Source organism: Aythya marila, assembly GCF_965140915.1.
Source record: "Aythya marila genome assembly, chromosome: 6".
NCBI classification, from domain to species: domain Eukaryota; kingdom Metazoa; phylum Chordata; class Aves; order Anseriformes; family Anatidae; genus Aythya; species Aythya marila.
This window is the reverse complement of record NC_139047.1, coordinates 22,665,281-22,773,738: the sequence shown is the minus strand read 5'-3', so window position 1 is coordinate 22,773,738 and position 108,458 is coordinate 22,665,281. Positions and strand designations below refer to the sequence as shown.

The 108,458-nt window shown below is 38.0% G+C and overlaps 2 protein-coding genes across 6 annotated transcripts; both read right to left on the bottom strand.

Moving 5' to 3' along the window:
* Window positions 1–4,376: 4,376 nt before the first annotated feature.
* PLA2R1 (phospholipase A2 receptor 1) lies at window positions 4,377–46,171 on the bottom strand. Its single transcript, XM_082764112.1, has 30 exons — window positions 45,716–46,171; window positions 42,502–42,885; window positions 40,190–40,357; window positions 38,853–39,026; window positions 37,412–37,525; window positions 36,619–36,762; window positions 35,489–35,677; window positions 33,671–33,828; window positions 32,164–32,271; window positions 27,912–28,024; window positions 25,623–25,792; window positions 24,634–24,836; window positions 24,199–24,344; window positions 23,640–23,724; window positions 22,556–22,688; window positions 22,079–22,114; window positions 21,391–21,548; window positions 18,401–18,465; window positions 17,928–18,031; window positions 16,504–16,646; window positions 15,442–15,559; window positions 14,569–14,699; window positions 13,877–14,021; window positions 11,782–12,020; window positions 11,097–11,265; window positions 9,883–10,023; window positions 9,344–9,460; window positions 8,731–8,907; window positions 8,029–8,058; window positions 4,377–7,813 (listed from the first exon to the last, which is right to left on the bottom strand). The coding sequence occupies exons 1-30, from the start codon at window positions 45,840–45,842 to the stop codon at window positions 7,599–7,601; spliced, it is 4,404 nt and encodes a 1,467-aa protein (XP_082620238.1). The 5' UTR covers window positions 45,843–46,171; the 3' UTR covers window positions 4,377–7,598.
* A 5,472-nt stretch (window positions 46,172–51,643) lies between these two features.
* On the bottom strand, window positions 51,644–108,099 carry ITGB6 (integrin subunit beta 6). Of its 5 annotated transcripts, XM_082763895.1 has the most exons (18): window positions 107,888–108,099; window positions 105,919–105,961; window positions 86,495–86,559; window positions 85,965–86,041; window positions 85,145–85,224; window positions 82,631–82,835; window positions 81,463–81,709; window positions 80,431–80,596; window positions 79,721–79,882; window positions 78,912–79,007; window positions 74,142–74,231; window positions 68,917–69,051; window positions 68,283–68,700; window positions 67,102–67,324; window positions 64,227–64,324; window positions 59,236–59,355; window positions 57,627–57,793; window positions 51,644–55,717 (listed from the first exon to the last, which is right to left on the bottom strand). In XM_082763895.1, the coding sequence occupies exons 4-18, from the start codon at window positions 86,023–86,025 to the stop codon at window positions 55,616–55,618; spliced, it is 2,370 nt and encodes a 789-aa protein (XP_082620021.1). In that variant the 5' UTR covers window positions 86,026–86,041; window positions 86,495–86,559; window positions 105,919–105,961; window positions 107,888–108,099; the 3' UTR covers window positions 51,644–55,615. The 5 variants fall into 5 exon arrangements, with proteins under 5 accessions (XP_082620021.1, XP_082620022.1, XP_082620023.1 ...); XM_082763896.1 differs by lacking the exon at window positions 105,919–105,961; XM_082763897.1 differs by lacking the exons at window positions 105,919–105,961; window positions 107,888–108,099 and adding an exon at window positions 102,504–102,775.
* Between the last annotated feature and the right edge of the window lie 359 nt (window positions 108,100–108,458).

Here is a 108,458-nt window from a genome sequence, read left to right as displayed (position 1 = left end):
TACTAGTCAGAGCAGTCTCTGTTCCCTTCACACTTCTGCTTTCACCAGGGATCAGTTCATGTGAAAGTGCCTTCTTTCCCCCGCGTTGGGCTTGGCTTTGTGCTAGACCTGAGCAAGTGGAAGAGCAGCTGAGACCCACTCTACAGCCTTCCATCCAGGCAAGAATGAAGCAAAATTAGATGTAGATAGCAATACTTTAAATCATTGACCCGTACGCATTCTGGAGGGACATGGGGGGATAGATGGTATAGGAGAGGAGGGAGAGAGGAGCCCACATTGCCTTTCCTCCCATCATCTGCACCTGAAGTGTGCCTGTGACAGGTGGGGTGTGTGCTCCAGAGGGGCTCTGCCCCTGGGTCAGGGCACCCCAGGAGCAAATGGTGGTAAATCCAGTGCCTCTGCAGCCTTCCTGGGCACGGTGCGGGGCAAAGAGCTACTCCACTGTTTATTCTACAAGTATTTTAGGAGAAAGGTAGCTAATGTTTCTCTAAGTATTATATTAATCGTTCTTTCCATCTGGAAAGCCTCCAGGATTCTCTGATGCATTCCCACATTTAACTGAAAAGTACCTCATGGTTTTTACATCCACATGGTCCCATATGTACAGCTTCATCTTTGGTACTTGCTTTTAAAACAATTTTTAAAGTAATTCAGTTTGCCTCTCAACATCCCACAGGACTAACAGGACATGATATGCAGCAGCAGGGACATTACCTTCTCTCAGATCTATTCAGAAAGAATCGCTCTGATATCTCTGAGTTTTAAACACTAGAAAATACATTTAGGTCACCTCAGCATTTAGGTAGGTATGAGGTTTCAGATACATAATAGGGAAACGTGCTAGCATCAGGAGAAACTTCCCAAAAGAAAGGAGTACAGCCAAAGCAGAATTATGCGCAGCCTGTGCAAGGACCATAACAAAGTAAGCTGCACATGACTCAGAATATTGTTTTACTTTATGTTGAACGTTTGTGCACACCCAGCTCATTGGCAGCATCCAGCGTTAGGGATCCTGGTTACATACCTGAGTGAACCTGGAAGCATCAAGCTCTGGGATGCAATCTCCAACCAAGCATCAGTGAAGCCACGCAGCCCAAAGCTGCTGATTAGGTTGAGTCTGTCTTTCCTATAGCTTTTATCAGCTCTGCGCATGCCTGCTCTTGGCTTCCAGCACGGACTTTTCAGGGGCTTCTCACCTACAACGCACACAAAGTTTATGGCAGGAGGAAGTGGCAGAGCAGCTTTCATCAGGCTATTATCAGTTTCAAAGTCCTAAGATCATGCTTTAGAACAAATGGCCTGAATAAATAGCTTCACAAAAGGAAGGTACGTGTGCGTGTGTGTGTGTGTGCAGAGTAAGTGGAACCTTTTCATTTCTTAATATGAACATCCACACGTGAAAAACCTGAAAAGGTAGAGGGAGGGTTTTAATTTCCAGATGACTGTGTCTCTGTGGTCTGAGATGCCTGCATTTGCCAGAGCAATTGCCTTCTGTTGGCTAACCCAGTTGTGGATGGCCTGGTGTAGCCAGGGGCTGGCCTCCCTGGGGAAAGCAGGCAGGTAGGTGGCCCTGTGTGGGCCTGATTCAGGGAATATCTTCTGTATTTCCCTCTGCTAGCATGCAGAGAAGCCTAACTTTTAGCCCAAGATTAATCTTGCATCTACAGGTTTAGCTGCTGTTCTACTAAAAGTAAGGTTTGAAGCATTTATTTCTGAGAACCAGAGTGGAGTTTTATCCTGTAGGCTGAGAAAAGAGCAACAACCCAGCCTACAGAAGCAAGCATCAGAAATACAGGAAATAGCAGTAGAAGCGTTTTCACTAGTATCTAAGTCTACGCTTCTGGAAACGATTGCAGTTCAGAACCAGGTTATAAATTACCGCAGTGCTACTTGCAAGCACTCCAGCACGCTGAGTCTAGCCGGTTGCCTCAGACACCCGTATTTGCTTTGTCACTGAAGGATCAAGGAGAGGAGAGCTGCAGCACAAGGAAACTTTTATAAAAAAGATTATAAAAACAGGGATGGAAATGGGACTTTATTAAAAATTTTCCTCAATGCTCTTCTTAATAGTTCAGTTTCTAAAATCAGAATCCAAATCACTGTCATGTTGTATAAAGATAAGGGGTATGGAAAGGGATCAGCAACTCCTAAGGTGTGAGCAACTTGGAGAATTAGTTGAGAAATGGAAGAAAAAAATCTGCTTGCAACAGTGCAGTGGTTACTTATGCAATGGATTTAAAGTGTCTGTTTATACTTTCATTTTCCTTTTCCTACATAAGCTAGTAAGTAAAATCCTGCATCAAAACAGTCAAGCAGTAAAGCATTAAAACAAATCCGTTTATTGTAAAGAAACCCAGCTTTAGCATTTTCAGTGAATTACCTTTCCATCAAAAGGATCAAACCCAAAACATACCACAAAGACATATTTACTGATTTCTTTAATACTCAGGAGCCCAGGTGGCTTTTTTCCACCACTCCCCAAACAAAACCAGACCCACCCACCAGCGAAAAGTCTTGCATTGCCCCCATTCTGAGCATCTTGATGCATTCCTTTCAAGTTTCTGAGAATGAGCTTTGGTATTTGAAAAGCTCTCATAGAACAGCTTTGCAGCAGCCAGGTTTATGTGCCACTGCTATTTGCAGAGTCCTGAAAGCTGGGAGTTTTGCTACCCATTTAATTAATCTTCAGAAGGATCCAGAGCAGATCCCCGTGACTTTCAGACAGTTTTTTGTCAGCTCGGTGTGTGCCACTACCATCTACTGGCCAGGCTGGGACTGCGTTTCCAAGCTCCCTTTCCAATGTTGCTGCAACTGTTGGAGCTCAGCTAACTGCTCCTGCCAGCTCCGCACACAAGGGCTGCATCAGACTGTCACAGATCAGCACTGCTCTTCGGGGGTTGCAAATCAACACAGCGCTGATCACCAAAGGAAATATTATTCTAGCTCAAGAGGCCTTTTTATTGAGAGCTGAGGATTTTGAACCCAGTTGCTGAATGGGCACAATTTAGCTTTACACCAAAAAAGCCTGCTTATATATAAATGGCCTGGAGGGAGGGTATGCCACGGATTTCATTACGGGGGATTTATTATTACAGGAGCCTGAGGATGACTGTTATTAAACTAATGGAGGGGCAACATGACGGAAGAAAAATGTAGGAGGCTAAATTAAATGGGATTTTGTGCTGTGGCACCCTGGGAACCAGAGCTGGCCAAGTCTCACACGGTGTACAAAGTTGTTCTTCCTTACGCTCCCTCTGGATCGTAGTGCACAGATTTAAAGCAGCCCCACTGCCTCTCTTCACAGAAGTGTGAGCATCTGTGCAAAGGCTGGGGAAGGGAGGAGGCTCCCTGAGCACAGCAGGAGAGCACTGCTCATGAGAGGCACAGCTGGAGAGCTGAGCCTAGGAGTCACGCTGCCCACTTCCAGCCACAAGCCTTGCTTCGCCCGTTCATGCCAGACACGTCCAGCATACATACATTCCTATTGCAGCCTCCTGTCCAGCTGGGATGCAACAAATTCATCAGCATCTCACATCTTTTTCCTCACAGATGCACGGCAAGGACTGCCTAAGGGACCAGGAGGTAAATTCTCTCCTGAAGCAGTCTGCAAAAATAAGCATGTTTGTTGGTTGGTTGGTCGGTCTTGTTTTGCTTTTCTCAAAAGTTACTATCTGGCAGACAAGGTTTGTTATACACTGGCCTGAGTACACCCATCTTTGATGGGGATACTCTTCCACTCTTTCCACTCCAATTCACGGGAGCGGTGAAACGTCTAACACTTCCCTCTCAATAAACACACTCAAAGAAATGGGGACAGCAGGGGAAAATGCAACCTTCACTTGCCTGCTCAGGCTCTGGTGAACCTGGTTCTTGGACATGGGAAAGACCTCAGTGCCACAGCAGAAGCTACCGCTCTTCAGTCCGTGTACTTCCACCTTGCTTGTGGCAGAAATGAACAGGATCCCACACTACACAGCCTCTGCAATCTAGCAGGGCAATTCCTCCTGCCTGTCACCCTCCTGGAGGAGCCTGGCTCCCCAGCTGCAGGGAACAGGCACTTGGCTGAGAGAATATCCACGCATCACTGATGTGCTCCCCCCCATTGTACCTACTGACAGCGTGTGGCTTTTTCCCCTCCCAGAACCTCCTGCACGCAGGTCCCAGGACGCCCTTGTTCATGCCCTGGGGAACACCGGAGCCATCACACATGTGCGTGGGTCTGCTGGGTCCAGCCAGGTAGGCAGAAAGCAGCCTGCTGCAAGCAGTCCCTCTCTGCCAGGATAACCTGGTGCAAAGCCTGGGAACTGCTGCTAGAAGATACTAAAGCTTGGCAGCTAATTAAAGCTGGGGGAAAGGAAAACTGCAGCATAGAGAGTTGTTATTCACACTTTAATTTTCCAGTTGAAATAATACAGTGAACGTCACTGCCGGTAGTATCACAGTCAGCAATCAAAACGTAGGCACCACGTACTCTGATCAGGAACAGGGTAGGAGATCTTGAATTAAGGGAAAACAAGTGAGCTATGGTAAAATCCATAGAGTCACAGAACAACCCAGATGGGAAGGGACCTCAAAAGATCAGCAGGTTCAAACTTTTATGGCAGAAGGGAACCTAGATGAGATTATCTGGCACCCTGTCCAATCACATCTGGAAATCCTCTAGTGATGGGGGCTCTACCATACCCCTGGGGAGGCTGCTCCAGCAAATAATTGTTCTCAGCATAAAAAAAGAAGTTCTTAGATTTACAACAAGGAATAGAAAGCAATCAGCAGTTACATTCTTGAGTGAATAATACTTGCAATTAGAAAAGTTAAATGATGAAAGATTTTCAAAATAAATATTTACAGGACTGTTCCCTTAGAACTATTTCAAAGCATGAAGAAAACACTGCTTGAACTGTTTTTCCCTTAATGCAAGATCACGCACATCATAGTCTATGTTAATCAACAATCACTATTTTGAGGTTAGGGTTATTTATTATACAACTGCCCTTCAAATATATTAAAAATGATTACAACAGACTTCAAGGAAAATTGATAAAATGCCTACGTCAAGTTTTTTGAAAAAAATATACACCTTCATTAACATCAAAATCTGACAGAGTATGCTTAACTAGGTAACAGCATAAGAGCCTGATAAATGCACGTCCTCTGAGGTGACCCAGCTTACTCTTGCAAGCAAAAAGCATCCTGCAAGCCACTCTAACTGCTGTAAAAAGGCAGTGTGTACACGTGTCAGTGAATGTGATGAACAAAAGATGTTGGTTTTAGCTCCTCCAACTGTATTTAAATAGGTGAAATTCTCACGGGGAAGGGAGTGATGGTCACAATCTTTTATTTTTTTTAAATGTGAGATACCGCAAAATTAGCCCCATGGAAGCTATCACAGTTCATACACACAAATAGCGAATGGTCTGGCAACTGCACTCCAAAGCTGCAGTGCACAACCTGTAATAATGGGCTTCACATACAAGCAGTCCCATACATAAATCTGCAGATCCACAGCCAAGCTTCAAAAACATTCCTGAAGACTAATGGATGGGGTCAAACCACTAGACAAAATATACAGAGAAAAGCTATTCAGCTTTTCTGATAAAAAAATCTGATGGAAAAATCCCGACAGGAAAAAAAAATTCAGAATAAGAACATCTAATAGTTACAGCCACAGAAGTTTTTTTCAAAAAGTCAGATGAAAATTGTATTGGGATCAAATGCATCTGTAGCCTCCTTGACCACGTTTCTTGAATTCTGTAAACCAGCACAGAAATGTTCTATGTATCAAGTAATTAAGAAAAATATAACCCTAGACATAATTATATGACATGAAAAGGCAATTTTTGCAATGTTTATAGAACTGGCCATGTGAAATCCAACTGAAAGGAAGTCATACATTCCTCTGTATGTGCATAAATACTAAATAAAAACACTGCAGTTGGCTTTGGCTGCTTGCTAAACTCTCAAAAATGTGCCTCCATCTTAGGGCTCTTGCAAAATTCCTAGAATGAGTCACCACATAACAAACAAACAAACCGACCCAACAACATGCGCAGCCCTTCACAGCAGCCTTTAGAGATGATTGAAGGCACAATAATTACATGCTGAAGTAACTCTTTGTGATTAACATTTTGTTTTTCCACTCTGCAATAAAAATAATAATAAAAAATCCTCCAAAAGCCATTCAGATATTTTCACAGAAGTGGATGGAGGATTGGGTAGGGTTGTGGGAGTCCCCCAGGGAGTCAGCATGTCCACTTTGGACCACTGTAACCTGAAACTGGGTCTTGCAAAACCACCAGCCTGAGAGGAACAACTGGCCAGTGCAAGCTCACTCCTTCATTAGCACCTTAGTATGATGACTGAAAGTGAAAAGCAGCCTTTTGAGGGTGTGTTTTGGGATTACAGGACTCTCTGACTAGAGAGAGGGGCATCCTTTGGGAACTGCAGATGTGATTCTCCCTCATCTTCTCCTTATGTTTGGAGAGCTGAGTCTCAGAAGAATGCACATAAATACTACTTGTAGTATTTCTGTAGGTGAACACCAAAGCCATTTATTACTGTAACATTAACAAGACTCATAACAGTATTTTTCTTCAAATGGATATTGTCCCAAAGTGTCTTTAAAAGAGGTTGATGGGATTTGATTTCTGAAATAACCTGGGTGAGAGATCACATTGTTTTCTAACAGAGCACCAGAAGCATCCCTATTGAATATATTAACTTCAGGATGACAAAGTCCATACATCATCGTATCTCTAGCCTAGTATATTTTATAATGTAAACTAGACAAACTACCACAGCTCTGACACTCCCAAATCAAAAGTCACTTCACTTTTCTGCAGGCTTGGAAATCCACCTGGCAAGGATCCACTGCCTGAAAATTAACTCTTCGTTTTACAGATGCAATGGGTATTAGAAAGAACTAACCTATAATCCTTGGAATAGGTTTCAGAGTTCCTAAATACAAGGACAAATTTTAATGCTGGCTCATGAGCAGCTTCTGCAACATGTAAAAACAAAGCACAAAAGCCCAAACGTTCCTGAAGGAAGAAGCTGCATGGAAATGCCCACTGCTCAGGGGCTCGGACACAATTGTTCCACATGAGGGGTTTGAGGTTTATACTATGGGAGTGTTTTCAGTTCTCAGCTTTTCCCAAAGAAGCCAATTTCTCCACAGTTCTGTGCATCCTCACCAAATTCTGCCACCAAGCCAAAGCAGTCCAAGCACAGCAGCCCCTGCATGTTTCTAGCAAAGTTACAAGGGTTTCTCCAGAATTACATGCCCTGGGTTGCCTGCAAAGGGGCTGCAGACCCTCTGCCACTGAGGAAGGTTGGGCTCGGTGCTGGTGAGATCAGATGTGCCTGGTGCTCAGCTCCTCACAGCTCACCATGAAAACCTTTCAGACACTTTGCTGCAACAAATTGAAAAAGAAGGGAAGAGCAGTGGCTGCCACTTCACTCCTCTCGCCGCTCTTCCAGCAGCATTTAGGTGTCCTTGCTGATGGCAGAGAGAATGAGCTGCAACTGGTTCACGGAAAGAAAAATGCTGTAGGATGTGAAGTGTAACACTGAAGATGTGACTGCTTGTAACTCCCAGTGGATTAATTGTCATCTCTCTCAAAATCAGAAATGAGGATGCTTTCTTCCAAAGCAGGAACGTCTGCGTTAATCTGTGGGAAATAGGCATTTCTAATCCACAGTATCCTGCTGAAGAGTCTGTTGTTCTGTTTGTACAGGCACCACAAAAAAATGGAAATGGCAGCCAGCATCACCAATGTTACAAGAACAGCCAGAGCTGCAAGCCCAGGGTATGATGCTGAAATGGAAGAACAGAGATTGTTATTATGTAAATATAGTTTCATTTATGAGTTATTTTAAATACAAAAATACAAATATTTTATGTAAAACACTCTTCATATGCATTTTAAATCACAGGCTTAACAGTTAAAAAAAAAGTAATCTCACAAAATATCAACCCAAAACATATTATTACTCCTTATAAAAATTAAGAAAGGACCAGAAGGAACTTACATTTTTCAGAGGGTGCTGTTGCATCAATATCTGAAATAGAATCCAGAACAGTTAGAAAACTATCGACAGAACTAACAAAAATTAGTATATACACTCAGTGTAACATTGACACTCAGAAGACAATCTGCCCCAAAACATACAAGAGCAGGCTGTTCTTTGTTTAACTTTACTCATGTCAATAGGATTACAACAGGCCAAGTTAAACATGACCAAATCTGTTACCTAAAATATCTTAAGTTCAGAGGAATGTATTAATTGGCATTGTGGCAAGGATGAACAACGGCATTTATGCACTTTAGAATGTGCAAATGCATGAACAGAAGAGTGCAGTGGTGCATTATTTGAGCTATTGGTCCCTGCAGTGATTTTGGCATTTTGGGTGAGCTCTCACAACACTTCAGGTCTCTTGCAGATGTTTTCCCATTGCTCACATCCGTGCAGGTGCACATACTGCAGGGTCTGTGGAGCTCAGCCTGGCTCTCTGTGCACCCATACAAAAGAAAGTCTACTGCAGAATGCAGCAACAAAAAGGCTGCACAGGTTCCTCACAGGGAGGTTACCCTGGCTGGTTTGTTCTTCCACAGATATTTTTTCTAGTACAAAACAACGGAATTATTTAAATGAAAACTGAGAGAAAGTAACAAGGAACACATAAACAATGGTTATAAGGACACGATTGCCTGCTTCTATGAAAGCACGTACCTGCATCCATTTTACATACAAATCCTTTTTTTTCTCTGCACGGAGATATTTGCCATATACCATCTGTGGTCCTCAGGCTGATACAGAAATTTCCTTTGAGATGATCAAATTCAGGCTCTCTGATGCCCCAGTTAGAATAATTTAAGGGAGAGCCATCAGACCAGGAGACTGTCTCATCTAAGGGCAGAAGTTATAAATCATTATAAAATGTTATCATGCTTTGTTAAGCATCTGTGTTTCAGTTGGATTTACCTTCACACACACAAAAAAAATAATACTGTATTAAAGGAATGCCAGGATTTTGTCTGCTTGGCTATTATAATCCTTTTTTGTTGCTTAAGAATTTAAAAACATACTACATAGCTGATACAGAAGATAGCCTGCAGTGCTTCTTTAAGAAGCAAATTAAGGCCCTCTCACACATGCATATATATTGACTTTTCAGAAACCTATTAAACGATTACAGAAAAAAATTGGTACACAACAAACAGGTAATAAACAGCGAAAAAAAGTTTCAAAAGATAATACTGCTTTGGATGGGGCTTATACCAGCATTTAAAAAAAATAAAAAATCCATATTCTTACATTCAGTTCTCTTCCACCCAAAACTTACTATCTGTAACATGCAGGATGTTCAACCAAACCATTTGCACAGAATAACCCAAACTGTGCAATTCTTCCAGAATGAAGGTATTTTCATCTTCATCTTGAATAGTCAGAAGATTAGATCCTGTAGATTAAACACAAAACAGATTTTCAAACAATTCCTGAAACTGAAAATTAACTTTGCGCCTTTTAAAAAGTTAATATGAGGAACCTTAATTGAAAAGGTTGAAATGTCTGGTTATACATTATAACTTCTTAAATTTTGCAACTAATGTTAAAAAGGCTCAGGTTGATATAAAACTCTTTGCACATCATTTTAAAACAATTTTGAAGTGAAGAAATAAGTTTTGTGTCTTATTCCAGAAATCAGTATTTTCATGCAGAAAGGAACATTTTTTGATGTATATAGCCTCCAATTTTGTAGTTGGCTTATGAGCTCCACTGTTGTTATCTTGCACTAGAGAAAATACATGCTGTGATTTTCAGAAGAATGGGGGTTTTTACGATATCATGATGACATTTTACAGCTACAAAATAATCACTTACCTTGATTTCTGCAGACTTCATATGCAGTATCAAAACTTGTGCCCTGGAGAACTGTGGTAAAACTGTAGCAACTGTTTTTGAATTTGATCCAGGGAACAGTTTTTTCTGAACATAAGCCTTTATAGTCAGTGAGTTTCTTCTCTGTGATGGAAATAACAGCACAACTTTATTGGCACTACAACATACACATTAATATAACATACCACACACTGTTTTGGAATAATGCTAATAAGCATGTTATTCTGTTATGTCTCTATTTTTCAAAGTGAAAATCTAGCAACTGTATACATTTGTATTAGAACTGTAGAGCTGGTTTTATTCCAGCTGAAAATCCTTGAGGGCTTGCACAGTAATAGCAGGATATTTATCTAACACAGAGTGATGTGCACGGGGAGTTGAGGAGCATCCGGCAGGCACGCTGGGCTGCTCAGCATCTCCAAGGGATTTCCAGGGGCTGCAGAGCTTCTCTCCACAAAGCCACAAAGATAAATGAATGCCAAATACCGTGGCACGGAGGCAGATAAGAGCTTCCCATTGGAGCTTCCCATTGGAGTGCAGCAACCAGCCTCTCCAGTGTACAACATACTGTGCCAAAGAGCCTCCCTGAGTCAGCTTGAGTGCAGTTCCAGACCTGAATTCTATGTTCAAATAAAGACCAGGTAATTGGTAGAGCTCTAAGGACACTAAATGTATTTTAGGATACAGGAAATTATTCTCACCTTTATTTAAAAAAAGAAGTTGCAAAATCTTTTATGTGCAATCAGTGAAGATGTGACTTATTTTTTCACTTTGCACTAAATGCTTCTCTTTTCCCATTCGACAGTTTATTACAATTAACTGAATTTATTTCCCTTCAAGCTAGTTATTAACAGTCATCATTTTTTCTTAGATAATATAGTATTCACTGAAGAGAGAAAGTAATTTTCTTGTTCCTTTCCTATTATGGCAGTTCTCTTCTCATTTTCAGATGGACTGGACCTGATGGCCAATATTTTATGGGAAACAAAAGGCTTTGCAAATAGGAGATAACAGCAAGAAAATACCAAAAAAAAAAAAAAAATATATATATATATATATATATATATATATCGGTTTTGAATAAAGTATCAGCATTGCTTAACCTCAAATTGATTTATTTCCTTTCATATACTTCCACTGCCCCTACACACATTTATATTAAATCTTCGCAGCTGCAAAACTTAACTTCAACTTACTAGGTGGCACGTGGCAGACTGCTCCTTGCAGAAGTCGTTCACAGTTTGCACTCTTCCAGTGCCCCGAGGTATCCATATACACACAGCTGCCAAAGGCCTGGGACTCGTCATCTTCCCAGAAGGTGAACAAGGACCTAGTCCCATCCGACCATTCAAAGTTAAGCCCATTCTGCCAAACCAAATTTTACATTATTCCTCTGATATACTTTACTGCCATACAAATGCCTTTTCTTCTGGTGGCATCCTGACCAGAGCTCCTTCTACCCCTCCTAGGCTGGGTTATAAACAAATGGCAGTTCCAAAGACCCTCCTGACTTATTTCTAGGAGACCACAAGCTACATCTACCTTGCTTTTCTGTTTGGTGGGTGGGTATTTGGGTCATCAAGTGCAAGTGATTATTGAGCCATAAAGCAGCTCAAAATGAACCATAATTTGAACGTTAACACTACAATATATAAAATTTTTCATTTTTTTAAATGTTTTCTATGGCTTTCATTTTTCAGTACTCACTGCATCAAACCATCTTTCATTAAATCTATGTATCATGTTGCGAAACATAGCTAGGGCTCACGCTAGAGTTTCACTTCCAGCTGAAAACTTCACATAACTTCTAGTGAATGATACAGATATTAGTTTGCTAATGAAAAAAAAATAAATCACATAGACAGTGAATCCATTACGCACATCTGCAGTGAACAGCCCGATCCAGTGGTTGTATCCCAGCCGATTCACAATGACTGTGAGGAACGCTTGGTGATACTGATCTGCAATGCTGACCAACTCAGCTCCATTTGCCATGCAGGTTTTTAAAGCTGCAGACCATGTAAAATTCCCACGTATTAGGTTATATGTTCTGTTTGCATACTCTAAAGTATCTGGCACCGGGTACATTTCAGATGCGTTGATGACATGCCTGGATGTGTCTGTTATAAACAGTAAAAAGATTATTTTTTTAAATGGATAGCTTGAACACAGTGGAACAAATAATAAAACTATGCTTACAAACAAATCTAAAGATTGCAAACTCCTTGATTTCAGGAAGGCACGGCAAACAAAATAGTTGACTACTAGAACAGTATCTGAAAGGTGATCATACCACAAAACTCATGACAAGAGTGAATGACTATAATGTGTCCAAAAGAAAAACCTGGATGGAGTTGGTTCCACTGAGTAGACCTTTGAAAGTCTGCAGGAAATCGCATGGGATTTGGCCATATCCCAGATGTGGGCTGCAGCATGCTCTTAACCCTGACTCCTTGCATGTAATTTAGAGCAGTTCTTTCTTGAAGGGTTATTTGCAATCTTTTCCAAGCTCAGTTCACAGCACAATATGTGGACTCACAAATGATTGAACAGGCACAACTGAAGGGATGATGAACAGTTGCTTCGCTAAGATGTGGAATGTTTATAAATTCAGTTTCCTTTACAGCTAGCAGGAGTGTTAACAAGCATCTTAAAGAAGTTAACTGATTATTTGTAATCCACAAATCATTTACAGTTTGAGAATTCTAAGCAGAACAAGTTCTGCTCTTGAGCTTACTGAAGCGCTCCATTTTGTTCCAGCTTTCAGTGTGTGTCACTGCTTAAAAAATTAAATTAGGAAATACAGTAAAATGCTGACAGAGTCCTAATACGAGCATCACTGTGAGATTAGATCCCAGTTAAGATCTCCCTCCTGGCAGCTTCCCTCCTGGACAGCCTTTTAAAGCCATTTCTGCCTGTTTGGAGCAGCAGCAAGGGGGTTAAGATAAAAATGTAAACACAAACCAATCAGAGGAGGAAAATGCATTTTTTCTTCCCTTTACTGTATGCAAGATTACTCCTGCACTCCCCACAACTGAGCTTTGTAATAAATGATGTCAAACATGGTTATGGTTCTCAAGAGCCACATGTGAGTTCTGCCCAAAGTGTGCTGGTTTACTCTATTTACTCCATTGAGCCTCTTGCGGAGAGCCACAGGAGCTACTTCCTCTTTAGGGCTTAACTATGAGGTGACAGATAAAGCTGAGCCATCCTAAACAACCACCACATCCAGTATAGCCCCCAGGGGTGCTCCACAAAGGCTCAGATGACAGCCCAGCCCTGGCTTTAGAGTGCACACTTTGCCACCAGTCCATTTTGGTAACATGCTGCGACAGCAGCACCAGCAATGCCCAGGACGTGCTCAGGGTCAGCAGCAGCTCCCACCCGAGAGGCAGCTCTGCTGCTCAGCTCGAGCAAAACCACAGCGAAACAACGTGCGTTCCCTGTGAAATCCTGCTGCTTCTGGCAAGTGGACATTACAGTGACAGAAATGGAAAAGCACAAGAAAAAAAGGCAAGCTACGACTGATCAGCCAATTGGCTTGCACTGTTCACAGAAATACATCTTCTAGAGTCTAGTCTGGTCCGAGATTACAAGTCCAACAACAACAAATACTTTCATCCAAATTATCCTGTTTTGCCTTTTGTAATTTCATGCTGGTACTCTGCTTACAATGACAGACAACATGAAATTCCATCTCTAGTCTTAAATCCACAATATGTAGCTCAATGCTAGGAACAAAATTTAACAGCAAAAATTTTTTTGAGAAATTACTTCAACATCACAGCTATTGATTTATTAAATAGTATAGAGCTAGTCTGATGAAATATCAAAGTAAAACTACCTTAAAAATCTTTTTTATTCCTGGTTTTATAGACACCTCTAACAAGCTGCTTCTAGATGGAAATAAAGTGAATAAAATGGAATTCAACACAAGAACAAATGAGAATAGACGCAAACCAAAACAAATTCTTACCCTGCTTTTTTTGGCAAACAAACCCATAATTTTTCTCACAGTTTTCTAAGTACCATTTTCCCGTAAAATAAAAATTCGGGCTATTTGATACCAATGTACAAAGTGGAACTTGCTCTTCAACGTTGGCACTATTATAACGCTGCCTCTGCAATCAACACAGAATCTTACATTAATTATAAAAGACACTATGTAAAACAAGACATAATTAATAATTAACTGAAACTCACTGTTATATGTATGTAGTTAGGTAGAACAATGAACATTCACATAAATGCTATTTGGCCTCGTAGGAAAACATGTTGCAAACTTGCACTGAACAAACTAAAACATTAACCAAAATACTAACTAACTTAGTGTAGAAAATGTACTAAAATATGAAATTCATAATATTATTCATAAACTTTGCTCAGACCTAGTATAAGGTACCAACCATATAATTTAAATCCCAGTGCTTGACTGAAATTGTAAAATAATGGGACTACAGCCATAAATTACATAAATAACTGTCTAGATAGTGCTCTTTTTGCAACCTCTAGCTACACTCATAAAATTGTGCCCACAGTTGTCTAAAGTTGCAGAAGTTAAGAGAAGACTAAGTTGCTATAACAAGTTTGGCCTTGTCTTTGTGGCATTTGTGATGATTGCAGCCAAAACAACAACTCAATGTCCTTAAAACCCTCAGAAATACTCACATGCACTGCTTGAATTGGAGACCAATTGGAATACATTGGAGGATTTTCATTCACCCACTTTTCATAATCATCACTCTGGAAACCTATCCAAACACTAGTTTTCTGTCCAAATAGATTCATTGTTATGAAAGCTGAAAAATGAAAACAGAAGTAAAATATCAAATACATTAAACTGGTAACCATTTGGTTGAAGTCTCTTCCAACACGTTAAAGCACTGAAAAATAAAACTACCAATCAAAGGCATTACCTACTTACTAGAAAGCAGGAACATGAGTGGCATTTCATTGTCATCTAGCTATAAATTCAGTAGCACTAATTAACTTCAGCTGGGTCAAGAGCTAGCCTATTAAGTCTTCTAGAAATTGTGACAGTAGTTCGAACAACTTAAGCTGGAGTACAACTTTATTCAGGGTACTGGATCGTTGAAAAAACTTTTTTCATTTTTGGTGAAAAGAAATATTTCTCAAATAAAGTTAGCCAATTAGATTCTTGCCACCTCCAAACAGAAGGTTTTACAAATGCATGGAATTCAACCACAGATTTTTGTGAATATGGATTTTAAATATTCCTGAATGTGCTAGCATTCACTTCACTAACATTTCCAGCCTAGCACTTTGTGCTATAATATAGATCAGATTTTAAGTAATATTAATGGATAAAAATGAGATTGCTTTGACAACAGTGTGATGTTGTATTCTTTATATTTTGGGAAAACAGGAAAGAAAACACATACTGATCTGTTTAAAGCACTGGAAACCTGAGTCCAATTTGTGTGATCTTTTTTCCTAAATCTGTATCCAAGATTAAACCTTATTAAAGCATCACAGTGAAGATGAAATTTCATTTATTTAAAAATATGTTCAGTATTCTACCTTGTTCCAGTTCATCTTCGAGGGAAGCGAGGGAACCATCATATCTACTGCAGAATGCTTGTGCAGAGTACCAGCTCCTCAGGTGGTCTGGATCCTTCGGAATTTGTATCAAAAAGCACTGTTTCAAAAAATAAAAGGCTTGCTTTGTTTTTCCTCCAGTTTAAACTGCTCACCAGTTATTAAAAGTGCTGGATCCACAGCCACAGATACCATGCGGTCAGTAGCATACTACTGCATTTCACATAAAGACACAGGTCTCCTTCCCTGCTTTTCCAGTGTCTAACCTGTCCTGCTGAGAACCCCTGGATACCATCAGGTGGGCTAGTTAGGATTTGAATCATTGCCACTGAAACACTTCACACACTTTACTGAAACTACCTATTTCATTAGTTTCTGTCCTGTATTGGATCATTTCCACATTCTTGGTATTGGTGTTCAGCTGCACTTAGGCTTGGATTCAAACTGTTTGTTTAAAAATAAATGTAATCTAGGTTAAATTTATCATTATAGTCACTGCATTTTAGCACTGGCATAAGCCTGGACACCTCAATGCACGTCACCGTTAAGGAATGTATGTGTTTAAGAAAAGCCTAATGAAGTGACTGCCTTTGAAACTTCAATTTCAAATAGGCTTCAGTTTATAAGCATCTTTGACAAACACTATTTGAAACCACATCTTTAGGAGGATGACATCCATCGTATACACCAAGGGGTCAGAGTTCTGTTTTTAGGCCATAACAGAATTGTTACAATGGGAAAAGGCATGGAACAGGCTTTTTGATGGCATATGTATAAATGTGCTTAGAAAGCTTTTGCATAAATAAGTATACATTTCCTTGAACTAAAGTAGAATTTAACACCGTATTAAGGCACTTTCTGTGTACAAAGCTACTTAACAGTCATAAACCTTCATATCACCATGTCAGTATTCATAAACCTAAGGGCCCTGCTTTCAAAAACTAAGAAAGTTTTCAAATACTGAATAATCTTTAAGAAGTCCAATTTCTGTCATAAATATGGAATGCGTTTTGAATAGTCAAACAGCAGGAAAAAATGTTTTACTTTGAATCCAAAGTGCAACCAGCCCTTGGGACATATTCCTTGTTGGTTCTGGTCTTTTGGAATCTCTTTCTCAATTTTCCATGCAATTTTACGTTTACAAATACAAGGAAGAGAAACAGTACAGTTTTCATCACCCCAGAGTCCTGTGTAAAAAGAAAAAAAAAAAAAATCAGAGTTCAATATTCACCTGAGAACTGGAAAGAACATTTTTTTTAGCTTAGATATTGTTAAGAAGGGTATCCCCTTTATTGGTTGAACAAGTCAAGATCCTACATCAAACACATTTGGACATATCATGTTATAGTACATGTGATGGTCCATGGGGCTCACATTTTTATTCACAGTTTGATTTTATTAAGTTAAACCAATTCCTCTACGCTGAGTCATGTAACATATGCCTATATCATCATTTAAAAAAAAAAAATCAAAAATCAATTATATATAAAAAAAAAAAGAGGAAGCATATAGAAATTACGTCTTCCAGATAAAATAGTTTGACTTCCTTTCATTGAAAATTGTTGGCAAGATGCAGGTAGTGACATCCAGTGCTGACCTGCTTAGAAGGAAAATAGATTTTTCAGAGGAACACAATGCACTCAACAATTTGTTGACCTGCTCCCATCTGTTGGCCAGCTGATGGGAATGGGCGGGATCCTCTTCCCCCCTTTTTTTTTCTTTTCAGTTTTGGCTTTTGGATTACAAGAGTGCAACTGGATCACTTTTTTCAGCTCTTCTCATAAATATAAAGCTGGATATTTTTTTCTTCCAAAGAACCTGACATGTTTACCTTATCATATGACTCACATATCAGAAAACAGAAACTGAGAAATGATAAAAATCACTGGAACTGGCAACATTTTAATTTATTTTATTACAGCAGCAAAAGAAAGATCTATGTGACAATGTAGAGGCTAGCACCATTAGATAACAAAACATGGTACCCAAAATTCTTCAGCAGATTGGCTATGCGATCAAAAATGAGATAGAAACCTGAGTATTTAAAAATGTTTGCTGATATAAAAACAGTTTTTGAAAGTAGGAAAAATTGCAGCTCGGTCCATCTGGCTCTTTTGGTTATGAGAAAAGTGACTGTGAAAACCAGCAACGCATCAACACTTTTTGCTGTGCCACATAATAGATTCTTAAGTAAAAGTAAAGATTCAGTATCACTGGGGTATTTATATTTTGACATTAAAATACTAGAACTATTAATATACTTTTAAGCCCCATCACCTTGTCTCAGAGAAAATTCATGATACTTTGCTGCTCTTTTCTTAACCATAGAAACAGCTATGCAATCTATAACCACGTAACAAGATTGTAATACAAACTGCACTTCTTGAAAGCAATTAAGAACATAACCCCCTTTGGAAAACAACAGAATCAATTCACAACTTCTGCAAAACAGGAAATATAAAATGAACCTGTTTGTGATGAAATGAAGCCACATCTTTTCCCTGGTTTATGCAGATCTCGTTCTCTCCCTTCATTCCAGTTCTGATATGTTACTAGTGATTCATCTCTCCAGCTGCACAGAAATGTTAAGAGTGTAGTTACACTTTTCCCTGTCCTGACCTAAAAATACAGCCCCCATTAAAAGTGTTGTAAGTAGATACAGGGTAAAAAGTGCCCATTTATTAACTAAGCGTTAAAACAAATGAAGAATGGGTTGGTAGTCAAGCTTTGGCTTTCATCTTTTGTACCCCTTTCAGAAGAAATACTGTAACATGGAAATAAATGAAGGGTAATGTATTCTGAAAGGTATTTACATGAAAGCCGAAGTTGTCTCTTGAATATCCCACTCAGTCATCAAACAGTTTTAGTCCATCAAACTGAACGGCAGCTTGTAAACAAGACATGCCAAGTACAAATCAGAGCAGCTGAAGCACACGCTTACCGAAATTCATTGCTGGCATTTTCTGCGTGCAATCCAATCCACCAGTGAACATCACTATTCGATAGCTACAAAAAAAAAAAATGTTTTGCCATATGTTTAACTGTTGTTGCCCTCTTATCAAAGCATTAACAAACTCCTAAAACCAGACCCTGTTTGTATTCAGGCAAATAGCATCTCCTTTTGGGTTCAGATGGAAAAACAGGTGCTGAACCCTGCCTGTGTGAATTTACGGGACTACTTCTGCCTCCCTTCAGCAAGGTTATTCGTCTAAGTAAAGCATGATTTAGCCCTGTTTCCACTGGACTGCTGATGTAACTAGGTTGTCAATTTAAGGAATTTACAGCCTATCTGCCCTGGCAATTACTGTAGTCTTGGTTCAAAACTATAACTTAAGTAATTATCTATTTTTAGTAAAGTACAAATATTTCCTCTGAGCATTAGATAGACCTGATGTTTCCAGTATGCTTTCTAAGAGCATTTACATTACTTCTTATAGCTCATACAATGGATTCATAGACACACTTTTTAGACTGATTGTTATGCTCATGAAAGGTTCTAGACTTCCGGTCCTAAATGGCAAAGTATTATGGATAATTCACAGAAATAATGTAATTCAAACAGCCACTTATTACTGCTGTGCTAACTTGATTCTGATTTAAACTCTGAAGAAGCCTTCACTTTCAAGATCAGTCAAAGAGTCACGGTTTGGGTTCAATGGGAAAGTCAATAAGGAAAAAAAAAAAAAAATGTTATGAATGTTACAGGGCGCTGTAAATGTTATCTGGCCATTTGGAAGCATTACTTTTTCTCCAGAAAGAATTTAAGTGCCCTGTGTATTTTGGCAGCCATACAGCCCTTAGAGTTAGTTAGGATTTCATAAGCTAACAGCATATATAGCAATATCAAATTAAAAAAAATAAAAATCAACGTTTTGGACAAAGAACAGATTCTAAGTAATGCTGTCTGGTTTGATATTGACTGGGCCTTGAGTTCAGCTTTCTAATCATAGCACTTAGCATACATCACAATTTTTACAGTAGTGAAAAATGTGATTTTAAATCCTGTGTGAAGAAATTGTTACAAAGTTTTCTAATAGCACATACAAATTCTATCCAGACTCCTCGTTATTATTTTAGTGATTGCCATCCTTACTCCTGCTTCCACAGAAAATCAGTTACAAGCATTTAAGGACACACCTGGCTGTATTGCAAAAGTTTAGCCAAAGGCAGCAGGTTTTAAAATAGCTCAATCTGTCATATTCTGAAATGAAGCTTGAAGTTAACCCAATTTCAAATGCAAATGGAGTAAACTTGGCATTCTCACCATCAAATGCTACGATATCCACTACTTCAGTTATGAAGCTGCTTTTGAAAGATCTCTTGTAAGTAAATATGACTTTAAAGAAGCATCCTGGTTAGCCATTTTAAGTGATGTTAAGTTGGAAAAATACATCTTTTTTTACAGCTTTGTCATTTTTGAAGTCACAAGCATACAGTTTTAGATAGGACAGTAATTTCATGACAGCACAGTAGTATCTAGTAGGCATGGATGAAGACAGCTATATCAAGTTATGCTGCTCTTCCACAGTAAGCTATTTCTGCCATGAACTGATGGTTTAGATCCAGTTCACCATGTCTTGATACAAAATCACTTTAGCAAAAGACGAAAATGACACATAACTCACTAGAAACTTAAAATACCATCCTACTAGAGAACAACCGTCCTTGTGTTTTTATTTTATGTTAAAAGCAGAGAAGGCTGTACATAACGCAAGCAAAACTACATAGGCATAAGTCGAGAGCTTTTCTGGCTCAGCACTAGTTGTTGTTCTAATGATTAAACTTTGCTATCCCTTTACATTACAACTGAAGGATTTTGCCTTCAGTAAAGCAGACAGTTTTTCAGTTATTATATGAGGAGTTTTTTTTGTATTTTCCTTCTTTCATTTTACTGAGAACACCTAAAAGAAAACACACTGTTTCTTGGAAATTCATCTGCTTCTGCAGTTATTTCTCAACTTGTGTTACCTCACTGTAGCTCTACAGAAATTCTGCTTTCTTACAGAGAGGAATTTAGAGCCAGATGTCTTTTTCCATATAAATATGTCCAGTATTAAAGGGGTCTTATTCAGGAGAGACCATACAAAGCTGCAGAAATAGGGGAATTTTGCCCAAGGTGACATATATAGAGGAAAAACTGATGTATTTTCCAAGGTCATAAGAACCCATCACTAGGGTTTGGAGCTCTAGATGAGATTAAGGTGCAGGGAAATCAGTACTCTGAAATCAGGAAACATTTTGGCCAGCACTGCCCAGGATTAATCTTTCCAATCATGGTGTTAAAGATTCAAACCATGAAGACTGTTTCAAACATCTGGATGTACTGCCCATCTCATGCTAATATACCCACTGAGGTGTCCCACAGCACTGCTGCTCCCAGACCAGCTGCCAGTCACTGAATGGGAACCAACTGCAATTATGAAGCTGTGTGGGATCAGGAGCAATCATCTGGGTGCAGAACTGGCACATGAACAACTGAGGAGCCATGAGGGGCAAGCATGAACTCAGCTCAGCTGTGCTAGTATCTGCATCCCCTTGGTCACAGAGGGGTGGAAGCAGAAAAAGATAAGTGGGACACGCATGTGAAACGTCTTTCTCTTACACGAATTCATGTCTACCTAATTACTTTCATAACTTTGGGACAGACAACTGTTTTTTGATCCTTTTACAACTCTTGAGGGAGACAGACCTGCTCATTAGCACAATGATTATGCAGATTCTGAAATGTCACTGACTTCTTTAGCTAAGCAGGGCCCCAAGGAGGGACGTGAAAAATAAAGACAGCCAGAAAATTATTTCTAAAGTAAAATGTCTTTTGGATTTTACCTGAAGTAATAGGCAATCAGACTTTCCAAAATACGCAACAGAAAATAACTAGTAAAAAAAAAAACAGGGAGAGCATTTATTTGTTAAAATTATAGTCTCTGTTACCTTCTTAATTTTATTTTCAATAAATGCTTGTTCACCAGAAGAATTTATTGTTGCCATTCCACTACGAAGCCAGCCACAGATAAACTCATAGGTGTCCCAGTCTGTAGGATTTACGTGGAAAAGATACTCTGCTCCTTGGTAATATGACCATGGTAGTTCTAGAAAACGAGCAGAAGAGTGAGAACTGTGCAGGCATAAAACCTCACTGGAATTCACGTTCTTTGCAACTCACGTGGCCTGCTTCCAGCCACCTGTCATGGGACAATATTCCACAACTAGCAGCAAAACCGTATTTGACAGATTGAATTATGACAACGAATGGATAATTAGCAATTTTCGGCTTTATATTATATCCTGTGTTAACATAGCAATGTTAACAGGGTTGCCTGGACTTTGCAAAAAGGCAATTTTAATGTTATTGAGAGGATATCAAATTCACGTGTGTAATACTGGCAATATTTATTTATTTTTTTTTATCTAACCTAAGTAGGATCTTACTTTTCAGTGTTCTTAACCAAAAGAGCAGCACATGTTCTTCTGTAGCAACAAGAAGTTCCTACAAGGTTACATAATTTAAGTTTTTAACTTAAAACAGTTTAGTTATTTATTTTTACCAACAGCTTAAATTACATTTTTTAATGATAATATTTCAAGATGTGACAAAAAATTAGAAAAAAGGTTTTCATACCAGCTATGTACCAATCTGGATTCTTTGGTTTAACACCTGCGAAAATACATAAATAAATTAAAACACATTAGATTAAGAATGAGAAGAGATACTGCACTGAAATTACTTTCCCCGCATGGTGAGAATTTAATCGAAATGATGAAGAATGTTGCTATTCATGTCCAGGGACAAAAATAGAAAAAAAATTGCCACACCTAGCAATCTTAACATTTTTAGCAACTTTTATACATCAGGACTTTGGTTAACTCCTGCTAGCTAAATACTAATCGTTGCTACCCATTTTTAACCTGCCTGAACAGATAAGTCTTTGTAACTGGCCAACAAACCCTAATGGTTGCATGCAGCTTTGCCATGATTTCATGCAGAAGACCAATAGGGAGATTTGGACAAAGAACAGTCTTTTAGATATTTTTTCTTGTTTCCCCTGAATTACAAGTCAAGGATGTAATATGCAATGTGTGTTAATTAAAATTTCACCTTTTGGTATTTTGCATATCCATTCACGTTTTTCATTGCAGTGAGCAGGAAAGACTGTTTTATTTACTTTGAACACACCACAGTTTCTTGAATCATCTTCAACATATTTGCTCTCCAAAAATGAAGACACAACCTGCAAACAGCACAGACATTATTTTTAAGGGAAAATTCAAGATAAAGCATTTCAAAATTATTATAATGGAAAAAAAGGAAGGATATGGAGATGTGCTTCATGAAGAAGTAACTTCCAGACTAGGGAACTAGAGGATTACCTAAGTTATGGTGGTATATTAAAAATGGGATCCATACTAATTTTCTTGCGATGTCCTGTTCAATTTCCTATCTTAAATCAGACTCTACCTTTGTAAAAGAAATTGCATAGCTATGAAACCTAAAAGTTTTTTGACATGGCACTGGAACAGTATCCCCAGGGAAGTGGTCATGGCCCCAAGCTTGCCCAGAAGCATTTGGACAACATTCTCAGACATACAGTTTGATTTTGGGTGGTGCTGTGTAGAACCAGGAGTTGGACTCAATGATCCTTGTGGGTCCCTTCCAACTTGGGATATTCTAGGATTCTATGATTAGCAGTGGTCGTCCAAGCCCAACAGCCTTTGCTTTGGTTCAGCACCTTACATGACTGAACTTTGCACTCATATTCTGCAATTACTTAAGTAGTGACGGCAGAGCTGGCACCGTTCCTTACGGCTGAAAACTAATTACAGTTCAAAAACTGACCCTTCTGTGTACTCCAAAATCCACATGCTTGTTCAGAAATCTTTTACAATGCAGTGTGACATATCCTGGGCTAACCACAACATGCTTTGCAGGAAAGCACACATCCACAAAACTTTATAATTCTACTAAATTCCTTTTGCAGTTGTACAACCCTTTTGCACAGGCTGTTTTAATAGTAGTATAATGTTAACCCTGCTGTAACAATTATTTTAAATGTAGTATGTGGTTGTGAAAAAAGCAGAACTTTCCTGGCCAACATTTGTCAGTTCACATGGCTTATTTTGGGGAACTGATGCACAGATATTACTTGAGAGGTTTCTGAAATATATAGTATACGTGTATTTACAGGTGTTCTGTCAGACCACTGCCACGTCCCTCCAGAAAGTGGGTTTCTTTTATTAAATCCAATCCAGAATTGTCTTTCTTCTGTCCTGTGGTGGGAGCAGAAAAATACTTCTTACACGCTTTTTCCTTAGCTATTTCACAGATTATTTTTTAATTAGTGCAAATACTCATTCATTTATTTATCTCACGTATCATACTGTATTACATGTATTTATAGTTTAGTATCTGGTTTTGTTTCTAAAATGTCAGGTTGTATTTTAAAGAAGAAAATGTTTAAAGTAGGATCAAATTGCAGAACCTTCATTTCTACAGGGAATGTTACTCACAAGACACTTTGACATTAATAGTCATTTGACACCTACTACAGAGATCATCTTCAAAAACAATCACATTACAGTGTTGGTATTACACTTCTTTTCACCCATTTCTAAATTCATGAGTCAAGAGTAGAGACTTCCTTAGATACTATTAAAGAGCATGGAAGGCCTTAAATCATACATTATTTTTACAGATTAATACATTTAAAATAAACCTTGTTGATGTTAATAAAGTGTACTTACCTATCAAAAATTGTATATAACAAATTGTTTAGAAACATCTCTTCATAGATATGGGAAAAACTAGCAAGATGTGCTCCAAAATCTTGGCATAAAGTTTCTGCTTCATCCCATGTTCTTTTCATCAGAACTTTTTCACTGTGAAATATCTGCAATAAAATAAACACTGTCATAAATGCAGTTGATTTTGGAGAGCAAGTTGTTTCAGAAGCCCATAAAAATCAAATATTATTTGCAGTTTTTCCTATAATAAAGTCCTACACATTTCTAACATAGTTCCAATTGAAGTCTTAAAGACTTTTATTCACTTTAAAATACAGTGAAGGATGGTAACAGTTAGGTAGAAGAAATATTTTATCTAAATATTTTTGGAACAGTTTATTCCTACACTGATGCAGAATCAATTTGCCATTTCATAAATTCAAGTTTGCCACTTACCTTGTAGCAGTTGAATAGGTTGGCTTCAGACTCCCATCCAAAGTAGCAGGAACTCAAATGTCTTTGAAAAGTAAGTTCAGGTTCTTCATAGGAATTGATTTTTTGCTTGCACAATGACATTGCTTTGAAGTTCCTACAGCTTTTTACCTCCCAATAACCAACAGGGTTCTCTCCGCGCATTGCCACACATCCTCCAGAATGACCTAAAGCACAGAAGTAAGCATCGAGTGCTGGAATAAAGCACTGGAATTTTGTGAATTTTTGGTGAAATGTCTGTTTTATTGGCATCCGGTTCTATATAAAACCTTGATGGGATTACAAAGCTAGCAAGTTCTCTGGTCAGTGACCAGGTTGTAAGCCTGTCTTGGCTGACTTGAGCTTGCAAAATGAACAAAGGATTCCTTTCACAAAATGCAGAAGATAAAATGCGACTTAAAATAGTACTTTAACAAACTGCAGTAGTAAAGCAATAAATGTAGAGTCAAAAACTTGGAAGAAATTAGTGAAATGGCATGTATTTATTTTCATGTCTCCTTCTCTGGTATCTTTAAGAGGTTTATGCTTCAAAAGATGAAGAACTTAAAATTCTAGTCATCTAAAGAGTCAAAAGCTTGGCAACAACATTGGTGGTCATATTTGAATGTTCAAATGTTCTGTACATTAACCTGCTATTTAATTTTATCATTTCTATTTTCTTGTAAAGTTTTCCTCTGTATTACTATAAAGCAAAAAAAAAAAAAAAAAAAAAAAAAAAAAAATCAAACAAGCAAACTAAGTATCAGCAAACTGAAGAGGAAGAAGAAAAAAAAACCTCCACACAGTGTCCTTATTGTCAGAAATGTATGTAAGACAATCGATACTCTCTTCTTCATATAAAATGCCAAAATGGCAAACCATGTGTAATGAGAGTTTTTTGCTCCCCACAAGTCTTTTTTGTTTTGTTTTGTTTTTTTTTTTTGGTTTTGTTTTTAAATCAGTGCATTACTCACGTGGCTGATGCTTGTTCCAGTTTGCGTAGCTCACAGAGTGATTCTTCCCATCTGTTGTTAGCCAAAAGTATTCTCCTGTGTTATTAAGGTCTTGCAGACCTATCCAAAAATAAGTTCTCTCAGATTTTACCATGCTATGGATCATGCTGGTGATAAAAGCTTGTTCAAACCTTAACAAAATGATCAGGACAAAAAGCTTGTTAGAATATACATCAATTGGTGTTGTGGCAAGTAGGCATCACGAAAAAATGTAATCACCCAAGAATAGAAAAATATCTAAAACGTATTTAATTTTCTTTACAGAATTCTGTGGTAAATTTCACACAAAACTCTGTAGTATAAAGCAAGCATATTTTTTCCTCCTTCTTCTTCCTTTTTATTTTTTGCTCTCCAGCATTTGTGCACATTCAAGGAACCATACATTGAAATCTCTCAATGCTTATGCTACAAAATGTTAAAACAGAATATATTCATGATGAACAGATAAAAGTAAGGAAGTCTTTAAAGTAGAAAAGATAGTAGGGTCACAAAAAGATACAGAATAAAGAAAAGCAAAAGCTTTAGCACAGAAGTATCTTATTAGAACTGGACACACAAAATGGCACTAAAAATCAGAGCTGAAGGATTCAAAGCACCAGCTGTTCCGAGCTGTTTTGACTGCAGAAGCAATTAGTTTTTCCTTCTGAAATTTACTCATTTAGAAACTTAGATGAGACATTTAGATCTTTTTCAAGTAATAATGGTTGCATACAGCAGCCCCTTGTCACTTCAATGTAATTTATTCAGATATAATTGGTATAGCATTATACAAAAATGTTTTAGTTTATAAGCACATTTAATCAGCTTATGAAAATATACATGTTAAAGTTCTCAGCTTGATAAAGACTTATAAAACTTCTCTATTTTTTCCTCCAGATTGTGAAAAGAACTGCTAAATACCGTAAGAATGATGTTAATGTAAAAATCTGAATGTATCTGTAACACTGAGTGACTGAGAACTTCTTTATTTATTTTTCATTTCCTTTGCATGTTCTCTTTTTACATCAACTCTTTCTATCCAATATAATTTTAATGAATATTTCAGGATCAACACACTGAGAAGTTTTTATATTTGTCACATCAGAGCAACAAAGCTAAGCAGTAATTAAATTTTAAGCTAACCTAGCTTCCTTTGTTGCTCCAACATCGGAACTGGAAACTAACGTAATAAACAGTGATGGCTACACCCAGCAAAAATAAAATAAAAACAAGTAAAGAGAAAAACATAGAACACATGCTTCCAGTGATGTGCAGCATGCCCTTAGCTCCCTTTCAAGTTTGAGTTGTAAACACTCAGCTGCCCAGAATTTGTCCTTTATTCTCTTAGTAAGAATTATTGCTGCATTGCAGTATACCATTGTATTTACTTTGCACAATCCTGAAATCACCTAGCAGGCCAAATTTCCATTAATTTAAAACCTTATGTTGGGTAGCCCACGTTTTCCTGAAGTTTCTAGCTATCGCACATCTGATTATGAGTGGTCACAGTGCTTCCCCAGGGTCCTAAAGGGATGGAAGATTTCCTCTTTAAGGCTTTTTTGTTTGTTTTTGTTGTTACTGTTGTGATTTTTTTAAAAAACACGTATGTGTAGATTAAAGCATGCATAATATATATCTATTTGAAATAGCAGTATGTCAAACTAATTGGAATCCAACATATAGGGTAAGTCATAAAACAGACCAGAGAAAATCCAAGCATCTGGACATCTGAGGAGAAGAAGGCTTTGCTGAGGCTGGAATATAGGTAGATAGAAAAAAAAAGGAAGACAGAGGTCAGATGCTCTTCAAACATATATGCTCTCCCCTGGGTTTGCTGAGGATTCATGTAAAACGTAAAACTAAATAAAAACATTTATAAAACAGTAATTGATTTGGATTAAAATCTTAAGGATTTTGATCACAAAAGTTAAATGCACTGTCATTTTTCAGTATAGCTTCCAAGTACACTAATAAAATTTCTTAAAGATGTTACATACCTTTGTATAAAGTGCTTTGTTTAGATTCCTGCATGCTCACGTGTGCACATTGCTATACATCTAAAGTAGACTAACAACTGCTTTTTACTAAAATTATTTTCAATTAAAAAATAAAGCAGAACAAACCTTTTATTCTCACCAATGTTAGTAATTATGCTCAACTCTCACACAAACAATATTTCATAATAGTAATATCTTTTGCCATGCAATGCTTTCTGAAGTTAGAATAGCTCTTGTTAGAAGCATCTTCACACTGTCTGATAGGATTAACTACCTGTTTGTTACTGAAACAAGTGCAGATGGGCAGAAATAACCACTGGAAGCATGTTCAAAACTTCGAGGGGTACTGTCGATTTTGTAACAATATCCACCATGTCTTTCCCATCCCTTTAAAGAAATGAACATTGTTTTATGGATTATTATATTGCTGTTAAAAACTTGATCCCCTTTTGTTGTTTCTGTCTGTTCGTCACTTGTGACCCTACAGCCCTCTTCCTTTCCACTGTGGCTCCAGAACACTTACCCTCAAGGTCACTGAAAAGGTGGGTGAATTTAATGAAATAAAGTTGAAATCCTTAAACTGTGCAAAAACTGGCTAAATACACACAGGTGGTAACATCTTTCATGGGCAGGACGAAGATATGGGCAACTTAAAGGCACTCCCTCCACACACTACTTCTGTTTGCATTTTATACTTTGAACATTGATTTACTGACTTAGTCTGGGGGTGTATGCCAAGCTTTTTGGCACGAAGCATGTAGTAGCACTCTGGTTTATAGCTGTGGTAGCTCATTCCTGATATTGAATATCTGAAGTGCAAGGTAAACATTGCCTTGTTAAATTCAGTTAAGTTGCTTTAAAAAAAAAAAAAAAAGCATTACCTATGCCCTTTGTCTTCAAGTGTAAATTGAAATATGTATGTAAACTCCGGGATTTGGGGGGTGGAAGAGGTTTAAAGTATTGAATAAAAAGCTCCTCTACATCATTCCTGGCAACTACAGAAAAAGCTTTTTTAAAAAATAGCTATGGTGACACAAGGCCTCCTCCTTCACACAGCATGCTCAAGTGCGTTTCTTCCTTGTTCAACTCTTGGCATGTTTAGTCACTCAACAAATTTCCCCTTCTCATTACCACTTCTCTGTCTTTTTTGGCAGGGTAGAGAGGTCAGAAATCAAATTAACTGTGGGAGAGGCTGTCATACAAACAGTCAGAGCAACAAATCACCCAGCCTGGCCCACAGCCACCCAAGCGCTCTGTGGGAGGGCAGGTGAGAAACAGCAAAGCTCTGGTTCCCTTCAGCTGGAGTCCTCCAGTGATCAAGTGAATTGCATGAAATTAAGTAAACACAATCATTCTAACCTCTTGGAAATTTTAATTGGGAACAAATGGCACCTCATAACCTTCCTCTGAAAGCTTTCTTGGTGCCTTAAGTCTGGAGGAAAGAAATTTGACACTAATCTTTATTAAAATTAATAATAACTGTGGAGTAACTAGACGATGGTAAGTTTGCATTGAGGGCAAACACGGGTTGAGAAATTCCAAACTTTAAAGGCTGAGTAATCAGTCAACCAAATGGCATTCAGTGCAGATAAATATGATGTGATGTATTATGGGGACCTCTCCTGTCCCCACCGAATCATTTCATTTGTGCTGTGAGGGACACCTACCTTGCTCCTACCAGACAGGAATGAGATTTGGGGGTTACCTTCCACGGAAACACCAGCTTTGTCAGTAAGTCAGATCAAACATTAAGAATTAGAAGGAGGGAGAGAACAGAGAAAGCAATTATGTCCTTTAAAATTCATTTTTTATTTCATTTTTTTGAGTTGCAGCCCCCAATCTCAAAAAAGGATGTTAGAAAAGAAGGGCAACAAGGATGACCAAACATATGTAATTGCTTCCACATAAATAATAACCAAGTAGGTTGGGTCTCTTCAGTCTGGAGAAGTGATGCCTTAAGGAAGGTACTACACACATCTACAAAACCAGGAGTGCCATGGAGGCAGGTGTGACTACCCCAACAGGAGACTTTGGGGATAACAAATGAAGCTTAGCAAGGAGGAGGTGGATTCAATGTGGAAGACAGTGTTTTTCCACACAAAGGGTAGCAGATTTATAGATACCAGTAAGTAATGTTGTAAACTCAAAGAATTAGAATGAGTTCAAGAGAAAATTGGACAAGCACTTGGAGGGGAAAACCAGTGTGAACTCTTAGATACACAAATCATAAAAGGCTCTGGAACTCCCCCGAATGGTCGGAGGTCAAGGGAAATTGGGGGATGTGTTACCCACATTTGCCCTTTTCTGCTCTTCCCCAGACATTGCTTCTGGCCACTGCTGGGAAGCAGAGCACGACCCGGATGGACCCTTATTCTGAGCAGTTGTCCTTCTCTTTATGAGGTTTTATAGCTTTAATAGCAATTCTCTTCTCAAAACTGCAGTTCTCTCATACTACAACATCCACACAGACAAATGCTTGATTTAGTACTATACTGTTATCTTTTAATGCACTAATTGAAGTGTAGAAGACTGAAGAAAGTTACCAGTACCAATATTGTCAGTTCTGTACACAGAAACTCCCAACTCAATTATCAAACAGCTGACAACTCCACTGCCTGTTTCAAAAGCTGATTTAAAGAAAATGTCTAAAGCTGTTAATTCAGTTTTGGGGAAAACTGCATAGAGAATGTGACCTTTGCAATACAATGTTTATTGTCACTAATAGCCTGCCAACTAGGAAAAAAGAATAGTTGACCTGCTAAGGGAAAAAAGTCCTTAACACTTCTTGTGTTTTCAAAAGACAGAAGTGTAGGTTTCTGCCGTAACTTGATATTGCAAAAACTTCACTCAGCAGAACCACAGAGAATTTTAAGGACTAGTTCATCCAATTCACAAGTCATAAAATCAACATGAGATAAAAGCTCAGTAATAACAGGTAAGACTATAAAGCTTTGTAAAAATAAATAATTATGCCCAAGGCCAAAGCTCCCTGAGTCTATCAACCATCACACATGAATGACAGTAACAGGTTAACGAAGCAAAAGATCAAATGTGAGAAACACCAATAGGTACTCTATACATTTAGGGTAGATTAGCAACAGAAAAAAAAAGAAAAAAGTGTAACTGTATGAAATAAAGAGCTAGCCCTAGAAAACTAGGCTGACAAGTAACAAAAATATATATATAGAATATTAAAAGAGTATTGTTAAGACAAAATGTCTGAAATAAAAGGCAACTTTCAGTAAGCTTAGAACTGATTTAACTTGATTAAATCATTATGACTCTTTCGTGTCAGAAAGAAAAGAATCTATAGAAATCAAGAGACTGTAAGAGCATTCACTATGTATTTCTAGAGGGTATGAAACATTAACAAGCAGAAATTTATTCTGAACAGGAAGCTTGCCAGAGCATACCAAACTACTTAAAACCAATGACTCTTAAATCTCAGTTCTGTGCGGTACCCAAAGTTCAAGTGCTGTCAGCTCCTAACTACAACTGGAAGTCCTGATGCTCAGCACATTTTTTCACATGGTCAGGACTTTAACAAACTTTTCTTAACACTTCTAACACATTGCATTCTTGAGTGCTAAAATACATTGGTCCAAATGAATCAATCATCTTTTGGAAATTTTAACCTGGAACAAAGCAGTAATGATATGGCCAGAACGCTATACATCTGGGGAAAAACAGCATCCGGCTCCGGACAGTTTAGCTTCCACCTTCTTACAATTTAACTGAACTATGAAAAGAGGCAAAAAAAAAATGAAAAAAAAAAAAAAAAAAAAAAAGGAAGAAAATGACCTAAAGGGTAAAGAAGTTAGAGGGCATATACTTTTGTTGATAGAAAAAGGAGAAGAGGTTCACAGAACTTCTCCAATGACAACATTTTAAGAACATAAATTCCACAAGTTTGTTGTTTACACTGTTGTATACACAGGTAAAGGAAGCAATGGCAAATAAAATCATACTTTAAAGAGTTACCTATTACTAGCAAAATGTCAAGCCTAAAAGCCTGAAAACATATTGTAATGTCCTATTAGGTAGCTAGCTGCGCTCCTTCCCGTTTTTGCTTGAAAGTAAAAGGAATGCTAATGTATGAGTAGAAGAGTTCATTCTCCGTGTCAATGAAACCGATTGTTTTTCACCCTGACATTCCTTTTAAATGTATGAAAACCATGTGTGGGATGAGGCATCATATAACAGCCATTATTTGCACAGATGGTGTACAAAAGGGTTTTCACTTTTGATCTAGAAAGAAATAGGAACTTGGGTCACAACTGCTGACAATGCAACGAACCATGAGAGGCATTTGGGGAAAGCTTTTAATCTTGCCTTACATTTTAGTTTACATATTTTTAAGGCAAACAATGCGATTTTTCCTAGCAAAACATGCATGTCTTCAGTATGAAAAATGAAAATTATCTATCTACTCACTGACACCCATATACTCTACACCTCTATTTATAATTCTGTTTTATCAGTAGGGTTCTGAAACAAACAAACAAAAAAAACATTAACTCCCTTACCTCTGGACAACTTGATTCCATCTCAGAAGAAACATTATTAAATTCCCCTGCTTTTTTGCAAACATAGAAAGATCCATCTTCACATTTTTTAACTTTCCAATGTCCCTCCTGAGGGGGAGGAAAAAAAAGTATGTTCTCTACATACCCATTCTCATACATATGTAATACACAGATGTTAGATTATACAACTTCTCTTCCTATTTTAACTTTTTAATAGAAACAAGCAACAGAATATTTTTTCTCACTCTATTCCTTTATTTGCCTTTAGATGGATCACTTACTTCTACCAACACTGATCTGAAAAGTCCTGTTGACAATCACACAAAGGAGTTTGTCTCTTTGAATCACTCCTTGGGATGTAATACATTTTAATTAACTAAAACTATAGGCATGCCAGAATGCTTTTCAGAATCATATACTGAACCTCCTTCCCATCCACTGTAGTTCTTTGTAAGATTAACATTTATCTTTGAACAGCCCTTACTCAAAATACTACAGCATTTGTATAATACAACTTTTAGACATCTATGAATACTGGACATGTACCAATTCTGAACCTTCTTTTCCACTACTGTGTTTTATGCTTTCATTTGTTTGCTTACACTTGTAAAATTAGTAAAATGTAGTTTTGTGTTTCTAAAACCAGGCTTTTACCATTTTCTGCTTCAAATGAGAGCTGACTTTACCAGGTTGTTGTACTTGTTTTGGCTTTCTTATCTATGAATTCAAGATTGCAACTTGGACCTACTGCTGGAGAAACAACAGAAAACACTTCTTGATACAGCTTTCATGCTTTCACAAAATTTACTTTACTGAAAAACTGAACTATAGTGCCACTTAAATCAGGTCTGAGCATATATAAGTATTGTAAATTGTAAAAGTAAAGTACATTTATGACCAAATTAAGAAAAATGCTGCCTGTCATGGTTCAACAGGGCCTAGTCTAAGCTTATTTGAATGTTACTCCCAGTCTTACAACACCTGACTGATTTGTGGGTCAATCTTACCACTCTCAACATCTATAGTTTTATGTAGATCTATGCTACTCCCTGTTTTTGAAAGATGCTTCATGAAAGTTATAAATGTTGACAGCAACATAGAATTAGCACAGTTGAACATTTTTCAAAATATCAACTTGAAGCTTTAAAAACTGGAACTAATGAGTCATGAATTATAATATACACCACTTTGATTTTAAATTACTTTGTCTTTATCAAAATACCTATGAATATTTGCTTGCTTCCATTTGGCAAGCTTTACGTATATAATATTTTTTTTAATTCAACCTCAAAAATAATAATTAACTTTTCTGTGTAGCAGCACAGCAAAATGTACTGGTTTCTAAAGGCTACGTTATTTTTATTTCAGCTTGAATATATTAGGAATAAAAAGACAAAGTCATACTGCAGGTCATGGTTTACAAGAGTATATACAGTGAAAAAATAAATTATTGTGAGGTGAAATAGGAGTGTCTGTCTTGTTCTTTCAAAAGGAAAAGAAAACTTACAGGTCCTTGTGCTGAAACACAGAGTTGTCCTGTTCTTTGAAAGGTATTAGGTTCTTGGCTGTGCCAGTTGGACAGCTTTACTGGGGTGCTATCTGACCACTTGAAAACAACTGGGGTATTATTACTGTATAACCCAATCCATGTTTCAGTTACGTTTTCTGTAAAAGAATAAAAGATTTCATATTTTAATGATGAAGAAATGATGCCTATTGTTCCTGTAATATCAACACCACTATTGAAATTATTCATGGGATTTCAATAAGAATTATCTTATTTCATGAAAAAAGAATTAGTTGTACGAACTTCAGGAAACCTTACTGATGAGATAATATCCTACTTCCCTTGAAGGCTAAATGGTTTCAAAAGTAGATCAACATATGCAATAATATGCTTTGAAACCCAGAAAAATACAAATCAAGAGCATATGCTCTTGAAGCTTGCATGGAGCAGAAAGCCTAACATGGAAGGGAAAGATTTCTTTTCATAATCTTTCATGGCTCATTCAGCTTTAGATTTTCTCTGAGCAATGGCTTTATGTCCCAGTGAGAGCTCAGTTGTAGCCACAGTGGTTGGTAATCCGTGAAAGATGAGTCTTGAGGTTTGACGTAATGCCTTACTTGACTAGCTACTATAGCTAGTGAAAGCAGATGAGCTTTCAGGCACATAAGCCCTTCTCCTGAAAAGAAGGATAAAGGAGGGCTGAAACACCAGCAGCAGATTTTGAAGCTGACTGCAAGCTGACAATAATTAATTCTATCTACTACGACATTTCTGGAAAAAATGGTGTTTGGTATCTATGGAGGGTGCTAACAGAGGTGAGGAAGACAACCTGTGGTTAATCTCCCAAAGAAAGACAAACAGGACAACAGAGAGGACGGGTGGTGTGAGGGAGGAGAATGCGTGATCATTCCAGTATAATGCACCACTTTGCAACCACAGCTGATGGGACAGAGTTGATAAAACATGTCACTATGCCCCCAGCTCAAGGAAGTTACAACTCATGGCCGAACTATGCAGTTCTGCTAGGCTAGGGATGTCAGCTTGAAGCACAAAATATTTACGCTTATTTGCTACTGTTACGACAACAAAACCCTTCACACTGTTGCACCTAAGAGCTTTTGTTCATTACGTTCCTTCTGTAATTATTCTACCTTTTAAGGCAACGTGGACTAACAGAGCTGCTTTAATGGTGTTCATCAAACAGGACTCCAACAACACACTTGCAGCAGCAGAAACTCTGCAGCATGAACAAGGCCAACTTGCAAAGCAAAAGACGCTCTGAATTGTTGTTGCTTCCAAGCACAATTCTTGCATGTGGACAATAATTGAGTATTTTGCAACAGTTTGCATGGAACCAGTCAACAACAGGAAAGGACAAAAGCCAGACTGTTGAGGGTTCCTGAGAAGTATGGTAATGCCCAAGAAAACTGACGCCGTTTTACTGGGGATCTGTGACTTTTGGTATAACCGCTGACTGCCACTTGCCCAGCATGCTCCAGTGCAAGTGCTGCACTCCCATAAAGCACAAGCAGCAGTCTTACAAAAGCCCAGGTGTGAGGTAATCCTGAAACAATAAGGGGAGCATACAGTTTCTCACTGTGTTCCAATATGTTGATTCTTTTCTTTATTATGTTTATTGAAGGCTGTGCCTTACATTTTAAGGACTATTAGAAGAAGCACACATCACACTTTTTTTTGTAAACATCATCTGGGTGTGACACATAATATTGGGCTTACAAGGCCAACAACTTTACATGGCTACACAGGAGAAACACTTCAAGAAACACAGCACACTTTAAACTAATTCTCAAAACTCACCACGTTCAAGCAAGTTACGGAGCAGCTCTGCATCTGCCATGGAGGATATACTAATGAGTCTGCTGTTGTCACTTTGGCACGAGATCAAAGCATCGTTCCAGCTCTTCTCCTCTTTATGAAGTCTATAGCAGTTGCGATTGTGTGGGTACCAGCCAGCATCACAACGAGTGGCATAATACTTCCATGTATCTTTTAATTAACCATGCAAGGTTAGGGTATATTAGACAGAAATACAAAGGATGTGCTGCATTAAACTATTTTCTTATCTTCAGGTGCTCAAAACAGAGTCATCTTAAGGACATAACACATGGTCTACGGATCACTACCCACAATGCAAACTGATTTTTTTCCCACCTTATTTTATGACTCAACCATTCAGGCCACTGGACTAGTACAAACACAGAACTGTTATTCAATTAAAAACTTTCTTTATCTGCCTTATTACCTTTGGGCCTGATCCAAAACCAGCTGAAGCTTTTTCATAGGCAATACCTACAAAGAGTTTGGTAAATCCCTTTTCAGTATCTGAAACAAGTAGGGAAACTTTTTTTTATAATTTATCAGGAAAAAGTTCAACCTATCTAACTTTTCTTATCAAAACAGAAATTAACATTCCAATAAACACAAAATTGCGTTTAAGTTTCCCACAGAAGGGGCATCTGAGACATTCTACATACTATACACCTTACAGTCATTATATAAACACTTTGCTTTTTTGGTATATGAAAAGCATAGCACGTCATAAAAATAACTGCATTTATGCTACTTTATCTTCTGTGGGCAATGGGCTAATTCCTTTCTAAGCTGAAAGCCTATTTTTAAACTCAGAAGTGTTGCCCTGTTGTAATATAAAGAGAAAGCATTCTGTAAACCTCTGATGATGTAAGGAACCAATTAAATGCTACGCATATTGAAGTGATTTGTCAGTTTTAAGACTCTTAACATGTTACCCAGAACTGCATTTGAACAGAAGAAAGTGTTACCACTTCAGTTAATGTAAATGGCATTCAACTTAAATTAGCAAGCCTATACTGCAGCTAAGACTGTTCTCATAAATTTATATTCAGGTAGCTTCCTCTTGTTCTCCATCCATACTCACAAAAAGGACACATTAAAATTGAGATACTTACCAAATGTTTCATGCTTTGTCTTACTTAAATATTTCTTGCATACAAAAGGCAATCCAGATTCACACAAGTAACTTTGCCAGCCGTACTTCATTTTCGAATTAATCACCACACAATGATTTTCGCTAAAACGGTCATCAGAGACATCTGCAAATGCATTTTTTTTGAGAAGCATGCAATTAAAAAAAATCAGTTCTTGTAAAATGGCGCTGTATTCTTATTGAACAAATGTATATAAACAGCCCTGCACACCCAAACTTCTAGGAGTGTTACACCAACCCTATGGACAACTGAACGTTAACCACCGCTTACATATATATGGCAATCTTTCCTTGCCTGCTGCTATCAGAGAGGCTAAATCCAGTTCTGGTGTCGATGTTACATGTGCTGGAGGACAGACTTCAAAATACAGCAAACCAAATCTCAAAGCTCATGTTAATGTGCTAGCGTTAATTACAGCATATTCATGTAAACAAATTAAAACTCCTTTCCTCCACGCAACCAGCTAGAACATAGTTTTTAAATATGCAGCTGGAATCTCAAAAATACCCTTAAAAGCAAATGACAGGACTATATCATTAACGCTTTGAATAAATGCATCTCCATGGATGCCACCCACATCCCTAGAATGGGCTTTAGTTCATGAATATGAATAGATATGTCTACAAAAAGAGAGGTACACTGGTCCACTTGATTCACTTTTCAAACGTAGCTGTACGAACAGCTCTCTTGTGCTGCAATTACAGAGAGCATGTAATTACACTGCTGCAACAAATCCAAGAGAAATATCTCATACTTGCTCTCCAGTTCACAAACATCAGTGGTGCTCCATCTGACCACTGCCAACCAGTATCTTCTCCCAGTCTATTCAGGCCTGTCCAAAGCATGATGTCTGTGGCGTTTAACTGCCCTGAAACAGAAAAAATAATCAAAATGACACTTCACACATTCCCCATGTTTTAAAATATCTACAGGTATAGATACACTGTCCTGACTTGTAACAATCAGAATAAAACAAAGTTTCACATCTGTCTCCCGAAGGCTCAGACTTATTTTTTTTTTTTCCTGTTCTTGGAAAAAGTCTATTAGTTTGTTAATCAACACAGCTGAGGAGGAATAAACTCAAAAGGTCTGCAACCCTTCAAGAACTGCCCATCCTGCAAACCCTCCCCACATAAGTTGTTGGTGGCCTTAGATATTACATCTTCAACACCAGCTACAGAAACGCCAGCCTGTCTCAGCCTGCTGTCAGACACAAAACAAACAACTTCCAGTCCCTCTACAGCCTGTATACATATCAAAAAGCTAATGAAATTATTTTAAAAACTTCCTGTTAGCTTATATCCTGCAATTGAAAACCAGCAATAATGGGAAGCAATGGGAAAGAAACCTGAAGCTGCCTTTCACAACACGGTTTTAGTGCCCGGTCCTTCACTCAGTCCTCTTCACCAACACGAAAACAGCCACGAAAGCAATGCCATCAGAGGACTATGCAGAACTGGTCTGAGACTTTCTACATGCAGGACACGAAAGAGCTTCTATCTTTTCTACCAAAGAGGGAATACCATCTGTTTATAAAAACAAAGCTGGTTGTTTTTTTTTTTTTCCCCTATAAGGGTAATTTATTTCAAGCCTGCAGGAATATTCTAGTATTTCAGATTTGGTGAAGTACAGTTTGCAAAGGAAACCTTGCAGGAATAAAATGACACTATGGTGCACTGCTGAGAAGGTAAACATCTCTATAATTCTCAAAGAAAACAAAAACAAACACCTAACAACCCACATGTCCGTAACCACAGCTGCAAATATGAATAAAAGTCACTGTGCGAGCAGGAATTAAGACCATTACAACCTCACGTAACACATACCACTGCTTTTGAACTCGGATTATTAAGGCTGTAACTTACCTTCATTCTCGCTTCGTCAGGTACTTAGGTGTGCTATGTGACAAAGCCTTGCCAGCAGCAATGGGAGAGACTCCAAAGCTTTTCACTAGCAAAATGGAAATCTAACCACAGACTTCTTACATGGTCCCCAGAGAAAGTCAAGCCAACCCATTTCCCAGAGGAGCGCAACCCATCCTCACACTGGGGACAGAAGACTGCTGCTTCAAAGTGCACTCTGCACCTTTCCAAAGGCTACAACAAAATTCAACAGCCTTCCAAGACAGCAATCCTATCTGAACACACTAAGCATGTGCCTACATCCACTGTTAGCAGTGTGCTTTGTGTACTCACGGCTTAATTCACTGATGTAGCTCTGCTCTTCCACACTGGTGATGCTGAGCAGATCTCCTCCTTGCATCTGGCATGCAGCCCGTGCCTCATGCCACGACAGCACGGATGCCACGTTGAATTGGTAGCAGAGGTTCGTGGCAGGGTTCTTCTTCCAAAAAGCATCGCAGCCACTCTCTGCTCAGAAACAGATTCATTACCAACAGCACAAGGCTACAAGCTAATCAGAAGTACAGCATCTTTAGAAAATAAATTAATGACATTAGCATCTCAGCGGAAGCATGATGATGAACTCCAGTGTTCCTTTGTTAAAGTATGTATGGAAATATGACGCAAGCTGAATAAAACACTGCTTCATTTTTCAGGTGGTTGATAAATTCTCAGGAGCTCATCTGCAGCTGGTGGTGATTTTCACAGCTTGCATGAAGCCAGAGCTACATTTTAATTCGCACCAGCTGATCATTTATTCCTAAAGCTGGATGTTGGAATAGTCACACTATGAGTGCCTCACCCAACTTATGGAGGAGCAGTCACCTGGATCTCCTTCTACCCAGTACTCAAGAGATTAAAACTATTATAATTACAATATAGAAGCAGGGCTGAAAATACTCCTCATTATAATAGTTCCCTGGAAATTCCCATGAAATTCCCATTATGAAATCACATTTCCAGCTGTTTATAACATGCTTTGGACCAGAGATCTGAGACACAGCCTGAACACGGAGGGCTTTTCCAAACCACTTCTGCTGATAGAAGATATTTTTTTTTACATATTTATGGAAGAAGCTACAAGTTGCTATTTATAATTTTAATATTCATGAATATCATGTGTCCAAAATCTTTCAAAAAATATTTTCAAAAATATTGCTTCTAAGTGTTTTAGGTCCAAAATATAAGTGTCCAAAGAGTGCCTGGGAGAAAAATGAATATAAAAGATAGAATGAAGTCAAAAGCATAATCTATCTTTGCAGGAGCAATCCCTCTTTCACATGCTCCAGAGAAACCCCCTATGGACTGCTGAGGAGAGCAGAGACAGCCGTGGGTTAGCTGCAGGGCAAGGTCAATGGGTGGCACCGAGCAGTGAGCACTTCACATCCTGCAGCTCACCTCGTGGAGTTGTGCTTTTGGGATGAGGACTTGGGTCTCCAAAGACCATACGTGGTAGATTATATTAAAGCCTGAAGTTTTTTCTCTCTCTCTCTTTTTTTTTTTTTTTTTTTTTTTTTTAAGAGACATTCCTCTCTAATAGAAGTAATCTTATATTCCAAAATAGAGTCCATGCTAGAATTATTCATAAGGATCATGGATACTGTAGGAGGGAGAGAGAAGCAACATCTTACCAGCATTTGGGCAAAACCCCCATTTTTCATCTTGTTCATAGTAGCTTGTTGTGGCACACCAGTCAAATTCCCTTCCATCTCTGGTACACTCATAATACCACTTGTTGTTATATTTAAATGGAAAAACGCATGGGAAACCAAAAGAATTTCCCAATAAGGTATATGTTTCTGTAATAAAATAAAAGTAGAGATTAAAAGAACACATTGACAGAAATTCCACCCCCCATATTTCATCATTTTTGTTTTTAACAGCAACAATAAAATAAAAATATCTATGGTTATTTGAATTCATAATTAATACCACAACATTGAGACAAGTATGAGAAACATCACTGAACAGAATTTGAAAATGTTAGCTTATGAAATGTATCACCATGAAACAAGGCACATTCCCATAACTTACCCCAACTAAAAAAAAAAAAAAAAAAGAACAATTATTCTATATCCTATTATCCTGCACTTAAATTTGAGAACAACTACATAAAACTATGGTTAGCATAATCAGGACATGCTCAGATGCACGCTCTGCTTATTTTTTGTTTGCTAGTCTATGATAGACAAGCAATTTAGCATAATTTCCTCTGCTCCACCCGCTCTTGTATAAATGGATTTCTGATGTTTTCTCCATTCTTATTGTCATTCTATGGGAAAGGAAATATGAAAGACAAAGGAAAATTAAATAAACTTTTAAAAATATTTTTTATACCATGGGGAATAGTAATCTAAAGAACTGATGTTATGTACCTTTGTTGTTACATCAATTATTAGCTTATAAAATATTTAAAATGTTGCCCTGTTATATTTTCAGTACTGAGAGAATCAAGTGCAACCCAAAGTTGTAAAAGATTTACCTCAGTATCTCCTTAACCTCAGAGCACATGCTTCTACGAAAGGTCAAAGAACCACAATCATACTTGGAATTAAACTGTTTGCCAAAGATCCCATGCTGATATGCTAAGATCAAAGTCCTTCAACTACAGAATAAGGACACGCTGCCAGTTTCCCAGAGATAATGGCTGGACGTGCACATGCAAAAAATGCAGTTTATGGATTGTAAATCCCCTTCAAAGCCTTCTAGCAGATAATACAAATAAAGCGGGTTAAAAGAAATCAGGTTTGCACCTCTGCCTGCTACCATGATGCTAGCTAGCTACAGAGGTTCAAAGGATTATCTCAGTCCTGACAAGTAACAGAAATTGACAGCTGTGTTCCTGTCACCATAGTTAGACACGCTTATTTTGAAGATAGGGATCCCTCCAGCCTGTTGCACTAACTGGCTAACTTGCATTTGCATGTACATAAGATGAAGTGGAAGGAATAAAACAAGTGGAAGGGGGAGAAGCTTTGCCAAGGCAGTCGCTAATTTTCATCCTGAAACTGCCAGATTGTTGCAGCTCTAGGACTAGACCAGATCTACCTCCATCTCTCTGAATGTACGCAGCAAACTTTTAAGACTTCATGGTTTAAAATGTTTTCTGTCTGGTCTTAAGTATAAACTCTGCTAGGTTTTAGAGATGTTGGATGCTAACATGCTTCCATAGGCATTGCGGCTCCCAAAGGAACTCCCCGGAGAGAGCAGAGGCCAAGCCCAGCTGCACCTACAGAAGAAACCACCAAGATCAAAGCTCCACAACCCAAATATGTGGAGACCAGAGCTCTGCAACCCCATAAAAACAGTTCAAATGGGGAGAATCAACAGCTCCAGCCTGAGACATGCTATGCAAACATTAGGCCATTCTTCTAAAGAAATGCTGAAGGAGAGGCTGAGGAAGGGGTCAAGGTGCAGCCTGACTGTGGCTGTTCGTGGAAAACGGGTTATCTTCATCCTTTATCCCGGAAAACTGTTAAGGTTTGCAGGTCTGGATCCTGACCTAAATTCCTATGCCTTGACTAGCTGTACAACAGGATTAATCAAAAGCTTGATTTCTGCTCCAAAGTTTGGCACGTTCAGAGTCCAGGTGCTGAATGTTGCAAACGTTTGGATAATGCACACCGAGATTGCAGGCTGACTGTCAGTAATCTGAATTCCAAATCCCTCTTTATCTCTCTTTGGGTTTACTTGACAATGAGAGCTGTGGGACTGCAAATACTTAGTTCAGCTTTTAATTTTATAGACCATTTGGAATGGGCCAGGATTCGCAAGGACACTAGGGCCTTTTTGGGGACCCATATAATAGATGAGGAGAAAAATTAATTGTGCAGTGTACTCAATTCAATTATCGCCTATTTAAAAAAAAATATCTGACCTTCCATCAAAAACAACTTCTGTACATTTTTCCTTTATACATTTCTATGACAAATTTGATTTTTACCTTGGAAAGGACGTTCACAAAGGTCTTCATCATAAGACATGTACTGTGTCCATTGATAATTAGAATTTTTTTTGGCAACAATACGTTTGCTGTTTTCAATAGCTAATTTGTACTCCGATACACCAACCAACGCTCTTCCATCACAATTCCACCACAATGAGTACTGCGTTGAATCACATTCAAGCATAGTCAATGGCTGTTCTGGTCTACTGATGTTCAGTCCTAGACAAGTACTGCTGCCTATATTGAAAAGCCGACGATTGGATACCCATTTCCATAGCATGTATTTGGAGAGTTGACTGCAGTCTTCCAGAACAAGGCCAGCTGGATCCACCTTGATGCATAAGTTAGAGTCTGAACTTTGGATAATAAATATCCCTTTATCTGTATGGGGAAAAAAAAAAAAAACAAACAAAAACAAAAACAACAACAAAAAAAAACACTCTCAGTTTGCAGAATGCTACAGATGATGAAATAGTATTGTAGGACATGTTTTAGCTATTTATGAAGAAAACTGACAATATTCATCAGAATATCTGACACTGCAAAAAAATAAGAATACTGGTCTAAATATACTGCCAGCCAAGTTTGTAACATGTAGACCATTTGACAGATCACTGTGAGATTAGGCAGAATTTCTCATGTTGGTCATCCAAAAAACATCAGTCACATTTGAAGAATTACAGCATTGTTCACCAAGAAATTCTACATAATGTGGTACAGGTTTAAGTGTTACAGCAAGTCATATTCAGAGCTGTAAAATAATTCTCTGTGAGGGACTGGAGATTCCAATTAAAGGCTAAAAAGTGTAAAGACTGAAATTGCCATATTCTCTGACATTTTCAAGCATCTCTGTCTGCAACTATAGAGGCAGAAAACATATCTTGCATTGTATGTATGATACAGGAAAGGTGGGATTTATCTCAATCACAAGAGCTGGTGATCAAGAGGTAACATATGCCTTAACTACTGGATGCATATTGTTGAGCTATAGATGACCGCCCTGGCTGGACCAAAGCAGACGTGTGAAGGTTAGCCTGATGTCCCAGCTTTCTTGGAATTGTGTAGAAATTCACTGAACAATGTGACATCACACTATAAGCATGTAAAAAAAAAATCAGCTGTTTAACGCCTTGGGAACAAATGTCTAACTGTGCATATAGACTGAAAAACTGAGAGGGACTAAGGAAAATAAAACCTATAACAGCTCAGCTATTTCATTTATTCTGAAATCCAGTGACGATTAACCCACAGAGTTTCTCTCACATTATAGGTGAGATACTTATGCCTCGGGAGGTTATTCCCTGAAAACCTGATTAGCATTTCCATTTTGCCATGAAGTTTTGCAATAATAATTTCTACCACATGTGCTTTCTATCTGTAATTCACTACCCCTAACATCCTGAAGAAGTAACAATAACAAAAAGATACTCCAAATCTAGAGTACAAAATGCAGAAGCCCACCCAGATGCTGTGTCTGGGTTCAGCACCTATGGTTTAGGTGTAGCTCTCTGACAGAAAGCCTTCAGCCAGCAGTGCTGCGTGACAGACAGGCAGAAGACCAGCTCACCAGCACGTGGCATACACGATGAGTGGCCCAGGCAAGATACAGGTTACAAAGAAGAGTTTGGTTCCAGGTCCTGCACAGATCCCACCAGTGGCCAGACACACAGCGAGGACAGAAGTTCCCCTGCAAGCTGCTTCTCTGGGATCAGGTGCCGTCTGCCATGTGGCTATGGTTGTCTGTAGCTCATGATGGTGCAGGAGCGTGGGCAAGCCTTTCTGACTGACAGCAGGTAGGAACAAGCCTGCTGCATGTAACTGCAGTTCCAAGCACCTGGCAGCAGCCTGGCTTTAAGTCCTTAACACTCTGGGGGCACAGCAAGGCTCCTAAAGGAGCTTCCTATGCTCCATTAGTCCATCACATTTCTACAGCCCTCCAGCCACGAGCTCACTGAAACACCACCACTCTGTGACAGACACCCAGGGGGGACTTCGCTTTTGAGTTTTCTATGAAGCTGTGCAGCTTGTGCTTCCTTCTTTTTATCCATCCTCATCCTCCATGGGCCACAGAGATGGCACAGCCTCTATCTACAAGCACAGACTACAAGGTCAGACAGGGTTCCTACTTCTCATGCTGGGGTACGGCTTTCCTACAGCAGCCTTATCTTGGCTGGCCAAGAAAATGCGTTGTTTATTTGCTAGATAAGTAGAAGCTGTGATGTCGTTAGCACCAGTAAACACTGATTAATGAGGTTAATTCACCACGATACTGGGATTCACACTTAAAGTTCTAATACAAGTTCCCAGTTTATCTCTGCTTGCACCCGTGATGCCTCCCGCATAACAGCATGGGCAACAAGAAACAACTCAGAGATGAAGGGGTCTCGGCCTTTATGAAATGCATCCGAACGCCCTTATCCGTAAGGCTCTTAAGAGCTGCGATGACTGCTGAGGAAAGATAAGGGTCTTACAGAGACCTCACAATTACACCAGCGGAGGGGGGACAAGGAGACAAGCGGAGCGACACCAAGCCCATGCCACATGGGCTTCCTGTGCCCACAACCCTGCGGGTGAACAACCACGAGGAGCTCCATGAGCTTGCACACCCCAGAGGGGCCAAGGGGAAAATCCTAAACCCTGCTCTGAAGGATGTGACAGGGCGGAGGGAGCCCTTTGGGAACGTCCCCCTTCTCCTGACGTCCAGGCCCCTCCGTACAAGGGCAAGGTGACACGAAGCAAAGTGCCAGGAGCAAAGCTATGCGCCGAGAGCTGTCCGGGTTCCTGTTTACTTAGGCTCGCCACTACAAATAATGTATAACAGAGCTAGGAGGGCAAGATTTTTTTTCTCTTCCTTCCTCTTTACCTCCCATTTCCTTCCCCCCCTCCCCAAAAACCAGCAGAGAGAACTGCTTAAATGGCAGTAAGGAAAACAGCTGGAATGCACCGGGGGCGAGGAAAACCCCTCGGCACGACCTCCGGGGCCAGGTGCGAGGACAGCCGGGCGTGTGCTCGGCCACTGCCCCGGAGCCGCCGCCCCGAGGAGGGCACGGCGAGGCCCGGGGGCTTCCTCCGCACCACGGGACAGGACCGGGGGGGAGGCGAAATATCCGCGTGTCCCCCCCTGCACGCACACCTCACGGGGGACGCCGGCTGAAGCAGCCCCTCCCCACCCCGCCGTGCCCCCCCCCGCCGCCCCGGGACCCTCACTCACTCCGCAGGGCGGGCACCTCGTCGGGGCTGAGGGCGGCGGTGGCGGCGCCCCGCGGCGGGCTGCGGCCGCCGAGCAGCAGCAGCAGCAGCAGGCAGCACGCCAGGAGCCGCAGCCGCATGCCCGGCATCGCCTCGGCAGGGCACGGCTCGGCACGGCCCGGCCCGGCGCCCACCCGCTCCTCTCCGCGCCGGGAGCCCGGCCCCGGGGAGGGCGGAGGAGCGACCCCACCCCGCGGAGGGCGGGGGGAGCGCGGCAGCCGCCCGCGGAGCTTCCCCGGCCGCGGGCCCCCCCTCGGGCCCGCTGCCCAGGCCGCGGCCGGGGGCTGAGGCGGCCAAAAGGAGCCACGCGCGCCGCGTTTGCAGTCCCTGAGCGCTTTCTGGTGTCTGCTCTCCAGGCCGCTTTTCCTAAGAGCCGAGTGGCACAAAGACGCGGGAGGCAGGAAAACATCGGCAGCGCGGCTCGTGTTCGGCGCCTTGCTGCTCCGCTGCTGCGTGTCCTCAGACAAACTTTTACAGAGACTTGATTTTTAGCTAGGTCAGCACGTCAAGGCACTTCACATTTTTGGCATGGGGAAAAGTAATTTCCTTCTTCCCTCTTGTACATCTCTGTCCTTAGGTCGAGGAAGGATTTGTAGGAAGTCCCCCATTTGGGGACAGTTTCAGTCTTACGGAAGCTATGAATAGCGCGGGGAAAGGCAAAAGCAGAAGCCCTGGGTTTAAGATAGAGTAGCTTCACTGGAATCCACATCACAGTTGGGTTTTAATCAGCGTGGGCATGTTTCTGCATTGTTCTTCATTCATAGCAGACAAATAAGTATCTACGTTTATATATAAATGTATAAGCGTAAGCATACAGTGCCAAAGCAGAGCTGAAACGACTGGCCTCTGTTCCCCCATGCCCACTTCAGTTACGGTACAGGGACAGGAACAGAAACTGCTGGGCCTGGGGGAGCTCCGGACGGGTAGTTCGGTAGAAAGTATTGAGAAATGAGGGAAGCCCAACACTTACAAAGAAGCAGATGAGTGGAGGGGTTTCTCCACTTTACAGATGATAAAAATGTCTGGCAGAGAAGAACTAACAGCAGAAAACATCGCTGAACAAGCTGTCCCAGAAGTGCCCTGACTTCAGAAGACAGAATTGCTCTAACTCTCAAGAAAATGTAACATCACCCCCACACCTCCCCAAAAAAAAAAAAAAAAAAAAAAAGTTACCAAGCTGTTTTTGAAAAACTGGGCACTCTGAACTTCAGGAGTGTTGGCTACCACTTTGAGTCCTGAGCTCCAGAAAAACTTGCCACTGACTCTCACAGTGTGTTTGCACTCCTACGTTTGAAGAAAACAGTGCCAGTGAGCAAAAACGGGGCTGCTCCAAGCTCCGGGGAGCACTGCCACAGGTGGATTTTTCTGCTCATTTTACTAAGACTGAAATAAGCATGTTCCAATTACAGATATCTAACACTGGACATATAAAAAATATTTATGTAAATATTTTACTAAATACAAATTAGCAACTTAATAGTTATGAGTAGCTTTACTTCCTCATTTTTTTTCTTTATTATTCACATTTTCCTCTTTGACTAAACAATTCTTTACTGTCGTGGATATGTTCTGTTCGTACTAAACCGTTAAATTCCTTCTAGTGCAGCTGCAGTTACCCTGGCCTCTGTATTTATAGCTAAGCCGTACTAGCTGCATTACAGTAATGAGACATCTTTGCTGGCATAGTGCTGGCAACATGGTTAGCAATATTTTCTGAAGCAAACTTGATGACAGTTTGTATTATTTTGCAAAGTAAATTGTAAATTTACTTATTCTATGCTTTCCTTCCAGGCATTCATTGTAGTGATTTGGCTTTTATTTCCTTTTCTATCTGGAACTCTCTTTTTTAAAAAAAAAATATATATATCCATTTCTGAATTGATGATCTATTTTCTGTTTGGACACCTATAGATGCACTTGTCAGAGCTCCTCTGCCTTCACTATTTAGGTATTCTGCATAGGTGTTCTGTATCTCCTGGTACCTTTTCTTAGCAATTAACTCAGCCTTTTGTATGAGGCCCATACACATCCACAAATACAAGCCCTTGTCAAATTCACACTAATTCAAGTTTCTCACAGACTTGTTTCTGCTAACTTAGGGTCAGTATGCTAAAGATATATGTGACTGCCACCAAGGCATACATAGGCAGCGTCCTATTGTTAGTATTGCTAGATCAATGTTGGAATAAGACTAAAAATTTTTGCAAAGATCTGATACAAAGGAGTAGTTGGTGTGTTCCTAAGAAGAGCTAGTAACAGTAGACTTAATTACTAAATAGACCTATGACATTTTGTAGTCAATACAAAAAATTACACATACTGTGATCAACAGTCTACACATTACACTTTTTAAACAAATCAATAAAAATCATCATATAGTTGCTTAGCAGGTATTTTAGAATAAATAAAAATCCCATAAACCCTTCACAACTTTTGTTTTGTGGTTTAAAACATACCTGAGAGACTGATAGTTCTCTCCATGTTTCCTGATCATATGCAAGTGGGCCTGTAGGCATAAACCATTCCAGATTTGCTTGACCAGTTTGTGTCTTCACACCATGCTAACCACTTCCTTATGCAGATCCCTCCCCCTTTCATTTTATCAGAAAAATGCTTCGTAAATCAGAGTAGTAGGGAATAAGCAGGTTTCTCTAGAACAAAAACAGGAGTAGACGCTGATTTTGACAGTGGGCCACAGAGAATACTATTCTTTATCAGCTCCAGGCAAGCGGATTCCTTCAGGCCCAAGACCTTCAGTCTGTGTTCCCCCCACACCCGCAGGGCCATGCTGCCCTGACAAAAAGCTGTGGTGGTTTGGCAGCACAGCAGCACCTGGCTGAAACTCAAACCTGCAGCTGCTGCCTTCCAGCTGCCACCACACCACAGGCCTCATGCCAGTTCTTGTTGCCCTGCCATGCATCCTGATGTGGGAGCATGGCAGAGTTTGGGCTTGGTTTGGTCTAAACTGGGGGTGATGGAAGCCACAGTTTTAGTTACTAAAACTAAAAAAGAGACCAAGAATGACTACTTGGGAAGGATAGACAGCCTCTAGCAATGTGCCATCAGTCTAATACCCCAAAACATACTGGGTGTGATATTCATAACAAGATTAGGTGCTGGCAGGAATGCCAGGACACAAGGTGTACCCAGTGCTAACACTAGCAGGGTGTGCCCCTGAAGCATGTACACTCCTTCCCAGAAGAGCTTATCTTTTCTCCAGCCATGCGTACACATTTAGACTGAGAGAAATCCTACAGGTAGTGCAAAAGAATGTCCACGCTCTTTGGAGAATATGCACACAGAGAAACCCAAAGTAATTTTACTTTGCCTCTTTCCTTTAACCAATTCGTTTTCAGGTGAAAAAAAAATGCATTAGGTATCTGACTTTGCACGCAATAAAAATGCATATACATTTATATTTTTCTTCTCTTATTTTTTATTGTGGTAAATCCAATATGTGGTCAGTCTCATATTTGAGGATTTAAAACTTGGATTCAAGAAAGTCTGGAAACCAGGACTCCCATTGGCTTTACATGGTGGTAGAATATGTCTTCGTTACTTATATATTTTGTATTATATCTACAGACATGCACACGTAAGAGAAACCAGGGAAACACTCATTAACATTTCTGGTGTTTTCTCTAAACTTTATGCTGGTAAGAAAGCAGAAAGGGAAATTATTTTTCCTTTGCATCCTTCCATACACAAACTGAAGCATTAAGAACAAGAAATGTAACTTCATTGGTAAAACCCAAAGCTCTTTAGCTGCTGCTCATTTCAGGTAGGAGGAAAAGAACATTTGCTGGTAGATTGTTTTCTTGTGAAAGACCTGGACACATTATGCAGAATAGCATCATATCTCTGCAGGGAATTCTGTTCACTGTAATGAGACTGAGTTTATCATCAAGTGCAAATGCACAGTCAAAAAAACGTAAACGCTTGAATTGAAATAGACTAGATGCTCTGGTTATGAGTCATGGAAAGGCTCTAACAACTTTATAACCAAGGGAATGACTTGCCACTGATGCTATTAAACCAGTCAGTTCAGGTATCTTGGCCTTTGATATGGAGAAAGACAGAGGAGTTCTGTTATTCATCTTTCTTTATCTCATTGGAATCTCACCATGCAAGAATTCAAAATTTAATCTAAATTAATTAAATTGGTATCTGTACAGAAAATGACAAACTAAATTAAACATGTTCAGACACTCCTGTCCTTACCTTGGAATAAAGATTAACTAAATTAAGACCAGTTCAATTCAAAATGGATGTTGTCTACAGTTTTTATGGGAATTATGCAACTCACATTAAATTCCTAGATTTATTTTGGAATGAATTTCCTGAGTGCCAATCATGGACAAACCCTGACGTAGAGTCTTTCCACACACACTTTGGGAATACTGACTAATCATCCACTATGAACACAGTAAACACCATGTCCAATGACACGTCTATCTCTGATAAAGCTCTAGTGATTAACACCTGTATCTTCCAAATTCAGGGACCATAAGAAGGGGAATACAAAATCTATAGTTTACAGGGAGATGTTGAACTGGTTTCTTGCAGCTGCTGTCCCAGACAGCTTGAAGCAGTAGCTGCAGGTACTCTAGGATGAACATGAGGTACAGACCACTATCTATGAACATTCATATTCTCTTGCTTGCCTATGGTTCATTTGCTTGTCACCTTGCAAATTGGCTCATGACACATTCCTACAGTGGACTTTCCCTGCAGACACTGAGGGGGTCTTGTCAAATATTTCTGTAACAGTTCGTTGATTTTAAAGATTGCTACTAACCTTAGTTTGAACAGTTCCTTTTCCTGGTTTGATATATTTTCTGCATCAATTTCTCTAACATTTTAACATTATTGGGGATTTGTGTGCTTTTTTTTCTATTTTTATTTTTATTATTTTTTTTTATACTTTTTTTTTTTTTTTTTTCCAAATCAATCATAACTTAAAATAGAAGCAACCTTTACATGGCTTGTTACATGGAAATTATGCTATAATCATAGGTCTGATTTTTAAGTCAGGTGAGAGTTTTAGAGAAAGCAAGTCTTAACCTCTCACCTAAGATGATCAACAGCAGCCACAATTTGCCTTTGAACTATAGTTGTTAACTTCGAAGCCAGAAGTTGATGGTACATGCTTTTCCAAACATAGGTAACATCCAACCGCTGAACACTAAATAGAAATTTCCTGTTTTTCTTACATAAAGACCTCATTTTTATTTACATTTGTACCTTGTCTAAAAATGGAAACAGTAATAAAAAAGCCACTGTTGAGCAAAGTTAACCAACCCGTGAAATAATAGCACTTTTTAAAATATATAATGCCTTGAGAACTTAATCTGTCTGAATACAGAAATGTCTTGAAACAATTTTAAGTTATCTAACTTGATTAGAAACAAGCTAAACTGTAGTGTAAATAACATGATGTAGAGAGAGGTTCCAATGAAAATCAGCTTTTGGTTCTGTCTGCTTTGTGCATAGTGATTGGTAGAACAAAGAGACTGAGCCAGCTTCAAGAAACAATGTTGTGATCTACTAAAATCTTTGAAAAGCCAAAGCTTTTTCATTAAGCCACATTGTGTGTAATTATTGTGCTTTTATTGCTATCTGTCAGTGTTAGCTGGTATGTACCTCAGTGGAAACACAGAAGAAAAGTTTCTAAGCATGAACCATTCGTACAAACCAAACAAAATAAGAATGCATAGAAATATTTGAGGTGGAATAAATTCTAAATTACATAAAATAAGGATACGTTACACATTTATATCAATTTCAGTTTTAACAATCCACTGTGAAATTCAAGAGAACATGACGTTATTATGTGCCTGGAGAATAGAATTGGCTTTAAATACAGCTCTTTCCAGGATGCCAATGAATGTTCACTTCCTCAGAGCAGGAAATTAGCAGATATCAAAATACATTAGTATTGATTAGAAATAAAAAAGTAGAGGTAACTTTCATATTAAACAGAAAACATGCACTTTGCCATGTAGTTCCAAAAAGATATTACTGTTTTTACACTTACAAAATTAATGGATCTATGGATCTTTAGCTTTAAGTAAGTTGTGTATTTTAGGTGCCATTGTATGAAAAGAATGCCATATGTAATCAATCATATCTCCAAAAATCAGTTCCTTACAGGATTCAGCCATTAATCATTTCCTTGAAAAGTAAAAGGATTGCAAATAAATGAACATCCAGACATCTTAAAGCTCACATACTATGTTAAGAAAGGTACAGAAAGAATTTATCAAATTAGCTCTAGGGTATGCCAAAGCATGAAAAAGTTGCTAAGATTAATCAAATTGCATTAAAAAAAATGATAGACACGCAATAAAATGGAAAATGAAGAAAGAATAAAAGTATATAAAAATGCATTATCTTTTATAATCTTTATTGAAGGTTAAATAATCCTTCTTTTACAGAAATAAGTTGAGCTATTTACCTGTTTCTTGCAAATAGACCAAGATAAAAAAATACCTCTTGTTTACTTCTAGATTGTGTGTGATAAGTACTGTGGGGCAATAAATCCCTTACACCCATTGCAAAAGAAACCTGGACTTCTGTATAGCATTATACAACACATGGAGAGTATTGCACTTGACGTTTTGCTCTTGTATCCCGGCTTATTACCCACTAGTTATATTACAAACCAAAGCTGAATGCATCTGAACATATACAATACAGGTTAACATGTAACTTTTATAAATCAAAGGAAGAATTAACCACTTACTATACATTACTGAAAATGCCATTCTACAAAAGATACACCAATACAACAAAATTGCTCATGATTTTTGGTTTTATTTAGTTTAACTCTTCAGTGAGTAGATTTTCTATTAAAAACGTTTTGGCCACTCTCAAGGTCCAGCCCCAGGTCAAAACAATATTCATGAAAACAGCAGAAAGACTTTTTCATCCCACTCACCACACAAAAACCCACTCAGAATTTGGTGGAGGAAAAAAGAAAAGGTGAACTTTGATACAAATACTACAAGATAAAATGATATAATAAAAAGATATGAACACCACTCTTTTTCTAGGGCGAATGTCAAGTAAGATCCTGAAATCTAATTGCTTTCTTATATTGTCAAAATATATGATCTAAATTAATGCTGTTAAAAGAATGGCTTATCCCTCAATAACAGAAATATTTCTCACTAAGCCCTTCTATTTTCTCGTCTGATGAATTCTTAATTATCTGAGTGATTTTCATCCTGAAAATTTTGAAGGTGCACAGCACATTTGTAGTACACTCAGTTACAGCAGGGAAATTGAAGAACATACTGCCTAAATTTCTGTACATTTTTGATAATTTGCAGAGAGATTGCTAGGAGGATTAATTGGAATGTAAACATTGCCTCCATACAAAATCAGATCTTTGCTGATGATCAGAAGATGTAAGTGATAGTAACAGACGGCATAGCTTTGTGAAATGAAAGCTCCTGTAGGAACGGGGAACATAGACCACCAAATGTTTTACATAAAACATGAACACCACTTTGAGAATCTCTGAATACTGAAAAGTAGTTCAATGTTGAAATGAGTGACCTACAGAAGAAGGGCTTTCAACCCTCATACTGAGCTGCAGAATTTAAAAGATACCTAATAAACAGTAAAGATTTTTTTTTTACTTAAAAAAAAAAAAACCAACAACACACTAATTTATTCTAGAAAAAGATGACTTCTATTTGAAAAATAGAAGAGTAACAGATAATTCACATGGGCTAAATCCAGATTTCCTGGTCCTTCAGGCATTCTTGGCCCAAATGGAATTTGAGATTGACTTCAGGTGCCAGCTTTACCTGCAATGTGTTTTTATCCGTGTGCCAGGGAAGTAGGATTTGGTACCACATATAGCTTGCACTGACATCTGTAGGACTTCAGTGGTTGGAAGAGGTGCAGATGCCAGTCTTTGTGCACATTTTCACCTTGAGATACGCAAGAGTACTGAAGAATATAGATGCGAACCTGTAATTTACTTGTTCCAGTTTAATGACAGCCATCATTCCCTTCACACTGCAATCATTTCTTATGAGTTTAAAGTATCAGTTCCTTTCCAAAGGCATCAGATATTGTTTATTTCTCTTTGCACAGAAATATATACTATAGGTTCTAATCCACTAATAGACAGTATTAATTGGTTTGTTTAAACAAAACAATCTTTGTAAACCAAAACTAATAGTTTCACTGAAACTAGATCCTCATCTGTAGCCATTGACTCCAGTAGGCTTTGGATCAGGCCCTAAAACAGGCATGGGTCAGACCTAGCTGATAGATCAGTCTCGTATCCAGTAGTGGCAGAGGATACAGAGGCTGAGGTTGCACAGACTTTGTAAATATTCATTACAAAATGGACAAGTTTTTAGATCAAATACATAGTTTACCATAGGGAATGTACATAACTGTCTGTGACTATATCAATGTACCTTTGTTTTCAAAGTATTTTCTTATAAGTACATTTGTATGTACATTTTGACCAAGTATTCCAGATAATTAAAAATGCAGAGGAAAAGTGATATTAAAAAGTAAACTACACTATTGTAAGTTTAAAATAGCCCAATACTGTAACTTTTTTGTCATCATGTTAGCTGATTTTGTTGAGGATTTTTTTTCTTCATTCACGATATCAACATTACAATTTAAGAAGTTATGGTAAGTCATTAGTAACTATTTAAAACTGAGATTTAAAAATCCTCATTAGTGCCATGGAAATGAATATCAGGTGGAATTCATAGATCTATTTGTTGCTTAGTATGAAAAAAGAAGTCTAAAAGAGATTAATAATTTCACACACAAATAAAATGTTCGGCTGCTGGGCATTAAAAGAACCTCTCAGTTTAGGATATATCAACAAAAAAATACTGCCTTTTTGTGTGACACTAAGTCTTGATGTATGAAATTTTCCTGCACATAAAGAGCTCATGCAACAGTTCATGCAATGGTCTAGCATGAGAGGTTTATTTTCAGTGCCTAAAAAGGAGATAAATATTAGACTTGACGGGGGGGTAAGGGGGATTCTGGTAATCCTCTGATTTAAAGTTTCTCTAGTAGGGCCACTAATTTAAAAATATTTCTCTTTTGCTCTTGATCCTCTCTGCTGGAATTTAAAGGAAAGGGGCGGGGAAAGAACTTTATACTTGAACAGAAAACAACTGTGCAAGTGAATATGAGGTTGATTTAGTTTTCCCTGAGATAACCTCAAGGAGTGGAGGATTCTTAAAGAACATCAAACAGCAACCAATTCAAGGACAAGGAAAGAGGAAAGCAGGACAAGAAAAAATTAAAGAGGAGGTATCTCTATACCATAGATACATGGAAGGTTGGCCATAGCAGTAGCTGTTTCTGATGAAAAATGATTCAGTCAAACAGGTGATATGAGGAACCTCTAACCACAGTAGTTTAAGCAGCACTGATGAAAAATTTATGGTATTGAATTTAAACCAGCCCACCAAACAGACTGGTGTAAATACACTCCTAAATACAAATGTGTTTGGGTTCTGTGGATGAACAAAGTAGTATACAGCTCATTTTATATACTTAACTTTACAAAAATAAACTTACTTTGATAATTTTTAATCCTCGGTAGTAATGAGCAAATTAGAAATATTTGTGATGTTATTTTTCTAAGATGGGGGTGGTTTAATATTAAAGCTGTTTGTTTGTTTTTAATTTGTTAACCTTTACTACTGGTGCTATCTATAGTTTTCCCAACATAAGATATATTTTCTCTATCAGAATGATTATACTACTGCAATATGCAAACAAATATCACATAATCAGCTGAGAAGAAACAAATAGAGTTTTTAGATTTCGGGCCAGTAAAATTAAGTTTGTAATGTCCAAAGTGCTAATAGAAATCTGCAGCCGTGGCTCCTTTTTGTTTTTCTTGGTTCTTGTAAGTGACATTTTTAAAAGTGCTTGTTGAGCCTCTGTACAGTGGATTTGTTTCCTACAAAAAAAATAAAATAAAATAAAATATGCAAATCGTGCAGTGTTTAACTCATCTTGCCATTGCTTCAGCTACAAGCATATATTGCTGTAAACCACTGCTTTTAACATACCTCTTTAGCCAAGGGTTAATTTTGATCCATGATTTCAACAATTGCTAGCCCAGTGTTGTGATACACATCTTACACACACCAGCTGGTACTACTCTGCTTCCCAAGGTGTAGAAGATGATTAGTACTCTACTTTGTGGGAAACCCAGGCTAGACACCTGGCAATGGACACACACCTGGCAAACTGGCAATGCAGGCTGATGGAAGAGAGCTACCATGTGTTTTGCAAACCTTGCAGATCAGAGAGGATGTCATCCTTCTACATATCTATGTAAAGATATTTTATACCTACACAAACTTTATCATCTAAAATATCTGTGGAAATAAATCATTTGCCTCAAACAGTTATTGTGTAAAGATGTCTTTTGCTTCTTTGGAGCCTGCTATCTCACTGTTCTTGTACAGGAAAAAGTCAGTGAGAAAATGGCCCGTATTAAATTTCTACAGTGGTAATTTTATAGACCAATATCACATTCTCCTCCCGCTATTTCTTCTCCCTAGTTACGACTTCTGGTCTATTCTTTGTACAGAAGTAATTTCGTACCTTTGATCATTTCAGTGCAGACTTTAGCAACTTTCTGATATTCCAAGACACTAAAAATTAATCCAGTCTGTCTCAGACAACACAAGCCAGTCTAGGGTCAGAAACATACTTCCTTCTGCATCTGCCTCCCAGATTAAGGTAAGGTACATACTCAAACAATACTTTATCAAATACATAAGTTGTTGTGTCCTAAATGTTGTGATCGAACCATTCTATAAACACAGAAAAAATGCGCAGAAATACAAGAAAACTCAACTGTGAGATGTAACTTGTCAGGGTCTTCTTGTGTGAGCCCCACCAACTGACACATACTAGACGGGTAAGTCCTACCTAGGCTTTTAATACTGGCCTCGCATCATTCCATTTGTATCATTTCCTCTTGTGACAGAAAAGAAAATCAAAATATTTTTATCAATAGTATCCTTCTCTTCCCTCTTACCACACATAGCCCTCCTGAAGAATTAGGAAAACATTTTCAAGTGGCCTTGCCTGTAAGTAACTAATTTTTCCTGTCTCAAAAACTGAAAGGCAGGCAGTGTCCATTCTTGCAGAAATGTTGCAATCATCAAGTTTTGTAGAGGAATGTAGCTAAGTAAACTGTACCATATTGCATATCCTCCTGACACCCATCAGAAATGCTTACTCAACATGATTTTTTTCAAAAAGTCTCAGAAGTCATAGAACTATTGCAGAAGAGAAAAAAAGCCAAGGGCAGAGGGGAAATAGGAAAACGGAACATGGTATCAGCTTGCATTAGACATATGCACGCTATAGATAGAAGCTAAGGGCTAGATTGCTCTGTCCTTTTACCTACATTTTGGACAGCTTACATTGCTGCTAAGCATAAGTGGGCTCTCATTGTTATAGAGGCCATTGATAACCTCACTTTCCTGCAGCAGGCTCTATATCTAAGGAGTATACCTCTGAAAATTACGTAGGCAGTAAGCAACTTGGCTAAGATTAATCAGAGTGGAGGTACTAATTTAAAAAAAAAAAAAAATTATAAAAGTATTATCTACACCATTTTACATGTGGAAGAAATTAAACCAGGCAATTGAACACTAGCTATTCTTTATCCCTAAAAAAATTAGAGATTTAATAGAATTTTTCAACTTCATAGAGTACTAAAAGTAATGAAAATCTATGAGCAAAACCTATCAATTTAAAAGAACACAACCAAGACAGAGTTTAAAGGTCTTTGTGCATCATACAAAAAAATTAAAGAACCTCATATAAAATTAATACATTTAACATACCGTATGCCATTTAACTTTTGATTTTTCTGCTTCAAACTTGGCCACCTCTTTTCGGTCTTGAACTGACACCAGCAATTTCCATATACAAAGCAAAACAATGCCAATCAAGAGGATAGCAAGGGTGACACCCACCATTATCATCGGGATATTTGGAAGCTGTGGGCAAGCTGTGAAAACAGAAATAATTATGACTGCAGATATCCAATCAGTAAGTTTTAGGCAATTGAAAACAACCAAGAGGCATTCTGTGGTTCTCATTTGCTGGGAACTGTGCATATATGTTCCTCCAATCCCATATTATTTTACTCCTACTAGCTTGCTAAACGGTTAGCAAACCTGAAAAATATTGCCTTGAAATGTAAAGAAAAAATAAATTAAAAAGTAAAAGCTTTTTTATCACGTTGATTAGCAGCTGCTGAATACAGACCCAGATTCTGAGGAGGAAAGTTAGAAAATTATTTTCCTATTTGTGTCTTTATAATTACATAAATAGGGCTGGGTTGTATTTATATGTATTTAATAAAGAGAAATCTCTCATAGGCTTACCTTTCAAATCTTGATTATTACAGGTATAGTTTACAAGCAAATGTGTTTCTTTAATTTTAATTTTTAGTACAGCGATCTTTTCTGCAATCATAATTTATATAAAGCCACACTACTGTTATTATAATAAAAGCTCTTTTTTTTTTTTGTGAACTTTTAATGGAAGTGAAATCACTTTCATTATCACATGAATGCTAGAGAAAACCTACACAAAGGGTTAACAAAATAAATGCCATTTGTACTAACAGAGGTAAGTTACAAATTTGCATGGCTTTCACTAAAACATAACCAACATTTAGTACTGAGACACTGGGTGTGACCAAAAAAATTTAATTTTATTGCCTGGAAGCCAAACTGCGTAGCAGCTGGAAAGTGGTATCTGTGTTCTCTCCTATCCCACTACATCAGAAGTTTTACTGAAAAAATCAGTAGTGAAATAGCATTAAATAAAAAATTGTTAAATGAAAGGATATAAAAAGATCTGTTGAATATTTGTTATTTATGCAAGGCACTCAAAATTTAATACTACTACAACATTAAACATAATTATGAAGATGCATTTTGTCAGGTATAGTCAGTGTTTTGAATAAATAGTGCAATTTGCAAAATGTATGTCATTTCACAGTGGATTACAGTTTTTTGATATAACACACAGGACATTCGTTATTATCATCTTAGAATTGCACAGTACTTTAGAAAAGTTAACAAACTCTTGTAGCCCTTGTGGTGATAAGAGGTTTATGGGTATGAAACTCAGGGAGAGGTGAAGTGGCTTGTTTAAACCCACAGAGAGAGGCAGGGCTGAGAAGCAGAGTTCAACAATGTCTGATTAATCCACTGGATTATTCTGCCCATCTTCCATGGGAGACCAAGCACTTATTTTAATACAGCATTAAATAAATGCTTCAGTAGGTGCTGTTTTGGCTGGGCAGAGGACAGTTACAAACACAAGGAGGTGCAGTGCTGTTCAAAAGAGCTCAGCTCCTGGCATTGCTCAAACTGATTGTCTGTCCCATCTGTGCTTTTAAACCAGATTTCATGTAGAAAAGGTAATGTAACTGCTTACCTTTCTGCTTTATGCTATGAATGATTGTCCTTCCCTGTTCATCCACAGCCAGTAGAAATGTGGTTATACATTCATTTTCCCCCTGCAAAGAGCAAGGAATGGATTTATCCTCTGAAAAATCTGCAAGGGGGGAAAAAAGTCATCCATCAAATCAAATGAAATTTAACATGCAATAACAAGAGACACTGCTGGTGTAACATTTGTCACAACCTTGTCTGTATACGGTAAAGAGTAAAAGATGAAAGCAGAAATACCCGTATAATTTCTACTGATTTTAAATACTTCTCTCGCACTCTGGGTTTTGTTTTGTCTTTTTTTTTTTTTTTTTTCTTCAGATTTTTCACTTGCATTGCAGAAGAACTGATCCAGGTGTTGTAAATCTGCACTGACCATCCAGTGCACTTTGCTAATCTGCTGTAGTGTGAATTTCAATGAATTGGAAGTAATTCTAATGTGCTTAACCACCAGCTGTCTGGGAAATGTAATAGTCCCCAATTATAGGACAAAGTAAACAGTATGTTCTCTTTAGTTTAGAGCTACTCACATGCCTAGATTATGTTTCAAAAGTAGATACATACATATCAAACAGAAATGGAAACTGTTTAAAGACATTTATGTCTTCAGCAATAGTTACTTCAAAGATCAGTATGCCAAACGTTGTCACAACAGTAAATATAAATTAATAACAGAAAGCTGTGATTCTGGGATCTTTGTAATGTGATTCAAAGGGAAGCAGATAAAAAGTAACCTGAGATGACAGTCTGCCTGGGTTTATTTGTCTCTTCATTTAATGCAGATCTGCTGGAAAATTTAATCCTTTTTTTTTTTTTTTTTTTAAATGATTCCTAACTAGGAAACCTTTTCTGCTGAGAAAAGTTCATTCAAAAGGCAAGAGAGAGACAGGAGAAAGCTACCAGTGACAGACAATATAAAGCAAATAGGACAATTGAAAATTGAGACTACCGGTCCAATGCCAGAAATGCTGTATTTCTGAGCCTAACCATTATATAATTTTTTCACAGGGCAAAAATATCCTACCTTACAGCTTTGTACACAAATACCTCTGTGGCTGAATGCTTATTATGTTTCCATATAACCCATGATTAAAAGACCATTGGAAATCTAGGTATGCTTTTCAATACAGTTTTTAGAAAAACCTGTTCAATTTCTATTTGCAGAGGTTTAAAAAATAATAATAAATAAATAAATAAACAAAACAAAAACAAAAACACAACAGTAAGCTTCTGAAACATTTTTTTGTGAAAATGATCAATTGTATCCATAACCCTTCCATTATTTCTTATCCAGTTAAAACTTTTACTGAAATTTCACAAGCAACTGTGCTAAAAATCTTTAGTCCTCAAACTTTGGCATCAAGAAGAGTAATGAAATATACAGTAGGAATCTGAGAAGAATAATGGATTTTAAAATATCTATCATACATAAAGAAAGAAATTCTCACTTTTTTTTTTATCATAAGGTGTGGTCTTATAGTAAATACTATTAGACAGTACAGAGGGTACAAAAGTATAAACAGTTGACTGCCCTTTTCTCTGCTTGTTATAAAGTGAGAATCACATCTGGTTGGATTTTAATAGAAACATATTCTTGACTTGTGCTAATCTTGTATTTAACCTGTTGCCTGTCCTTGATGTCAGAACAACATGCTATCTATCAAGGTGACAGGCAGACAAGACGTGCCAATTTATCAAGATTTGTTTTTGTTAAAAGGACTAAAACCTCCAAGACTGAATGTACTGAATTAATGACACTCATTGCTAGGTCACAGTTCCAGTGCTATCACAAGTTTTGCAATATTTGTTGTTTCCCAACTCCTTTAAGCAAGCAGATCCAAAGAATTTTAGCTTTTTCTTTAAAAAGGGTAGTTTTTAGCCCTCCTGAAAGCACAGAAAACCTTGCAAGCATGTTCCAAATATAAAACACAAACAAACAAAAAGTAAAAACTACAAATATATTATTTTTTTAAATTAGGTTTAAATTAACCTCATAATTTCAGACCAAGGCATGCAGAAATGTGATTATGTGCAAGGACACACAAATGAAGGTGGAGATGCCAGTTCAGGCTATTCAGAAAACAACTTATACGTAGTATTTTTATTTCTCTGATATTATTTCTAGGAGGATGGATCACTAAGGGAGACTACTAACTAGAATATTTTATTTTCATAGGTGCAAAAATTCACCAAGGTAGGTAAACTTCTGAAATTTACACCTATGTCATTTTCTGTGTTTTGTAGTGAAACATAATACTTTTCCATCTTGTGCTTGCAGCCTAATTCCATTAATTTCAATGTGATTTGATGTCACTGGAGTCACACTGGAAGAAGAATTGAGTAACAGTGGCAAGATGGATTCTCAAAGTATGAAAGACTACCTGTGTCTTAACAGACAATTAGATAAAAGAGTCAACAAAAATCGGTCTGGAAATTTAAACGTCATTATGCCCTTTCTTGTTTGTCTTTTGCTCAACAGAATAGTTTTTTGGGGGGCAGTTTCACCTTGCTTTGAGACAGAACCACAGAGCAGTGCTGATTGAGATTTATTTTATCTTTCAGGTTTCAGCATCCTCTTTGTTGTTCCACAGGGAATTTCTGTGGTGTCAGTACTATGAGGTGGGAAAAAACTCACTTTCTCCTAGGAAAGCGTAACTGTCCCTGCTGACCTTGTGGCATGAGCAGCCTGGTGCTCTGTGGCCAGGGTGATGGCAGGAATCACTTTTTAGGAATTGTGGTTTCCCCTGGGTAGCAGGTACAGCAACAGCAGCTCCTCTTAGACAAATCACACAAAGGAGTGGCTAGCCTCTTTTTTGCATAAATATTCAAAACAGATTAAAGTAAATAGTTAAAAGAGATGCCTGCCATTCAGATGAGCGGCAGCTCAGAAAATGTGAGCACATCAGCACCTCCAGAACCGCTGTGTCATCACGTGCCCTGCTTGATCTCTAGGCCCAGAGGCTTCCTGCAGCACAGTGATGTGAGTGACCTCGCTGCGGGAAAGCAGGAAGAGAAACCCACAGAACAGATGAACTGCCACAGAGCGGGCAAAAGGCACTGCCTAGAGTCTAAAACAGGCATTCCCAGGAAACAGAAAAATGTAAAGCGTATGCTATTTTATGGCTCCCCAGTTCTAGCCACCGTGTTGCAACATATGCATGCAAAACAGAAAGTAAACTTTTAAAGTGCTAATATTCAATCTAGCCTAGAGATATTTCTAGTTTTCAAAATGCCATGACAAATTAAAGAAGCTGAAGTTAAAAACAGAATGAAGCATTATACTACCATGTGAAATCACATTAAAAATCTGTCAAATACCGTGTGGTGCTCTAGTTATACTACTTTCAAAATCCTTTTGTTTGGGGCATATGGTTTTTATTTCAGATTTTTATTTTATTTTATTTTTTTCAAGTCCCTCGTCCTGGACATGTTAATGAGACTACCTTGATGCCAAAACTAATCATTTGTACTATTACACAAGTAAATTGAGATGAAACAATTTGCACCGGCTCCTTTTCTTTTTCTTTTTTTTTTAATTATTTTAAGGGGTTAGGACAGGAACAGCTATCCAGCCTTCAATACAACAGTTGCTATAGCTGCTGTAAGTACATTTTAAACCTAAAGAAGTAGCTGACATCCTTGATCAGGGAAACACAGGGCTTGAAAAAGAAGATATGCAGGAACAGAACATGCTACTGTCATTCTCATATTCCTTTTTCATGTGTGTGTGTGAACAGAACCACGAGTGACTGTTCCTGTTATTGATTACTATTCATTATATCTGAAAGCAGAATGCCTCTTATATCCCTACCTGCAAACATCTGCTATATGGTGATATCAGCCTGAAAGCTTTGCTAACTACATAGGTACAATAAAAGCGCTTGCACATTTTGAAATTTGTCAAGACATTTTCATATTTATAAATAAATACTAATATCTTGAAAGGCATAGTAAAATAATAATGTAATAAAAAATACATTTGAATTAGCTTTCCACGAAAGGGAAATATTTGCAACATTCAAGCTTTATTCAGAGCAATGTTATCAAAAACAAAAGCTGGAGCTTTGTAGAAAAGATATGTATTCATGAAATTTTTGCATGTATGCAGATGGACTTCCAACAGTTTAGCAGATTCAATCCTTATTTATGCATACACCATTTTGTGTTTCTATCCATCAGATTAATCCATCTAATCCATCAGATTTAATGCTTACATTACATTTATGATGTGGGTATAACACATCAGTGTCCTGCCTCACCTAGGAATTGCTTTTTGCCATAGGATTGGGTTAGTTGCATTTAGAATAAAGAGCTTACCTACTGTACAGGCAAGGACCTTCCTCTACAGGAGTGAAAAATGCTTCAATACACAATTCCATTTAGTTATGTTTCTTACTGAGGGTAATATTTCATTCAAGGTCAATTCCTATTTCAGGAACTCTCACTGATGGAGCGCAACTTTGAATTACTGTGGTCAACTGAAAGATGTGCTTAGCCTTTAGGATACCAGAAATGTCTCAATAAAACCTGACAAGCAGCAGAACATCTTTGCCATAGGTTAAAGGACTGTGTCTAGTTGCCAAATATAATCAACCATCTGCATAAGGATTGGAGTCAGGTTTTGAATTTGATTGGCAAAAGAAGCCCCACTGGAACTGACAGTACAGGCGTGACAACCTCAGGGGCTTTCATCAGCAACTGATTTTCAGGGACTGGTATTTATTAAATTCTGTCCCTTCTTACATAAACTGCTTATAAAGTAGGAATGATCCAATGAGTTAATTGGAGGGGTGATATCAGCCCTGATCTACATTTCCTACTTACTGTAGAATGACCATAGATAGAGAGTGATTGCCTTATGGGCCCTAATATAATTCCACAGCAGAAAAACAAGGCTACTTTCAAAGATAAAATTACCGAAAGTGGAAGCTATCAATAATCATGTACACACAAAAAAGAGAGATTGAGTATACAAACCCTCTGCAGTGCTGACAGTTGCATCAACTGATTTGCATTTTTCACTGCATTCTCCCTGCGACTTGTCATCAGAAGCTAAATGACATTCCACACAGCTCCTGCAGAAAACAATTCAGCAGCTCATCAATCTCTGTCTGTCACAAAGCACCAATATAAAAGCGAGTATGTATGCATCTGCATTTTAAAAAGAAGCTAAACAAAAGGTCTTGTGCTATGGATACAGTAGTTCTCAGAAATATGATAGGGATTGCCACAAAAAAAAAAAAAAAAAAAAAAAAAAAAAGAACCCTACCTGAATAAAGCTATTGTGGATAAGCTCCCTCTTGTACTCTTTCTCTCCCAGCTTATTAGCTATCAGACAGAACCCTAGGCAACATTATTCATGTGGGGCTATCAAAGACATGGGGTTACTCAGACATAACATTCATTTTCAAGAATAAATATTCTGAAGTAAGCTTATACTAAATACCAGCCAAAGTAATGCCTATCAGATGAAGAATATTTGAAATCAACTTCAGAGAGATCAAGCTGGAGCACCTGTTATAAGTCTTCCTTTGTTGAAAGTCGATTGAATAATGTATTAAAACACAGTTCAGGAATCTCAACAGATGTCTCTTGAATGTGATTACTTGTCTCAGGAATTATTTAGATGCTAATTATACCAGCACAATTTATTGTAAAAGAATTTCAAATTATTTACTTTATTTAATGGTGCAATGACTAAAATATTACTTAAAGCCACAGAGTTTAAACCAATTCCTTTAAAAGTCTCTAAAAGTCTTCCCAGAATTTCAATGAGGATTTTAATAAACAGAGAATTCATTCATGAAAAAAAAAAATGGGAAAAACAAAACAAAACAAAACAGAAGTCATATATGAAATTCTTGATGAAAAAGGTATCTTGCTGATTCTTCATAATTAGCTTCAGACAGATAAAGGAGCTGAGACTTTAAAAACCACCCTGAAGAACTGATAGAGAAAAGAAAAAGAAAAAAGAAAAAGAAAAAGAAAAAGAAAAAGAAAAAGAAAAAGAAAAAGAAAAAGAAAAAGAAAAAAGAAAAAAGAAAAAAGAAAAAGGAAAAAGAAAAAGAAAAAGAAAAAAGAAAAAGAAAAAAGAAAAAAGAAAAAAGAAAAAGAAAAAAAAGAAAAAGAAGAGAGCAACAAAATGACCCAAGAACATCTGGTCATCTCCTGTTGCACTGAGTTACATATATCCATGAGAATATGCTGAGGCTACTGAGATTATCTTCACTGGATGGAGATGACCTTAACACTCACTCACTCTGGAGATGATGAATAGTAAAAGCGAGTGGGTAATGGGATAGCCCCTATCTCACAGAGACAAATTCGGTGTTGTTGGTGTTTTTGTCATATTTGCCATGTTTCTCATACTACTACTCTCTTCTTCTCAGCTGCTGAGCCATTCATCTCAGTCCCCTCTGACCTGGCCTTCTAGTGCTCTCGGTTATGCTACCCAGGTATGTCAAGTGTCACTCTTCTGGCTCTCCCTGCCTTGCATCTCAGCAAGGGAAGTGACTGCAACAGAGACAAAAGATCTAACACTGCATAGCATATACATGTTTAAATAGGCTAATGTAATGCCCATCATGTAACTTTATACTTCTTATTCTCTGCCAAATTGGGCAGAGCAAAGCAGCAGCATTGTACTTTGTGTTTAGAGCAGCTACATGCAGAAGGTTCTGTAAACTGAGGCCTGTGCACGTGAGCTTTGAACAAACTGTTTGGCTTGCTTTTATAGGTCAAATTCAGCACCAACATAAATGGTAATTACAATGCATGCCGTAGAAAAGGTTCTCATCTCAGATACAGCATAGACTGGAAATACAGGCATGAAAATACAGTGATGGAGAGCTGGTGTGAAGGAGGAATGGGTCTCAACTCCCAGTAAGTAGACATGACATAGTCATGAAACAATAACGCAGCTTACTCTGACTTGGTACTCAGCAGGCAAAATGTGTCATTAATAACACATATTCTTCATAGCCTACTTTAACCTCTAGCTTAAATTTCTACTGAAATTCACTCATTTTAGACTGACTTTAGCCCTGGAATAGCTCACCAAATGCAAGCACAAGCATATGTGTATTTAGAGCGGTCAGCTTTAAGTCACACGTTTTTTCATTCCTTTTCTTATCATGCACCACAGCATACACCATGCATCACAGAAGGAAAGCTACATAAATTTTGTATGCTCAGTGAACAGAAGACACTTCACCATGTACAATCAATTTATCATCAACTTATATATGACATACAGCTACCCACTGATTTTATCCCCAGACTATGACCTAGTTTTATCACGGTTGGGCCCCTGTAATTCAACCAAGATTAACTGAATTTGGACTGTAAATTTGCACATGTGTAAAGCTTGAGCAGACAGCATGACCTTATTAGTTCATACATGTGAGAACTGTAATGCAAATTCCAAACTTTTCTGAGTTTCTTCCCTATGAGTCCTAATTTTTGTTATAGTAGCTATGCTGGAATGGTTTCATTCTGTATTTTGGACTGCAAGGAGATTCATCTGTATTTGTCTGATGTTATCAGATAAAGCCACCATTCTGATTATTAGTACAGCCAGGGATTGCAGTGAAAGTGTGTTTTACTTGTGCTGCATGAAGGTGATTAAATTGTTTCCCTTAACTTTTTTTTTTTTTTTTTTTTTTTAATACAAGATAAACTGATAATAAATGGTTGATGTATGATTTATGACTACCCCTCTCGAAGTGGAAAGAAGTTCTTGGGTTCTGGCCTGTAAATCCGATTTATCGTTGTGGCAGTAAGCACATTGCTGAGGCAGTATAGGAAATAGCTCGATGATACCAAAATCAGAGACACAAACCCAGTACATTACCGTCTAGAGCTGCAAGGGTCACCACACAGAGGGCATTTTTCACAGGTTTGGCCTGAAGCCCCTGGATGTGTGCAAGCACACACCCCACAGATGCATTCGCCTCTCCCACTGCACAGTGTCCCGTCCTCAGAAATGCAGGAGCCAGTGTCAGTTGTGCAATTACAGTATTCACCAGTCCATCCACTGTGGCACACACATTCCCCACAGTCACAGTCACCATTGCCTGGGAAAACATATATTATACTTCAGATCAGTCTCTCAGTATGAATTGGAATGATGACCTTTAAAATAATTCTCCTTAATAACAGATATTTTCACTGCTCCAACTCTTAAACCTCTTTCTTCTTCCTCTAGCATTTTTAGTTTTAAGCCAGAGGATTTTTTAAATTATTATTATTAGTGGTTGTTTTTTTTAGCTTAGACTGGCCATAAGCCAGTGCAACTCTGTTCTCTTCACTGGAGTCTTCCACATAGATTGTTATCTCCCAACAGTGCACAACTTAATGGGTAAACCTTCTTTCATTTATAGCAGCATAAATCCAGGCTGTCTGTTCAACACAATCTCCTTGTTTGTTCCTGCTAGTTTAACACTATTCCTATTGTTTCAGTAGAATCACTTCTGACTGATAATGGTATAGCCCAGGAAAAAGTTTTAAATACAAATCCTCAAATTCTGATTGTATCATACTCACATAACAAAGAATAGCTGAAGTCATTTAGATTACGAGGTTAACATTACAAATAAATAAATAAATAAAAATAAAAATTAGCCCCCAGATGGTTAAGATGGCTATACTTTAATAATTATGTCAGGGTGAAATTGTACATTGCTTAATATCAATGTATGTCAATAAACTTAAATTTCTTCTGAGCTACGACTGTTTGCAACCATTAAAAGTCTGACCCAGTGTGATGGAAGCTGGTATGGTCCAAGAAAGCTATGGCAATTTATACTAGCTATGGAGTAGCTAAGTGTCTCATTTTAAAATTTGAAAATAGGGCAAAAAATATTTATTGTTTCAAATCTAAAGATCATTCAGAAATACTACATTATAGCACTTTATACAGAACTGATTATAATTGAATATATAATGAAAATAGAGACTCGCAGGCTCATAAGTAAGAGTGGGACAGTAGTGGTCTGAACCATAGACACTAGAAATAGCTCAAAGGGAACATACCTCCACACTGAAGTCCTCTGTGTCTCACACACGAGAAGTCATCGCATTCACAGTGTGGCCCATACACTTTTCCATACATTGATGGATGGCAAACGCACTGCCCACAATAGCAGTTACCTCTCCCGCTGCAGGAGCTCTGCTCTACAGAGCCCTTGCAAGAACCTGTGCTGAGGGAGTTCTCATCACACTCGCAGTGTGGACCCATGTACCCAGGGTTGCAGATGCACACTCCACACTCAAAAGAGCCTTTCCCCTTGCTGCATTTTGAGCTGTTCATCTCAGCATCGGCCTGACAATTACAGCTGCATTGGGGTTGGATTTCAATTTCCAGTGTATCACTGAGACCCACAGGTTTTATCACAATGTGCCTTCTATTTTTTTCACAAGTGGATAGGCTTATGTTCACCCTGAAAGAGACCTGGAAGAGAAAATGGTGTCTGATCAGATCTGCAGCATACCTAGGTCTGCAGGATATTCTGGAGATACATGAATAAAACAGAACAAGAGTGTCTTAGATACTGCCTGGTTTTTGTAACTTGCTTGGAGGAAGATTATTTTATAAATTAAAAAAAAAAAAAAAAGTGTTCAAAATTCTCAGGAATCAGTATCTTTTAAGAATCTGTTCCTTACTTACTGTGTCTCCCACTTTCACATGAGAGCACTTCCTCTGATGTGGAAAAAAGGTCCCATTGTTACAGATTGCAGTGAAAGAGAGATTGAGTCCGTCTGTGTCTCCAAAGACCTCCAGCTCTACTTCAGACCTCAGCTCCTTAAAGGAAAAGGAGTGTGATGAATGAAGTGATAACACTGCCAAATGCTGCTAATGTTCCACATCTGTGTAACATGGCTTGTAACTTATCCCAACCTACACGGGAGTAAATTCATGGTTTTGGCTCTTTATTTACATACTTCTTTATTGCAAGAACAATGGAGAGCAACCGAAACAAAGAAAGTGCCGACAGAGCTGGCTTTCAGTTAAAAGCAATGGTGGTATCAGTTTAATATCCGGTATCACGGTGCTTATTTCCTGCTCTTGTAGAAGAACAAATTAAATGTTTTATTAAATCATCTTTCATTACTAAGTGCTCTGTTGACTGATACAGGCTTTTCTTTAGCTCTGGTCTTACCGAGGAACGGATTTGTGTTTCTGATTGCTTTGCTAGCGCCGAGCTTTTCTTGATTAGCCAGCGTATGCCAATATTAGTCCCTGTTTATCTCTGCTATTAGAATCAAACCTTACAATCTCCCTTCCAGCAGGGCAGGCTCCAAGCTCAGTTTTGCCTTAATGCAGGGCCTCTGTGACTTCACCCAATGTTTCCAGAGCAAGAGCCAGAGTCTATCTCCATGATTAGCTCACACAACCGGGTGGCTCACACAGTTCCTTTTTTCTCCCTATGGAAATTCTTGCTTCATGAGCTGTTGGTGCTGTTTCAAGATGTATTCAACAACACTCTCATTTCTTAAATCAATTTGTTAAATCAAACTTACATTTCTTAAGTGAAAAAGGCTCTTCATTTTACTTTCTGAATGCTCTCATACCCAGTTGTTTTTTTAATATTTAACTCTTTAAAATATTTTTATAGCAACTTTGGTTATACAATTTAGCCTTAATCCAAAGCCTATAGGAGACCATGGGGAAATTCCCTATGACTTCAGACTGTCGATTCAGTAAATGGAAATTTTTCAAAAGCACCTAAGCAATTACAGAGCAAAAGACTTGGCTTTGTGCTCTTGCAAGTTTAATTGCCTTACAAAATACCCACTGTACTTCAATCAGAGCGTGAGGATCTTGCTGACCTTACTTCAGTGACTCACTCTAGTAAAGGCATCAGGATGATTCACTGGAGTAAAGGTCTAGTGGGGTGAAAACAATGACACTAGCCGAAACTAAAAGTAGAGTAGTTACAGACCTGCATAGAAAACAACTCCCTGTCCTTTCCAAACATCCTGGATTCTTTGTAAGTTCATCTTAGAGTCGTGGATGGATTTTTGGTTCATTTTTGTTTTCAAATTCCTTTTTATTTGGAAAACCTTGTCAGTAAACCATAGCACTTTAATAAAGGATAGCAACACCTATCACGCGAGACCTAATACCCGGTGCTCTTTCCAGCATGCATCCAGAGAAGTAAAACTGCACTGGGCATCGGTTTATTCATGTTGTGTGGATGTGTCCAATTTTCCCCTCACATTTGTCTTGGAGTATGGTGCTCATGTTGCTATCAAAACAATGCAGAGATTCTTAGATAACGATTTGTTTGCAAAAGCTAGACTCTCACAAAATGACTAAATATAGGAAGCCTTAAGATAAAAATGTGAAAGTTGGTATGTGTTAACATTATAGGATATATCACCAAATATTCCCTCTTCTGTCTGCTGCAAAACTACGAGGCTCAGATAGAGCACAGCTATGAGAGAAAATTCAATGCTGCTGAACACAAATTCATAATACATTAAATCGTGTTGTTTGTGCCAGGTCAACATGAACATCCCTCCCTTAGCTGTTGTGAGACGTCCAAACACACACCTTAATCCACTGAAAATGGATGCATGAACTGTGATAAACTCCATTTTCTTAGATCTATATCTGTGGGAATTTCTAATGGTGTTTTACATCTAAGCTGCCTGGCCACTGTCTAGGGACAAATAGCAAGCAGTTTAGTGAGCTTTAAGCCATTCACAAAGAAAAGTTTGCAGTTCAAAACTTTTTCTGAATGAATCAACAGAGAAAACAGTGTTTCAAACTCGTTCCCTTGTGTTATCTGTCTTGTTTTAACATATTATTCTTTTGTGTTATTATCCCATAAGTTAAAAGGGAGCAAAGCAGTGGGGGGATGACAGAGTGGGGGGGTTGTGGAATTAAATTTTTCTAAAATTTTAAAATCCTGGAATAACTTCAATCAAAAGGCCTGATATGTGCCACAATGCAAGATAGACTATGATTCTGCAATACAAAGCTATACAGAATTTAATGTCAAATAAAGCAGGCAGAAATATGCTTTCAGAAGAAAATGAATCATACTTGGAAAGAACACGAGAACTCCTTGTAACAAATATTTTGACAGCTCAGACTTTCTTAACTTGCTTACTTCCTCTCTGAAGCTTTTAGATAGCAATGCATGGTAAATGATATTAACAAACCTTGTGCTTGTACAGCAAAGACTCTAGAACACTTTAAAACTGTTAAAAGATTTAGCCTAACACTACTCTTCTGGGGCAAATAGTTAGTTATTCCCTTTTTTTTGTAGTTAAAGAAACAGAAACACTGGGAATTGAATTACACTTCTAGGAGTATCATAAAAGGTCTGTGACAAATTGGAATTAGATTTTCTATTCCACATGTAATTTTTAACCATAGGTCTACCCTCATTTCTCATTTCCCACTCCAAAAATTCAGCTGTCTTCACTTATGTCAAATAAGGTGTTTTTCAGTGTTTCCTGCCTGGAAGACTTTCAATCATGAAGCAATAAGGTTGTTAACCTTTAAGGTTAAGTGCAATAAAATGGGCTCTGGGAAATTTTGAAAGTGTGACTTGTTGCTACTTGTACAGTTTGTACACTTTGAAACCTATATGGGACTTCAAGAACCTATAAGCAACTCTGGTGGATAGTCCAGTACCTGCTCTAGGACACGATGAGCTATGACCTGAAGCCAAGAGAATAGCTCCTGCAACTGCCTTCCTGCTATGACTGAAGAGGACCAAGCATCAAGCTCATAACCTCCTCCAGACCCTGCCCACAGCATGGCTGAACTTGGGAGCGAGCAACTGAACTCCTTTTTGCCACAGGAGGTGTTGGAGACGGAAAGTATCATTAGGTTCAAACAGGGGAGTAGAAAAAAACATCATAGACAGCATACATGACCAAGACACTATATATCTAGATATATATCTTCACAGCTTCTAGCAAGACAGAAGAGACTATAAGAATACAATTAGAGGAAGCACTGTTCTGCACTTAACACATTGTTAAAACAAAGTCTCCAAGACACAACACTGGGACAATTATTTACATTTTCCATTACTCACTGGACAAAATTTCAGCTAATAGTAACCTCTATCTATAAGTTAGAGTATCACCCTGAAGAAATCCTGATAGGAGGCAGATGTGACTAATGACAGGTTAGACTCCAGAAGTGAAATTCTGGTGCTACTGGATGTTTAGAGGTAACTTCCTCAAAAGTTTCCCCTCATACTTGTTACAATTAATAGACTTCCAAGTTCTTCCAACTTTAAAGTTCTTCACTTATCTAATTTTACATGTGATAGAGAGTCTTCTGGTATTTTATATTTCATTTTAAAATCATAACCAACCAATTTTACTGTTCCTAAAAGACTTAAAAGAATTTGGTTTGCTTTGCTTTTCTGTCATCAGTACCAAAATAATTTTGGGGCATAATAATGATGGTCTTATGCTGCAGATCAGAGAAGGAACATCAGACAGAAAAACAAACAATTTCTTTTAAAGAAAGGAAAAAAAAAAATCAGTAGGGAAAGAAATAGAAAATGTTCTTTGCAAAGAGTTATTTTTCATTACAGCTAGCTGTTAGAACAGGTTTTTAATGAAAAGGAGGGTGAGAGTGAAGACAGAGGTCTGTGGCATATCAGCATACAAGTAAGTGTATATATCTGTGTGAAAACATGTGAAACTGTCTAAAAAATATTCCTCTGAAAGAAGAGAGACAGGCAGCCAGGATGTATTTTACAAATGCAACTCTGAAGAGCAGCCCTATGTTTATGTTCCTGTCCTCTTTACAGTCTTTCTTGGTATTATCTAAACAAACACATTCAAGTCTTCTCTTGTCTCCTAAATTCTGCTTTTTAAAAACCTCAGAACAGCCTCACAGGGGCAGCATCAAATTGCTAAAGCAGAAAACAGCACTGATCACAGAACGGTGCTTTTTTCCTGCCACATATTCCTGCAGAACTATTGGATCTACACTCCAGTGACAGTTACCGATAGGAAGAGAGCTGTGCCTGCAGAAGTATTGAACTGGAAGACCTGAATTCCTATATTAAAGGAGGCTTTAGAGTAAGCATGAAATAGAGGACTATGAGAAAGGCAAGACAGATGACATACTAATGTGAGTTTAGCATTCCAGAACAAGTAAGGAGTGACAAAAATTTATGGGAATTCTGTTTGGAAAACCATGAACTATATGGATATAGTTCTAAGTAACAGAACACTCAACCTTGAGTGATTGTGATATCACTGGTTAATGGAGATTTAACAGACTTTGGAAATAAACCCTACTAAAGCATGCAGAATCCAGGATAAACGTATAAAAGAAGCTTTTCAGCAAAGCACTGCTATAAAGCAGCCTGTGCCATGGTACATGCTACCATCTCTCAGTCACTCTCCATAGTGCACTGCATAGCAAAAGCAAGTGCCAGTTACATACAGTGTCCCATTTTCTTTGCCTGGTGACAGTTTGATAGCTAAAAGTTAACAGAAGTTAATAGTGAATTGCATGACCAATGCTGGTGTCTTACTGTTGTGGCTCTAAATCCCGATTTTTAACAACAATTTATAAATCGTAATTTTGACTTTCTAAACTACAGAGTGAACGTTGCCAAAGCATTCACTCTGTAGCTTAGAAAGTCAAAATTTAATTTGGTTAACTAAGCATTTCAGTAGAGTGTAATGAGTTAAAGTTTTACAAGTAAAACTACTGTTTCTGTGCTCACTTAATCCTCAGGGTGAATGAAACCTTTACAGGATAGGTCAACAACTAAGCACAAAAAATTATGTTCTTGTAATCAGTGCAGAAAAAAAAAATAGAATACTTCTGTATTTACCAAATTGCAATCTGACTTTGAAAATACAGACATGCAGGAAGAAAATACATTATAAACACCTTACCTGATATGCAGCAATTATCAACTGAAGAATATTTCCAGAATCCTTCTGCAGTCGTCCAACAGTAGCTCCAGGAATAAGCTTTGCATAGTTCTGAAAACATGAAAAAATGAAAAAAATTAAACATAAAAAAAGACTAGATGATAAAGTAGGTGACAAGGAGCTACCACCTGAAAAAGAATGTAATACCTTGGAGGCAACTGAAATAAATAATAGTCACATTTTCAAGGACTCTTGCTGACTCAATAACACACTTGTCATATTAGTAAAAGTTCTATTGATAAGCGTTAATTTCACTGACAATTAGTGGGACAGGAACTGCTAAGTGTGCTTGGGAGTTTGATGCTATAGTATTTTCTATCTATATTTTTTAAAATTTAGAATGAAAAAATCTAAATTTTAAATTCTTAACTGTTGATAGAATGGTTCTTTCAACCATTGTGTTTTTCTTTAAAAACAAAAACTAAAACTAAACAAAAGAAGAGATTCAGCTGCTCAACTGTTGCTGTAATATTTGAGTCTTGAACCCTACATTCAATGACAGCAGTCACTTTTGTCCTTTCAAGCAACCCAGAATCTTGGAATCTTGTTAGCGAATGCACAAAACTTAAGAAGTTTCAACTAAGAGTTACAAGAACTTCAAACAAAGACCCTTAAAAAACTGCTGCCGGTTTCTGATTGCTGTAACACCCCCCACATTTTCCAGTGATCAGGGGCTACGACTGATTGTATGTTGACTTTATGTTAATAATATAGTGCCAATTTAAGAATTTATTTCAGTGGTAAGTGTTCCTTTTTTTTTTTTTTTTTCATTAAATTGTATTCTGACACTAAAATGACATCTAGCAGATAGACTCTAAATATGCTTGATTAAAATCTTGCCTGATTATTAACTACATTAATTTCACTTGTTTGTACCTATGCCTTTTGAGAATAGTAAATGGTCATAGTTAAAAGCACATGTTGTAACATTCATTTTCATCTGTAATTTATCATAATATCAATGCTGTTATTTTAATTTAAAAAAATCCAGATAACTATTAATAAACATGGATAATTTGATACTCTTATATCACCCTATACTTCACATCTCCAAAAACACTGTGGTTACTTTATACATTATGTATGGAATACTTATCATTCGTTAGATTTCTGAAGTGCTATTGTAAATCAGTGGGATTAACTACATTTTATGTTACAGCTGGTGACTTTGCATTCCTGCCTTCTCTTGTGAGTAGTGCTCTCTCAAGTACTCTTCTGAGAGCACTGAAAGTCTCCATTTTGAAAATGTGGACCTTCCATGAGCCGATTATATATATTTATATATATATATATATATAAAAAAAAAAAAGACAATAGACTCTTGGAATTTAAAGTCTAGCATCCTTTAATCTGTGACATGCAAACCAAACAGCGAAACAGTGGGGATATCCTGTTCTGAAGACTTAATCTCCTGTTTGAAGAAAAATTCACTGCATGCTAATACAAAGATGATGGTGCGTTCCCAGTCTAAGTGTGAATCTCCAGCTCATTGGTTAAACCTTACTTTTTAGCATAATTTCTATTAACAGGATGAGGCATACTGATGCTTTTGGAGTGCTACCACCAAAAACTATCCAAAGGATGCCATTGAATTTAGTCTTTAAGCAAATATTCATCAAAAGATGAACTGCCTTTTTCTAGAGATTCTATCATTCATGTTAATGCAATTTGAGACTTACATGTTTTAGTTCAGTGGGGCTATGTTTAACTTATAGCAGTGTAAATGACAGGAGGATTTTCAGCATAAAATGTCATGCCAAATTTATTTAAAAAAAAAACAAAAAACAAAAAACAAAAAATATTTGAAGTTCTGAATAAGTTTGGAGACTAATATTTTTAATTCAATTTTAAGCACTGAAATACAATCTGAAATAAATCAAGTTTCAAGCTGTATTCTCCCATGATATAAAAATAAATATTTTTTCAAAAAAAAGAGTAATTTCTGCTTTTTTCGGCAGTGCTCTTAGTTAGGATTAAAGAGAGAATGTTTTCACTCAACTAGTTTGAATAATTTTTTTTTAAGAATTCTGCTTGAAAACAAATAATATCAACAACAATAATTACTTGATGAAACCTTAAAGACTAGTGTTTTCTTTTGTACCAAAATAGGATTTACAGTTCATCAAAATGTCATTGTAATTGCAATATTCACAGATACTTTGTAAGTGAATAGTGTTTTTTTTTTTAAATAAGTATATTCCCTGCTTCTTTGGTAAGACTCAGTTGAAACTAATGATACAAAACATTAGATGTGAATATATTTTAAAGGAATATACATTTTGTTTTTAAAATCTTTTCTTATAAATAAAATCTCAAATGATCAGGGCTGAGTGTAAGGACCTTCCTCCACTTTCTTGCATTTAATTTTGAGTGGGTTTAAAAATGTTTCCACATGACTGCTTTTAAAGTTCTTATGATCAGGCAAAACATGACTAACTTGACAGGGAGAGCTTCAGACCTAAAACTTCCCCCTCTTTTAAGGAAAGTAGCTGTATGGTCATATGGGAGGATCAAAACTAAAACCAGCTGTATTACAGGGATATACATTTTGTGCTCATGCAATCCATAATATTTTTGTGTTAGGTAATATGTACATATTTAAGTTAATAAACTGAAAATTCAGTTGAAGAGGATCAAGAATATTAAATGACTAAATTGTTTTGGGCTAAACCGTTGAAGATTACACAGGGCTAGAAATATAAAATACATATTTGCCAGTCTGAACACTGCACTTAAGACTATTGGAATCTATCAAGTCTATTTAAAAAGAAGCTTTCTAAGTCCTCACAGTCATTTTAATGCACATTTGTCCCCAGTAACTGAATTATAAATAAGAGCAGTCAATTTTGGGTCTGATATAATTAGATGCAGAGTTCAAGTAGGTTTTAGATAAAATATCTGGGAAGAAGCTTTCTACCTTAAATGATAATTAAGCTTGGATGTTTTTTTTTTTTTAATATGAGAGAATATGGGAAACTGCAGAATCCTCATCACTAAGGCTTTTTTTTTTTTTTAAAGAGGGGTTTAATGGTGACACCCAAGTGCCAGTTTAGTCTCCTTTCCCAGCTCTTCCAGGCCATGTGAACACTGGCCTTAAGACAATAATAGATCTTATTGCCTTGCTTTACTCTTTTTGCACTCTTAAGCACAGATGACTGCATGTTTACGTTTATAAATTTGAACCATGCAGGTGAAAACATGACACTAGAGTCCCGTTTGCATGTCCTACATACACCCTTGAAAGTATACTATGTTTTTGTTTTGTTTGTTTTTTTTTAAAAAAAAGGCATTGTGAGACTTGATTTTTGTATTTGCTTTGTTGGATTTTTTACATCTACAGAATAGAAAGCAGAGCACAACAACTACAGAAATCCAATTAAGTGGCAGAAAGCAGTGCTGAAAAGATGAAAGTAGCAGATAGAATATATTCAATGGGATTCCTATATACAAGATTCTCCTATCCTACAAGATAGGAGATAGATAGTAGCTTTTTTCTTTTCTAAGAAAGAAAGTAACAAGAACAAAAAAATCTACAGTTGCTTTAACAATGACTTGCATTTTTTTGTAAGGTATAAATCTTCTTTTAGTGTTCCCAGTGAACAAAGGGTGCCACTTGATAACTGATACTGGTATAACACTGACACAAGGATACTGAAATAGAAAACCCCTGATAAGAACACTGTTGGCCAACTCTGAGGGTGACCACCAGCAATTTCCAAGGGAAAATACAATGCCATCGGTAAAATAAAAGTTTCTTTGGATAAAATAAGGCTCTGTAAATCAAAGACTCTTCTGAATTACCTTCTAGAATAGTCCTTAGTTGTGTAGCACCTATTGAAATTAGTGTAAATATTTCACTTCTCATAAATCGGGCCCTTATTAAGAAATGGTTGAACAATAAGATTTAGTAAAAGTTTCTTAATGCACAAATTTTAACAATGCTATGCTATGATTGTAGAATCCCACTAAATTTGGAAGTGATTGCCTTCTACTATTATTGATTTGAATTTTCACTGTTCAGCTCACAACTCAATATGTTTTTAAAAAACGCTCCAAGATGAAAAGTGCTTCCTCCATTGTTAAGGTTATAATCTGAGAATCAGTTTGTGAAAGATCTCACTCTTATAACTTTTGTCCAACACCTGGAGAATTATCCTTATTTGAAACAACTCTACAACTGGAACCAATCACAGAAGCACTGAGGGCCTTCTCAAGGACAGAAAATAGGAAAATAGAAACAGAAAACAGTACTGGTATGTACTGAAAGAAAAATAAATAAAACTCTCACGTCAGCTGAACAAAAAGAATTATCTCAGAGTTGAACATGAAGATGCTCATTTTCAGAATGTATTCTTGTTTTATAAAAGGATTAACAGGCTTAACTGTCCTCACCTAGCCTCACAAAATATAGAAATTTAATCATGCTGATTACACTGAATAGTTTAGAAATGCTTAGTTTGACAGTCCTTGTCTATCAACTTAAAAACTGCAGAGTGATTCAACTTTAAATCCAAATTGAAAGTTACATAAGAACTTCAAAATCAGTAGGTGCAGAAGAATTTTCCAAGTAAAAGAGCCTTTCTATGACTCTGATATATAATTTCCTAGATATTTTTATTACATAAATACCTTGAAGAATTGTATCCTTATTACTGAAATTATTATATTAGCTATGAAAAACAGTGAACCGTAAAGCAAATACTAAAGAACTGAACATTTTAGTTTTCTCACCTCATATATATGAACTTGTTCATTTGTTACTGCAAAAATTAATAAAACATTGTTTTGCACAAGTTTGTCAATTAATTGTCCAATTGTGGGATACTCCTGAAAACAAACAGAAGAGAGCCACATCAGTGCATTTTTCACATATCCAGTTGCTAATTATCTCCCATGAAACACAGTCAACCAAACATAATTAATACTATATTATTAGCATAAAATAAACTACAGTTGGGCAGTAGATGTATACAAAATAAAAGTATATGTAATTTCCTTGCCTTGATTTTAAGAAAGTTTCTTTGAGAAAAGTACAGTGTTGACCTCCACACTGGGACACTGGGTTCAGTAGCATCTGTGATACAGACTGAATAACAACACTGTGCCAAAGGAAATTGGAATTTGTACTAGTTATTGCATCTTAATCTGGGAAATTTTTGTACATGAACAGTGTCCTAAAGCTTTCTGAACTCCTCCTGAATTCACACCCATACAGGGAACAAGATTGATGAGTATGACAAAATTCCCTGTATGAGGAAATACTAGTCAGTCATGTCCCATGTGTTTTCCAGGTTATCAGGAACAAGATATATGCTTTTTTTTCTTTCACAGTTATAATCTATCATAATTCCATACAAATTGTTCTCTTTTTACAAAAATTTGCCACTACTAATAAAGATAATGGTAAATGTCTGGATTCCACAAATTTTACAAACTTCATTGGTAAAGGTATACTTTCACTGGCTTTTAAATTTGCTTATTTAAATTTATCTTTAACTTCTACAGAATGCAAGACTTATACAAAGTTCATAGCAAATTACCAGAACAGTTGACATGGAATATTCATTATTGTGGTCCAAATGGCAGTTTCCATCATTAGGAATAACAATCCCTGCCAGCTTACTGTCCATCCCAAAGTGGGAATCAGCATCACTCACAAACACCAGCAAATGCAGAGAATCATTCCTCCATCCGATCTTTTCCTGTAATTTAAAATACATTAGTTTAGCAGGCTGTATTATATTCACAAATAGAAAAGCATCAAAAGATTTGGAGAATGGCATCTCAAAACAAATGAAGGGAAACATCTTAAAAGGTGTGTCAAACACATCGCATCATCTGTTGTACGACTGAGTGTCATTATCTTGAAAAAGATGTTGGTGTTCATTCTATTGTCTTTGGCTAACATTTTGTATTCCCATTCTCGTGTTTATTAAAATATGCTGGCCATGTTCAATTCAATCTGCTTACTACTCTAAACATAGTTAATCAAAAATATTTAAAGAAAAAACAATCAAGAAAACAGACCCTGTAATTATCCCTGGCAATTACAAAGAAATACTAAAATATTGCAATATGCATGTTTAACTTGATACAGCCAAAAGTATTTTCACACAAACCTAATGAGACTCTTGGACTGCATTAAAAAAATCTTGAAAAATAACGATCTGCTTATTTGATATATAAGCACACAATAGTGGAAGTGGAAACATACAGAATAACTAACATCATACCTACTATTTTAAATTACCTTGCAAACAGCTGCCTGCATAATTGCATCAAATCCTCCCTCTGGAGTGTCTATATTAGCAGAGATTCTCTGTCCTTTCACAATTTCATTGAATCTTTCAGCATCATTTGTTAGTGACAAAACATGTTTGTATCCAAAGGTGGGTAAGCACTCATATGGTACACTTCTGCATAAGAAATGAGACAGTTTATGGATGACGCAGAGAGAAAATGACTACAATGGCTACTTTGCAGGCCTGTCTGGATTAGTTTTTGGTTATGCATTTCTCTTCTGTGTCTGAGATAAGTCCAGTGAAAAACATAAGAGAATCACAGAGCACAGATACACTCAGTTGGGTTGCACACAAGCCTTCATAAAGCACAGGAAATGCCACCTAAAGCAGAGTAATTTAGCCAGTTAATATGCAGTCCTTGCTGTGCTCCCTGCCACATTTTGTTTTCATACTCAGAAGCACTTAGGATCTGTAGTCCCTTAATGACATTTAGAAAATACCATTAGGCTTCTCCATTTCTGCTTCAGACTGCAAAGCAGCGAAGGCTGGAGAGCCATCTTCTCCTTGTAGATTAAGAAAGGACTGGAGCAGCACAGGTTTAGAGGATACTGCTAGGCCTCAAGGAAAAACACACAAAACAAAAACAGGAAAACAATGTTGACGGGTAAATGAATGAAATTGCTATTCCATGCTGGGTATGAGTGTGAATCTGTTTAGGATAGCAGTGTCATAAAAATCTTATATACATATATATATATATGTATGTATATGTATATATATGTGTATGTATATATATAGAATACCTGTTTGCTAATCAATTATTATTTGCTAATCCAAATTCCTCTCTTTAAATAACGTAAGATGCAACAGTTTCAGAATATGAAATTAAAAGAATCAAATCTTGTTTCCCAAACTGACTCAGTTACTACCAGAATAGAGAAGAGATTCCAGTGAGGCTGTTAAATTGGATTTTACCCTCAAGATTAACATTATGACTTAATGTTGGCATGCAAACAGATGCAGGTACTTTCCCTGCCTACCTGCAAGGGTTGTTTATTTCTTCAGCTGTAGTTTTGATAAATGGTGAAACTGGTTTTTCAACAAAAGATCCAAAACCCAGCCTGAAGTTGCTTGTCAGCTTTGACATTTCTTTGGAAAGAGTTGACCCTAACTCTTTTATTGTATTCAAATCATCATCCATGGAAGCTGATAGATCCATGAGGTAATAGAGATCAATTGGATAATCTTCACTTTGGCGAACCTTGATCTGTATTGTTTCTTCATGTCCTGTGAAGGTCATGGGAAAATGGGATACATCTTAGTACTTCTAAGTAGAAATTATGAACAATGTCAGTTAGTTCATAAACTTATACATATACTTAAAATTATTTAGCATTTGAAATCATCAGTACAATTAAGAAAATAATTCCCTGGCAACAAAAATCTCAAATTGATTGTCTGAAAAATTAAAGCTGTTCTAGTGTTTTTCTAAACTGTTCTTTAGTAAGGCCGTAGCCATGGACTACAACTGATTGTTGTAATATAAAATATAAGAACATCTTTTGGGCAGTATGCAGAAAAATTCAGATAGGAAGATAATTAAAACTGGAGGTAGCACCTATGGAACATGCCATGTATGTTAGAAAGCCAAAGAAAAACAGAGCATACACCAGGTTTTATTCTCAATTGCAACATGCAATTGTAATCACATAGTATGACCTAACTGAATGTTTCTTATGTTTCTTTATTCCAAATTTTCTCCATGAAAAATACACATCTCATGGACCCCAGAGTAGGTCTGGAGTACTTCCATAAATGTCACTAGTACCTTGTAAATCCTCAAGGCAAGATTTTTATACTGCATCTGATATATGCTATTTGCCAGACCTGCAGAGAGAGGCAACAAAAACAGGGCTGGATAGGTATGGGGCAATTTATTCTCTCAAAGACACCATAATTGACAGAGAATACAAGAACTAAAAATTAAATCCTTATTTTTATGATATACCCAGCACTTCTGAAGGATTTTGAACTCAACCGAACATAGATTTCATTTGACAAGTCAAATGACAGATAATTTTGGACTCAACAAAAGTATTTTGTCTTTTATCAAGATTTTTTTTACACCATTCAGTCAGAGTATATCACAGTATCTCAGTATATCAGCAGAAAAAAATAAATTCTGTATTTATGAACTGAGTGATTTACCTGGTCGCAGTTTGAGAGTTAATTTTTGAGGAGAAATCTGCGTGACATCGGAATTGTTCTTCTGGGTCGATACAGTTAGTGGCATGTTTCTATGAATTTCCACTTCTGAAATGGGAAATTCAATGAAATTCAACTGGCATCCTTTTGATAAAAGGTTTTCTGGAGTATCACACCTCCCATGAATTCCAGCTGAGTCGGTGTAATTCTAAAGCAAACAGGAAAAGGAATGGATGAGTTAAATGTATTTACTGACTGGCCACCAGCACCTGGCTGACAAAAGGTCAATCCAATGCAGGGGAACCAGAAACAAAAGGTGCAAGTTATATTATACAATAAGTGCAGACTAGTGCAGAAAGAGAACTAGGTGGCATAGAAAGCTAAATTTGCCCTTCATGGGTCATGTCTCACAGGTGTATAATTAATGTAACTTACACCAGTCTGGTGTCCTGGAAGAAACTGCTCTATTGTTGGGGAATGGGAATTGTGCCACTTACATTTGGCTTCTCTCAGCACTGCAAATGGGAACACAAAAGCCCTGTGAGCTTTTTTTTTTTTTTCCCTAAGGAAATAACTTACAGGACTATGCCACAAATTCCTAAACAGTGTTTGAACTGCTGGTGGAATATTTAATAACACAAAAGCAAATAATAAACTCCTACACATTTTCTGAGAAACTGGAGGTGGGGTGCGTAGAGTTCACTGATCACTTTGTTTCCTTCTGACCTTCTCTTTCTCCTGAACACTGATTTTACTCATTCACTGAAGCAGGTGGAATGTCCTCATTACCCTCACTGGTGCCCAGCAAGCACCACAGCTCCTCTTGCTCTCCAGCACTCGTTGGGCTCCTGCTGTGCTCTCATCTGTCTGCTCACATCTGGCTCAGTACACTCTTTGACCTTCTCCCCCACAGAGGGAACCACAAGCCTATCAATATCACTTAGATATCTTGCAGTTTATTTTTTTTCCTCATTTCAAAGCACTTATTATGCATTCTTCTCCACAATACTGCAAGGTGGGTATTATCCCCATGTAATAGTGAAGTTAATGGTTAGTTTTACAAAGAGGTTTCTGTGCCTTATTAGCATTTCCTAGAGCTATGTCTAGAATTTAGATCTGCAGAATCATTCAGCTGCCTCCTGAACTGGAAACCACTCTGGCCCAAAAGGCTTTTTGGTCAAAACCTGTGACATGCCTGGGAGAACTGGCACCAAAATGCTCAACACCTGGTTTATGGTCACAGGCCCAAAGCATGGGACCATTCTTTTCTCCCAGGTTTGGATAAGCAATCTTGGGTTCAGCCATTACACCACAAATACTCTCTGAATTCAGTAACTGAGAAACTCCCTATCCAAAGCAAAACAAATTTACTTTAAACTTATTAAAAAGAGAACTTGGCCTCTCCAACCAAAATTTCATCCTTCATGGATGAAAATTGTCGAAGATCTTGTGTATTTTTGTGGAAGCAACACTGAGACACCTGGTGGGAGCAGCGGTTTATTGTGCTTCAGACCAAGTCTGATGTCTTTGCCTGGAGAAGACTCTCACCAATTGCTTCTGAATTACAGCACACACAAAGATCATGTAAGATTCCAAAAATTTTGCAGGGAGAATATCTCCTGCAGTTACACACTTTGAATTGCTGGCTTTTTAGAACATGTATGCAGAAGCAAACTAATATTTAAAATATAGCTAGACGATGTGTTTTTATCCTGTAGAGATTTAAAACAAACAAACAAACAAACAAACAAAAGGTAATAGTTGAAATCACGTGATCAGGTTTTACTTGAAATGAAATTTGTTTTGGTTGTTAAGTACGAGCAAAAACTACTGAAAAAAAATATTTTTAAAAAATTATTATTTCCCCTCCCCTCCCCAAAACATTATATGCGAATTGCTAAATTATTTTTAGCAAACTTCTTTTTTTTTAAAAAAAGGTACTTTTTGATCTTTTTAAGATACTTCATGCAGCAGCACATTAGCACCATCCTATATATCATCTTGCTGATTAGCAATAGCAACAAAAGTTTAAATCAGAAACTACCATTATTTTATTTTTCTATTGTTTCTGGCAAGTTTTTAATTATGATAGCTAACTATTTTGCAAACACTTATTTTGATAATAAGATTGATAATTTGTATATGCAAACTGACTGACTGAAGTACTTTCTGTTTATACTGCCTGAATTGGTATATGATGATATAACGTAAGATGCAGTCTGGTCTAGTATTTGATGCTTCATCCTTAGTGCTCCGGGTGAGTCAGCCCTGTGGTTGATGACCTGAGCCCCTCTAAAAGCACTTTTATTTCTGCCTAAAATGGGGACGTTTTTTAAAAAAAGAGAATAATACAGCTTAAAGTCTATATTTGAATTCCACTTTTGATCCTCAGAAAGGCTTCACTAAGCACTGCATGCATTACAAAACCACAGGCTAACCCAATTAAGTCAATACTTCATCACTCAGAGCTACTACAAACATTTCAAGTTTTACTTTGAAATTTTTTGTATCATCTACCTCTTGGAAACACCAAGCGCAGTGTGGTCCGGAAAGCACACAATCTTCACAAGTCACTGCACTTTCCTGAGAACAGGTCCCTAAATTTAAATAAAAGAAGACAAAAGACTGTCAATAATGTGCTTAATCATTCAGCTTATGATGAATCTGGCTAGTTAGAGAATGTGGGAAGTGAAAAATGCACACATTTAGCCATATACAGGATTACTGATGAAGTTATTTCATAAAGATGTTTCTATTGGTAGAATATTAACTCTCTGGAAAAACAATACAATTACTGACAATTAACATACTTGCTTTTGCATGCTTTATAGATGTGTATTCAATGAGAACATGCTACTTGTTTGATTGAGGGCACTTGATAAAACTTTATATTTGTTTCTGGTATAGGGCATGTACAACATTGGCAACATAACCAGAGATACTAAAACCACAAAATTATGTACGTTCACTGTATATACTTAACATTGCTTCACCAACATCTGTAGATACATGATATGATTTTAATTTATTGTGCAAGTACTGGTGAAACATTCAGTCACATACACAGTATTAAGTTTCTCAGTTCAGACATTGATTAGTATAACCACAATTGCTCAAATGCCTGTCTCTTTTACATGTTCTGCTATGTAATGACCACATAAATCTTAAATGAATTCACAGGGTTGCCCTACAGCAGTATGTCAAAAAAAAAAACACCAGTCGTCCAAGAGAAAGGAGTGATTAAATACAGAAGACAGAAAGCTATTTAGTATCAACTTAAAGCAAGAAACAAAGCAAAACTGGTTTAGAAATGGACCCCACTGCCCCCGAGTCTTACCTTGAACATTGTTATTTCTTTGCAGAAATAAGAAAAAGAAGCAAAGCAATTCAATCCCCATTCGTTTTCAGTGCTGGCTGTGTGACAAAAAATATTAACATGTTATTTATCGTCTGTGGGAAGACAGAACATCATAAAATCCATACATTCCCAAAGCGTACGTTTTAAGAAGTCACCTACACTGGACTGCGAGGAATCTTCAAACCTATCAGGGCAGAACATGAATGAAAATAAAAACAACAGCTACCTGGGCAGGTAAAGACGGCAAGCTTTGCATAAAAGTAACCTGAACATGGTTATCACTTCCTTGTTTTCCTGTACTCCTTATAAGGTATACAATCAGAAGGAAAATTCATTCAGGTGAAGACTTCTGTCAGTTGCAGTCACTCTGGGTCCTAGAGCAAGCCATCCAAGTGAGCGTTTTTGGCGTATACAGGAACTCTAAAATGCTCCTCTAAAATAACTCCTTTAATTGTTCCCTGAGAGAGTGTGTTAGGCAGACAGGTCATACGATTGCTAAGTAAATATACCTGGAGAGATGTAAAAATCCCATTTTTTCAGATTCCCTGGTGTGGAGGGAAACTTGTAAAGGCAACTGCAAAAAAAAAAAAAAAAAAAAAAAAAAAGCAATCAATTGTTATAATTGAGGACCTGGATCTTGGTAATTCAAGACACAGAGTACATTTATTTTATTAACATTGCAAAGTGGAAAGGAAATGCTGCAATCGTGGATTTTTTAATATGTAGAGGAAGGAGTAATTGTATTCCCAGTTCTGCAACCAACTTGAAAAAAATCACTTCAGCTTCAATTCTGTGTAGTAAGTGCCTAAATATTCTATGGCAGTACAGCATGGATACAGCAACATAACAAGTTTTTGCTCCTCCCCACCCCTTGGAATGAAGGGAAAATATGCCTTTCTTACTGCATTATTGCATTATTAAAGGAAATAAAATTTCTTATTTCTGGATATCATCTCTTCACATCTTTTATGCTTTGCTATTTTCTGTTTTGAAAATAATTTGCTCAGGATAAGTCCTCTTTTATCTTAAGAGTTCGCAACTGACTCTACACACTGCAGTATAAAATTAATATTTCATCAGTTGTGTTGTTGATCTACCCTAAAAGCATATATCCTTTTTTTTCCACAGTCAGAATCCTACTGAAGCTGTGAAGCTAGCTTGTAAAAGAACCTAAGCTGCTCTCACCATGAGAACTGGCAGGATCAGACCTCCCTTTTCAAACCTGGTGGTAGCTGCAATTTTGGGGCAGGATGTGACAGTAGGGATAGGTCTATACTAGTAAGCTCAACATGCCTGGAAACATTCCTGGACATTGAGGCCAACTGGCACAGAAAGACCTGAGTTTATGCTTGCAAATTGCCTATTGGGACCATTCTAGCAACCAAAATGTGCCCAGAAATTGTTTGCAGGGAGTGTTAATTGGAAGAGGTCAAATTCATGCCAGGGAGCATTTTAACAGTTTAATAGCACAGAGAATCTCATTCTAGTGCCTGGAAATATTCCCAGATACATCCGATTTTACTAGTATTTACACAGTCTACGGGTATTTTCGTAGCAGCTCAAACTGGATTACGTCAAGCCTACCTTTGCCCTGCTCACACCCCTTCGCTCTTACCACTACTGATGTCCAAACAAGCAGTGAGCTGATTCAGCCTGATCCAATTAAAAGCCAAGCACCTTCCGTGGGGAAGGCTGGGGGGCTAATCTTCCCCTGGGTGGGTCCCCTGAGCTGTGTCACTGCCCAGCCCAGTGTGAGCACCGGCTCAGGAGAGGGAAGAGGAAAGACAGGCAGAGCTGACAGGGAAGGTGCCAGCATGATAATTTGAATTTATCCCAGCTTAGGTTCTTGTGGAACCACATCCTAACATTTCTGTTTACAACAGTAAATTCTTAAGTTTCCTTCAACTGCTTTCTAAACCTTAGAGTATCCTTTGTGAATCATGTGTTCACCTACAACAATTCCTTGTGGCATGAAAACAGCATCAATTAGATTATGTTCCCTTAGCTGGTGAAGACACGGGTCTATGAGGACAATGTCCATAACCACAGAAGGTCAAAATGAAGTGGAGTTGACTGTAAATGTTTGCTCATACAAAGAAAAAAATCCTCCTATAAGAGCCATCCAACACATTTTATTTCCCCGTCTTTAATTTACATTTGTGTGTACGTCCTATACTACTGTTGCTATGCCTACAGCCTTGCAGAACTCCAAGAACTAGTGCTTGCCCTTTCAATGTACAAGTTCATTTTGCAGCTCTCGCTAGCCCCTGGTAATATAACAACACCTCAAAGCCTACACTCAAAGGACTTGATGACAGTCCTTCAGCCACCAAAAGACACCAGAAGTCTCCCAGGTTAAGGACCAGCCAGCTGAACAGCTGGCACTTAGTAAAGGCTTATTTTTAGATTCAAGATATCAAACTTTTTAGTGCAGAAAGAATAATACAACCTACATAAAACTTACAAGTTCGGTTTGATAGCATCAGTTCTCCATTTGTTTGTGTGGTAATATTTTATATAGGTCTTGGCACGGACAGCATGACTGGAGGCTAAGTGCCTGCCTCTGAATGGGATGGCTGCCAGATCTGAGTTAAGTCTTGCCTTGAGTAAAATAACTAAGTTTCTGCAATTTATTAAGAACAGACCTCCCCAGATTGTAGAGCAGAGGAAGAATAGACAACAGCAAAACAACCACAAAAACACAAAGGAAAATATACGGAGAGAAGAACCGAGGTTAGTTTTGACTTTTAAAAGCTCCCACAATGAGAAGATCACAGGACTGGACAGAGTGGGACTGACAATCTCAGCGATAGGGGCACAGGATGATAAGAGAGGTCCGGGAAGGAAGATAGCATCTACAAAGAGCAGATCTTGGGCAAGGCAAGAAAACCTAGGTAGGACGCTGATATAATAGGTTTGTTTTGCAATGTCACTAAACATCTTATATGATATCTAAAGATAAATTGACCAGGAAGTTTGTCTATTAGTGTACTGTTTTACTGGCTTTAGCTATCACAAATGCTAGAAGAGCACGATCTGGAATAGCCATGCTGATGTGGGGAGGATGGCCTCTGAGGTCCTGGCACTGCTGGATCTGACAGCAAGATTCCCTTTCTTTAAAAAGGTTTGTAAGACAGTCTTGTTCTGTTAACTCAAACTAGAGGCATCAGCCCAATGAAGTATAACAAATGGTAGTTTATAGTACAGACAATGCAGTTATTACTGGTTTTATCAGCCACTACACATTCATTTTGGAGCAAATTCTGGTCTTGCTTAAAACAGAGTTATGGTTTTACAATGACACAACCCAGCAGAACACAGCTGTTTATCTTTCAGTATGGGCAGCACTGAACAATGCAGGTCTGTCCTTCTCTAAAAGGTAATAAAATTTGTACAGGATAAAATCTTTACTGCATTTTTCCCCATACCTGGCACTTACAATACGTGAAAGATAGCACAGAATGATATGATGGTCATCCAACCAACCTTTAACAAATTCATTGGTGAGCAGCCAACTTTGAATATAGAGAATACAGAAAAAAAAAAAAAAAAAAAAAAAAAGAAAAGCTAATGATGTGAACAGGGGATAAGAAATAAACCAAAAATATTAGCCTCAGGTAGCATTTCATTAATAAGGCTTTTTTCCTCTTTAGAAAAAGCTACTAATGTATGGCTTTTCTGGCACATTTAGCCGAATCCAAAAGTCAGCCTGGTGACTGGGTCTGTACAAGATCCAGAATGGAAAGTGTTTGCATACAAAAGCATGCCTCATCATTGGCTCATTTAAATCTAAAAAATGACTTCATTTTAGAAAAAATACCAGCCTCTCCTGCATACAGGGCATGAACTGATGTAGCATAATTATATATACAAGAAGACCAGTTCAACAGAAATAAACAATTAGTTCCTCCTGTGCTAGACAAAGCCTGGAAGAGGCGGCATGTTAGCTCTAGTGAAAGCCTACCAGTCAATGCAGAAAAGATCCGTATGTCCCAAGCTCATTGGAGCAAGGAAAATCTCTTTGAATTAGAAGCTGGAGAGCTATTCACATGGAGGAGAAATTCTTGTAAGTTATCTCTCAGCTTCACACTCAACCCAACTCTTAATTCTCAATGCTCTTCTCATACACACTCAATCTGAAAGCTTGGAAAAATACTGAGTAATTTGAAGTCTGGATAGCCCACATGCTGAAATGGTTCTTTGAGTATTTACAAAGGTGGAGGAAGTGTCTTCTGCCCTTCAGAAAAAATCTCTTCCTGCCCCTCATCTGCCAAGTTCTGTGGGAATGGAAGCAGTGAGATGGAGATCAAAATTTAGGGTAAGCCTTTTGACCAGAAAGATGACAACAGAAGAATATGCAAATATCACTGAATAAGTGAGAAAAAAAAAATCTTAAAATGGTGAAGCTGTTCTATAGCTGCACAGTCAAGTGGTTCCTGACTCTTGGGCCAGCAGAAATGGAAGGCACTTTTAGAAAAAAATCTTCCCCAAAATATATCCCTCACCAGCCTGACAGCCCTAGTTCCAAAGAACAGCTACGACAGATGTTTCAGAGGATGGCTGTCAATTAGCTAGGCAATGAAGCCTGAAAAAAGTTTCCAAGCTTAGATTCAGATCTAAGGGAACAGAGGTGATTTGAGTAGCCACATAGCAATGGGAATATCCTGTGAACAAGTCAATCCAGCACAGACAGAAACTGCTCGCAAATATGGCAATGACACTAGGACTGTCCTGTCCCCACCTTTGCTGGCAATACTTTGGGGAGATCAGGAAAATACATTTAAAGAGGAAACAACAATCCCTAATGAACAATTGTGTTTCATGGGGAAATTCATCCAATTTAATGATGGTGAATGCAACTAAACGGTTTTACATTTTTTTCTTTAAACATGATTTATTTTTATTTTTTTAAGAAAACGACAGTATCACCTACCAAACCACTGTGCAAAATAAATAAATGTATTTGGATTTATGCATATTAATGTTGTTCGATATTATTTGTTTTCATTCTTTGTTACACAGCACCATGCGACAGGGTATTGTTCAAAACGGAAAACAGCCTCAGTCCAAAGAAACTGCTGTAAGCATTCAGGTCCTGTGTAAATGACACAGAGCCTGCAGTATGTGAAGATGTGAATGCACAGCGGCTGAGCTGCCCCTGTTGGGACGTGTATACTAACTTCATTCCCAGCTACGGGACTCGCACCAAAACACTGCTGTGTAGGTTAAGGCACAGAGCCCTGCCTGTGGGCAAGTGTGTGAAAAGGCAAAGGCTTCTCATAACTCTTAGTGTTTTGTTTGCAAGCAGTACTATACAGGCGGTGGAGAGCAGTTTTAGAAGATGAACAGAGTCTGTAGCTCCTTCCTGTGGGTTGCATGAGCTGAACGGCCACACGTAGGAAAGGAATTTTTTCCCTCTGGCCCTGAACAAAGTGGGGTGTTGCAGATGCATGACTCAGGTCATGATTCATGCTCTGGTCTCCTCTTGTTTCCGGAGCAGTGCGCTGCTGCTAGATGAAGGCAGAGCCAAGTCAACAACCTACCTCTGAACAAACAGAGAGGAAGAGGAGGAAGAAGGATGAATTGCTCACCAACTGTGCAGTGAACAGCAGGCAGACAACCCAGGGTGTTTTCAACCCATGTTCACCTCACCCACAGCTCTGACCCAGCTGGTTTCAGCTGAGGGCGTGAGCAAACCTTTGTCCTCAATTTCCTTTGCATGGCTGAGCACTCTGAAAGGTCTGTTTGATTTTCAGATTTGAATAAACTTTCACACTCAAAGCCAAATAATCAAATCTCCCAACTGCACCAGAACTCAGGTGGAACCAGTGGAAAAATCACGTGGCTTCCAACGAGGACTGTCAGCCAGCCCACAGTGCTCAAAACATGCCAGGGATGCCACACAGCCTATTGAATCTGGCCTAAGTTTCTGTTTGATTTTCACAGTCGCATTGTACACCACCCTGCCCTATAAGAGTGAGGTGGTGGGACCCCAGAGGAAGCACCTCAGCTCCACGCTGGTGGCTGGAACTGCTCTGAGCATTAGCATTAACCCCACAGCACTTAACTCCACAAGATGTCAGGTCTCTGCCCTTTAACTGGCAGCTTTCTGCAGCTTCCTCCATTCAGGTTAATGCTGAGTGCAAGCTCTACCTACTTTCCCTCTTACAAAAGGGCCAAAGGCAGCCCTGTGACACGCATGTTGCAGCCATATAGCATGAAATGCGATGAATAAGCAAAACGAGCTAGGTGCCTTGCTTTTGAAAAAGCGGTAAGGAATGTGTAAGCACAATGTAGTCAGGCCTGATTTATCCAGACGTAAATTCTGAACTATGAGACTGGGACTAAATCACTTGTAAAAAGTACCTTTTCCACGCTGGTCTTACACAGAGCAAATAGACCTCTATTTGTTATAGTTGACCTTGCTATACTTAGGGGTACGGAACTCCAGTGCTTTGCTCAAACATAGGGTTTGAATAATGTCAATCTAGAGTAGCCAAAATAGATAAGCATGTTTACTTCAGCATCCAAACAGCTGCTAATAACTGAGAAAGTGGGCCAAGACGCTGACTGAAACCAGCTAGATTTATGAAGCTTTCAAGTTATTCTGAACACTGATGGTATGGTTTCTATTTACAGACACGCAGAATTCAGTCCACTCCTCCTGTCACAGGGCCCAGTCTCCCCCTTGGGAAAGAACAGGATTTAGGGTTTCAGGAGCTCTTTGTGCAACGTGCTGCCATCTTATGGCTATTCTGCTATTCTGGAGTAGGTATTACTTTAAAACCTGCAGGCATAAAGGTGGTCAGTACTAACTCCCCTGTGACCTTTTGGCAATATTTTGCCTGGCTACATATTTAAGAATCTGTCGAAACACACATCTTTGTTAAATGATTTGGTCATTTATGTTATATTTGGGTTATAAATTTTTGTTAACAGCTTTTTTTTTTCTTTGCTTTTTTTTTTTTTTTTTTAATTCCTTTCTCATCTACCACAGTAAACAGAACATTATTTCCAGTCTTTGTTATAAGCTCAGTTAACATGATTCTGAAATGTCAGAACTGTTTCCAATATCTTTGTTGACATAAATTATTCCTTTATGTTGCAAATCTTGTTTTATTGCTATGAGCATGTGTAGGAAGGAAATTTAAACCAGCAGGGTGCATTGATATGTAAACAGGGATATTGGAAGAATGACCTTTTAGAGAAAGATTAGTATTTCTACAATTCTTAAAGAACTGGTGAGAACTGTTGGTATTACATACCTAAACAAAACCCATGCAAGACCAAGAACCTGCAAATGAAATATCTCTAAGTAAAAATAAAATCAACTAAATCAGTTTCAATTATCTTGGCTGAGTAATACAATAGGAATAAAGCAGAGCACGGTTTCCCTAACAATGCTTTCTAGGAGTTCAAAATGATTGATGATGTAAAGTCTATTAATAATATTTGATTGACTGATACCTTACGCTTACCTCAGCATCACCCTGTTTTGGCTGGACAATTAGCAAGACCAGAATTACCATAATTTAAGCTTTTTAATTTTTTTTTTTTTTTCATTCTTAATGTTTTGCAGCGTGTCAACATGTCCCAGAAGGCCATAAAGTCATGTTTTCTCTGTGAACCAATAAATTAACAGAAATTTCAATAGTTCAACACAGTGAAGGATCTCATAGATACCAAATACGTGTCCTTGCACCTTATACAGCTGTGTTCAGGAACTTATCAAAATCCGTCATAAGACTGCTCAGACAGTTTCTCTTCCTGGCAGGTAGGCAAATACAAAGTGGCTCTACTCACCTGTGCGGTATATGCAAGAACAAGGTGAATTCTGCATTATCCAACTCACAAGCAAATAAGCTCCATTTTACTGTGACACCCGCAGTCACAATGCTTTGTTCCTGTTACTCTCACTAGAAGACTGCTTCAGCAACTTTACTCTTCTCATCGCTGGAGACCTTCTAAACTCCAGCCTAGATGGATTAACTAATTTATATCCATTTGTTTTAGTGACAACATTGTCTAGTAACTTAAATAACTTCTTTCCTTTCCTAGTATTTGCCCTGCCCTTCGTTCCCCTCCCCTTGATGTATTTATAGACAGCAATTGTATATCGCTCATTCTTTGGTTTGTGTAGCACTACTTCTCTGCATTTCTTTCAATGCTCTTTCCTAATTGTGGGTGACAGACTGTTCACAGCACTCCAGAAGGGCTCTGACCAATGCCGCCTACGCTGGAGCCTATACGTAGTATTCCTTCCTCAGCTGCCTGCATCATATCTAAGGAGGATCATTTTTTGCCTTTTCCATGACTCAATCCCAACCCTGTGAGCATCCTTCTATGACTGATCAAGACATTATGGTCTTTCTCCTGTCCACTTGATAATTTTAAGTTTATAACAGAAATAATTTCCACCTCAGTTTGTGCTATGAAATTCAACCCCACACATCCAGCTCTCAGGTTCCCGGACTGCCCATATAACAGGATGGATATTTTTCTTATTTGAGCATGCCATTTTTAGCAGCAATGAAAGCATTAATAATTTCAGAGATTAGCTGAAACTGTAATACTTGAAAATCTGTTTGTAATCTCTGATAGCCCAGTAATTCCTTTTTCAGAACAGATGGTATCTTCCATACATATTCTCAGCCCTTATATATTTAATCAAACACTTATTGCTTTCATTCTATTTTTTCCTTTTCATATCCACATCTTTATTTGTTATTTCTAGCAAAATGTGTACACAATTTGCATATGGTTAAGGTCAAATTAATGAAATTCTACATGTGAGGTCACTTTTCCTCCACTTTTCTCTCTTCTTTGATTTGATAGGTCTTTTAAGAAAAACTTGCTCCTGTATTTGAAATTTAATTTGGTGTTCTTTCAGCATTTTAGGATGGATGATGGACATCATTCCACTATGAGCCTACTCTGTTCTTTGGATTTAATTTTCAAGTTTGCAAACGTTAGTTCTTATTTCTGTGGATTCTTACCATCTTATTTATTTTCATCTGTGATCTCTACCATCCTCTTCATAGAAAAAAAAATATTACTTGGTTTGGGCAGCATTTACACTATCTTTAATCAACGTCCCATCCTTACCACATGCCAGACCTCCCTTCATCTTTCTGGTATAAAAAGCTTTTAGTCTTTGTGCTTTGGTTTACAGATGGTAAATCTGTTCGCCACTTAACAAATATGACTGCACTCTACACTTCTTGGTGTCCAAGATACAGCTGCTTCCCCTATGTCTTTCACTCTTTGCTCATTCCTAATATATTTTTTCTCACTCTTAATATAATTATTTATATATTAAGATATATATAGATATTATTTCTTCAGCAAGGTGTTAACACACTTCATTCTCTACTTCCAGCAGAAAGTGCAGATTTATTATTATTTTTATATATATTTAAAGAAATTCTAATCCTAACGCTTGGAACTTGCATCCACTTGACAACACTAGCTAGTTCCTCCAGTTTCTCAAAATTTGTTCTTCTGAAGTAATGTATATAACAGACCTATTTTTGTTTATTCTTTCACTTATTTTCAATTTAATCAAGTTGGGATAACATTAGCTAGGTTATTTTCTACAACCAGCTGCTCTATGGCATCACTACCTAACAAAGACCACCTAGAATAGCATCATATTAGTCCGGTGACTGCATAGTGATGAAATCTGCCAGCTATCACACCCTGGAATAACTGGCTCTGCTGTTATCAGTAACATTTGCTTTATACTCTATTTCTGTTCCATCAAAATTTCCCATAACAATACAATGCTTGGAAGTTTCGCCTTCATGCCTGAAGTCATCTGTATTACAAATATATCTAAGAGTCCTTTAGTGGTCCTTCAGAAGACCCTTATTCACCATACTTTGCCCCAAAAGTTTGACAAATTCCACCCCACCCATGCTGTCTCTGCATTGTTACTGAGTGATGCCTTTGTACATTTGCTTTTATTTTTAGTTTTCATTACAGTCTACACATCAGTTTAAGAGTGCTTCAGTCATACACTAGTCATCAACCATACTTTGTTATCATTGAGAGATTCAGGGTCATCCTGGACCCTGCGCTTCTAGCCTGTGTTTTCCTGCATGCAGTTTTTGTATATAAATACCTCAGATTGTCTTCTATGATGTTGCACTTTTTTTCTTTTTTTTTTTTCTTTTTTTTAATTACATGGTTCACATTCTTTTTATTCCTGACATCGAGACCATCCACCTCATGTTCCCACCCATGTTAATACTTATTTTTCCTCTTCGTGTTTTTTCCATCATATATTTTTCGCCCCCATGCATTCATCATTTCCTTCTTTTCAGGACCATGCATGGAAATTACTTACAAGTGTCCCCCAGCCTTCTCTCCTATTTTCTTGCTTACAATACTTTTACTGGTTATACGGATATATAAATATATATTGTCAGCATGCGATATTTTGTAGTATTGTTACATGATATAATCATGTTATACTGTATTGATATCAACTACAGGAATACTACTTCCAGAAAATGAATACCACACCTGCTCAGATGGAGTTCATCTACTTTTGGTGAAAAATCCTCTGTTCTCTCAAAAGATAAATGCCTTAAAACACTCCTCATAACATCAATTCTTAAGACATCTGCTACTCTTTATTGTCTTGCATACTTTAACACACCCTCTTCAGGAATGAAACTCTGTAATGGTGGTTTTTCCTTCAGACAGTTTTCCCAGTTTGTGTTCTTCTCAGTGCTCTCTCCTTCCACCTTTTATCCTACAATGCAAGCTGATGCAAAGTCATGTTTCGTCTCAGAAATGACTGCATTGCCACAGATGCTAAAAGGTCTTATTGTTTTATTAAAAAATTAAAAATTAAAAAATGGATGCACATACTGTGCATGCATTTGCCTGGAATACAATCATTTCACCTTGAAATTATGCTGTAGGAATGCTGATGACTTTATATTTGTGGGGTAGTTTTAAAATAGCTTCAGATAAGAGAGAGATGTTTTTTAAAGAAAGTGATAAAGTAAAAGCTTTAATTTACTTTTGAACCCAAGTACTTGTAAGAAGTCTCATCAGGTCTCCTGAAGGCATTTTAGTCACTTGGAGTTAACCATTACCTGAAACTACGTGGGGAGAAAAAAAAAATAAAAAAGAAAAAGAGGAAAAAAAAAAGAAAAAAAAATTCAAAGCCAGCCTACAATACAGTGTGTGTTTAGGAAAGAAATGCAGACACTGAGTCATAGCTATCAGTTATTCATTATACAGTCAGTCAGTTATGATGTGACCCTTCCCAACATTACTCTTACTTTTGATTTACCGTATGTTGCTGACCTGGTGGATGAGACTCTACATTAGGGCAAGACCCTACCCACCCTAATCAGGTGAGACACTTGAGAGTCTACTGTAAGGTCATCATATGAAAAACATAAATAAGGGTAAAGAGGTTACTGAACATACTATATTAGTCAACCTAACAATTACCATGTGAGGTAGGAGGAAAAGATACATAAAAATCCAGTTCTCTGCATGGATTGCAAAATGGCATAGAAAGCCTTATTGACAAAATCTAACAGAGAATGATATAATTTCTTCCCAGAGAGGAATAAAGGATTTATTTATGAAGAGTGAAAGCTTTAGGAATGCCTATGCTGGTACCTTTAGCACCTGAAGAACCAACCCTGAAACTATTATAATTTAGCATGTCTGGCTCATGAGACTGATTCAGGAGAAACTGGGGAAAACAACCATTACTGCAGAATCTGTTGTTTCACTATGTTGCTTTAGCAATGTTATTGGCCTAGAGGTAACTACAGCACACGTGTCCATAAACAGGTAAGACAGACATTACTCAGCACTGTAAAACTCCCCCAGATTGGTCAATATCCAAGGGAATTTTCACCCTGTGTCTACAACAAACGTCCACCACTCACTGATGGTTTACAGATTTGAAGGAGAAGCTGTGCAGCTGCTGCAGCCTGATGAAGGTGTGCAGTCTGTAGCCAGCACAAAGGATGAGCGACAGCTGAGTTATTGTTAATTTGGAAGAGGCATCTGAATGCCCTTTTAAATCAGAGAACAATCACCGTGCTCAGGAACGTCTGAGAGGAACAGTAGACACCGAGGAGGAATTCAAACAGATTGTACACTGGTGCTATGACTACACCCAGAGAGCGTGCCAGGTCATGAACATGTTATAAGCAAACCTCCAGGGAACAGTAAACACAGGTCTGAGGTTCACACACAGGAGATGCCCCTTTCTCTGCATTTTCTATAGACAACAGTCAAAAATAGACTGGCTCCAAAGATGGGCACATTAGGTGTTCACTTACACAGAACAAATCTGGGCCAGAAAATTAATAATCCAACATATCAAATGTTAATTTTTTTTTCAGCTATCTTTGTGAAATTCAAAGTTATGGATATTCCTATACTGTTCTGTAGTTTGACCTTTCTTGCACAAGGGAAAACCACAAATGCCCACGTTTTCCTGTTTCACGTTAACTTAAAGATAAAGGGCAATGGTACACAACCTACTACTCAAATCGTGGTAACAATTTCAAGCAAGATTATATAATAAATAGTGCCAGTAGCAAACTGAATATGCTAGCAGTGGCTTGGAGAAAGTACATATTTATCTGTTCTTATTATGTCATCAGTTTTCTCTCACGTTTTTTTGTAAGCTGCTCAATATTTATGGTTTAAAAGCCATAGAAAAACAAACAAGAACATTACAATTACTTATTCAGAGTGTGACTGGGTTTTTGGAACCTGCTGATAGACAGCTATTCATGATACCAGTGCAAAGTCGCATTACTGATAAAGGCATTCATTTCACAAGTCTCATCTAACATCGGTTTGCTCATATAGAATAATAAAGTCTATTTTTCCCTTCATTCTCCACTGATACCTATGTTCTCATGTGTTACTATCTGATTTATTCTTACCACTTCTACAGTGGTATTTTTCTTTCCTCTCCCCCCTGCTTCTTCAAAAGCACCTCTTAGTTTTATTTGCTATGTTTTTGTGTTGAGCAATGATAGTTTGATTTAGCTAATGCTTCTGAACTTAGATATTAATGAATCTTCCAAGTCTTGGCCTTTTGTTTACATTCTTCTAAGTTCACAATCTTCATAGCATACTATTTTCTTAATGGTCCTGGTATTGTGCTTCTTTTGTTATTATAGTGATGAAAATTGCTTGAGGAAGATCACTCCTTGGAAGAAGCTGCTCCTCTCTTGCTACTAGTTCAAGCTCAGACAGAGCATTGCAAGCTCCTGCCTTGACAGCCTGTGGTTGAGACTTCTTTCTGTTTATAATTTCTATTAATACCCTGAATAACAGCACAGGCATCACAGATGCCCTGATTTTATGAGGACAGCAGGTAAATTCTGCCCGAAAAATAACAGTCCCGTGTTGAGAACAGGGGATTTCCAAATCTGAGCCTAAATGCCTGGGTGGACAGCCAAACATAGGGGACACAGAAGCCAGGAAAAGGTCAGAGAGGGAGCAATGCTTGCTGAAGCTGATTTTAAACAGCCAATTGAGGTATTGGCTGTGCTTTTAACATCCACTGCTACTGGATCAGAGGAACTGATGCTAGCATGGCACTGTGGGACCACAGGAAGCAAGAAGCATCCTCCGATGATGATAAGGATCACTGTTACAAGTAGGTTTTCTGTCCTGGGGGTGGGAAGATGACAGCAGCATTCTTAGTCCTACCCTCTAGATGGTTCTGCTTGGGTAAGGAAATAAATAAATAAATAAATAAAATAAAATAAATCTCTACATGACCTTAATAAGAAACCTCTGCAGACATAGCCAGTTGGCTTTATCACACAAGTGCTGTTCCTATGTGGTCTGGTAGGGTCGCATTTCAGGAGCAGCTACCAGTAAATGAAACCTCATTTTGATCAAGCTCTATCTCCCAGCTGACAAACCTACAGATGGCTGAGTATTGCCTTGTCACAGCCTCCAGGCTGTCTGGGTGCCAGCAATGGGGAAAAAAAAAAATACTCTGATGGGGAAATCCATCCTCAGATCTGTACCTCTGCATCTCTGAGAAAAGGATGCCAACCACTGTGAGAACAGTGCTGCTCTGGCTCTGCAGGTCTGATGAATTCACTGCAACTGCTTGGGTTGCTACTGGAAGTAAATGCTTGTCAAATGCATCAGGGAAAAATCTGATGCGTGAATTTGTGTTTTCTTAGATACAGGATTCTGGAGAGCAAGTCAGATAAGCTTTGGATGCTGTTGAGATGCTGACCAGGTCACAGGAGTCTGATTTATGAGCATATTCCTATCCTCCTAAACTTTCAAAATGAAATGTTGTGAATGACTGCACAGGCATCTTATGAGTTTCCCCCGAACCCTTAGCAGACAGTGTGAATGTTTTAATTAAAGCTTTGACAGAGAAGTAGATCAGGACAACTGTATCATTTTCCTTTCGTGGCATGTTTCAGCAAGCTGATGCAGATTGCTAGGTCGATGAGATATATCAATATTATAAGACACACCATGTGTCAGGCTGAACACATTAAAGGCTGACGTTAAATTTTAACATGGGTCATGAATCACAGACTTATTCAGCCACCCAGAATTAATATCAAATGAAAAGTCTGGGTAACAAGTTTCTTTTGTTTTGGCTTTATATAAGTAGGAGGATGAGGAACATGAACAAAGGTTCATATATGAAAACAACTTGAACTCTGCTCATGTAGGAACAATTCAGACATTCATGGTGCAGAGAAATAGACAGTTTGCACTTTATAGAAGAGCTTATCATAACTCTCTGAGAACTAAAATTTTGACAACTTGATGTTGGGGGAGCCTGTTAAGAATAAGCCCAGTCAAAAAAAAAAAAAAAAAGTGGATATTAAAAACTTTTTTTTTTTTAAATTGTCTCCCACATCTCCCAGAGAAAGAATAAGCAATGTTTAAACCAAATGCTGTTTTACTCAGTCCCTCCCCTTTTGACCATTTATTGGCATTCATAGCTAAATTTTCTTAGACAGGTGTTCAACTAAAATTATTTGGGGTTAGACCTAAACCACACAACTCAGTCATGAAAACACAAACCAGTGACTTAACTCCACTGAGTAGTCTTTGACTTCACTGGTAGACCCTACAAATTGTAGTATAAGCTCTTACATTTCTGTCCTTGGGACAATACATTATCATGATTCATCATTCTTTATCTATCTTTTTATCTTCATTTCTTTTATAGCTCACCTCTGTCTAGACCAACACATAGCTCCTTATAAACACATGCTTAATCATAACCAGACGTGCAAGCTCAGCTGGGCAAATATGTGATGTTCTCTAGTACTTCTCATCAGATCAAGTTTCCCTTTCTATTTCAGTAGGATGGAAATATTTTGTTCTCAGAAACAAAAACCTTTATTATTTCCTCCTTATTGTAGGACATGTGTTGATGAAGTATCTCATGATGAAATTCCCTGTGGACTATTATTGAAAATACGTGCTGCAGTAAGACTATTCATTCACTTTCCGCACATTTTTGGTAAGCCTGTGGTACCTCAGAACATGTGTCTGTCACTGAGGACAACACAGAAGCCTTCACAGGACTCTAACAGCTGTGCCAGAAGCAAGAGCTTTTTTGGCATCCTGAATAGCAGTAGCTCTACAATGAAAGGGCATTGTTCAAAAATGGCACAATCATTAGAAATGGTGGCACAGCAAAAGAAGCGCTGAGAGCATTGCAAACAGAGACGTAAGTAACAGGTCTATTCATAGAAGTGCTTTTCCCCGGGGAATGGAGGCTTGTGAGTGACTTCATTAACTGCTGACAGCAGACAGACTGCACTGCGCTGGGAGTGAAAGGGAAACAGTCATCAGATGGCCTCAGCCACAACTGAGGAAATGCACAGAAGAGATAACTGGCAAGTGTGGTGTTTTCTTCACTATTCAGAAAAAGTTAGTCATCCTTAAATTTAATGGTCTATTTCATTCCTTTTGGCATTGCAATCTTTTTGTATACGGACTCACTATTTGCACAAAAGGTTCTTCTGACAATTAAATGCACTGTTGGAAACATCCCAAATTGTGGAAGGTGATGTCTGAATTCCAGACAAATTGTTAATTATAAGGAAAAAACCCAGATACCTTGGCATTTGTTACTTTCAATAGCCAGAAGACACTTAGGAAGCCTTGTTATATGTCAACACCATGCTGTATTTGACCTCTCACACTGTGTGCAGTGGAATTTGCCTCACTGCACAGTCAGCTGAACCTGCACTCTCTTTGGTGTCTCCAGCATATTTCTTCACAGAAACAGGGTTGTACAGACCAGATGACCTATATCTCTAGAACTTCTTTTGACAAGCCAAAAGCATCCACCCCACCAAACCTACCTTGAGAGTGTGCTATGTATTAGCTTGAAGGTGTTCTCCACTCTCAGAGACCATACTAGCAGCTAAACAGTTGATAGATGAAATACGGCATTTTCTATACATAATTACCTCCTACTTTGTTCCCAACATAAAGATAAGGAAAACAATGTAAGCTTACCTCCCATTCTCCAATACGCTTGAGCATTTTTTGGGCACGGAGCAGACCTGTCCAATGCTGCAACAGTCTTGCACAGCAGCTCTGCTTCCCGCTGTATCACAGGGAGCTTCTCTTTCTCTGCATAGCAGCTTTCTTGCTCCTTACCAGCCCTGCAGCTGACCTTTCTTTTTAAAAGCACACCACTGTCCTACTCCTCCTAACTTCAATTTTCTCTGTGGACCCTCCACGCTCACTGGGTGCGTGCACTTCAACAATTAATACCTTGATTATTGGCTTTCTCTAACAGGTCTCTCACTGTCCAAACCCTATCTCCTCTAGGAGGTTTAAAGAGAACTGGCCTAAAATGCCACCAGTCAAAAGTCCTATTCTTCCCAGAGGAAATACTACTAGTCCTTCATAACCAAGCAGGCTATTTATAGGGATGGTGACAGTGTGTCTAACCCCACAGCACAATGAGCATGACACAGTCCACAGAAGACGTGATGATAGAGGCTGTTCATAAAATCAAAACTGGAATTCATATGCTGTATGTCAATAGTGATTTAAGCAACCACTTTCCTGCCTCTCGCCAGGGGGAAGAAATAAAAGCCCTGTTAGCACAGGGACACGCAGCACAACCTCTCTGGAATAATTAATCCATTACTTTAGAGACTGGTGTTAAGGCCATTCTGGTTTCTAAATCCTTTTATTTGCTATAACCTTAATCTACTCTATTCCTGTACATTCAGTGCTTCTGCCTCCAGCTCTCTTACTTTCCAATCAGGTCACTTGTAGTTTCTGAAGGTGCTTTTTCACATTGCACATTAAGTTCATTTTAACAGATCAAAATTTAGGTTATTTGACCAGGTTAGCAGAACGTGCTTAGTTTGGGATGCACAAAAGAATCCCAGACAAACCCCAGACAAAATCAGAAAAAGCACCAAGGCAGAGTTACATTAGGATATGAGCAAGAAAGCATCAGCATCAAACAGATCACAACATAGAAGAACAAATACCTTATCTCTCTTCTAACACTAAGTGGGCACACAGAACAAAAGCACCCCAGCATATGTCTTATTTTTCTGGGCAGGGGATGAAGAGCTGGGGTAGCACTATATGAAAAGGGAAAGCAAACAGAAAGGAAGCAGGGTGAGGTCAGGATCTGTTCTGGGAGCGCATGGAGGAGAATTGGAAAAGCAGGAGTGAAAGATCAAGCAGGGGACATTGTGTGTAACAGGGCTGGGGACTGCTGTGCCCAGGGCGCCCTGAGGTGGCCCAGCAGGCACAGCAGCCACTGGGCCCCTCACCACACCGGGCCACCCACTGCAGGGGCAGAGGGCCCCAGAGCTCCACCACAGGCCTAGGCCCCAGCTGGAGACCTCTCACCACCAGCAGTGGTGGTGTTGATGCTACTGCTGCTTCTTCCTATCCACTGTACTAAATAAAAGCAAACTCCTCTCTGCTAGGCCCAGTAGAAACTTAACAACCACTGCCTCGTGTGCAGCCCTTTCAGCTGATGCCCACAGGTGGGGAGAAAATAGGCCCAAGATCACTCTCTCCCTGCTGCAAGGTGTGGGGCCTGCTGGAGGTTACTTTAATACCAGTATTGCCTACACCTGCATCTGCTTTTTGACAGAAACTTGCCTTGGGCCCGAGATGGCTTTGCATTCAGTAAAGCCCGTGCTGGGGTGTGAGAGGAGAGGGGTGGTAGGCCATTTCCTCTGAGAGCATTCAGTCTGTGGAGGTGGTTCAGGGGAAAGGGAGGAGGGGAACAAACAGCAGGCAGGAAAGCTTCAGGGAACCGTGCATGTACCCAAAATGGAGGTAACATTAGCAGCAGTGAGGTCAGAGCAGAGTAGTAAGTTACACTCTAAGAGAAAAGTGCCCTAGGACTGGGTGGAAAAACTATCAGAGAATAAATTTTGCTGAAGAGGAACAGTAACACTCATTGCTACCTATAAATCCAAATCGTGGCTTTTTATTGATACATCCCTAGGAGCTAATTAGGGCCTAAAGTTCTAAATTGGCAGCTGACTTCGAAGCCTGGAGACCATGTATGTGGAGCAAGGTGGTGGGAGGTGCTTCCCTTCCCACCCCATTTCTGGCATTTAGCCTCAGTCAGACACAAGCCACTAATCGCCTTGGCAAGCTGTGCCTGGCGCACAGGGTCACTGAGCAGTGCCCACCACACGCCAAACTCAAGAGCTGCTCGCAGTGACCAGGATGCATGGGATGAAAGAAGCTGGGCCCAGCAGGTGCAGGCTGCTGATACACAACATGGCTGCACCGCATGGCATCTGCCTTGGTGTCACACAAACCCAGCAACCAAGCTCTGTGGAGCAACCTCTGCTATGTGTTTATACATATTTCTATAATACAAATCATAAAGGCCCTTTTCCTGGGCTTTTACTGTCAATGTGATAATAGGATTCCCTAATGTGCCAATTCCCAAATAAGTGCCCTTGAAAACAGAACTTAAATGTCTAAAGAATGACCTTCAATTATATCATGTAGTTCATTAAAGCTGGGGTGGTGGTGATCTTTATTTTTTTTGTATTTCTATTTACTTCAATAAGGGTAAACTCAGTTTCTAAGTGAAACACCTCAAGTCCTCCTTTCTCTAGGGTAGTCTAGCTACATTTTTAGAACATTAGTTTTTTCACTTTATTTTTTTAATCTGATGATTTGAGGAGGATAGGTATACAAACTCCAAGTCAGGATGCCAGACACTAGGGAGGACAGAATATTCTCCATACTCCTTAGCTGCCACATGGGGCCTAAATATCTGCAACTCAGCTTGACAGTACATTGCTGTGGCACTAACCTTTTTTGCACCAATCTAATACAGAGGTTGCTGCAAATAATAACTGAGCTTGCTTTGTCCCTCATATGGCTTGCATTTTCCTTTTTTTAAATTATTTATTTATTTATTTATTTATTTATTTTAGGAAACATTACGTAAACAGTGAAGTGAGCCAAATTTAGACTGATACCTAGACTTGTCATCTAACAGATGGGACAGAATCAAGATTAAGAAACCAATGGACAGTAGCAGAATCTGTATGATTAATGGCTTGGGGACAAAGGTATTTTTAAAGTTGTCTCACTAGCAGCACCTGAAAATGCATTTAAGGGTGTTTTTTTGTTGTTGGTTTTTTTTTTTTTTTTTTTTTTTTTTTGAATGATATAAAAAATACATGAAAAGTGACAGAGAAAGACTGAACCAATCGAGTAGAGATGGTTGAATTTTGCCTTTGATTCCTGGAGGAATATATTGCTAAGAACTAGAACAGATTGTCCTTAGATATGCACTCCAGGGAAAAATATTAGTCAAATTGCCTTACCATGATTTTTCTCTTTCCTTCATACAAGCATAAAACAAACAAACAAAAAAACCCTGCCTTCTTATATACAAGATCTGAGAAGAGATTCATACCATGTATAATTCTGTTACTTCTGATCCTGCTGACCAGTTGTTTCTTCAGTTATCCATAAAGACCAAGAGTCATAGAAAATTTGAAGAAAAAAAAATGTTTGTCAAAGATGTGTGCTCCAATGCACAAACAATAAGTAAGACCAGAAAATACTTTTCCTGTGTTATAATGCAGCCCCTCCATCCCCAGAAATTCACTGTTTTTCCTCAGAGAAAACATTTATTAGTTCTGTGCACTACAGAAGTAGGTAAACCTCACAACTGTAAGACCAATGGTGGCAAAACAGAGGATCTCATATACAGTGAACAAATTACATATAAAATTACTTTTGACAAGCTCAGTGAAATCAAATGCTGTCACTGCTTGTGACAGTCTACCTCACCAACCATATTGAATTTGCCTAGATACATGTACATCCCTGAGAGCTGAAACTGCAGATGACTGGCCCCAAAAGATCTAGGTATGGAAGACCAACAAACTCCCATGTGAAAACTATATCAGAGTATGGAAGATAAACTCACATATAACTCCACTACGCAAAATTAAGTAATAGAATTACCTGACCATTTTCTGGGACAAATTCTTGCTGCTGCGTATTTATTTATTGAAGATAATACTTATGGCCAGATACCTCAGGCCTGTGTTCCTGAAGATACTTAATTAGTCTGTGGCTAACACTTTCTCCAATTTTTGTATTAAATGAAGTCATATATAACTTTAGATCTTGATCAACAAATATTGCATGCACTTGATTTAGAGATTAAAAAAGATACTGAAGGTGGTGTTGGAAGAAGTTCCTATGTTATTACTTCTATTACACTACTACCTCAATCAGAAACAGATCTTTGGGGTAGAGATTGTACAAATATAATTATTTATAATTATTAATACAATTAAATTAATAAGAAATAAAATTAATTATAATTATAACTCATTCACCAGGGACACAACAGAGGTGAGAATTCCACAGCAATAATGGGGTGCATACCATGTACAGAAGGTGCTGGAAAGGAAGCATGGCAGTAGGATGGACTGAAAGCATGATGAAGTCTAAGTAAACAACAGCAGCACAACAAAAAATGAACTGAGGTGCATTTGTGATGTTACAGGAGTCAATGAGCTTCACTTCTGCTCCTTGGTAAAGGGACTACTAAGTACTGTGCTGGGGAAAAATGCAGGCACGCTTCATTGTCTGCCTCAGACCAAGTACAATGTCATAAATCATTAGAACGGAATCTAGTATTAATTATACGTAGTTTTAGTTTATCTCTCACAAGCCTGAGTGAAATGCAATGCAGCTTTAATAGTCTCAAAGTATTAATAAGGAAAATATAGATCAGTCAAACTCTAGCTTTCATAATTGTTAAAACAGTTAATTATTGCACCATTTAGTGAATGATTACAGGTGTTGTATGGGACTGATTTTTTAGCAGAAGTTGCAGATCATTTCTGTACCACTTTAAAACTTCATTTTAAAAACATTCTTCATGCAGTAAAAAAGCTGAAAAAGCCAGAATGTGTTTAGGCTGTATAAATGGACTATGACCTTCTTCATTTCATGTTTAAAAAAATAAAAGATATTGAAGTGATGCATAGTTACAGCAACCCTGAGAAAACAGCTAAAAGTGTAACTTCAAACATACTATTTCATAGCCAAATCAATTTCTGAAAAACCTCACAAAGTAAAGGACATACCAGTAAGCCTTTCATGTTATTTACACAAATTATCAAAAGAAATTAACATTGACAAACTTACCTAAATTTAGGAGTGAATTACGTTCTCCTTCTCAGAGTCAGCTTCAGTATTTTAACAAGAAACTTATCGGAACCATAATGTAATTATTTATAAATATATTTTTCACTAATCAGTTGAATGTATGTTTTGTATTCCTAGCTGCAAATTACAGCGATAATAGGAACAGACCTACTCTATGTGCTATGAAGCCTTTAGCCACACATTGCACTACTTACCATTCAGAACAGACCTTCCAGTTCAGAAAGTGCTGAATGCATTACCATGCCCATTGTCAAAAAACTCTGCTAGACGTATCATTTATCTCTATTGTGGTAATAAAGAGATTCCTGGCATTCTGGTATTAAGAAACCAGAAGTAATATATTAGTTTTAATTTTCCTCTGCTACTTAAAAATGAACACATATGATAGAGCACATAGTTTAGAAGACTATGAAGATAGTGTCCTATCGAATGACAGACTGTCTGGTTGATTTACATGAAGTACCAAGTGCTCATATGAGAAAAGGTTAAAATTAGATTGACGAGCAAATGTGCTACCAGACTGCTGGCTGACAAATGGCAAAGTTATGCCAATGTATTACTTATTCTGGAGGCGCCCAAGAAACAAGCAGGAGGATAGTAATTCATGTGCTAGAATACATTCACGTTTAGCATAAACAAAGAGTCCTCAGGGTCTGCAACAGGAACATATTAGCTATAAGTAATTTCTGTCAACAAATAAGTCAGTGGTAAAATTTGATTATTAGATACGGAATTTGAAAGACTTATGATTTCTTAAGTCAAGAG

Coding starts and splice junctions, on each gene's coding strand:
- ITGB6 (XM_082763895.1), bottom strand. CDS start 86,025: ATGGGGATTGAATTGCTTTGCTTCTTTTTCTTATTTCTGCAAAGAAAT. Junction 80,597..81,462: donor GAAATAAACAACCCTTGCAG/GTAGGCAGGGAA, acceptor TTTCTTATGCAG/AAGTGTACCATATGAGTGCT. Junction 67,325..68,282: donor CAGAGGACTTCAGTGTGGAG/GTATGTTCCCTT, acceptor ATGTTTTCCCAG/GCAATGGTGACTGTGACTGT.
- PLA2R1 (XM_082764112.1), bottom strand. CDS start 45,842: ATGCCGGGCATGCGGCTGCGGCTCCTGGCGTGCTGCCTGCTGCTGCTG. Junction 24,837..25,622: donor CTGGAACAAGCATCAGCCAC/GTGAGTAATGCA, acceptor TCTGTGCTTTAG/GTCATTCTGGAGGATGTGTG. Junction 21,549..22,078: donor TCCAGATTGGTACATAGCTG/GTATGAAAACCT, acceptor CTCGTTTTCTAG/AACTACCATGGTCATATTAC.